The following is a 127,690-nucleotide window of genomic DNA, read 5'->3' as shown; positions in this document are numbered from 1 at the left end:
AGTTTAGTTTAAACACAGATTGCAGAGTGTGCTGTTCAGGTCTCACAGCACACTTTGCTATAGCGTATCTCAACTCATGTGCTATCAACACCCTGCAGAGTTGATACCAGTGTCCTGACAGTCCATCCTACCCGTCAGATTGTCATACCAAGGCTTACTTTGCATGCGCACATCAATATTGTGTCATTTTTGTCACACTGAACAACACGCCCATCATTTTTTACTACTTGCGTGAGAACTGTTTCATCTGAGGTAAGTTTTTTACTATTTATGTTAATTTGACTTGACAGTGCAAAGAATGAGAGATGTTACAGTATTGTGATATAGTCTTTGACCATTACAAACAGGAGCGTGTCAGTGTACCTGCACATTAATACTGTGAATGGATCTCCTGTTGACATAGTCCGCTTTATTTTCAGAAGCAGAATATGTGTGCCATCATCAATGCATTCAACCTCAAATCCTAACGGGAATTCTAATTATTTGGTTACTTCCAGGGGTTGCAGCAAGATATTCTAAACTGAATGTCATTTATAAGGATAGCCTCATTTAAACTGATTTATACACCACTGACCTGCAATCCTGTGAAACTCCTCCAATTTGCTTTTCTGTCATTGTTGCTGCTCTAGGGAATAGTTCTGCTCCTCCAGTACTAAACTGTAAGTTTTGCCTAATGCAAAGCCATGTACTCCGGGTCTCCAAAGACTGGTTGGCAGTGTGCGTCCAGATTGTAAAAGATTGTAAAACCACAGCATCACTAAATGCAGTGTCGGGTAGTCCTCTCCTTGCAACTCCTCAGATGCTTTCTTGAAAGGCTCCAAGAAATCTATCACAGTTGTGAGCGTGTTTTGATATATGCCTTCCATGCGCTCTGACTGCCCCCTGCTTTCGAGTAGCTCGTTAATTTCTCTATTGCTTGCTCACAGATTTGAGCATGTCAATTTTACTGTTCCAACGAGTCTCACAATCTTGGACTAAGCCATGTGGGAGAGCTGTGCTTGCACTGGCTTTTTTAAGATATTTGATGATGCCCTTGCACGCGTCAATCATCTCCGTTACCTCATCAATGTCAGATCCACTGAACGTATGTTTCAGAATTGTGTTCAGAACATGGGCTGCACATGGTATTGTAATGGATTTTTTCCCTGAACCTGACTACTCTACAATAATACTCACTCTAGTTGGCCAAGTCTTATACTTTTACCTCAGCGCGTCTACAGTCGACGTCCTGCTGAGCTATAAACCTACCCTATACCCAAGCGCGTCTACAGTCGACGACCTGCTAGGTACTAATCCTATAACCCAGCGCGTCTACAGTCGACGTCCTGCTAGGTACTAATCCTATAACCCTGCCGCGTCTACAGTCGACGTCCTGACAGGTACTAATAATTCTAACTTACTTGTTCTTGCTGCGCAGCTTAAATAACAGACAGACTCACTCCAGCAAATGTCCTTTCAATGCTTTTAATTACGGCCAGGAGAGTTCTCGAGCAATACTGTAAAAACAAGGCCGGTGGATCTCAGACAAATTCCATTGAGAATCCCCCCGAAAACACTGATACAACAGTTTTTATACAATATGGAGGCATGCCATAATGACATTAATTTCATTGGTTCTTCATAGGTAGACTGTTTTGTTACTGGGTAGAGGAGACTTTGTTTTAATGTTTCTAACTTAGTCATCTGTCTAGTTCCATTTCCCATATTTGTTATTTATACACAGTCAGGTGTTTGACATCACATTGACACACATTCATCTCAGGACATTGTATCAGAGATTTGGCTGGTTAAATGAGGTCAAATGTCGAAACATGGTTAGCTTAATATATTCAGTTTAAAATTTTCCACCACAGTATCCAGTGATAATTTTTTAGGGCAGATTTGATGTTAGAACCCTGGTCACTCACAAGCACCACTTGGTCGAATGAGATCCCGTATGAACACAGCTGCTCATTAATCTGTTCGTGGATGTTGATTGCTGTTTTGGGCAATGTGCAATCGAATTCCACAGTGGACATAACACGGCTTGCCAGCTTCCAGTCCTCTGTGATATAATGGCATGTCAAGACAGTGTAGGACCTTCTGTTAAAATCATCAGTCCACATATCCACATCAGTCGTTATTGCAACCCCTCCATGGTCGTGCACCGCTGACTTCAGTACCTCGGATAAAGCTTCTTTCTCGACCATGGCCTGTTTTTTAGCTCGATCACAGACTGTCTGCCTATGAGGAAGCACTCCATTTGCGTCGACTGCGCCATAACGTGCTCCAATGTTGATGAGATCCTGGGCTACTTTCGTAAAACCTTCCCCCGAAACAATATCAAACGGGCGCAGGTCTGTGCAACAAAAGTCCACGCAATAATCCACAAATTTACTCTTCACTTGAAGAGGAATTTTCGTGTGGTCAGGGCGCATAAAGGAATCTATAGTTTGTGGTCCTGGTTGGCCTGACGCTGCTCTATTCGGCTGTGATGGCTTCCCGGGGCCGCACTTGTGACGTGCCATGTTGGTCGTGCCAGTTTTGTGGCTATCAAATGTGTTAATTGCATCAAAAGCAGTACACATGACAAATCCAGCACTTTGGCCATCATCTTTGATTATTTCGTCAAATGTCTCCCACACTTTGCTTTTTCTGTTTGTGTATTTGCGGAGCTTCCACTCCCCGACCTCACTTTTTGTCTTGCCGCCTCCATCTCTACCTGCATCTTCGCGTCAGTTATTCAGCCAATAAAGTGTATGCCTATGTATTTCATAGAAAATTGTGTCTAGTACTATATAAATTACAAAGGTTTAATTGGCATCTTCATTTCAAACGGCCGACCGACCGCGACCCGAATATCATTAAAAATATTTTTGGTTGACTCGTAGCCGCGGGCAACCGCGGGTGACCGCAGGCACCCGCTCATTTTGGATCAACCTGCGCATCACTGGTTCTTACAGACAGCCCCATTGGCTTCAAGCTAGCTACCTAAGCATCCCCTTAATCCTTTTCATGGACCTTCGAGTCGGAGCTCATTGATGATCAGGGGCAGGTAGGGTCGAGGGTGGCTAAGGGCTGCATTAAGAAAGAATGATGTAAATATGATGAATGGTTTACATGTGGGGTTCAAGGAGTCTTTATTATCCCCGGGGGGTAAATTGTTGTGCAGCCGCATGTGACATAAGTAACACACGGATTATACAAAACAACAACCATACAATCAGTAAAAATAAAAAAAAATGCCAGAGAAGTGCGCACATGTGGCAGGCAGCCCTCCTTTACAAGATCGATACAGCTGTGTGACTGCGGGGAAATGTGACTCCAACTGATATTAAAGCATACTGTACTGGGTGATGCCCTCCAGTATAACCAAAGTGCCGGGAGTGCCTGGCCATATTATTGACTTTACAACAAGCTCAGCTCGAAAAAATGCCGTTGATCGGTCAGTCTGTGGAGACACCAGCACATCACCCAATTTCCGGACCCGCTCAGGTGGCACATTTAACCAGACCAGCAAAGTCAAGGTGTGCTATCCACAGAAACCTTCACTGAGAAAGACAGGCAATGGCCCTGAGGCCATTTAATGGGAGAGAGAAAAGGAGGATACAGCAAGGATCTCCTACATCACACAGTCGGAGCTGCGGCACAGGGACATGAAAGTTGAACACTGGATTCATAATCAACCCTTCATTCCCTAAAATAGGCATGATTCCTGATGCACTTGTGCATGTTGGAGGAAAGAATGTGTGGAGATTAAATGCCCTTTGAAGCACCAGGACCATAACATTCTGCAGGCATGTACTGACGAGGAGTTTTATCTGCAGTTGGAGAATGGAGTTGAAGCAGACCCACAAATACACCCCAGTTAAACAAACAAACTGGGGTGGAACAACCCCAAACAAAGTTTTGGCTCATTTATCATTGCTTAAACAATTTTATATATGAACTATAAAATATTATTCCATGGATTAGGTAGATTTAAATAGTTTAAGCTTCAATGAAAAATGAGCCGTAAAACAAAAAGAAAATGCATGCAAAAGGATGTATGGCACAAAAACAGAACTACCATAATCCTGAACTAACTTTGAACTCTTAATATTATTCTGAAAAAACCTGTAGGGACCAATGAAACGACAATCGCTGAAGTCAGTGCCGTACAGTGAATCAAGCAAATACATCTCTCTGCTTTTTGGTTTCATGAAATGTAAAACTAGCTCGATTAAGTTATTCTCAAAATTTAAACCATAAATACTTACACATATCATCCAATGGTTTGTAGCCCAGGAAGGCAGTAAGATGAAGTCACATCTTGCTATATGGTCCTAATACAAACAAACACCTAAAACAACCTTAGTTAACTTCTATTAAAATTGCACAAGTCATACTTAAAGGTAAGTTAGCTGAAGGGTCTGCACACAATGGAGGCAACCATGTCACTGTCACATAAGAGCTAACACAATGGACCTTTATGTTCTGTTAGATACCATTTAAAATTACAGTTAATTAGGGATGGGTACCGAAACCCGGTATTAAACGGGCCCCGGTACTGAATTTTGAAAGACCGCTGTATCGATAAGCTCGGACGTTACCGGTTCTGCTGTCGGTACTGGAGAAATTAAGTAAATACACGCAAGTTGGGCTACTATTTATTATTCCTATTAAAGACGTTATCTCGAACATGTTTATATCACCAGCCATTTCTATATATAAACTATATTTTAATTAAACCATATGTCTGTGATGCAAATTTGCAATTCGCAGTTCAGAAGAGAGAGAGAAGAGAGAGAGAGAGCGATCTCTCACGCTGAGCCACAGCACGCGCAACACGACAGCCCTTGCTTAATGAGTGACAATGAGGACAGAACTAAACATCCAACGTGGTTACACTTTAGATCTGGGGTATTATTCTAATATATTTTGTATTTCGGCTTCCAAAGATTATAAAAAGAAGATATTTGAGATAAAACCGTTAAAAAACGAAACGATCTGTCCAGCTTAACTTACTTTACTTCACAGCACTGCGGAGCGCTGTCAGTTCTTCCTAACGTAACCGTCAGAATCAGCACGATCGGCGATTGTTGCAAAGTGCTGTCTTCTACTGTTGCAAGATCAAGAAAATAGCTATTAAAAACACAAAAACCTGCGCAAGAGACGCTGTTCACAAGGCGGTGCGCGCTCCGAAACGGACTGCAACGAGACAAGAAAAGTAACCTATATACTTGGGCTTTGTGCGTCCTTAACTATCAAATATACATACAAATGTCAAAATGACCAGCTCTGAGATTCACTTAAACACAGTTTATTCACTTAAACACAATTATGTCTTAAACGGACGTAAATAATAGGGAGAAAATGATGGTGCATCAGTCCCCATTATCTGCACTCGGTCTTAAAGGGGCAGCAGTCTAATAGCCTAAACGTGCTGACGATTCAGCCATTAATGCAAATCAAACAACAAAAGGCAGAGAAAATCACTCACAGCCTTTGAATGAGTAACTTTAGATTTAATAAGCATTATTCTATCTATGATAAACTACAGTGCTATTTTATATTTGATTAATAGGTTTCTTTTCAGACAGAAACAATTACCTGACAAGATATGTTAGTAGACCTTCCTGAAATTAAAGCACTTTGTATATAATTTGTACCTTTGATTAATTGTATTCTTGTATTTGTACTTGTTTTTTTTTTCTTATGTGTCCTTTTTGTATAAACAAAAAAAGCCTGCACATTGCTGCATAACAAAAATATATTTTTCTTCGTTTTGCTTTTTATATTTTACATTTCAAAATATAAAGTTTAATTATGTTCTTAATTCTTAAAAAATAAAAATAAAATAAAAAACACCAAAAAGAACCGATAAGAATACCGTTAAAGTACCGGATCGATAAGCGGTATCGGTAAGAGTAGTAATACCGATAAAACCTTAACGATACCCATCCCTACAGTTAATTTGATTGCATATAAAGGATCACCTATGCACATTTTCTCACTCCCAAAAAAGGTTCCACACAGAAGACAGGAAAAATATTACCTTTAAGTCAGCAACGTCTCTGACAACTGAAAGGCAGGCATTCAAAATCTGTAATAATTTCAGAGAAACCAAAATTAAAATTCTCTCATCACAAAACAAAAACATGATTGTGCATGTGATAATACTCACAGTCCCTTCAACATCATTTGGATGGCCAAAGGTAATAAAATCTGATCTGTCCAGAATTGTTGCTCCCACTTGAGACAATTTTTTTTTGTGATTCATCTTCATTTAAAGCATTTTTTATCTAGAAAATTTAAAAAAAAAACATTGTAAGTAATGTATGATTATACACTTTGCATAAAAATAAATGCTAAATAATTCAACATACCATCTTCATTTGGTCACTGCTTTGTGGATGCATCCAGCATGCCCTGTTTGGCTGCACATTTCGTAGGGATGTCAAATCCACTGAACCCCGGCCGGGGTCTGAAAGATAGAAAATATTATTACCCAACTATACCGTGAAGTGAGATTTTACAAGTACAGTGTTTATCATGACATTACTTACAGTGTACTGGGTCTATTTGTGTAATATCACATGAGAGTCTCACACTATCATTTAGGGACTGTGGAGGCGTACTGTACCTTTACAGTACAAGAAAAAGTGATTTTACAAAATTACTGGTCATTGTAAGATAGATATATAAAAACCTAATTAAAAAAAAAAAAACTTACCAAGTACTATCTAACCATTAAAGGTGAACTGATCACTTGGCGATACAACTTTTCTCAGGCTGTCCTCCATGTTCTTATTCTGTGCCGTCTTATAATGGTGAATGATGTAACGCATCAAAAACGTGTGTCCTGATGGCGTGAGCATGTTCAGGAAATAATTGTTTTTGCGCATTGCAGCAAAGAGTTGCTCTGCGGTTTGAGTATTTACCCATCCACAAAGTTCTGGTACAACTTGGACTCTCCTAAGAGCATCTCTTGGGTCTTTCGTGTTGAATTCATGGAATTTATCATACAAAGCATAATGCTCTGATGATCCAGTCAAAGGACTGCAGTTGGTATCCTCCTTCTCCTTCTTATTTTTCAACCACTGTAGATTAACTTTGAGCTTGTGTAGCGGTTGTTCTTCTGCGTTGTGTAATTTTAGTTGTTTTTGAATAAAAGAATGTTCCACGCAAAGCTGGTGATATGAATGACGAATTTATTCACAATGCCTGTATGATAAACACATAAACAGACAGGCACTGTTAACTTCAGCTCTTTTGCCTGCTCTCCTCAAGTGACATTGCAGGAAAGAGGACACACGCAATATGTCACACACATACAATATATATATAATAATAACAATATTATAATTAATTATTCTAATCAATTCACAAAAATATATAATTATAGGCAAATAGTTCAAAACAGCATTACAGTGTTTCTTAGATACCAATTAACATACCTGTATGATAAACACATAAACAGACAGGCACTGTTAACTTCAGCTCTTTTGCCTGCTAATCACAAAATACATGTTTAAGTACACCAGTTGGTTAATTACAAAACACATAGTAAATGCAATGCACAATATCTATTAATAAAGTAGACTAAATCTTTAGTATGCGTACCAAATATACGCATTTATATGCATGTGTCTCAAATTTCACTAAATCGAGATGTTAGTCACTTAATCATTAACATATCTCACTCGTGATGTACACACCGCGCCGCCATTTACCGCAGTGCACTACACACTCATTACCATTTCACAAATGAACTTAATTTTTAACAATCTAATGACACCATCAATTAATAGTCAAATATAATACTTAAATGAATACTCTTTCACAAATGATTGTTTAAACCTAACATGAACTCTTATAACTCAAATTGTTTATCAAGTGCACGGAGCTCATGAAAACATACCTCTCCTCAAGTGACATTGCAGGAAAGAGGATGAATCTCCGATTGCACTGCTAATTGAACCTCCCTCGTGCGCATGACGTCAGCCGACGTGCATACAGCGATCGTTACCCTCAGTAAGAGCACACGAACGTCTTTCAAAATAAAATGCCCCGAAATAAATAATAAAAATAAATAAAAATAAAACAAAATTATTCATAATCTGGTGTAACAACATATACCTGCTACATCCACCCCCACTGTTTTACACCAGATTCTGCATTACATAGACCTACAAAGTCTTACTAGATTAGCGATGTCACTTTTCCTTAAATCACATTAGATTCGTTCAGTTCTTAACTATCTCTTTCGAGATTAAGATAACCCAGGGGTAGCTAATCCCCAAATTACCCACAGAAAACCATGCCCTATACATAGTTCTACTCATGACACCAACAATGTACCTGTAAATGTACATTACTCAAAAAAAAAAAAAATTGTAATTACAAAAACAAGGCAAAAAAAATCAAAACAAAAACAAACTCTTTCCAAAAGACTTTTCTTTCCTTAATATAACCAATCAAATGTCATGAACTGCATGAACTCTTTGTGTAGACATTGTCTGTATAAGCCTGTTAACTGGCTTAACGAGTCTCCCAAATCTTGACATATAACCCTCTTGTAAACCAGGGACTCTTACATTCTGATGACCTTGTACACTTGACGTTGAAACACGAGTTAACATTTCTGCAACAGTTGGAGTACACTCGTTAACTTCAGAAGCACATTTATCACTTAGAATTGCTGATACCGAAAAATCATCAGACACCAAAGAACATACAGATGAAGTAGAAACGGGAATGTTGTCCGTATTAGTCTTGCACTCAGCCACACTGTCCAACTCAGTGTCACATTCCACAGCAGTGTCACTAAAAGCATCACTCTGATCAGCATTAGAGCACTCCACAGACTTTATGATGGTCACATCTGCGTCAGCATTAAGATCGGACACCCAGCGAGAGGTCCGATCATCACTCAGAGTTTGATCATCTCCATCAGCTGAGACACAGACAGAGGAATCCACAACATCATCACCATCATCACTACCATCATTCCAAGCTGGCACCGGCAAGAAATTGACAGGCATCAGTAGATTCCGATGCACCGTCTTGGTACGACCCGTCCCAGGATTCCTAATCTGGTAAGTGTTCAGATCACCCCTTTTTCCCACAACAACATACACCACCTTTTCCCATCTGTCAGCTAACTTCTTTTTTCCACGTTCACCCTTATTCGCCAGAAGTACTCTGTCACCCAACTCAAGAGAATGACCTTTACCCTTCCGATCATAATACTCCGCTTGTTTAGCTTGCTGCCTTTTTGCATGCTCTTGTGCAATTACCATTGCTTCCCTTAAGTCTTTCTCAAGAGACTGAACATATTTGTGAACATTCACAGTCTCAGTTTGTAACATGACATTTTCAAACAGAATATCCACTGGTAATCTTGGTGTTCGGCCGAACATCAAGAGAAATGGTGGAAACCCAGTGGTCTCGTGTCTCGTACAATTGTAAGCAAAAGTAAGAGTGTTTAACATCTGTGGCCACTTGACTTTAGATCTTGGAGGCAGCGAACGAATCATATCCCCTAGAGTACGATTGAATCGCTCTGTTTGTCCGTTACCCATGGGATGATATGGGGTCGTGTGCGATTTTCCCACACCCGACAATCTCAACAATTCGATCATGAGTGAACTCTCAAAGTTCGCGCCCCTGTCAGAATGTATCCGACCCGGAAAGCCATAAATACAGAAAAACTTGTTCCACAAGACACGTGCAACAGCTTCCGCAGTCTGGTTCGGACACATATAAGCACAAGCGAGCTTTGTGAAATGGTCAGTGACCACTAACACATCAATAGTCTTGTTGTTAGAATCCTCCGCTGACCAGAAGTCAATACACACCAATTCAAGAGGGGCACTCGTGTGAATCGACACTAATGGAGCTCTTGCCTCCGGCTCAGGCCTCTTACTCAAAATACACCTCTTACACTCAGTAACGTATGTTTTTATGTCCTCTTCCATAGACTCCCAGAAGAACCGTTGCCTAGCCAACCATAGTGTGCGATGCTGGCCCTGATGACCCGCGTTATCATGTACTCCCTTCAGAACAGTACCTCGAAGAGCTGTGGGCACCACAAACTGGTAAGTCTTCTTCTTAGACACTGGATTTTTGGAAACTCTGTACAAAACACCCAATCTTAAGGTAAGTTTACCCCATTGACGTAGTATCTTCACAGTTCTTTTAGACTCAAACACTTTTTCTCTGCGAGACGGGCGTCTACCTCTCTCCACAAAGTACTTCACTCTATCAATCACAGGGTCCTGACTTTGTTTTTCCAGCAATTCACCATGTGTAAGGCTACGGAGCTCACTCTGCTCTACGTCCACCAAACTCTCTAAATGCTGCACAAATGACATACTTCTAATGGCTGCCCCATTCTCCCAATCAGATTGAGAACGAAGAACAGCAGACAAATCTTGGTGAGAGACTTTACCAGTAGAGTGAGCGGTCCCTACATACACATTACCACCAGCATTTATAGGTTCTGCCAGCTGATCTCCCCCTTCACAATCCTCACGTTCACATGAAAGATGGAACACGTCCTGCACCTGCCTGACCGCAACAGACTCTGCCTCATGGAGCAAAATATCATATGGTGTCCTCGTCAATCTGTGCAGAATTCTCGAAGTCGCAAACGGTTCCCTGCTTAACGCATCTGCTACTACATTTTTCGGTCCTGGAATATACTGAATGTCAAAATCATAAGGCGCTAGTTTAGCTACCCATCGTTGTTCACATGCATCCAGCTTGGGTTTTGTGAGGATGTACTTAAGTGGGTTATTATCGGTCCACACCGTAAATCTGTGGCCCCGTAGCCAATGGCTGAATTTATCACAAATAGCCCACTTCATCGACAAAAACTCAAGTCTGTGTGCTGGATACTTCGACTGCGCATGATTTAAAGACTTTGACGCGAAGGCAATAGGCCTTGCCACAGCACATCCCCCCTGAACCTGCGACAATACGGCCCCAAGCCCACTGGTAGAGGCGTCCACGGACAACAAAAACGGCTTTGAAAAATCTGGGTGCGCAAGCAAAACCTGACTCACCAAAGCAGACTTCAAACTCTCCAGGGCTGCTCTACAGTCATCAGTCCAATCCATCGGAGAAAGTGTACGACTTTTTTTCAATCGTTTCATACCTTTCCCCATTCTCGGCTTTTTTTGTCCTGTCAAAAGCTGAAACAAGGGTTTAGCCAGCATAGAACAATTTTCAATGAAATGCTGATAGTATACCACCATACCTAAAAAGGATCTGATTTTCTTTGCTGATGGCGTAACACAATCACCCTCCATCAAATCCTTTTCAGATATACTCACAATGGCATCAATTTTTGCTGGATCACTGGCCACCCCTTTTTCAGACACAATATGACCCAAAAATTTTACAGACTTCCTCAAAAACCTACATTTTGAAGGGGACAATTTCAAGTTGTGGTCTTTTAGACGTCGAAACACCATCTCAAGCCTTTCCAAACTCTCTTCCTCAGACTTCCCGAAAACCAGTAAATCGTCTAAGTAACAAAGAAGGCTTAAAAAGTTCTGGTCCCCAAACACAGTCAGCATCATCCTCATAAATGTTGCTGGGCTGTTGCACAATCCCTGAGGTAATCGATTATATTCATGGAGCCCCAGTGGTGAACAGAACGCCGTAAACCTCTTGTCATCCTCGTGCAAAGGGATATTATAATACCCCGAAGTCAGATCCATGGTACTAAAGTACGCATTCCCACCCAAAGCTGCAAGTACATCCGCTTGGTGAGGAAGAGGATGAGCATCCTTCAGCGTGCGTGCGTTCAACCAACGGAAATCAGTGCATATCCTTAAGTCACCATTTTTCTTCCACACTAAGACCAATGGTGACGCAAACTCACTGCTCGATTTCCTTATAATTTCCTTCTCTTCCATTTCATCTAAGGTTTCTTTCAACTTCAAGTAATGGGCGGGAGAAAGACGGCGGTATGGGAGGCGAAAAGGCTTGTCATCTGTAACTCTGATACGATGACAAAACCCCTTCGCCTCACCACAGTCCAAACTGTGCCTGGAAAACACACTCTCATATTCTTCCAATAGGTCAACAAGCTTATTTCGCCAAAAGGAAGACACTTCACAATCCTTGACGTTTAGATTGCCCAGGCCCAAGTCATCCAACCTGCTGTCACCTACCGAACCCTCTCTAGATGTAAAGTCCCTCACCGTTAGACTACCACACGACCTGTCAGAACGCACTGCACCCGCATTTTGACTAACCACCCTGTCAGTGGTTTGTTCAAGGTCCTCCAAAGCAACGCAAGGATACACATCAGCCACCTTCGCATTTTTCCTCAACACAATTTCTGCATTGGTTGGGTTGATCATCTTTACAGGCAGCCAGCCATCACCCCACAAAGGTGAAACAACCCTCCCAACCAGCACATTCCGATGCACGCAACGTGAAGTACTTGGTTCGATGACTACTGTGCTCCCTACAGACAGCACCGACCCTGGGGGCAAACGACCCCAAACAAGGTGTTCACTCATTGGCCGGAGTGTCACAGCTGACCTTAGCCTCAGAGTACCCACCTTGTCGGGAATCGAATCACCCCTCCATCTCTCTGTGCACGACAGCATGCGCAAAAATTGGCTATTTTCTGATTGTATAGGCGTGTCTGGTCTATTTACCACCCTCCAAAACTGCTCTGTATGCTTCATCTGACTTATCAGAGGCTTCAAAACATTTGTGCCGATTATAATTGGGTCTTTTTGCCCCCTCACAATCAGAACTGGTACATTGAAACCGATTCCATAAATGTCAAGCTTCAGATTCCATACACCATCTGGAGTAGTTTGTTTTCCACCACAACCCACCAGGACAATATCAGAAGAACTCAGGACATCCTGGTCCAGCACCCCAGCGTCTCTGAGTTGAGGAACCACATCTGCACTCAGAGTGGTCGCCATGGAGCCACTGTCCAACATGCCCTGAAGCTCAACTTTGTCCTGAACTAACACACTTGTGTAAAACAAACTGCTACTTTGATCAACTTGCATGTTGTTCTGAAATACCACTGTTTTTGTTTCGCCAATGCTTTCACGGTAAAATGAATAAACAGACTCAAGATCAGTCTCAGAGGGATTACTACACTGCCCCACCTCGTCCTCTGCCCGAAGGGAGCGGTCTAGTTTCCCTGAGACGTGACCTTGTCTTGCTGACCAGAGCCCACTTTGGACGTAGTTCTCTGACTGTCGCAGTTGTAGCTTGCATGTCCAGCTGCAAAACACTTGAAACACAAGTTATACATTTTGCAATGAGCAGTCGTGCTATGTTCACTGCTGTGACATACTCTACATTCTCGAACCTTATTGCCTGTACGTTTAGGCCAGGGACCCCCCACGGACTGCGAGTTGCACACTAATGCTTTTTCCAGCAAAGACAAAACTTTGTCCAATGCGTTCTCATCAGTTACACCCGCACCCTGCTCAACCTTAGGTAAGAAAGGCACATCGACATCTGGCTCTGAGACAACCATGGTGAATTGTTTGACTGCTTGATTTGTCAACTTCCGCTCTCTTAACAACTCGTCAAGTTGCTCTTGCACCTCAGATGCATTCCATGACTGCACCGGTTTACTCTTGAAAACAAAAGCTAACTCCTTGTCAGGGCAGTTACGGATGAACATAATTGCTACCTCTTTGCTCCTGTTGTCCAGAGTCCTGCCTTCCCATCCTAAACTTTGCTCGGCTACATCCGCTGCCTTGTTTAATCGGATCCAAAAATCCCAAGCGCTCTCTCTGGGATATGGTCTCACAGAATAGAAGTCAGCCAACGGAATACCTGAACTGCTCTGGTCCCCGAAGTGCTGCTTCAAGACTGAAAATACAGAATCAATATTAGGAGCCGTTGAACCATTGCGCAGCCATACTCTCATTACATCTCTGGCCCGCCCCATAACTCTGTTCATCACCTCATCAACCATTTCTGAATCTTTTACCTCAATTTTGTTCAAATAAACCCTCATCATATCTTCCCATTCTGTGATTGAGTACTTATCTGAACTATCTCCTCTGAAATGTGGAGGTGCTGCCACCTCAGCTTTGAGGATCAAGTTCATTTTTGAAGCATCAATGACAGTACTATTAAACTGGTCAGTCACATGGCCGCTAGAACCTTCTTGGAACCTCTTAGCAGATGGATAATTGGGAAATTCAGGCCTCATCATACTTTCTCTAATTGATTGCCCAATTTCACTGCCAATTCGTTTTATGAGGTTACTCATCTGACCAGACATTTCTGACTCCTGCGAAGCGAACTCATAGTTACTGGCTGCAGCGATTGGACTACCCCGCATATCATTTTTTTCATAGGCAGAACCACCAACTGTTCTACCTCGGCCTGTGCTACAGTACTCAGGATCCCCAAACAGCCTAGTTTTTTCAGGCGACTGTAAAAGGCTGCCCCGCCCTCGACCAGCCATAAATGTATTGTCCCACCCCACATCGCTTTGTCTAGCAGCCATTCCCCTCAGGTGTCAGAATACCCTCTCAAAAGGCAACAAATCAATGTTAATGAACAAGTTTTAACTCAGAAAATGAATTCAATTGTCTATAGAAACATTTAAAAAAAAAAAGAGAGAGAAAAAAAAAATGTCTCTTGATTCCCTGTCCTCCAATCAAAGACCCAGTCAATTGATGATTCGTAGAACCTTCATCCACACAGTTCAGTCAAAACAGGTATGTTGATGACACTCTTCGATGATTCAGCATGTTGCTTGCTCGATCCAACTTAGTCACAACTCACCAGTCCAACAGTCTCACCATGCGATCTTATCGTTTAATTCACGTGACAGTTTATCCGCAGGCTCCTCCTAGACACAGCACAAACCGTCTGACATCCAGACTCCACCGAAGAAACAGCAACAGGTAATTGGAGTCCCGTCTCTCCTCCAGCACCCCACAGCTCCAGTCAAACTCGACGTCAGCAATCCCGGTGGTCGACAACGATCAACCAATCGACAGGTCACGGCACCAGTTTTGTAGCGGTTGTTCTTCTGCGTTGTGTAATTTTAGTTGTTTTTGAATAAAAGAATGTTCCACGCAAAGCTGGTGATATGAATGACGAATTTATTCACAATGCCTGTATGATAAACACATAAACAGACAGGCACTGTTAACTTCAGCTCTTTTGCCTGCTCTCCTCAAGTGACATTGCAGGAAAGAGGACACACGCAATATGTCACACACATACAATATATATATAATAATAACAATATTATAATTAATTATTCTAATCAATTCACAAAAATATATAATTATAGGCAAATAGTTCAAAACAGCATTACAGTGTTTCTTAGATACCAATTAACATACCTGTATGATAAACACATAAACAGACAGGCACTGTTAACTTCAGCTCTTTTGCCTGCTAATCACAAAATACATGTTTAAGTACACCAGTTGGTTAATTACAAAACACATAGTAAATGCAATGCACAATATCTATTAATAAAGTAGACTAAATCTTTAGTATGCGTACCAAATATACGCATTTATATGCATGTGTCTCAAATTTCACTAAATCGAGATGTTAGTCACTTAATCATTAACATATCTCACTCGTGATGTACACACCGCGCCGCCATTTACCGCAGTGCACTACACACTCATTACCATTTCACAAATGAACTTAATTTTTAACAATCTAATGACACCATCAATTAATAGTCAAATATAATACTTAAATGAATACTCTTTCACAAATGATTGTTTAAACCTAACATGAACTCTTATAACTCAAATTGTTTATCAAGTGCACGGAGCTCATGAAAACATACCTCTCCTCAAGTGACATTGCAGGAAAGAGGATGAATCTCCGATTGCACTGCTAATTGAACCTCCCTCGTGCGCATGACGTCAGCCGACGTGCATACAGCGATCGTTACCCTCAGTAAGAGCACACGAACGTCTTTCAAAATAAAATGCCCCGAAATAAATAATAAAAATAAATAAAAATAAAACAAAATTATTCATAATCTGGTGTAACAACATATACCTGCTACACTTGCCTTCTTTGGTAGCTGGATATTTTCTGTAGTTGGTTCAGCAAGTCTCCCTTCATGGGGACTGAAAGGTAAAGAATCTGCTTCATAAAGATTAACGTGTGCTGCTAGTCCTCTAGCAAAGTCGTATATTGCAACATTAGGAAAGGGCTTCCAACTCAGCATCAAGTCCGCAAAGTCTCTGGGAGACTCTGCTCTAATGTTGAATTTGGTGGAATAGACTACTCCACATGGACATGTAATGACTGCCCAGCCACCTAATAGAAAAGTACAAAAGTACAATTTAAAGAAAGTACAATTTAGAAAATATATATAAAAAATCATTGCAATGGTTACTTAACAAAAAACTACAAGTAACACTTTAACTATTAACTCAGTTTTTCAAAATTTAGTTTAGTTTTTCCACTTGTCATAATTTCTTCATACCATACTCGTACACTTTGTGTCAATCTACCTACTAGAGAGGTGGCTGAATACCAGTGCCCCAACTCCTGGATCGATGGAGAGGGACATGTATATTGGCAGAATAAAATGGTTTAATGGTCACCATAGTCTTAGTTTAATTTTTTATTTATTAAATTTAATTGATTTTAGAATTGATAACTTTCTTAATATCATAATGTATGTAAATATTTAATATCTTAATGTATGTGTCACAGTCCTCCGTCTGCACCAGTCTGTCTTGTCTTCAGCACTACACTTCCCAGGATCCTCTCGTCACCCTATCCCGTGTGCACTCCCTCATCAGCCACCTGTTCCTCGTCATCATCATCTGTTTCACCTGTTCTCACCCCATTATGTTTGATTATTCTGTGTATTTAGTTCCCTCTGTTTTACCCATGATTGTCGGTCATTGTTGAATGTTACCTCTGTGAAACCCCGTCCTCCTGCCTGTATGTTGAAAATAAATACGTTTCTTTGTTTATCTGGATTCCTCCCGCTACTTCTGCCTGCACTCTTGCACTCCACCTCCTCATCCCGTGACAGTATGCCTGCTTACGCAATAATTTAGTCTTTGATTAGCATTAATAATAGACTGCACTAATTAATTATTAGCATTATTATGTATATTATTACAAATCAATTTCAACATTTCTTATAGCTACTAATATGATTTGTTTGTTCAATAAAACAAATGTGTTACATATTTTTCGCTTAAGCTATTGGTTTCATTGTTAACATCAATAAATATTCCTGTTGTGGCATGTTGTTGGAGTCTTATTTCAACATGAAGATTTATTTAATGAAATATCATAAAAGTTGTTATGATACAAACTACTACTGCTATTTTTAAGGACATTATGAGATTAAGATATATACTACCTGTACGTTGTTTTACTGAACAATTAAGTACAGTCGTTGACTCGTTGCTAACGTCAGTCACAGACAATTTTACCTCAGGTCGTAAGTTAAAATAATTAGAGAATCTTACCTGAAAATACAATGACATCAGCGATCTACCTCCAAGCTGTTGTCTTTGAAAAATCTGTGGTTTATTGCAAATATTTCAGGGAAATATTTTCATTTCCCTACTTCATTGATATGTTTTTCGTCGTCCATTTCACTCCGCGACTACGCTACAGAAATTACTTGAAGTGTGTTGTGACCTGGTAAATCCAGTAGGTGGCAGTACACAACCGTGAATGTAACCATGAGAGGCAAACTTACATTTGCTGCGTCCCAATTTGCTTATACTACGCCCTAAAAGTATGTACTCTTTTTGTGCAGAAAAATTATATACTTTTGAGTGTGTAGCAAAAGAATAGGCAAGCTTTGGGACATACTATTACGTCATCTTTAAAGGGACACTGTGTAGAGTTTTAGGTATTTTATTATCAGAAATCAATATTTTTATTCATAAATATGTCCTCAATGGTGTACAAATACCTCTGCAAATTATCTGACTTATCCTCGTAAATGAAGAATTTATTATCTTTATGTACATAGGACGGGTAGGTTAACGGAGGCTTCCATGTCGTTCCGCCATCTTGAAAAACTATAATAGCAGAGAAGGTCAAAAAGTACCACCAGCCAAACGCGTTTCCACAACGCGTTTTCGTTCAGACTCAGAGCCAGCGTCACGTCACATTGAGAGGCGCATTCCCTGAATTGCTCTCCTATGATTGCTGATTGCTCTATTATTTGTAATGGCGGACCATACATATGCCGAGTCACAGGAGAATGCATCTTCCACGCAAAAAAAGGCAAGACTGGAACGAAAAAGGAAACGTGACCGGAGATTGCAAAAAACGAGAGTAAATATCGGGATCGCGTTTTCAAGGTGGAAAGAGCTAATGCAGCATAAAGATTTCAGAAGAGACGCTGAAGTTGCCTGCTTTCTCCTCGACAGGTTAGTCAATGTTACAGTCTTACTTAATTTTTTTGTCATTGCTTGGTTGTGTACTTTATTATATATACAGTATAACATAGGTAAAAAAGTTAAACAAGGTCTTTGATGAATAGCAGCTATTGACTACTTTACTCGCTGCTATTGTGAAGGTGCTAAAAACAAGGTTTGTAAGTTTACTCTTTATAACCTATAAATTCAGTAAGAATATAGAGATAATGAATGTTTTTGCATTGTTTGCACACCTAATGATATTTCAAGTTTTTAGTTATCTGAAATTTTATGTTATTTATCATTTATACTGTGACCTCGCATTGAATAATACAGACGCATACAGTAATTTTGTATGTAGCCTATGCCTATAGTTTTATTTGTGAACATTGGAGAGGGTCAACAACTGCTGGAGTCAAGTCCCTTTTATGTAAGAATAAATGGTCAATAAACCATGATCTGATTTTCCCATCTGATTTTTTGCAGTTATGAGAGTACCCTTTTGAGTGGTAATACATCAACCCCCATCAAGGCAAAATGTGTTCAAGTGGCAAATGCTCCAGCGTTGTCAAGCATTTCCAGTGGGACAGATGGGTAAGTCATTTAATTGAAATAATTTTTTAATTGTTAAAATACAAGTTTCATATCAAACTTGTATCTACCTATGCATCATATTGTCTTATGATTTTTGCTTTTAGAGCTGAACAACAAAGTGCACCGGAAGTTGAAACCCTTGAACAGAGGTAACCCATAAACAGTCAATTTTGTGTCCCATATCAATACTATCTGGTTGCATGTTTTCAGCTAATACATGCTTTAAATTATCATTTATTTTCATAGTATGCATGACATGAGTATTGTTGAAGAGGAGTTGAATGAAAATGCCTTCAATGACCCCATGAACAGTGTGTAAGTGGGATTTTATTCTATTGTATAATTAGATTTTTTTTTTCAGTTTTTTTTTATTCATTTCAGTTTGTTGTATCTTACAGGATTGATTTGGAAGAAGAAGGACCCTCATTTCATGGTTACCTGGACGACAGCTCTGATGAGGAATACCTTCCAACAATTTCATTGCGGTGAGTCATTATCTATTACTTCTTTTTACTTTGTTTATGTGCTGAATTTTTACATGTAAAAAATGTTTTGGGCTATTTTGGAATGTTTTTGAATTCTTTTAGTTCACACTGATGTCTCAGGTAATAAATTTGATCATGTTTATATGCTGGAAAAACTTGGAAATAATTCAATTGAACTGTGTATGATCCCTGAAGTTCTTCTCTTCCAGAATGGGTGGTGCAATGAAGGGAGCACAGGTAATTGACAATCTGCCAACTATTGGGATTGATGAGACTGTGCATGATCTGCCTGCCCCTGAAGTCCCTCTCGATGAGCCCTTGAGTCTCGAGCTGCCGATTTTGCCAGGCCCTCAGAAGGTCCTCAGTGAGGATGACATTATTGGCGTTAGAGCAGCTGTGCTCTATGAGAACTGCTTGAGGCAGCTTGTCACATTTTTAACTCTTCCCGTGAACAGATGCACTGGTGTCTTGAGGACTGGTTTAGTGTGTGACAGTGTTGCCCCATTTTCAACAAACATCGGCATCAGGGGCACTGCGATGAGTGTTGAATGGGTAAGCCTTTCACATCACATCAAAATGTATCGTAACAAATGGCACTGTTTATGCCTTATTAATTTTACAATGCTACCCTTATCTTACCAGATCTGCCCCAATGGACATTGCCTATGGCGGTGGAATTCACAGCCTGTGTTGAAGTTTGGCATGCAGGCTGGGGACTTTCTTATTTCCACTAACATTTTACTTTCTGGAAACAACTACACTAAAGTTGCTCTCCTATTTAAATTCATGAACATACAAATGGTAAACACCAACACACACTACACCATCCAGGACACCTACTGTGTTGACACTATTAAAGATTTTTGGGAAGAGAAGAGGTCTGAATCCATCAGCCGACTAAAAGGGAAAGATGTTGTGCTCCTAGGTGGGTAATTATATATTTGAACTTGTTCTCCATTAATTGTTATGGTATTAAACAATTAAACTAATTTTGCAATCACTTTATCATACAGGTTTTGTATTTTGAAATTACCTGTATTTCCTTTTTCTATAGGTGATGGCAGAAATGACTCACCAGGGCATTCTGCCCAATACTGTAGCTACACAACCATGGAGCTTGACTCTAAGGAAATCATCCATGTGGCCACTATAGACAAGCGGCAGACCAACTGGAACTCCAACATCATGGAGAAGGAGGGTTTTATCCAGACAGTGGACAAGCTTACGCAAGAGATCAAGGTAGTGGAGTTCTGCACGGATGCTCATGTCCAGATTGGAGCCCTTTTGAGTAAGTGGTCAAATAATAAAACATTTGAATAGAAATATTGAATTGCTGATTGAGAAATGATTCTATACTTCAAAGACCCAGATAAAGGAAAATATAAGGATCTGAAAATTCACCACAGCCTGGACATGTGGCATGGTGCCAAAAATTTGTGCAAAAAAATAGCAACCGTAAGTTCTAATACATCTAATTTCATTTATTAAGATTTGTACCTTCCTGCATGTCGGTGTAATAATTTTGTTATGTCAGGTCTCCATAAAAATATTTACAAGGACTAACTTCCATTGTCTCTGTTTTGTTAATTACCATAAGGCGGGAAAGGTGAAAGGACAGTCTATTCTCCTTCACTGGCTGAGGGATATAGTTAACCATTTCTGGTGGTGCTGCAAGACGGCAGAAACATTTGAGCAGTTTCTTGTAAGCAGGAAGAATGTTATAATAGAAATAAATGATAATAATGCAATGAGTCAAAAAACTTTGATATGATAATGTTTTTGTTTAATTGTTTTACTTTCCTCAGGCACTTTGGATTGGAGTTCTGCATCATGTTTGCAACAATCACACCTGGGAAACAGGAAGCTGCCAACACGACCACCATGAAGACACTCAGGATAAAGAGTGGATTGAGAGAGATTCAAAGAGCCATAAAGCGCTTGTGGAGATCGTCCTCAACAAGCGTTGGCAGAAGGATGTCCACAAGTATCTGCGCTTCAGGTAAAGCGTGGAGACATGACATTTTAAAAGAAATCTAAATGATACGCAAGTCATGTGTGGGTGTGTTTTTTAGTCTAAATCTATTTTTTAATTTGTCCAGATCGACAGCACATCTCGAATCTTTTCAGAATCACATTCTGATGTATGCCAGCAAGCGCCAGGCCTTCACTCCCCGAGTGTATGACACGAGAGTTGTGCTCGCAGCCCTGGACTACAATTTCCACCGGGAACGACCGGCATACAGGACGGCTGAGGGCCAACAAGTGTATGTCAAACTCTCAACAATTTGTTATATTCAAATAATTGCAATTTCACATTTTAAATAATGTATTCAGAAATATGAGAAATATCTATAAGTTTATTACTCATAATGATTAAATGACTTGTAGCAATTGTCTTTTGTTAATTTAAGTTATAGGAAGAAGTACAATAAAAATGCCAGAAGATATAGCCTTTACACCATGAAGTGTACAAAATCATATGGTTACATCCCTGAGATACAAGCACGCATCTTGAAGGCGAGAGTCACAAGTGGAATTGGGATGCCGCGAAAGAGGTCCCTAAGAGCAGATGACCCAAGGCGTCTTGGTGTTGTGCCACCGATACCGCCACCATCAACATCAGAGCTGATGCATACACAGGTCACCAGAGGTCTGGGTAAGTGACAAACATCTACTTGGCCTTATTTTAGCCCATTAATTTTGTCACATACTGATTCTTAATTGTGTATACATTTAATTGAACTTGTCTTTCACAGGATCTACCTTCCATGCTATTACCAACTTGGAGACAGATTGAGATTGAGTTGTTTTACTGATATTTGAGTTGTAAATACATGATCAAAAATCATTCTACTTATTAATAAATATATGTTTGCATTTTCAAACAAACTTCATTTTAAGTTTTTTGTGTATCATTCATTTTGCACATCATTTTTAAATGTTTCTCTATCCCGATTTTAGAAAAAATACATTACAAAGTAAATTAACAAATATTTTATTCTTTATAACAAAGTGTGAAGTAAACAGAACTTCAAAGAATACAACATATATAAATCGATATTACTATTTACAAAACTTTTTTAGATCCCTGGAATGTAGCCAGTGTATTGTGCCTGAGGGTCTGGGAATTTTTCCCTAATCCTGTAAACACAGCAGCTTGGAATGACTCTCCTGTTCCCCTGTCCTAATGAGCCATGCTGCCAGAAAATAAAGTGTCTATAAGCTGCATGCCTGTATTCTCGGTTGTCATCACCAGGCTCCCTTACATTTCCGAAAGCAGTGAGATCCTCCCGGTACTGTCTATGTATCCGAAGATATCCCTCATCCAGGCAGTATTGTGTAAAATGTGGAAGGAGGCTCACGCAGTGTGCAGGGTCCTGTCCACAGCATTTCCGCTCCCTGTCTGTCGGCATGTCTCTGCAGTGGCTACAGGTACACCATGGTACCCCTGGAACCTCCGCAGATGTAGGGGCACCATGTCTTTGCTGATGCTCGATCAATAAATCAAAGACCAGACCCGGCTGCCTCTCCAACAATCTACCTGTGAGGCGTATGTGATCCTCAAGGCTCATGTTCTGCAGTAGTCTCTGAAGAAATGAAAGGAAATATGATTATAAGATCAGATCTAGTCCATTAGATATACATGTAGGTATAACATACATCATGTTTTGCAGTATATTGCACTTGAGGCATTGCAGGGATCTCATGTATAAGTGTTTTAAAAAAAAATATGTGTGTGCAAAATAAAACATTGCTCTCTGTAAGATTTTCTATAGCTTTCTTTTTTTTATATATTTAAATTATCAATTGGCTAAAGTTATGATTTTGCTATGTGGATAAGATTGTACAGAGAATTAAAATTAATTTTTACAGCTAGACACATAAATTGTACAAACCTCGGTCGTTTCTCTTCGCTGCCTTTGAAAACTTTCAATTCTACTTTGATCGTCTCTTGTAGTTGCCGGGTATCTTTGTCGTCGTTGTGTTGACTCTCGCGCTCCTCGTCGTCCATCTCGCCTGACGTTAGATCCCACTGATCCACTGCCTCTCTGTCCTCTCCCTCTCCCTCTACCTCTACCTCTACCTCTTCCTCTCCCTACTGCTGAATCATCCGATGATGATATCTAACAATCAGGTAATTCAGAAAATATAACGAATATAGGCGGCATTACTACTAATTACAACAGTTCATGTTTTTCAGTGTCAGAAACTCATACTGTAACATTCGTTTGTTCGTTGTGTCAAGTTGCTGTTTTTTTTAAATTACAAACCTGTTCACCCGGAGAAAAACTCGATGAAGTGTTACTACAAGACATCCTGTCATAGCATTTTGGTACATAACGGCAACCGTAGATGCAATACGCACTTGAAAAAGCGAGGCGCTGGAGAGCAAAATTCGTTTGAATGCAAAATAATATTTAACCACTAGATGGGGGTAGATCCTACACAGAGTCCCTTTAACGGGCAGCTCTGTCGTGGGCTGCGTGCATCCAGTCACCGTAAACTGCCCTGTCAATCATCTTGTCACAGTTAAAATCCTCCACTCTATCCAATTTGATTTCCTACTGTTTCGGAGAGCACGTTGATCTGCCAGTCGTGGGTCTTTCATGTGGAGACTCTCCTCGTGTTTGCAATTTGAATATAATGATGCATTTAAAAAGTAATGGCTAAAAGTATCTTTACAAAAGTTCGCAATGATGCTGCAGATATAATGTGGACAACATTGAATAAATTTCCGTCAGGTTAGATCATTCGTCAGGTGATATAATTAATCACTCAAAGCTCTTTATCTAATGGCATAGACATATACACTAGACCTCACCTTGGATACGGCAGTTCATTAGAACGAATGCGTCAATAGAGCCGCCATCTTGAAACAGGGGAGCCCCTCCACTTTAATGCATCAGCGTCAATGTAGTAGACACAGGTCTAACGCAAATAAAATCACCATAAATCATCATGAATGCGATTTTTCTTGTTTTTTTGGTTTGTTCCAACGGTCAGACATGTATTTATCATTGATTCCAGAAAGAAATTATTTATTTTTTTTTTTAAAAAAAAAACATTCTTCCTAGTTCAGATTTCATCCGTGAACTTCATACGCTGCACAAAAGTCTGCCACCATCAATGAATTTGAAGTAAAGGCAGAGATAGCAGCGTTACCTAGCTACTTCCTATGACAAGACCCCTGTTCCAAGATGGCGGCGGTTTTGACGCATGCTTAGAACCACCAGGTGAGGTCTAGTGTATACAGTATGTCTATGATCTAATGGTGCGTTCTATTATTCATCCGTCTCGGAGATCCGAATCGGACGACAGACGTTGCCTAGCACCCCCTTTCCTCCCCAGATAGCAAACTGACATTGAATCAACGTGGAAATATGACATCGAAACAACGTTGATCTGACATTGTTTTGCTCATCGAATTAACGTTGAACCAACGTCAGACGCGTCATTCTTTCAAAACTAACGGAAAATCAACTTGAAATCATCGCGTTGTTTCAACGTTATGAAAGCAAACCAATTTTCGATTTTCATTTAGCTTTGAAGAATGCCGCATCTGACGTTGGTTCAACGTTAATTCGATGAGCAAAATCAACGTTGTTTCAATGTCAAGAGAGACGTTGTTTCCACGATGATTCAATGTCAGTTTGCTATCTGGGATCGCGGAAGCTGCAACACAAGCCTATTACTCAATCAACTTGTGTATAAGTTACTATAAGTCCATAAAACCATGTCACTTACCAATTGTACGTATGCTTCACTCCAAACTATTATTCCTTTTGTAAAACGGTGATCAGTAGTAGTAGCTACGAAGTTGCAGAAGGACTTTGCTGACAGTTATCCGAATTCTCACAGACTGCAGTCTGATAACCTTCAGCTGATAACGCTAATGTGACTGAGACATCCCTTATGAAAAACAACTAAAGGAATCTTGTAGTATTTTAGGACAAAATATTATAGTAACATTAATCCTATAGGAATAGTATAGTATTTTGGGACATAGGCTAGAAGTATAGAGGTATTAAAGAACATCACAGAAGTATTATACACTACTATAGAATACTAATAGCCATAGGATTACTACGATTTTCTTTTTCGTAAGGGATAAGCGTCAGACAAATCTGGCCCACTGTCTAATACGAGTAAAACATCTACTTCTATATCACACAGGGGATCTACTCACACAGTAATCTAATAAGATATGATTAATTTTGCCATTTTGTCCTCCTATCCGGTTCTGTATGTATGTAAGAAAGGCTGTAGAACTTCAAATTATAATTTGTTAGTTTATTGGTGGTACAGAAAACGACACAGCAACTCTTCGGCATGATTGTCCCATGTATTTCAATGAGCGCCAAGGCAATGTTTTCCCCCACGGGCTAAATTCACACCACGTGACGGGGCGTTCCTGGGGGCGTTCCCAGACCAACCGACTGTATCTATACGCCTTATTCAGGGCAGTGCCATCTTTGATTTTTAATGAGAATGAAAGTGAGGCTGTGAGGGATAGGGATAGTGAAAAATTGCAAGTAATCTAGCCGCTTTATTCAGCTTTTTACAGCGGATGACATTGGAAACACGGTAAGTCTATCCCTTACAGCCTCACTTTCATACCTGTCATGGCGCTGCTCTGAATAAGGTCTATATCAGCCATTAGATTGTGCATCGATCTACACTTCGGATTCTGACCGGAAATAGTAGACCATCCGGGTCTCTTTGAAACACTCATTTCAACATACGATTTGGGACGTACTAATTTTATTTTCGAATACTATTTAGGATGGATAGTATGCGAATTGGGACGGAGCAATTGCCTATGCCTTTAATATTTCGCAATGAGGTTAGAGCATAGACAGTAAAATAAAGGGTGTGTAGAGTATGGTAGAGTAGCCTATTGAAAAATGGATTTAAAAGGGCTATTTTTTCCAATATGACTTTATTCAAGCTGTTAAATTAGGATTTGGACTCTGACCAAATCTCAAATACAAACCAAATGCATGAAAACACCTCCTACAAACCCATTACAAACGTTTTATTAAAGGTGTAATCTATTAAATAATATTAACAAATCATCTATTGCCATTAAATATGAAGTGTCTTTTTGTCGTAATATCTACACATTTATTTATGTATCAAACAATAAGCAGACATATGGAAAGAACAGATTGAACCTCTACAGGATTGAAATTACATAACATTTATGTAGAAAATAATAGTAAATATAAGTAAAAAAAAAAAAACACAGAGGAAAAATGATGTATCAGTGGCATTACAAAACAAACAAACAAACAACAGAATATTTCAGGAATCTGTCACTTTTCTTGTTTTTAATTAACCCAAGAGGTTTGAAAAATGCATTAATTTCAATTAAGAAATGTGTTAAATTAGGCTGCGAATTAGAGAAGTTTTCCTTGTGAAGAAAAAAAGAAAAATAAATAAATAAATACATAATAACAATGTAATTCAAGGTGCTTACCTATGAAGATATAAACTATTCCAAATGATTTGAGTTTTTTCACACTGGAAAAATAAACGGATCAGTGTTTCATCCTTATTCCCACAAAAGTGCACCGTTGACATTCCGAAACGTGAGTTTGTGCAGTTTGATACGCGCTCCGATTCATTGGTTCGAAACAAATGATTCGCAAAAGATTCGAAGCTTCACGAAGCAAAGCTCTCCTCCTCTCACGGTGACATTGATTAGGTTTGGTCAGAGCCATCTGGGTTGGTCATATTTAACGGCTCTGGGTTTGGTGATTGTCTGGAAAACAAAGATTGTAATTTTGTTATTAACTTCTTTTTATGTTTTGGAAAGTTTTTCATTCATTCATTTAAATTTAAACCCAACTTTAATCACTGGATGAATGGTTAAACTCTTTTGAAAATCTTTAAAATTAGTTAAAAATCAGAAAGCCCTTAAATTGATTTCTCTTTTTGATACGTTTACATTAATTTAAAAAGTCATTTTTTTTATTGATGTATTATTTATTTTTAATTTAATTTTTTTTTAATTTCTTTTTACTTAAATATTGTTTGTTATATAGTGTGTTTTCAGTTCTTTGTACTAGCTATGCTCAACCTAAGGAAAATTGAGGTTTTATCCAGAGAGTTATTAATGTACCTTGTTTGTTTGTGTGTTTGTGTTGTTGAAGGATAATAATAATAATAATAATAATAATAATACACTTAAAAAAGGAGGCGGAAATGGCTCCAGAAGTGAAATCATATTATTGCAGTGCATTCCATTTTTTATTTTTTAAAATAAAATAAAAAATAAAAAATGAACAATTGGCCAACCAAAATAATCTAATTTTTTGCCCAATACAGCATATCCTTGCTGTGACAAATGATAACTATGTGGGGAGAAGTTGTTTATAAAAAAAACATAGTTTTGCAGGAATTCTGTCAGAGCTGTGGTTAAATTAACGCAAAAAAAAAAGTAATGTAATGATTCGTATTTTTTCTATGCACTGGTGCAGGAAATATACTGGAGACTTTTATTTTTTATTTTATTATGCGTGGGTCTTCTTCGCGTGACGTCATAAGCACTGCGCCCGCGTCTTCTCTAATGTCCGCTGGATAAAAGGTTTGTGTTTTCAGCTATATAAAACCATAGAAAACGTTCAAAATGATTGACACATTTTGCTTCAGCAACTTGGACATATTACTACAACTGTTTTGTTTCATACACTGTTGAAATTTATGTTGGTTATTAATTATTGTATTTATTTACATTCATTGCATGTAATATGACGTGTCGATAAAGTCTTTTCGCTTTACCACAAACCGTAATGTTTGTGTTATATTCCTAAGAGCACTCGTAACAGAATACTGTGTTGCTTCTTTTTCCTTTCGATTTTATCTTCATCCTCGCCTCAATCGTTATCGCTGACCCGTTTCCAAACAAGCAAGAAAAGCCAGAGGTTTGTCGATCGAGATCTGCGTGACGATGGAGTACATTAAAGTGGAGATTGTGGATCTGTCTGATCTAGAACCATTCAGAGTCAAAGAAGAACACGAAACAGAGGAACAGAAAGGTTGGTATCTGATCCTCATCAATAGAAACAAATATATAAATGATCACGATAATGTTGTGTGTATTTGTTTACCATGACATTTTATCACATCAATAATCATAGTAAAATAATTAATCTTTTTATCTGCACTTCACTTTCACCATTGTCGCTCCTGAATTGATTATCACCGACTTGTTCGTTTTAGACCTGATTGAAGTGGAAGAGGGAAGTCAAGACCAGAATGAAGTGGAGAAACATCAGGATCCTCAGAGCTTCACGTCGGGAGAAAACTCACAAAGTCCAGGGGCCAAAAAATCGTTTGGATGCCCACATTGTGGAAAGAGTTACAAATGTAAAGAAGACCTTAAGGATCACATGACAATCCATAGCGAGAGGCCGTACACGTGCCTTCAGTGTGGGAAGAGTTACACGCAGAAAATCAACCTCCAGAACCACGTGTTAATTCACAACGGAGACAAGCCTTTCACATGCACTCAGTGCGAGAAGAGCTTCACACGCAAGGGGGACCTGAAGAAACACATCATATGTCATTTCGGAGAGAGGCCTTTCACGTGCCATCAGTGTGGGAATAACTTCAGACACCAAGGCAACCTCACAAGTCACATGAAAATTCACGTGGGCGAGAAATCGAGCCGGAATCCTCAAAGTGACAAGAAAATTGCGCAAGTGTGCAATTTCAAAACTCCTGTGCTCTATCATGCTGGGGAGATGCCCTTTAAATGTGAGCGTTGCGGTCAGAGATTCATCCTGTCCGCACACTTAAAGAGACACCTGAGATGGCACGCGAAGGAGAAATCCTGAGTGTTTTATGCCTCGGAGAGTTTCAAAGAACCGTACAATGTACTGTGTGTGTGTGTGAAGATTGTGCTTGATTGTGCAGGACAAGTCAAAATATTAATTCGGAAAATGAATAACTTTGCTTTTGTTTATGGTGGGACTGGCAGTTGTAAATCATGTTAATTGTAAATACTTCCATTGTACAAGAGGGTTGCTAAATATTAGATCTTCCTCCATGTTAGTTTAAGCATTCAGTTTAATTAATGAAAGACGTGGTGAACTGAGCTATACTTGCGATGAGACTTTGAGTGACTGACTGAAAATCCCAGATAAAAACACTTGCTTGCGCACGGGGATTGTGTAACCGATGCGTTGGCTTAAAAGTTCACACTGTTTTTTGTAACTATCGAATGAGAACGTAATTGAGCTGAATAATGATAACGCTATATTTTCTTCTCTAGAGGTGATTTTTAGTTATTAGAAGTGGATTCATGGTCTCCTCACTGAAGAATTTTGCAACATTGATGATTTGATACGACTTGTTTTGATGCTGTTTTTCCCTGTGTATGACTGTAAAGATGTCCTGAAGCCATCTGTATTGTACAAAGTACTATATAAATAAATGTGAGTCAACAAGCAGTGTTGGCTATATACACTTGACATGCATAAATACCGTACATTTCATTTTTGATCTTCCGTACTTATGATCATCGGCTGGGAAAAGTAATGATCATTGAATGACGTTGGTTTTGATTCCCAGATTTCAGGGTAACACTGACCCCACCAAATCCATATTGTAAGTCTATGAACCAAAAAAGTTCACCTTTATCCTAAATAAAGAGATCACTGACACCAAAAAGCATAGTGGGCTTATTTGAATAACAGGATGTCATATTGAATGGTACACATGAACTTTACAAACCCACTCCAGAGCTTGTATTTGCATTAAACAATATAATTTTGGTAGTTTATGATGAGCTATTATTTAATAGATGTATCCGAAGGCTATTCCGATATCCGTAAGCCAATATGTTGGGACTTAATAGGTGTTATTTTGTGTTGGCTTTCGCTTTGTAAAAGGTGTTCAGGCTCAATGGTCTCTTTAGCCTTCAATGATTGAAGAAATTCATTCCCATACTGCCTTGTTTTCTCACCCATAAGAACTTTCATCCATGAAATATGCATGCGTGGCATTAGGTGACTGAAAAATTCATTTCAATTGGCTTCATACACAGTTCCACTACTTCCTGAACTTCAGCCAGCTCCTTGTCTCCTGTCTGCCATTATTGGACAAACTGATTAATCCAAGTGTGTCTGTCCTCAGTAGTCACAACAACAATAACCAGGCACACCTGAATTAATCAAGTTTGTCCAACAATGGCAGACAGGAAACAAGGAGCTGGCTGAAGTTCAGGAAGTAGTGCAGCTGTGCATAAAGCCCATTCCTTGCAAAAATCACTAATAAAAAAATAAACTGGTAAATACCAAGTAATTATGGAATGAGCCGTTTCAGACTTCAAGAATCATAATTTAATAGTGGTCATATATATGAAGATTTCAGATGCAAAAGCCTCTAAGTGCCATTTGAAATTTTCTTCTAGAATGATCATTTTTATCAAACTTGTATATTTAAGTTCAGTAATTTTACTTAAATGGCAATGATAATTACCTATTGTTATTTAAGTGAAATTACTGAACTTAAATATACAAGTTTGATAAAAAATCATCATTAAAGAAGAAAATTTCATTTGGCATTTAGAGGCTTTTGCATCTGAACTCTTCATATATATATATATATATATATATATATATATTTATGGTACATATAGCCAGATGAAAATTCTTAAATTCCACGTATATTTTTTTTCTAGAAGCATTTGTAATCGAGTTGAACGGACCACCATACTTTATTTCAATTGAAGATTTGAAAGGTCTAATAATATTCTGAAATCTGGATGGTATCACATGACAGAAACCATGAAAAGCTACAGGAAAAAATCATGCCCACTGGATGAGGGTCTGAGAGCGTTAATGTGTAACTATTTATTGATTGCTGTATTAAGTCATTGACCATTTATAGAAACAGTAAGTATGATTTTTGGGCCTTATATGATGTCTGGGAACATACATAGAAGCATATTTCCGAGGCTAAATAGAAATCATGAAAACTCCCGGCATTTTAAAGCAGGGTTCCCCAAACTCGGTCCTGGAGGACTACTGTCCCTGTAGAGTTTAGCTCCAACCTGAGCTAATCAAGGTCTTTAGGGTCAGTAGAAACTCACAGGTAAGTGTGTTTGATCAGGGTTGGAGCTAAACTCTGCAGGGAGGGACGGTGGTCCTCAAGGACTGAGTTTGGGGAACCCTGCTTTAAAAGGGTTCAGTACTCTCTCTCAAGCAATAGATCTGCATCAAGCTAACCCTTGTAAAGCTAGATTCAGTGCTGCTATATTACGACCCAAAACAGCTTTAATTATGCCTGCTGCACTTGCGCTGTAAAAAAATGACATACTGAGTAAGTACAACATTTGATAAAAAAACACTTCCCAAATGCATTCACTGGGTAATGTCAAGCTCCAATTTGATTGGTTGCATATGACTGGCAATTCTCATGAGTAACATTAGAGTGCATGAGTTCTCAGGAAAACCAAGACATGTTTACGAGACGCTGGGCCGCAAGAATAAGCATGTCAGATTGATAAATTGGAAAATGTTTCTAAAGTCTGTGCCATCAATCTCTGATAACCTTGAGCACATCTGTATATTCAAATTTGTTAAGCATTACAGAATACCGTATACACCACACATGCTCATAATATTAAAAAAAGTTAATGATGATGATGGTCAGGCAATAAAGTTCAGGCCACCAATACTTTGTCAGACAACTAAACAGAAGATAGTCTCAAATGATGAACACTTCAAACCAATACTTGCTGAAATGATTTTAATAAACACATTTCAAGGAACATAACAAAAATCAACACTGGCTCTCACAGTGCAGTGCCTCAACACTGCCCCATTCAAATCTCAGGAAGTTTGAGTCAGAACTACTTGTTCTGGGAACTAGGAAGACGCGTTTCAATTCTTCCGATCATGCAGATCTAGTGAGGTGTTTCAGAAAGGGATTTAGATGTTAATAAGCATTATTTATTTAATACAAAACAATTGTGGAAAAATTATCCAACACTGGTCCAAGTTCAGGCCAAAGTGATGTCTAGGTTTCTTCGGGGAGAATCCTGTAAAAACATTAACAGCATTAAGTGATGAATATATTTATTCCTCACCTATAGAAACAGAATGAGACAAAAACCAAACGAGCAAACCTTGAAGAGGCCCGTAGACTCACTGGAGGGTCGCAGCCCACGAACGCTCGGTTATCATGCGAGTACTGCAGCAAAGCACTGAAACACGGGTCCTGCAGGAACACACACGGATTTAGATAAACTACGAAAACGACCAAATCAATCAGTATGCCAGGCACCAACAATCCAGAATGATTTTTTCTATAGTTTTTTTTACATAAACACATTTTAAAGCAGCACTCTGTAACTTTTTCAACCTTTATAATATTTTTCCAAACCCTTGAGAAACCTATCGACTTACAACATGACAGGTCTGCCATAGCCTGACAGTGTCTGTATCACCTTTACTGGCACTCTGTAACTTCGAGGTGCGGCTAGGAACCCAAAAATTGACTGATTTACGGCATACGTCACTTCCCCCACTTCCTTTAGAAAGCCTTTCGCAAGAGCCCAACGAGCCCAATATATCGGAAAATATTTGGAGTGGGTCAGACATGATTTTGACCACTTAAGTTTTGTTTTGTAGAAAGCTTGTAAATTTCGTTTTGTATAAATTGTATCTTCATTTTAATAAATGTTTCATCAACAAATTGACTGGATTAAAACATTAGAAGCAAATATCAGACAATATAATCAGGACACAGAGGCGCGCGCGTGAACCGGAACGCGTCTCATATATGAACCACCGCGATGCTTGCCTCACAGACCTGAGAACTACAGAAAGCTTTAAATGTCTACTTTTGAACAAGACAATTAAAAACGAAAATATATTGGCAACTATATGTATATGTAGGCTAACTATATGTACATATGTAGGCTAATTCGAAGTATGCATTTCTCTCTATAGGCCTATGCACGTTCACTGCGAAGATGGCGAGTCAGCATCAACTTTATCTTTGCTGCTGACACTGACAGAAAACACTAGTTTATTAATAAACAATTCAAATGTTTCATGCATGCGTGTCAGAAACAGAGCATGCGCGTGATCAGTTTACTGTTGGTAATGTAGACTGCAGTGCTTTCTTTTAAGGGCACTTAACACACTCAAGCGTCCCCGTAGAGCCGGGGCGGGCAGCTCGCGTCAGCTCGAGACATGAAAGTATACCGATTACTGAGTTTGGTAGGGGCTACATTCTTGCAAGTAAATAATACATGATTAGACGAACAAAATAATCGGTCAGGATAACTATCCTATGTCTGCAGGCTGATAGTCATGTTTGTTATTTATTTTTATGGTGAAAGTGTCTTGCCTCAGGCTATAATGCAAATTGATTTTTTAAATTTGCAGATTCATCTGTGGTAGCTTGATATTAAATATGCTCATTTAATTCAGTGTTTTTTGGTAGATAATAGCCATATCGTCAATATTATAATATGTAAAACAGTAGCCAATTACGTTACTAACGTTACGGCTAACGTTACTATTAAGACGCTGGCTTGTAAACGTGAGCTACGCGATCTTTTGACGTTTAAAAAAAATAAAGCCGATGAAACTATATTCATGACATGCTGAAATACAGTGTTGTAGTACTCGAGACTCGGACTCGTCTCGGACTCGGTCTCGAGACCATATTTTAATGGTCTTGGTCTTGTCATGGACTCGTGTGCATTTGGACTCGAAATTGACTCGTACTCGAACATTTTTTTTTTAGGACTCGGACTTATTTCCGAGTCCACTCGAGTTCAATTCAAAATATTTTTCATGATTATTAATGTATGTTAATAAAATATTTCTTTAAATTGATTGGTGATTTTCTAGTGCGCAACTGCGCATGACAAATTGTAATAAAATTACTTTTAACACCACCTACTATGTGGCCTTTTTACCCTAAACTGATCATATTTTTTAAACTCTAAGTAAATTCAGTAAAATAAAAAAAGGATTTCTCTAAGTAAATAAAAGTAAATTAGGTAATCAACCCTCACTGGTCTCGGTCTCGACTCGGACTCGACCGTCTCTGGTCTTGGACTCGACTTGGACTCGGTCTTGACTCGGACTCGACTCTCTCTGGTCTCGGTCTCGACTCGGACTCGAGTGAGGTGGTCTTGACTACAACACTGCTGAAATATATGCCAATGTACCTTGGATGAAGACATTTCACACGCAACACTGGAGTCTGCCCAAGATGTGAGAACTACTTCCTTCTGCAGAGTTCGTGGGTATCGCTTGTCAACAAATGCACACTGTATTCCCTAGTGTAACCATGACAGATTTTACGAAAGAAGTAGAAGACAATACTGTTTCCCCAACTGTAGGGGGACTGTGAGAGCAAAATTTCAAAAATAACATAATGGGGCTTTAAAGGTGCCTTTAAAGGGTGGTTGATAGCGATTTCACTTTTTTCATTTTAAATAGTGTGTAATGTTGCTGTTGGTACATGAACATTTTCTGCAAAGTTGCAGCGCTGAAAGTTCAATGTAAGCAGAGATATCGTCTTTTAAAAATCAGGAAGTTTAATGCTTACAAAAACGACTCGAATGGGACTACAGCTGGGTTTTAGACGTCACTAACCCACACATTTGCCTCAACCCTCCCTCCAAAATATGTCAAAAAAGGCATGGCCATATTTCTGCGGCTCGTCGAGGGAGTTGTGTTCACCCAGCTGTCAGGTCTTCTGTGTTCGGGCTTCCCACGGACGTTGTAGTTCGTCAACAATGGATACAATTTATGTTTGATTATGTTCCTGAAAATGACGATCGTAATCTAGCTCTCTGTGCTGCGCATTTTACGGAAGACAGCTTCCAGAATCTCCACGAATTCAACACCGGATTTAACAAGAAACTGTTACTAAAACATGAAGCAGTTCCAACTTTAAAACCAGAGGCAGCAGTTGTTGGGCCACAACCTGTAAATATGCTAAGACTTAATCACTTTAAATGTATCTGCATGTATAATTTCAGACAATGTTTTAGTTTTATCAAATGCCAGCACTGGCTTTAGTAGCCAGGCTTTAGTAATCCTATTCCGCATGTCTACGACAAACACGTACAAACATTTTGGACCTGAATTTTTATGTACTCATTTTGTAATGTATATATACATTTTTTTACGTAAAATGGGATATCTGCCGTGTTATTATGTAATGTTTTCTCCCTTTCTTTCCAAACCGCGACAAACGCCAGTCTTCCTTTTCTGCAAAATGCCACATATCCGCTAAACCAATCACAACGCACCATTCCACGCAATGTAAACAGTAACGGCAGCGCTTTAACTAACCCGGCTTCCTAGGTTTTCTCTATTTTGTCCTTTCGATCAACAGATATATATATATATATAAAAGAAAATACAGGTACTTCAGTACTTAAAGCTAGCTAGCTACCAAAAGGTTTAAAGTTAAAACAATATCAACTGCAGCATTAAATCTACATTGTAAATACCAGTACAGTTTTTATTTTAAATCAAGTAGAATTTCTATAACTGTGTGTTGAACTGATTATCACTCTTGTGTGTGTTAAACAATCTACTTACAGACTGCTTCATTATAAAGATAAACAACAAATCCCCAAAATATATTCATAATCTAATGCTATTATAAACTAGCCTGGTTCAACCAGACTCTAGTTCATTTCATTTCCACATAGAGTCTGGAACCGCTCCATTGAGAAACGTTTCCTTCCTTGTAGGCGGGTTCACTATTAAAGTTCAAATCTATTGGATCTGCCCAAAGTCACTCACGATCTGCCATAGCCAATCGCTAACGGGGTGTCGTGAGTGACGTATGTCACGCGCCGAAGAGGATTATGTTACGAGCGCCGCAGGTTTTGTTAATCTAGGAACAATTATTAATTCGAAATGTATATTTGACACGAAGGACAGTGATATATACATCCAACGGTGGAAGCTGTGTCTAATCATTACAAATACGCCGCTGTGGTCGTTTTCTGATCTGCCACAAATGGTGTAACATTAGCTGCTACAGTGAATGATCAGTCTGTCTCTATCTGCAGATGTGTAATAAACAACAATTTTTCATATTACATCTTATTGTTTCTTAATTACCTTAATTTTGGTCTTCAAAGTATGTGTTTGTACATTTTTATATGGCATTTAGTTTTTTTAGTAAAACAAATCAACCATTGCCATCTAAAACTGAAAATCAAATATCTTCAAAGTATGGTTTTTCACATTTTTATTTATGACCATTATTTTTTTTTAAATCACAACCAATTTGTATGATTTACAACATGTAAAACTGACACACCAACCTCCTGCACGAGTGCACAAAGGGGCTCAAAATGTTCTATTCATCACAAGAATCAGTAAATATACAGTTGGGAATATGAGCGACTGACATATGACTCCTGAGCGGATCTTCAACCATAGTTTAGCAGCCAGGACTCGGGGCTGAACACCAGGCTAATAAACCGTCCGTCCAAAATGTCACGGTCATCGTGCACGAACTGCCCAGCACAAACTTCCAAACTTTCTGCCTCCTTCACTTGGTCCTCAGTTGTGCAACAAGAGGTTAGACGATAACAATCCGGCTTTAAATTCTGTATATTCGGCAGTTTCTTTTCCAACAACCGACCGAATAGCTTTTCTCACGTCTTTCTCCGCTGCCATTACTGAACTGAAACTGACGCGCTTACATCAACGTCATCGTTCTCAGCCACTCCCTCTATTCGCTGATTGGTCCTACAAAAAAATGATTTCTGGAAACCTAAGGATATGGAGCGGTCCCAGACGTAGTACAGAAGTAAAATGAAATTGAGCGGAAGTGCGTAGGAGGGCGCAGCCAGGCTAATTATAAACTAGATTAGTGAATAATACACATTGCTATTTGTATTGTTGTAAAATACATTCCTGAAAAACAAGATAACAAAAATCAAAAAGATAATTATTTTAGATATAGCCAAGGCTACTCTAAAATCGAGACACGTTTTAAGTGTATTGCACAGCTATACACATTTAATGAGGCAGCAATATATGATAGATAGGGCAGAACAAAAAAGGCAATTAATAATGTCATTGCGTCACTGCATTATGATATGAAAGGCTCCAATACAGTGCGACACAAAGCGCTTATGCGCATCCCGAGCGGAGAATGATGTGCTTGAAGCCACGTGGAGTTACAGCACACAGCACGTCGGATTTGGATCGGCCTCGTCTGATCGATACCCGATCCGGTAAAAATTGCAGTATCAGAGCAGATACCGATCCTGAGTATCGGATCGGGACATCCCTAATAATTATATTGATGGACAAAACGTGTAAGAATCATAAACTTTTGTTGATCACAGAGCTGGTTTTTGGCGATAATCCAAAAGCCTATGGGAAAATCCAATTGGGTTTTTGTTGAGGGAACCAGTGTAACACTAAATGCTAACTGACGATTGGCCAACAAATTGTCGTAATTCCTGCACCACTCTATACTGAGTTGACAGGGAAAGTTTAGAGTGTCTCCCCTCATTGGATTTGTTTCGCATATCCATACAAAAGACATTCAGTTACTGCAAGTATACCGGGCTTTAAATCTCACCTTGATTAAAATGTGTGGGTTTCCGATAACAATGAGGAGAGCTTTGGCTCGTGTAATGGCAACATTGAAACGCTTTGGGTTGGAGAGAAATCCCAGCACGTTTTTCAGTTCATCATTCACCAAGGACTCATTGGACCGGACCTACAGTTAAAAAAAAAGTCTATCTTAGAAGAAAGAAGAAAGTTTCTTTAACACCACTCACTTATCCACAAGTTTCCGAGGGGCGCTCCTGTAAAAAATAAAGTGGGTGAAAGTGAGGCGGCGGAAGTAGCATTCCAATGGTATTTTGTGTGTTGGTTAGCGAAGAGGCTAGCTGTTTTTCGGAGAATTATTTTACCATTTAAAGACGCAAATCTTTATGAGAGATGTCGTTACGGAGCTCAGGGACAACGTGCTGTTCGCGGTTGTATAACCGGACTAAACTAATTCAGTGGCTTAAACGTGATTGTTTTGAATATAAGCTGAAAACGAAATCAGAGTGATTCTGCCAACGACTGTAGTTTCCATCACCTCCCAAAAGAAGACGAATCTTCCTGTGTACATTTGTTTAAAATCTTAATATTCTCTATCAGCTCTCTATCAGCATGTGTTTGGCTGTTCGCTACTGATGTTACACCTAAACTCAGGATCAAAGCCTGTGTTGACAGAATACCAAATGTGCCAGTTAATGTATTCAAGAAACACATTCATTTATAATTTTGAATAAACTCCAAAGCACAATGACTAAGTGTGTATTTTTTATTTTAATTGTTTGTCAGCTCACACAACTGTCTGTCACCATGCCTTCATGAGTGGGAGTATTATAATAACATTATTAATAATCAATAATCAACTACTGCGGAGTGTAAAGGTACTGTTATTTCACCCTTTTTAATTTGGTTGAGGTTGTGTTCCCATATCGTTAGCTAGTTTGGATCGCTATAACTTGAATGACTGTCAACTGTTGAATGAACGAGTGTCAAGCATGTCAAATCGTGCTTTGATTACTTCAAACCGGAATTCGCGCCCACTTTTGACGCAAGGCCTCATGGGGCGTAGGAAACTTGTGGATACCTGTGAGTTAAATCATTTACTAGACCACGTCAAACATTCATTTTAATACAGTAGATGTCCATTTTCAGCATATTTATTAGGATGGTTTTGAGTTTGTGTGCAAACCCTGAGCAGTATGGTAACGTGTACAATAAAAAATAAAAATAAAACATCTTTATTATGGTTCTTGTTTTACTCCGATTTTGTTTGTCAGTCTGGTTGTTAAAAAATGGCATTACATGTTACAGTGGATATGAAAGCCTACAAAATGGCCTCACTTACTCCCAAATTAGATAAAGTAGGTCTCTGGAAATAAGTGAATTGTGGAAAAGTACTGAATCCAAAGTACCCGGCCAGGAAGGGCTTCTTACCGTTGACACGATCATGATGAGGAACTCCTGGCCCTGAAACTCTTCCACTGAGCCCACCTTCACATCTCCCAGACCCACCTTGTGGAGCAGCACACGGATCTTCTCCACCTGACAACACATACACACACAATATCTGGGTGATCCTGGGTTTCACGTTAATCCTGGGTATTCATAATCTGACGTCACTGTACATTCCTAAACCCTGGGTTAGCAATCATATTTGCATATTTGCTATATCAGTTCGCATAGTTTGTTTGTCCAGTCAATGACATCGTTTACATAAAAACCTTAACACTGCACATCCTTGTACAGTATGTACTGTATATTGCCAACTGTACTACCAATTTTTTTGACTAATATTATGAAAGGTAAGAATGAAACAACTCAAATCAGTAAGTTTTCCATCACCATGTGACATTCCCTGTAAAGGCAATAAAAAATAAAATAAAAACATTTTAAATGTAAGAAATGTATTGCTATAACATATTACAAAGACTGAACTGTAAAGTACTGAATCGTGAAGTTTCAGTTTTTCACCACTGCGGTGTTCCAGATTTTTTGGCCGGGGTTAAAACAGGGCTCGATGACGCACTGGAGCCCCTGAGCTCCTGGACACACCCCTACTTGATGACGCAGTGACGCCACTGAGGCTGGCCCCTCCCCTAACAATAGCATATTCACATCAGTTTGCCTCTCAATCTCGAGTTACTGTCAGTAGGCTACTACAGCCTACAGTTTGCTAGCTAGCTATGCCTACGTCACAGAAATATGTACTATCTGGATGCCATCAACATACACAACAGATTGGTGTCCCTTATTAATTTCCGAAAAGTGATCATATCAAGAAGAGGTGGAATAATTTTGTCAAGAGCCACTTTGATTGAGAGCTCAGAATCACCGCCAAAACCCGCCTCTGTAGTCATTATACACGGGATCATTTTAAAAACTTTCGTCAGAGACAAATGGGATTCACTGATAATCGGCTGTTACTGGTGAATGGGGCCGATCCGACCATCTCTTGCCTCGGTCTTCATCCTCCCGTCCTGAAAGCGGTTTCACCTACTATCACCATCAGCAGCTTTCCCGCAAGTGGGCATGATTTCAGCGCAGGCAGCGGACTGAAAGCAGAGAATACTGCTAATTTTTTTTAGAATTTGATAGCTTATTTTATTTATTTGGCGGCTTTTTTTCCTCATTCAAATTTGGCTTGGTGGCTAATAAACTCAGAACACATACTTCATTTTGACTTTACAGGGACTTTAAACAACTGTTTATATATAGCACGTTTCCATGACTGTCCAAAGCACATGAATATCAGGTATTTGATTGGTTGTCAGTTGCTAAGCATCTAGTCGTTACATTCTAACACTTCATCGTTTCAGACTACACAAATTTTGGCAAAATTAACAGCACAAAAGCAAACTCCAAATCATCGGTCCTTATTCTACTACACCTCTCAGCAGATATTCGACACCGTAAACAACCAAATCCTCCAATCCAGCTATTCTGACTTTGGCATCAAAGGCACGGTACTTTGGTGGTTTCTGTCTAACTTTACAGGCAGATCTTTCAGGGTTTCATGGAGAAGAAGCTAATTAATGCCGTGCCTCAAGGTTCAGTGCTGGGTCCTCTTCTTTTCTCTATTGACATTGGGAACAAACATCTAAGGCTTAGTTCTATTATCTGTCATTTCAACCTGATGATCCCACGGTCTCAACTCGTACCTCTTCATTCTTCTCCTTGGATAGAGTGTAATCTCCAGCTCAACCTTGCAAAGACGGAATTCCTTATACTCCTTGCAAAACCCATCAGTTGACCACAATATCACTGTTCAATTGGAGTCTACTACACCAATACAAACCAGGACAACCAGGAACCTGTGGGTTGTTTTTGATGACCAGTTCAGCTTTAGCACCCATAATTCACCAACACTTGTGTAGCTTTGCGTTTTACAACATCAGGAAAATCAAACCCTTCTTGTCAGAGTATGTTCCTAGTCAAAGCTCATGTATAAATGTTGCGTACGCACAAAATGGGGATAGAAATATGCGTACGCATTTTTCCACGCGCACATCGGGATTTATAAAAAATAAACTTGGCGTAAATAAGTGCGCACCGTAAGGATGCGCTTGACCGTGCGTACGCAGTCTTTTCGAAGATTATGGGTTTTGGCGACACCGATGGTGAGCTGGAGTCAAATGTCTTTTTGCTTACTATTAGACAGAGAATCTAAAGAAAATTATACATCTACAGAAAGATAATACAAATATAATTTCACAAACCTATCATCACTTGAAGCAAACATCCATCCCTTCTTAAATGACCGTGCCAGCACGCGCGTTGGGCCATTTGGTGAAACTAACTGACGCACATATAATATAGCCTATAATCTAACGGCAGATGGAGTAAAACCGTAAATCTTCATTATGAGTCCAAATCATAAATACAGTCCATATTCACAATAACAGTTTAAATAAATAAGAAAATGGTTTAAACTATGTTTTACTTCTGATATAAACATTTAGATTAAAAATGCCATTCTCATTAATGGAGTTAAACTCTACATGCAATCATTACTGAGAAGTTACAATAGATACAGTATATATATATATATATATATATATATATATATATATATATTCAATAAATAGAAATATACCTATTTGTTGTGGATGCATTGCTTTTGAACACTTTTCTTCAGGCATGCTGTGTTTTAATGTTTTAACTAGAGATTGTCTGAGAAAACTGTTTCGTGCAAATAATGCACAACCATGTCTATCTCTTTCCATTAAAATATAAATCAATTACTATTTGGCCAGTGGAAAAGATTGAGAAAAACTTTCTCTGAAATGTATTTAACACTATTTAATTTATTCATTCAAAAACAAGGCAAGGATAGGCTACTAAAAAAAAATGTTTGTAGTAATGTGACGGCACATCCGCATTTCATATTTTCCTAACGTCTTGTACCGTTAAACTTGGTATCACGTGGATGAATAATCATATGCAAATGATATGCAGATGAGGATATGCATATTTAAACTAGGCGTTGTAATCTCCATATATGGTTATTTCGGGGAGGAGACGCACGTGCGCATAATCTCCCGCTGACTGGGATTTATAAAGTGAATTCTGCGCAGGTTCTGGCGTACGAACGGTTTTATAAATCTGAAAACTTTTGTGCGTACGCAAATTCTGCCTTATGTGCGTACGCACACTTTAAGGATGAAATCTACGCAAAGTTTTATACATGAGGCCCCAGGTCATTTCAAGACTAGACTACTGCAATGGTCTAAGCCTCTGCCGACGACCCAGAATACAGCAGCATGTCTGGTCTTCAATCAGCCTAAGAAAACCAATGTCACACCCCTCCTAATCTCACTTCTCTGTTTCCCAGTTGTGGCCAGAATCAAATATGAGGCTTTGACACTTGCTTTTAGGACTGTCAATGAAATGACACCACCCTACTTCATGCACTCTTGGCATGCCCTCTCCTGTCAGTTACAGTCACTAAACAAACGACTCAATGGCTTGTTGTGAAGAAACAGGAAGTCACATTTCAGAACCTTCACCTTTTCTGCTTCTTTCTGGTGGAATGAGCTGTAATCCTCCAGCTAAACTGATGGAATCCATCACAACCCTTACGCCGCCTTCACACTGGCAGTTGAAATCAGCTCCGATGCGGCTGCGAAACGACCGGAAGTCATTCATTTCCTATGGAGATTCGCAGGCCGCATGCGAATGGGTCCGAAACGGGTCCGACCGAGTGCGGTGTGAAGAAAATCGTGTCCGTTGGTCATCCGAATGCGTTCAAAAATTTGAACTCGTGCGAAAAGCTACGGACGGTTCCTATCCGACAATTCCAGCGGAAGTTGAGCGTTGCTATGGTACTGATAAACAAACCTGAATTATTAACTTTTAATAAAATAAATTATGATTTTATAACGGTAAGTTGTCATGTCATTTTTTATTTTCATGACTTTCTAACGTTTATAAGGGCAGTTAATACAATTAAATTGAAGGTAGACATTGAACTATTGACCACTATATCACATATTTTAGCCGACCTGACATGTCAACGTATCATCAGAGAGATCATACAGTAGGGTTGCCGCGGTGAGGAAAATTTCCCACCGGTTAATCGACGTGTGACAACACCGGTAATCCCGGTGTCACCGTGGAGGGCAGGGCGGGGGGATTAAATAGCTTTTAAATGCGTGCGCGTTATACTTTCACTTTCGAAATAAGCGTCAATTGCTTGAATGGACAAAAAAAACAACTCGCTGATAATAAAACTTTTATTTATAGACTTTTATTAGCATAACGAACGAATAAAAATAACCCCATGCATAGGCTGAAAAAAGTGAAAATCGGCAAAATGTGGGCCCAAACAAATAAGAACCATAAAACGTTTATTAACGAATAAGAAAATAAAATAGGCCTAAATAAATTACACAAAGTTTAAATGAGATAAAACCAATTAAAAAGAGACGAATATAAAATAAAAACGGACCTTAGCCTACATAAATGACATACTTTCACTTTCGAAATAAGCGTCAATTGCAATTCAGCGTCAATTGCTGTAATGGACAAAAAAAAAAACAAAAAAAAAAAACAACTCGCTGACAATAAACTTTTATTTAGACAGCACTTTTATTAGAATAATAAACGAATAAAATATAGACAGAACTTTTATTAGCATAACGAACGAATAAAAATAACCCCATGCATAGGCTGAAAAAAGTGAAAATCGGCAAACTGTGGGCCCAAAAAAAATAAAACGTTTATTAACGAATAAGAAAACAAAATAGGCCTAAATAAATTAAACAAAGTTTAAATAAGATAAAACCAAATAAAAAGAGACGAATATAAAATAAAAACTTTAAAAAGGACCTTAGCCTACATAAATGACAGCACTCTAAAAAAAAAGTAAAACACTATAAATTGGCATTTATTAACATTAATATATATTGGCCAAAATATTGCCAAACAGGCGCTTTTGCATTGCGTTTTGACACCAAATCTTCCGCCATTATCTTGCTTTTCTGTAATTTGACTCGTTCTCGTCTCCACACGTGCTAAATGGAATCCTGATGCTTGCTGATCTGTGACGTGACGGCACGCGTTGCGCAGTTCATTTTTAATTATAATGCTCTCTTTAGAACTAAATAATTGAAAATTATTATTTTTAATTAATTCAAATAAATATTTTAGCAAAAACGAATACTTTAAAAAAAAAAGTCAAGACATCGCGGTGTCACGGTGGGAAAGTGATGTCACCGGTGATGGGGCTTAAAACCGGTAACACCGTCAACACCGTCTATCGCGGCAAGCCTATCATACAGAACTGACAGAATCAAACTTTAAAGGGTTAGTTCACCCAAAAATGAAAATTAAGTCATTAATTACTCACCCCCATGCTGTACCAACCCCGTAAGACCTTCGTTCATCTTCGGAACACAAATGAAGATATTTTTTATTAAATTTGAGAGCTGTATAACTACCACATTGGCTCCTAAGGGACTGGCTCTTGACGGCCCAGAAAGTCAATGAAGAAAATGTTTAAATATCCCAAGTGACTACCGTGGCTCAACTATATGTTTATCAAGCGACGCGAATACTTTTTGTGCGAAAAAACAAACAAAAATAACGAGTTTATTCGACTATTTCTTTTCTTCCTTGTAGGCCAGAACGAGACTTCCTTAGATTTCCACGACGCATGCGCGAGAATTGCGTTCTGAAGGGTGTAAGTGTCCGTGTCCGACGCTTTTCACTGTGTAGTACGACGTCCGTTGGGAACGTATTGCGTATTACGGAGCTGATTTCAACTGCCAGTGTGAAGGCGGCGTTAACGCGAGACGGCAGGCAAAAAAGTCATTTTTGTGCATACCGGTCGATTTTCAGAATTTGGTATACTTTGCTTTGTCTCCTTTAACAGTGAAACCATAAAAAGGACAAAAGTTTAGATTAAAATGTTAATTTTTAGACAGTTTGTGTTTTTACGTCTGTTTTCCTCTACCTTTGTAAAAAAAAGCATTTTTCAAACATATATCTCCGGGGTCGCTTTTGAAAACAGTGCGTGTTTGGAATCGTTAGAAAGCTCATAGCGTCATGATAGCTAGTCTAAATATGGTAATTTCATATTCACAGCTCACCAATAGGCAGAAACTAGAGGCCGACCCAACCCACAAGGCGAAACTTCTTTGGCTAAGGAAGATTGAAGTCTCATAGACGGTAAAAAACAATGGACGATGCCTCTTCGCTCTCTTCCATTGGTGAAAACTGAAGCCGCCAGTGTACCGATATGGGCTGAAATCTCAGGACCAGACCAGCGCAGTAGTAAGCAGGAAGTAAAGCCGCTAAATCAACGCTCCGCTCTCACAGAATGCATATATAAATATCAATAATACAGTTACGCTTTGTTTTTTTAATCTGTCCTTGAGTGTGTGATGTGTTACAGAGCAATTACAGGCCGTGTTTACACTTGGTATCACATCAGGCAGATCTGATCTTCAGCCAATCAGGACACGGCACATTTACACTGGTCAACATCAAGCGGCTTCTGTATCTGAAAAATGGATCCCATCTCGGTTCCCCACACAATAATTACAACAAGTCTGTAAAGTAAAAATTGGCCCTGGTGTAAAGTCAACTTGAAGTGATGAGGTTTCTTTTAAAATCTATTTTCCGTCATGGGGCTATGCATTTCAAACCTCGTAAAAAAAAGGAGGGGGAGGTTGCAAATACTAATAACGCATTGCATTGATGACAAACAAAAATCGTGGCCAGATGGCGAGAAAACGGTCCATCTGCAGTACAGACACTCACCTGCTTTTTATAGGGCGCGATGACACCAATGTCTGTAGCTGGTATGGGGTTGTAGAGTCTCTTTGCTAGCTGGCAACAGTACATCATGACCTGCACTGCCTCCGCGGGATTAAACCATGATGGATTACTGCCCTCCCTCATCTCAGTGCCCTTCAAAACACGGTCAACATTTACAGCAGACAAAAACGCATGCAGGGCCTGAGAAGGGACATTTGAGTCTTCACTTACCCGAACTCCATGAAAAATAAAGGGGAAGCCTTTAGTTGGAAGTTTGTTCCAGTGGCAGAGAGCATCCACCACAGCTCTCTGAGAGCGCACACACAGCTCGCCCGCGTAGAAGAGTCGTGAAGGCAACTCCAGCAGAGCCTCGTGGGAGCGATAGTTATAGACAAGCTTGGTCACCTACAAAGCAACAAGAATTTTCTATATTCAACAAGGGGGTTTTGTGGTGGAGAGCCTAGGAAGTGGTTCCCCATCACAGGATCTGAACAGAGCCACCCGTTTACTGCTTCATCCATTCTCGTAGCATTACTCATTTGAAGTAAATACTACAATCCTAAATTCAATCTGTTCACCATATAAAGCGATCGAGTCACTCCAGAAAATTTGGACTAACCTGCTTAAAGCAGTAGTTCACTTTTGAAAAAAATTTTGCTGATAATTTACTCCCCCTAGTCATCCAAGATGTCCATGTCTTTCTTTCTTCAGTCGAAAAGTAATTAAGGTTTTTGATGAAAACATTCCAGGATTTTTCTCCATATAATGGACTTCATTGGGAACCAAACGGTTCAAGGTCCAAAAGACAGTTTCAGTGCAGCTTCAAAGGGCTTTAAACGACACCAGACAATGAATAAGGGTCTTATCATGCGAAACGATTGGCCATTTAAAAAGTTTAATTTTTATAAGCACAAATGCTCGCCTTGCTCTGTTTTGTGATGAACGTTCGTGACTCTCCTGTTCAAACTCGTTCATCAAAATGAACAAATCTTTTTTTTTCGAGTCATAACACAAAGGGTCCTAGATAAGACCCTTATTCATCAACTGGAGTCGTTTAAAGCCCTTTGAAGCTGCACTGAAACTGTCTTTTGGACCTTGAACCATTTGGTTCCCATTGAAGTCCATTATATGGAGAAAAATCCTGGAATGTTTTCATCAAAAAACTTAATTTCTTTTCGACTGAAGAAAGAAAGACGTGGACATCTTGGATGACATGGGGGTGAGTAAATTATCAGCAAAAGTTTTTTTTTTTTTTTTAAGTGAACTACTCCTTCAATTCATATAGATTAGTTTAACAAGCATCAAAGTGGTAACTGTGTACCTGTCAATGGAGGGACAGAACGATCTCAGATTTCATCAAAGTTTTTCATTTGTGAAGATGAATGTCTTGCGGGTTTGGAACGACATGAGGGAGAGTAATTAATGACAGAATTTACATTTTAGGGTGAACTAACCCTTTAAATGTTTTTATTGATTTCAAATCATGATGTGTCAGTAAAGGTTCTTGACGGAGCTGCTGGAGGGCAAGAATCTGCCAATTGATAAGGCGACATGGTCCTTATTTCAATACTGAAATTACTCTTAAGTATGGACCATTTATATGCCTAATTAAAAAAAAATAATAATTAAAAGGTGACGTACATTTGTACCCAATGTTACCTTCTTATATCTCAGTTTAATATGCAGAGTTATCAATAAATAAGCCATTTGTAAGCCACAATTTCATGCTCCCAACTTTGTGGGAACAGTTTGGGGCCGGTTCCGTCTGGTTCCAACATAACTGCGCGAGTTGTGGAGGAACTTGACTGGCCTGTGCATAGTCCTGACCTCAACCCAATAGAACAGCTTTAGGAAGAATTAGAGCGGACACTGCGAGCTTCTAGCCCAACATCAGTGTGTGCTCACCTAACAAATGGTCAAAAATTCCCATAAACACACTCCTAAACCTTGTGGAAAGCCTTCCCAGAAGAGTTGAAGCTGTTATGGCTGCAAAGGGTGGGACAACTCCATATCAAACCCTTCAGATTAAGAGCGGGATTTCATTAAAGTTCATGTGCATGTAAAGGCAGACGTCCCAAAACATTTGGCAATATAGTGTATGTTTCAAACATTTGAATTTCTGTAGGTCAAATTATTTTGTGTAGTAACTGACAGCACGTCACACATCCTGTCAATAAAGTTGAACCTGCATTTAACTCAGAATATTGCTTTACATCACACAAACAAACAGTAATCATGTGTGATATCTCCTGACCAGCAGGGGATTGTAGCCTCTCTCGCTGCAGCTGTAGAGCGGATTTTCCATCAGCCTCTCGAGAAGAGAAACCCCCAGTCCAAACACAGCAGCAAGTCTCGACTTCACCACTGGCCCCAGTTGCTTTGGATCACCAGCAAGCACAATCTATGAAACAAAGATGAGTAAAAGTCAGAGGATTTAGGCTAATAAACAACTGAATAATAAAGATCAATATAGTTCCAAAGGGTCAACACAAACATCGTCAAGTCTTACCTGCCCACTCGCCTCAGACAGCAAACTCAGAGGGATCAGAGTCTCGGGTTCAGTGGCCTGACCAGCCTCATCCACAAACACATGGGTAAAATGTCCAACCCTAAAAAAGCACACGTACACAAATGCAACATCATTAACATCAATCCTCACTGGTTCTTTGCATGGCATGTGACAAGATGCCATTGTGCAAGAACTAATGATGTTTGGCCATATTAATTTGAGAGTGAATAACCCTTATATTTCACTCCGTATACAAACTATTCATCGGTCATATGGATTACTTTTACGTTATCTTTGTCGTTTTCGGAGGATGAAAATGTTGGACCCCATTAGATTTGTTTACATTAGGGCATTTCAATATTTTGTTTTTCTGCAATATTTATTGCGATATGAAAACAATTTCACTGGATGACTTGAAAAGTTGATTGGGGGAATTTTGTTGGGGAGTGAATCTGCATAGAAAATAATGAAGAAATTGCCTAGATAAATACAATATAATAAAGATACAAATGAAATAAACGGCGCTTTATGTTTTTCATGTAAATTTAAGTGTATTTAGGTACAGACATTATGCAGGGTTACTTTACATTTGATGGTCTTAACTGAATAAATTAAGTATAATTAATCTACAAAACATTTTAATCTGAGCTACAAAAGCGATCCTCATCAAAAATGTTGTGTTTTGATTAACATGAATGACTTTAAGACCAAATGCACAGATCCAATATAATGATACATATTTCTGTTTTCCTTTCTAAATTGTTGATGTTCACGCAAGCCATAAGCGACTGTTTAACAGAATACTCGTCGAGACGGGCATTTTAACATCATGTTTGTGTCCGTTCAAGCTTCTTGTGCCCGAATGGTTTAAAACCACTTGTGATGTTTATCCTGGCCGGATCCTGCTGTGTGACTGTAGCGGACGTGCACACCATGATATCCATGCTAAAATGATAAATCACGCAGCCATAGTTAACATGCAACAATTTACATCAATCCGAATGAATCCAATCTGATTTTGGATTCTGAAAGTTCTGTTTATGTAAACCCCATATAAATTTTGCAGTCCGATTAAGATTTTGTTTAAAAGCGATGAAGATTTGTAATGCACATGTGCCATATTCACACGTCGGTCGCCACATTCACAGCCGAAGTGAATGATGACAGCATTCTCATTTGTGAACCAAACCATGTAAGAGTGGTTTAAGTGTCAAAAAGCACAATGCACAATCATTTCTGAAGTATATTTAAGAACAGAGCCATGCAGTGCACAGGTTATGCAATAAAGGTCCTTAAATGTCAGTGTCTTACCGTAGACCAATTTGGTAGAACATTCCAGCACTGGAACAAGTGCAGACAACAATTCGATGAAAACTGGCATGTCGGATATCTTCTCCAGCTCTTGCGTACTGACGCAACTCCTCTGGCATAGACTGTAGAGCACAAAATATCATCACAATAATGTAAAAGCTTCACTAACCCAAGTCTGTAAAGGCCAGAAGGTCCTGGAATAAAAGTGATTTATTTAGTCCAAGAGTCAGAATCAGTGTAGAATAGCCAAGATGGGAGAGAACAGCAAGAGAAAGGCATCTAAACAACAGACGCACCTCTTCTTGCCTGCAGGTGGCGTTAACACGAGCCAAGCTGGCCGTGCTCAGGTGTCCGCTCTGGTGCAGGCGCATGCAGACGAGGTCCGCGGCGCTGTTGGACGGGGTGCACACAAGCACACGGCTGCAAGGGATGCGGTGATGCACCTGCACGCACACACACACTGACTTCAAGACTAATTCAGGATAAACTGTCAACAAAATACTAGTGCTGTCAGATAAATGTGTTAACAGCGTTAACACAAACCCATTTAAACGGCATTCATTTCCTAAATGAACAATCCTTTTGGCCTAGCAAACTTTGCAGTTTTTTTTCCCCACATGCTGTTGCAACAACTAGTAATATTAGAAAAACTACAACACCACAACAGGCACGCCACACATGCTTGTTTGGGCTTGAGCCGGCCAAATAGTAGTTAGGTTTTGTGTGGATGGTGAGCGCGAGACGCCGAAACGGATGCCAATAAGATTCTCAATGGAAAGTTTACTTTTAAAAAGTTGCCAAATGTTTCCATTGAATTCACGTCAAACGTGTTAATGCACCAAATAAAATCATTAGCACATATCACACCAGTATATACCAATATCGTTTTCAATAAAAAAAAAAATGTGCACAATGCAGGCCAATCCACTTTTCCATGTTGATAGGAGCATTAAAAAAAAGTAATGGGACTAAAAGAAATCAAGGGGCATTTAGAATAGAGTAATGAGTAATAGAGTAGAATAAAGTGCGATTAATCGCGAGTTAACTATGACATTAATGCGATTAAATATTTTAATTGCTTGACGGCACCACAAAATGTACGTTTCATACTACAAACAGTGCTGAGAGATTAGAAATTCAGTGATTAATTATTTACATCCAACCCAACCAATTGCAAAGCTTGCCCTTTTATTAAGAGTTCACTATTGCAGGATGTTTGTTGTTGTGATGTTTTGTCTTTTGACAACTTGCACGGATTGCATTGCAATTAACTACTCGTCCACATAATGATTATGGACATTATTGTGGTTTGATGTGAGAAAACAAAACATGTAATCTTGGCCGACATGTTCAAATAAAGCAGCAAGTTATGACTTGCGTTAGTAAACTGTGGCTTTTAAAAAACTGTTCTGACTCAATTTTCATTTTGAAGTGAACTATTGCTTTAAAATAAAGCTGTCATCATTTACTCATCCCTCAAGTTGTTTCAAACCTGTATGAATTTTTGTAGAAATTTGTCTAGATACCGATTTCTAAATATCGTAAATGACAGAATTTTAATTTTGAAGTGAACTATTCCTTTAATGTTATAATAAAGAGAAATATACTTGTTTAGTAAAAAAATTTTGCAAACTAGTGATTTACATGAATGCGTATTTGCTGAATGCCGACAGTATATGAGAAAGTATTAAAGTGTTTGCCTTTCTATTACCAATTATTGGAAGCCAATGGGCTATATGCACGCATAAGTTCCGCATTTGACGCAAGGATGCTCGTCCATTTCCGGTTGTGGAGATTAAAGCGGAGGAAAACCGAGGAAAACGGGATTATGGCAGAGTCTTCAAAATTTACTGTCCTCCCGACTTTGAAACGAAACGTACATTCGTTTAGATGTAATTTTATATATAGTTATGTTTATTTAATATAATTTTAAAAAGAAGCATAAACACAACGAGGGGTGTCTGTTTTATCTGTTTTTGTGAGTATTGTTTCTTTATTATAACCATGGAGTATAAAATTCAATATAAATTCTCTGTATTGCATTGGACTCTATGATCGGCGGAAGTTATTGAGCATCCTTAATCCTTCACCGGAAATACCGCCGTGCATAGAGCCCATTCTGTTTAATATTCTAATAATTTAACACCCCCTTGGGCATCTGGTCGTCCATGTACTTTCAAAATAAAAGTCCTGCTTCAGCAAAAAATGCCAAATAGTGGTGCCAAAACACCACTAGAGCACACTTAAACATTATGCAATCCTTAAACATTTGTTAATAGCATTTGTTTTGAAAGAATCTGCTCTGCCTCGCACATTTCCAGCCACATGCACACACTCTGTAGTAACTACCTGCAGAATAGCTTCTATGAGTGTAATGGTTTTGCCTGTGCCAGGAGGCCCAAATAAGATGTAGGGCGTGGGTCGACATTCTCCACTCAGAATCCGTTTAATGGCCTCTTTCTGGGCAGAATTCAGCTGAACGTTGAAGAACTGGCCAGGGTTTGGGATGCGTTTTGCAGACAATGTCAAATCTGAAATAACACAGATTTGTCTGAAAACACAGAATGACAAATTCCAAAGCAAATATGGATGCAAGCAGCCACAATAGAAACAAGATTGACTAGTATGCTAAGCTAACATAGCACAGGGCACTTCAGAAAGGTGAGCGCTGAGTGGCACTGTCTTCAAACTTGTCAGGCACCTCCAGGACATGCTGACTATGACGTATCAGTACGGCCAGGTACCGAATTCAGTACTTTTTAGGTACCAACCGAATTGCCTTGGTACTACCGAGTATCGAAATATGTCCAAATTTCGGTACCCAAGTGGTTAATCTCGTCAACGTCAGTCAAACAATAAGCATGCAGCATTATTAGGCTACTTTTGCCAGTGCTTTGCAGCAAGCTTCATGTGTGTGCAGCGCGGGGCATAAATCCCGCCCCCCAGTAGCCTATATTTAATTTAATTCACATTTAATTGTATAGCATTTTTCACAATAAATATCATTTCAAAGCTGCTTTGCAGAAAATGCATGTTTCTAAAGTATAATTTAGAGTGATCTGTTATCAGAGGTGACAGTAATGCATTTCAATTCATTTTCTTTCAGTTTCATTGTTAAACAATGCATTAAGATAAGGCAGAAACAATGAGCTCACTGAAGTAAAGAATACATGTTGTTAAATGATTAGGAAACAGACAACTTTAGCATTGGTGCTTTTTTACTTACTCAAAATATGAGTGTGAAAAAGTCAACAAACTGAAAAAAAAAAAAAAATTAGGTAATATTATATTGTTAAAACTGGTTACATAAAATTGGTATAGAAAAAGGTATCGTTCAGGAAAGGGTATCTAAGTCAAGGTATCGTATCGAACATTTTGTTACGATACCTAGCCCTACGTATCAGCACTATATCTGGTGAAGATCAAAGTGTACAAAAATAAATTAATTAAATAAAATTAAAATGATATATATGATTTACAACACAAAGTGGAGGTAAGGAACAGTAATTTGTAGATAGTTAGCTAGCTACTGTACAGAACTTAAAGATCTCCATTTTTTCGTTTTCTTTCTTGCTACATTAAAGATGAAATAGTTAAACTTCTGTTTTCGTGCAGTGAGGGAAAAACACTGAGTTTAGGGCAGTCGGTTCGTAGCTCTGCTTCAACTGTGCGATTTAGGGTGCTTTTGAATCGCACTAGAGTTCGTTTTCCCCCTTGGTGCGGTTCATTTAGGTAGGTGTGAAGGCAGCAATCGCACTCGGATGCGCACCAAAAGTGGACCGAGACCTCCTCGCTTTCAAACGACCTCTGGAGCGGTTTGTTTGTGGTGAGAACGTGATCCGACCTCCAACAGACCCAACTGCCAAATAACTGCGCATTTTTGGACTAGCTGCCGTAGTAAAGCACTTGGTCCCTGAAAGTGGTGCACAGTTAAAAGTGATGAAAATAAATTATTTTCTGAGATACCTGTTTTAGTTTGTGTGGCCACAGACACCATCTCCGCTGTCAGTGACGATGAGCCATTGATTGTTTGGGTTGAGCCATTCTCCTGATGACATAATCAGAGCATGGTAATCATTTAAAAATAATAAATTAGTAATCGCAAATTATCATTTATTACTGACTCCAAGTGTTTAGGTCTTGTCATCATAACTAAGATGAATAAATGAACTTTGACCTCTTCTGGGAGATGCTCTTCCTCTTCCTGTGGACCCCACTCTCCATTCCACAGGGGCGGCTGCTGTGTGAGGATACTGGGAAACAAAACTCAACCAAGACAAAGCAACACCAAAAGTAAACTATTGTTTCTCCATACAAAACAACTCAAATATTCATCCACTTTATATTTTTAAATGGTAGAAATAAACAGTAAGACCCGGATTCATCCAGAACAAAACCACCATGATTTTTTAAAACCCGTTAACGTGCAGGTCGGTGACCCTTTTTCTGTGTTGATTAAAACGCTGTATTATTAATTCTTGAAAAAAATGCATATTAATATGTGATGAACAGTATGCTTTGTCAAAGAGGCACACGCAGTCTTGTGTAAACAAGCCCAACACGCATGAGCAACGTATGGCGGAACGAGTGAAGGAGACTTGCTGAATAAAAACACTCTCTCTGACAGCAGGTGGCGCTGATGGAACCATATTAATATACAGTAGAACAACAGATATTAAAATAGAAATGCAGCGGTTATCCCGGTAACCCCGTAAACTAAAGCAACTGCTGCTTTCTGTGTGTACCGGACTCGTTTCTAAATGTACCGAACTTGAATTTCGAACCGTGACCCCAAAAGTTATCGGGTATTTGTGCAGGTATCTTCAAATTCAATTTAATGCTTTTTAACGTGTATGAATTTTCCATCCGGACCGTTTATTAGTTTGGACCAATAACAGACAGAGCAGCGTATAGCCTTTCTTATGTATATCTATGGAGCAGTGTCCCGAACCACAGACAGTAAAATAAAGCCCCGAACTTGCCAGTCACAGGCCGATCTCAATCACGCGACACTGTTACTAGGAGATCCAGGAAAATACTTTGAATTCGCCTCAGAATTAAAGAGCCCCTATCATGGATTTTTGAAAATGTTCTGTTCATATAGTGAATGACTGTTCATGTAGTGTGGAACCAGTGTTGGGTAAGTTACTCTAAAAAAGTAATTAATTACTAGTTACTAATTACTTCTTCAACAATGTAATTAGATTACTGTACGAATTACTCTCTCTAAAAAGTATTTAATTACTTTTAATTACTAATTACTTTCAAAATCCCATTTCAATCTCAACCAGCTGAATAATACAAGAATAGACGTGAATCTGTTTTAATTCTTTCAAATAAATACTATAAAATTGCATGAATTATCATTAAACTGACCAAGGTGGAGAAGGTTACATTATAAAAACATACTTTTTAACACCAGACAGTACATTTTGATGTTAAACCCACTATTGTTTTATGTCTGACCTCATGACATTTCACACTTTTTTCATACATATTTTACAATAATTACGTACGAATTCACATACGAATTTGTACGAGTGCGGTCGTAATATTTAGACACCTCATAAAATGCATACGAATCGCTGTGAGATCGGATTGATCTATACACATTTACCTCAATTACATCAGAAGTAACTGTAATTAAATTACAGATAAATGAAGAGTAATCCCTTACTTTACATTTTCAATGGAAAAGTAATTCAATTACAGTAACTAATTACTTAGTAATTAGTTACACCCAACACTGTGTGGAACACAGTGGTGGTGGAAGTACTGAATCTCAGTACTTAAGTAAAAGTACAAATAACCAGATAAATATTTACTTTAGTAAAAGTAGAAGTAACACAATGACAACCATACTTAAGTAAAAAGTACCTGATTTTAAATGTACTTTAGCATTAAAAGTAAAAGCATAAAAGCATTAAAAGTACTTGCATAATAATTGATTCTCTTAATGACTATTTTCTAATGATTAATAAAACATTTAATTCTAACTCATTCAACCTAATACTCCTATAATGATGTTCAAAAATGATGGAAAAAAAATAGTTTTCACCATTTCTGAAACAAGCTTGCAATTAGGCAGTAAAGGCCATGCTTATCCTTACTGTATGTTAATAACTATGTTTGGTAGTAAACACGATTAATTTATGGTGTAATTCTGAACCTCTTGGCTTGCCATAATCCTAACCAAACGTATTACACACGGTGTGTTTCCTATGCATGTAAAAACAAATTTTCGCGTATAAATTGCACGATAAACATACTGCGTGCGAGACCAACCAAACGTTTGGTGCGAGGCAACCAAACGTCACTGGTGAGACAAACGTGCAACGAACGGACGGTCAGATTACTTTTTGGCAGGGGAAAAACTGATCAGAAAATGTAATGAAAATGTAACAGAAGTTGTAGAAATGTAGTGGAGTAGAAAGTATAATAATTGCTGCAAAATGTAACGAAGTAAAAGTAAAAAGTATGCACTGTTTATTCTACTTAACTAAAGTAAAGATACGTGAAAAATGTATTTAAGTAAAGTAACAAAGTATTTGTACTTCGTTACATTCCACCACTGGTGGAATATAGCTCTAAGGGAATGAAAACATCCTGCAAAGATTTATATCTGAAAGTGCACCGTATATAAAGTTATTGTCTTTCAAAAGTGAGAGTCGACTCTGAGTCTATGAAATGAATTGTTTTTGAAACGAGTCATCAGCTGTTTCGTAGTGACATAGATACGAAACATTGGCATATTGACCGCGCCCAGTTACTGCGCACGCAGACGGGAGTGTAAACTTGGAGTCTATAGAACATATTCAAATACTTCACCCGAATAGCATCATGTCGAGAAGATGGTGTGTTCTACATTGCAAAGATAGTTCAGCCACTTGTTTCCATTTACCAGGGACGAGCATGTGAAGAATCTGTGGTTAGAGTTCATATTTGCAACGATACCACAACAGTATAGCCCAAACCTTGTGTTCTTATCATTTTAATGACGAATCATTCAAAAACATAAATGAATTCAAATGTGGATTTACAAGCCGGTTGTTCCCGAAGGAGGGCTCAGTATCCAGTGTATATGGATCAGGTTCGTCCTCCTCCGAATCACAATCTTTGGTGTTATGTTTTCTGTAGCATGCACAATATAGTTATATTGTGTTGTGCGTGTTGTGTACACTCCGCACAGCTTCTAAGTGGGGTAAAGTTAGTTTTGTTTTTGATATTCCCCAGACATTCACTGAAAAAAAATGGCAATTACCTCCTAAACGACTCCAAATATGACTTCGCTCTATATAATAAGCACTGCCCTTCAAAAGCCGCCGCAATGCGAGTTTTGCCGGGAAAGCTCGCTCCTGTACGGAGATGCGAGTAAGGGACCGTGTGGAAAGTGCACTTTTTCTAACACATTTGTTCATACACTGTATACAACACTTGACAAGCTATAATCCATTAATGGTGATGGCGTTCTGTTTCCGACAATCTCTGCCTACGGTTACCAATAACAACTGACTGGGTTATTTGACCAATCGCCGCAGATTCGTGTCACTCAAAGGAGGTGTTTGGGAAAATAAATCGTTGAACAAATCGTTAGGGAGTCGTTGAGCAAATCAGGTAATAATTGCATATTATAAGACAAATAAAATGTTTTTTATCCTTGCATGCACGTTAAACTGTTTTTGGGAACTCCCAAAACAAAAATTGGCACATTTCAAATGCTATGATAGAAGCTCTTTAATAACATCATCACTACGAGATCCAGTGAGAAACATTCCGATTCGGCGCATAGTTCTGTTATATACCATAGATGTAAGATATCAAACAGTGCTGACGTGGAAACCAGGAGAAAAACGTATAGAAAGCTTTCAGTCCACAAATCAGCAACATTCACCATGGATTAAGGCTAATGTAGTAACTTAACTCTAACCATAAATATGATCATGTGACAGAAATAGTCAAATGCGTACAAGTAGCCTACACATCTTTTTCCAGCACTTTAAAACTAACATCATCTATCACTTTAAATATAATATCATATTTAAATGTTTTATTTTTTTATGTGATGACCAACACATTCTTCAAAGATTGTCCTAAAACGAAAAATTAAGATGTTGGAAAACTCTTATTTAAACACTTTTTTTTTTTTAAAAAGTATGTGAGCGTCTTATAATTTGCCAAATGGTGAAAAAAAAACATTTGCAACAGAGAGCTATTCCTCCAAGCAATATGATATCACAAATATATATATATATATATATATATATATATATATATATATATATATATTTATATATGATATGGCACAATGTGGTTCTTACTGTTGTCGCCAAAATGTTTGACCTGCTCCAAAGCACAATGGCACCTCCTCGTGGTCACCCTGGAGAAAACAGGAAATTGGTGTGAGACTCTTTACATGAGATGTCAGCACTGTGAAGGTGGAGCGAGCCGGCAGCACCTGTTGAAGGTGAACACCACGTCCAGAGGTTCTCCGAGGTAACTGTGCTGGAAATCAGCATTCACACGTAAACTCACGTCATCTTCTGAGATCTGGGAGTGCCAACACAGACAAATGTCAAATGACCAAAAGAACAACACATTCTATATGGATGTGACATATAACATTGTTATATTGCAAAACTAGTGTTTGTAGAATGACACAAGCCACAGAATAAGTGCATGACTCAAGTTGTTTGAAGTTAGGGTTACGCTCAAAAGCATAACAGATTAATAAATGAGATGAACAGTCATTCGTTGCAGACCTACAAGGAAAGAATAATCTGAACATTAAAGGATTAGTTCACTTTTGAAAAAACTTTTGCTGATAATTTACTCACCCCCATGTCATCCAAGATGTCCATGTCTTTCTTTCCTCAGTCGAAAAGAAATTTGATGAAAACATTCCGGGATTTTTCTCCTTATAATGGACTTCCATGGGAACCAGGTCCAACCGATGTCCAAACGACAGTTAATAACAGTTTCAGATGCAGCTTCAAATGTCTTTAAACGACATCAGACGATGAATAAGGGTCTTATCATGCGAAATGATCGGTTATTTCAAAACTTATTCCAAAAATGTAACTTTTCTAAGGACAAATGCTAGCCTTTCTCCATTCTGTGAGGCGAGTTTGCAACGTCACGTATTACGTTCAAAAGGTCACGGGCGACGTAGCCAGAAATACAGAATCAGAGTGTTTACAAGTTGAACGCATAGGTTGAACGTGCAATCTAACTCAAACGCCGTTTACAAAAAAGGAATTAAAAGGTAAAACAACGATGTCGGACGATTTTGATTCTGTACTTCCGGCTACGTCGCCCGTGACCTTTTGAACGTAATTACGTATTACGTGACGTTACAAACGCGCCTCACAATATATTACAAGGCTAGCATTTGTCCTTAGAAAAGTTACATTTTTGGAATAAGTTTTGAAATAACCGATCGTTTCGCATAATAAGACCCTTATTCATCGTCTGGTGTCGTTTAAAGACATTTGAAGCTGCATCTGAAACTGTTATTAACTGTCTTTTGGACCTTGAACCATCCGGTTCCCATTAAAGTACATTATAAGGAGAAAAATCCTGGAATGTTTTCATCAAAAACCTTAATTTCTTTTCGACTGAGGAAAGAAAGACATGGACATCTTGGATGACATGGGGGTGAGTAAATTATCAGCAAAAGTTTTTTTAAAAGTGAACTAATCCTTTAAGAATAGAAATCGTCAAGATACCTCTGTGATGTAAGACATATACTCAAGAACAATTCCTCCACTACAGGGTTTCTTCAGAACCACTTTATCACCTAGAGGATTAAACAAATTTAGTCTTCTGTACACCAAACAAAACAATAATACATAATTAGATGCAACATTTGCTATTTTCCATTTGCATGCATCTTGTGGAACAACATTGTAGCCGGATCTACTTCTCTCGGTTTAAGTCTATGACGAGTCACGTGGGCACTGGACCGGTCTAAAATAGTCCCAAAATAAACACTTATTATAGGTGTAGCAAAGTGATTCAGGATAAGACAAAATTATTATTTTGAACACAAAATTGTATACTGCAACTTTAATATATTTTGGGTATTTTTCAGTATTTCTCTAGTCTTGGAATGCGGTGCTTGATTTATTGGGGCTATTTTATGACACTTCTTATGCTTTCCAATTCATTCTTAGCTGAATCTTTGTTCCCTAAACGTATACATGCTAACGATTAAAAGGTGCAGATTACTAGAGAACATCCTCACCAATGAAGAGGTTTGGCCGGCCCTCGGTGAGTCCTGGCACCTCCAGGTGTAAGTTTACCGCTCCCTTCCTGAGGATGGCGCCGATGAGGCTGAACTCTCGGAGCTCCCTCTCAGCCTCCAGCTCCTCCAACCACAGAAGAGCAGAGAAACGCCGCAACATAGACGACAAACTCAAGGGCTGCAAAAACAGGAGAGGAGAGGGGCTATAACAACTTCTATTAAAAAAGTGATGTGTATTACAGAAAGTAGCATTTCAAAATACATTTATCAAATGCTTAAATTTGAGGTGGGGGTGTGTTTGTCCAACCAGATGGAGGGAATACATTTAAAAGTCATTATTGCGCAATTCTATTTGGCGATTACACTTTTACTCCCAAGGCTTGCACATATCTGCCCTTGTTTTAAAGGCTCTTCATTTTGTTTTGGAGGTCTCATACAATAAGTTTCCATGCTTCCAAGGTCCATTTACATTTACATTTATTCATTTAGCTGACGCTTTTATCCAAAGTGACTTACAAAGGTCATAATATACAGGGGATGGACAATGAAACTGAAACACTGGCCAATGTTGGAGGTTTCACATCTATATGCCTGGCGGCCAATCTTCAGAGTGAAGCACGGGTGGATCAGTGATGGTTTGAGCTCCAATATCATGACAATCCTGATTGTATTTGATGGACACGACACTGCCGAGGACAACCAAACCCTTCTGGAGGATCATGAGCACCTGATGCTCATGATCATGCACCAACACACACAGCAAGACTTGTGACAAAAGGGTTTGATGAAGATGAAAGTGACGTTGAACATCTCCCATGGTCTGACAGTCACCAGATCTGAATATTATTGAGGTGTTTTGGAGGAGCGAGTCCACCAGCATCATATAGTGACCTGGACACTGTTCTGGAAGAGGAACGGCTCATAATCCCTCTGGTCACTGTGAAGGACTTCTATCTGTCAATTGGTGCTGTATTTGGATGCAAAATGAGGCCCTCACCATTCTAACAAATTATTGTGTAGTAAAACCAGGTGTTTCAGTTTCATTGTCCAACCGCTGTACATCGCAGCATCAGCTCTTTTCTCACAAAAACAATCTAATAATTTGTAATTAAGGTTTATTGAATGCTAAAACGGCTTTCAAATATAATCTTAAGTGGGTATTATTACCCATTTTACTATCAGTAATCAGTTAAAAGTTCTGTTTGGAGACATCATCAGTATCGATTTTAACGTATCGGTATTGTACTGAAAATAAACTAAGTACTATCGCCCATCCCTAAACAGAACATAACACAGAAAACGGTGACAGTTACGATGAGTCATTTTTGAAGCATAAAAAAATATTGCCAAGACTTTAAATGGATAGGTACTATTACTATTACAACATCTTTATGGCAGTATATATGGCATTTTTTCCCCACAATATTTTTCAAGTATTGTATCGAAGTTAGAAATTCCAATAACACTATTCCACAAACTCGAGCACACGTGACGCTCGTCTGCCGTCTGAACTTGCATGAACGTCCTCTCCAGAGCTGCTCAGAGAGTCACTTCCCCAGTATCACCGTTTCATTTGAGAAAACTCATGTCAGATACACAAACTAAAAGCTCTTAACAACTACCAAGTAAAATAAAAGTACAGTTTAACTGAACAGTAGAATGTAGAATTAGTGATTTTGAAAATTCAATTAAATCATTAAAATGGAATACAGAAATCACGTAATAAAAAAAAGGATTTCATAGAGCACTCAATTTTATTTTTGAAAAACTTAATATATTGTTCAATTATATGAGTTTCATAAATTCACCTAACTAGACATGCTTTTGGATAACAGAAATGCAACCATTAAAACCGAACCCAGAACAAATTAAACTGAAAACACAGAATTTGTTGATTTTATTGAGCCCTATGAGCAGTGACTAAGATGAACGATGATGCGAGAGAGACGGCACTGAAGTCGACGTTACCTCTGCCAGTGCCGGCTGGACAACCAGCACGTCTCTTTGGGCTTCAACACAGTCTCTGAGAGCCTGCGGCACGGCGTACTGCCCCAAGAAGTTTGGAAGATGCCGCCTTGTAAGCCTGTCAAAAGAGACAAAATGCTCAAAAAAGCAAGAAAAAAATAAAATAAATTGCGTACATATTTAGTGTACATTTTCACCATTCACACAATTATGCACAGTATATAATGGAAGCTCATTTTCGCCACAGAGTAAAACTTTTTAACCCTTGTGCATCAATTAAAAAAAGTTACACATAGGTAAAAAGAGGACAAAAATGTCCATGTAAAAAAACTGTCATAAAAATGTGACGCTTTGAAGCAGAGACTTAAGTTTGGTATCATTTTAAAGAAGATCCTTTGCAGATTATTGCTGAAGTAAAAAAATAATAATAAGTAAATCAAAAAAAAAGTTATATAGGTATAAGTTTATGAAAATTATTTATAAAATAATATTTTATATAAAATATATATTTTTAAAATCAGGTTGAACTCAAAACTACAATAAAATCAAAGCCATATATCTAAATAGGTTGTGTTCCAAATTTGAGGATGATATCTCAAAAAATGAGCTTTCGGTAACAGTTTGTTTGGGCGTAGTAACATATTTTCCCCATTGGGTCCCAGCAAAACCCCACTGGAGCTCACAGTGATTGGATCTGAATTTGCAGGTTTTCTCTCTCAGTCTGACAAACACACACATGCGCACACACACACATATTTTTTTATAACACACATACTAACCACACTCTGACATCCATACCAACACACCGACACAAATATCGTTGCATAATTTATCCAGTTGGCTCTACAATATGCTGAACCAGAAAACAGGAAACAGGATTTTGATGCAATGTGCAAAAAAAGCCAGAACAGTCGCACAGCTTGATCAAACAGTATCATGTTATTTTATGTTTAAGATAGATGTAGATAAATAAATACATAAATATTTAGACATTTTTTTACATTGATCTTACCTAAATGGTTATGTAATTTTTTTGTTTATTTTTGTTTTTTGTTTTTGTTTTAAGAGTTTATGTATGGAAGCTTGATTTCAATCTTTGAATTAAATTGAAAAAAGTAGCACAAATAAATACAATAGAATAAAGACACAAATTAAGAGACATTTTGGGGTAGTTTTTTGGGTATGTCAGAAATACTACAGAAACTGAATAAAGTAATCCAATGTAAAATAACACTGGATAGTCTTTTTAGTCCAGACTGAATTAAATACAAAGGCTTTTAATTCTGATTGCTTACAATTAATACTATATTCTGTTGTTATGACAACAGAATTAATGACTGACACAAATGGCTGCGTTCACTTTAAGAACTAGTGCGCGAATCCATTACTGTTTCATTAACTTTGTCACACGCGTTTAATGCTAATTTAAGACATTACCGACTGTCTTTACGAGGTTACTCACCAAGACCAGAGTTTTGACATAATGTCGCGTGTTTTAACTGTTAAAGTGATATAATCCAGGGACAAAACTTTTGTTTCTGGCGAGCTGTTTGTGAGGCAGTGAAAGACATCTCTGAGAGTGCGCGAGCATGGGATGGTTTAACATTGCTTGTAAAACACAAAAAGACGTGAAAATGATAAACGTTAGTTACGATCTTAGGTTACGATGCAATGCTGGCCCGATTGTTAAGTGAATATTACGTCATGTCCCGACTCCTGAACGCGTGTGTGTGTATCGACAGCTGCAGCACTTGGCGCTTGCCTAGTGCAGAGAGACGAGAAGATGCAGCACCGCGTCCGCGAGCCCTTTATATGGAAAAAATTGATTCGTGGCCGTTGAGAATCGATTTTGAATCGAACACATTTTAAAAAACGATTAATCGAAAAATCGATTTTTTTGCCCAGCCCTATATATGATGCGATTTCTTGTTTTCCTTTTTCTTTAGTGTGTTATGTAGCCATTTGTGCATGTGTTAGATCTGCAGAGTTACAAAGCTCAAGTCTCAAACCTAAAGAGATATTCTTTGTAAAAGTTAAGGCTCAGCCACGCCTTTCTAAAACGCTTCATTCGAACACGACCCCACAAATTTACATCAGCGTGTGGAGAGTGTGCGCAGAGTTTTATAATAACGCTCAAATGTATGTGCAAAGAAAGAAGGCGGAATCTTTATTCTCGCTGTGTTATTGTTGCCGCCATGTCATGGAGACGCTGTGTTTTTCGTTGCAAAAGCCAAACTACTTTGTTTGGCCTTCCAAAAGATGATACAATTAGTGGTGCAATTTCATCTTTGCAAGTACTTTCTGGTGCTTCTGACTCACAAACACAGCCAGCAAGTAAGTTTTCATATTTTTAAGAATTCTCTACTGACTATTCAAACATGAATTTTGAGTCAAGTTACGCTTACTTGTTTTTTCTATGATCACAAACGCAGACATGGTTTTGTGTATACACAGTGTTCTCCCCCCATTCGTGGCGCGTAAAAAGACAGTAAGGCCGTGTGTCCACCAAAGCGTTTTTCCACGTGCCTGGCGTATGTTTTCAATTGTTTTCAATGGGAGCGCCGCGTTTATTAAACGCCTTGAGTGTGACGAGGCGCTGAACGTTTTTTTCACGCTGAAGCGCCGAGCGCCCAGCGTTTTTTACTGGTCGCCGAAAGTTGAAAAATATTCAACTTTGGATAAAACGCAGCGCTCATCACTGTCACTTTTTACCCAGCCGTCCAATCACAATGGAGGAGGGGCGAGACTAATACCACACCGACTAACTGTCACAACATTCAAACTGAGCAATGAAATATATTTTAACATATTATAGCGTCTCAACGGAAAAAAACGCTGCGCTGCCAAAATGCTCTCAAGCGCCCACAACACAGCAGAGCGTCTAGCGTTTTAAGCTGGCTAAAAACACTTTGGTGGACACACGGCCTAACTCATTAGGCCACTGTTCGTCCGACTGTTACTGCACTTCATTTTATTCTAAATGGTTTTAATTTACTGTATTTTATTTTTATCATAATTTTTATTTTTCATTATTACTTATTTTTTATTCTAAACTGTTTTAATTATTCTGATTTCTTTTTTGGATTATTTTAATTTCTTCTATGTAAAGCACTTTGAATTGCCATTGTGTATGAAATGTGCTATATAAATAAACTTGCCTTGCCTTGCCTATTATAATCAGTAATTATGTCCCCAATGAAATAAAACCATACCAATCTGTTGCGTTCTGATTCAGTCGCGCAGGCAAAGTTGATGGATCAGCTTGATCATCTGCATTTTCAAGTTTAGATTCGGGCTCGAGGTGAAGGTAGTACTGACATTATTACCCATCATTGTTCTTTGGGAGCTGGTGTTCCAAATATTGTAAGGGGCGTGACATTTCCGTCACACGCGTACGGTATTCGGGCTAATCACAATGCACTGAATCGCTGGCCAATCAGAGCACAGCACGCTTTTCAGAACGAAATCGTCGTGTTTCAGAAAGGCAGGTCATAGAGGAGCAACAATAATGTACGGTGTAAAATAATGACTTTAACCTAAAACGCATTGCATTAAACCAAATACACAAAATAATGATCTTTTTAGAGCCATCATATGACCCCTTTAAAGACACTGCCAGCTTCCAATTTGAAGAGAACCTCACAGAGGAAGTTAGCTAAAAGAGGAAAGGAAACACATTTGAGCAGACAAGGATGAGATCGGCGAGCGTCACCTGATGGGAGCCGGAGGAGCCGTCACCGTGAGCACCTGGATGGGCTTCGGCTGCGCTGGCACTGCTTTTAGAGCGGTGTAGGGCATGCTGGGTTTGAGCAGACCCTCCTCTGCACAGCTCACTGACACCTCCAGACGCCTCGCGATGGTGAACGAGGAGAAGTGCAGGAGCAGCAGCTCAGCAGAGCGGCCCAGAGTCCTACAGCAAACACATCCAAAGAGCATTAAACACCTTACCATCCGTATCAACCGTCAGCCTGCACATACACCTGGGTTATTATAGTCAACTAAAACTAGAGAGTGAAGAGGTGTCATCCATCTTTTTTTACAGTCTATGTTCCTCAGCATGAGGTCAATGTAAAACTGCCAAACAAGGTCTTTAAAAATTGAACAAATTCGAAAATATACATTTTTCAAAGTTGTGTCCTCAGTTTGTCAACTCAGGATTTTTCTTTATAATTCTGAATAAATCAGGCACTGTCATGGTCATCTTTAACTCTGAGGACCCCTTTCCTATTTCCTGCTCATTGTGGATCTCACAGTAGGACACATAGTCCTGAAAGTTTTTTATATATATATTTTTACAAACAATGTTGAATTCTCTGCAGTCCCAATCGTAGGCGTAAATTCAGTTGGACCTTTGTCAACTCCGTCAGTTTTTAACACCGTCAGATGAAGGTTTCTTTTCATTCAGAAATAAATTGGATTCTTTTTCCATTTATTGTGTTAAAACAAAACTAGACTGAGGTCTATTGAAGTCAAGCATGCAAAATAAAGTATGCACACACACAAATGCGCATGAAAAACAAACCAGTTCCAGCTCACCTGACATCCCAGCTTCCTCATCATAACACTAAAATTCTCAAGAGTTACATACGTCAGTTTATTGTAGCAGAAAGTAAACTAGTGCAAACGAGAAATTGGTTTGAGACAGGCGAGAAGGTGAAACAACACTTGATGAAATGAATGTGACTAAAGCTAATGGTGGACACGAAGCTCGCTGGCCTGAGCTGGAGGAGAAACTTCACAGATGTGTGTGCTGTTGACCCTACAATTACATTTTAGCGCAGTCACTTGCGTTTCCTAAATTTGTTTAAGCTCTGCATTTATAATAAACACTGGGTCCCACTTTATATTAAGTGACTTTAAGTACTATGTACTTACATTGAAATTAATAATTTGATACAATGGATTTATTGTGTACATACGTTTTTACATTGTACTAATATCCTGAAAATACCTGCATGTAATTAATTTATCTAATTACATTTGCAATTACACTGTTGCCCCTTCCCTTACACCTTAACCCACCCATACCACACACACCTGTCCCTAACCTTACTCGTATCACACCTCAAAGCAGCAAAAGTGTTTTACAATTTAACCTGAACACAATAAGTACAATGTACTTATTTTTCAATGCAAGTACACAGTAGTTAAAGCCACTTAATATAAAGTGGACCAAATAATGTTTATAAGAACACCACCTAACCTTATTTCTGAATGTAATAATAAAATGCGACTTACACACATTTTTTTTTTCTCAACAATGTAATTTTTCCCCCATGATGCACGATGTGGTGGCCATATCAAGAATTCAATTTTATTCCAATATATCATGCAATAACAAAAGTCCCTTTCACACATACAGTCTTTCCTGGTAACAGATAATGTTTCAAATATACCAGTAAATTGGTTCCAGCAATTTACCAGTAGAAAGGGAAGTTGTAACATTACCAGTAAGTTACCGGTATATGCGCTGTGTGAATGCGGAATGAAGAATACTGGTATTTTGCACGTGCAAAGTCAGAAAGCGTTTTTGGCCAATCAGAAGCCGTTGAAAGACAAACGCCTCAAGGCCATTCATAAAATTATGACTTTTTTATCAGCACGGTTAACAAATGTCTTCAAATTGGAGTGACACCAGAAAAAAGATTACCGGTATTTTGCACGCTAAAGCGCTTCTCCTCGTCCGGCTGATGAAGAGATTTGTAAACAACTTTAGAGGTCACTTCCAATAAATGACATCACAGAGTTAACGCTACTTTGGAGCTGGTGTGTGAATGGTCCGTTACCGGTAAAAAGCCAGAACGCGGTTGCTTGTGTGAACAACACATTTTTAAATTTACCGGTAAAGTCAGCAATTTTTTGGACGGCAATTTACCGGGATTGCTGTGTGAAAGGGGATATTGAGTGAGTTAATGTGTTTAAAATCCCCTCACTTGGCCTGACAGCTGATGGTCACGGACATATTCTCTCTGGGTTCAATCGCCAGCATCTGCAGGGCTTGAGCCTCTTCTCCGTCCTCTACCTTCCCGTCTGTCTTGCTTTCACCACGCATGTCTTGAGCTTTGCCATTGCTGAGAGACACAGAACTGAAACAGAACTGCTGGCCCGAGTCCCATCCTGCAAACTCACAGCACTTCAGCCTGTGACTCTCTGAGCCTGTGTTTCTGTTTTAGAGAGAGAAGCAACAGATGCATCACGAGCAATCCCTTCCAACTCATTGGCAATTGCCAATCCTGGTTTTCCTGCGCATGGCTCATACGGGTTACTTTTATGAGATTTTTATTTAATTGTATGGAAAAAAAAACAGCTCAGAGACTGCTAAACATTTCCTTTTGTGTTCCACAACAGAAGTCATACAGGTCAGGTCATGAAGTCATAAAGCCTCAAGATGTGTGATATAACTAGGGCTGTGACTGTGGCAGTTTTTTTGCGGTGACACCGGTGGTGTGTGTGTGATAAGACGCGCGTGTTTATTTTAGCATTTCATCAGTGAAACAACACACAACATTGAAATAAATATCAGTAAATATTGGGAACCTATATAATATATTTTAAAAACCTGTTTTATATTTCCACACAAAGATGCTTCATAAAGCCTACCGCTCTGCGCTTAGAGAGGGATGTGGGACACAAGAAGGAAAGAGACCATCTCTTTTCTAATATCTTCATGTTGTTTACTTGTTGTAAATGGTCTGAAGAGTGAATTTTATCTTCCACATTGTCAAGACACTTAGGCTTTGTTTGTTTTGTGCAGCCAGAGAAAGCAAAACTAAAACCCCAAGCGTGTGTGAAATGCGCTATACAAATAAACTTGACTCGCATTACCTTAATAACAAGCACAAACTGTGTTAAATAGAATTTGATGTGCAAGCAAAAGGTATCAGGTCTAATATATTCGCCTTTTTACTGTGGTAAAGTAGAAAAAAATCCTGTAAGACAAATTAAAAGCAAAACAAAGGAAGAAACGTTTATGATCCCCAGCGAAAATGGGTGAGATGTGATTGACGATTTGGGAAAAGAAACAATGGAATATTGTTACAATATGATAATGGGGTGACCGGTTTGGAAAACATAATACAAAGCCGACAAAGCTAAATGTATGGGCTCACATGACATACCTCTCATTCGGCAAGAATCCAAATGTTTCAATGGCTGCAATTTAACTGCTAACCTATTATTTCTAATAGGGTATTTAAGTTCAACTTTTGGCGTAAATCGTTGCGTATGGACGTCTGCCAGAAGCTAGTAATTTTAGTTGATCAATTATTAAACATGGATAAATTAAATAAATTCTTACGCTAACGCATCGCTTCACTTCAGATGGCCTTTATTAACCTCAGGAGACGCGTGGAGCACTTTAATCATGAATGGATGCGCTTTAATGAACTTCCAAAGTCATACAGCCATTCACTCTCATTATAAAGCTTGGAAGAGCCGTGATTTTTCAAAATATATTTCTGCTTGTATTCGTCCGACAGAAGAATGTTATAAACACCAAGGATGGCTTCAGGTGTGAGTAAAACATGGGCTAATTTTCATTTTTGAGTGAACTATCCATTTAAGTGACTCATTAAGACAGTGAGTTGCTGCCACATGCTGGCAGTTCTAGCTTCATATTTAAAGTATCATTTAATTAGGGTAAACATGTATTTAAATCAATCTCATTGCATTATTTATTGTAATTTTATTGTATTTCTATTGTAATTATAGTATAAATACAACTAACTGTAGCTTCTGTAGTGCAAAAAATGGATTTTGATATTCAGATTTGATATCAGCCTGTAGTGTCTTGTTCTTTTAATTGAATGCATTGATTAAATGTAACAAAAGGTAAAGGAAAAATTCACCGGGAAATCGATTTACCGTGTTTTAATGGAAAAGTTAATATCTTACACTGCTGTGAACTGACCACTGCTCATCACTGACATCAACATGAAACACACTGCAAAATACTGTCTGATTCTTATGATCAACAAAAAACATCGATTGGAATATCAATATCATTTTTGGACCATAACTACCTAACGTGTGTGTGTGTGTGTGTGTGCATGTGTGAACTCACCGGATCCAGATCAGCAGCTCCTTGCAGTGTCCCAGTAGGAGAGGCCCAAAGTGTGTTTCCTGGCTGACCTGAAGCCCACCCTTATTCTCCAACAAACTGTGGATCTCAGCGTCGGGCATTTGCAGCTCCGAGGGGTTTGGACTATCAAACACACACAGATAGAAGATGTGAAGGGGAGAGAGTCATGACTGGGATCATGTGAATTAATGTTTCAACTTAGACACGATTATGTTTGGGTTGTGATTGGTTTGTTGAAAAAATAGTTGCAATTAGCAATTGAATTGTCTTGTGTGTTTCCTTCTCTTATGAAACAAAGGAACACATATTCCACTGGGTAGAATGCCAAGAATTTAATATTTTAAACAGTGATGTCCTAAGTTTTTTTTTTTAACCGAAGCCAAATTTAAAGTTTCAGTAATTACATTTAACTGGGTAACTGATCTCCTTATTTCATGTACTCAACTAAAAAAATTAGTTTTAGATCAATTAGTTTATGATTAATGATGTAATTCTCCATGTCTGTTTGGAGAAGGGTGCTCAGGTTGAACCCTTTCCAACACTTGTGCTGAATGGCCCATTAAAGATACTGATTGGTACTTGATTGGTTTCTGGACTGTCATTGGAAAAACTTACATTTTTTCCGTTCACGTTACACATAACAGTCTGCTAAAGTGTTTGTTTTCTCATATAACTGATATGATTTGATGTGGGTTCTCCGGCCGCTTCTTATTACATGCCCTTTTGTTACCAGTCATACATGTTCCTTGTATTAAACTATGCATAACAACATGTTACTCTTGGTTATAATCTTTCAAGCTATTTATGAAATTATATTTGGATTCATGAACATTCATTTAATACATTGTACACTTATTTTAACATACAACTCATCTCTTTCCATAGAATAAAAAAACATCTTGATTTGGTTTATTTACTCATTCCTCCCTCTAGTTGGTTTGGGAGTTAAACTAGTGGCTTTTCCCCCTATGTAAAGTGATGTATTTAAAGGGATCATGAATTGAGAAATCAAAGTTTCCAAAGGTCATTGGACTATAAGAATATCCTGCAAGTATATCCGTTTCAGACCTCAACATCCGTGGTAGTCCAAAAACAGCTCTTATTGAAGCCAATCTCTTGGATTTTGTCACATTATTACCTCATAGTGTGAGGAAAGACCACCTCTGCAGAAGATCAAGCCCTACTTCTACATCATTGCCTCTGTAGCCCGGCCCACTGATCTGCACTTGTCATATAGTGGTAAATCAGTCCCTCCAGGATTTCATGATTTTTTTTTGTGATTTTTGCGATCAAAATGACTGATTTTGTGGTGGTAATTTCCAAAAATTTGTGAAAAAATTTGCGATTTATATATAACATTTACCATAATAGTATTCAGTCCTGCCAGAAAAACGCAGTTTTTTTGTGATTGTTGCGGGCAAAAATTGATTGATTACGCGGCCCGTTTTCTTTAAAAATGCGATGGAATATGCTGGATATTTATGCAATTTTATGCAATGAAATTGCAGGAATTTGCAAAAATTGAGGGAACTTGCAAAAATTGCGGTTTGATGAAAAAGAGAGAAAAAAGTGATTCCTCCAACATCCTGTTCTCACTAGGCTAATGTAAGAGTCATTTCTTATTACTTCCTTTGATAAACAAGCATACTACATCATAGAAAGTGCTGGGAATATTTTATTTCTCATCTTGTTTTATTTCAGACTGTAACGAGTGTAAATAAGGTGTGGCCCCTTTAAGAGCTGCGCGCTCCCTGTTGAACTCTCTGCAGTGTTACATGTGCGCCTCGAACACCCCATGTGTGCGGGTAATTTCTGTTTGATGCTACTTCTTTTATCTTATGTTGTTTATTAAGTAACGATGTGACGGTAGAATGTGTGACAGACAGTTATACGAGTTTGATTTGTGAGATGTCAATCGCCTCCGTGAGTCTGTCTGGCGTCGCGTAATTGCGTCACTTCATAACGTTCCCATGGAAACAGGGGGAAATGGCTGCTCTTGTGTGAAGCAAACGCAACATTTTTCAACTTTCTGGTAAGATACATGTGACTTTTTTTTGCAACGAAAATGCGAGGATTATGAAATTATGCAAACCCCGCATATTTTGCACGGAAATCGGAAATTTATTTGAAAAAATGCGGCCCCCGCATAAATATGCGGACTTTGGCTGATTTTGCATTGAATTCAGCGATCGCATAATCGCGTTTTTCTGGAGGGACTGGTAAATACGAGACAGACGCAAACACAGGATTACTCCGGCAATGAAACCATAGAACCACCTTTGAGGAAAACAAGCTGTTTTGAAGTGTGAAGTTGTGGAAAAACACACTTTGCATTGCCTTCCTTGTGATCCTAACATTAAGAATTCATGGATGAATTTTATTTTTTAACGTTAGGAAGGAACTGTTTGTTTAATTCCCCTCTCGAAGTTAATTTAAGCTGACTAATGAGTTTTTGAACAATGAATGGCTTTTCTAGGGTAAATGTGACATTATATGACATTTACAGTTCACAAGCTGTGTAACCAATGCCTTTCCGCAGTTAAAACACTGATTAAGGGATTACATGTGACATGATTTCACCAAGTTGTACTATATCTTTCAACATACCTACCATACGATATACAGTACATTTCGTGTTGTAACCTAGTTAAGCAGAAGAGATGATCGATTCCACACGTGTAATGGTTGGGATGCTAAAAATGATTGACGACTGAACAAATTCTGTGAATGGATAGCAAAAGGCATGTGAAATTTGTGTCTGTTTTCTCGGGTGAATGTGACAAACGTGAAGGAGCGAGAGAAGGCGTCACCTGTGCTGAACCGGCGTCATGCAGAGAGCTCTCCAGCAGTAGAGCGACTGACTGCTCTCCAACACCACCACATTCACCACGTCACCGCGAGCAGGTCTGAAGCCTGACGGCACCATCAGAGAGTCCAGGCTGAAGAACACGCTGTCTTCCACAACGCCATTGTTGCCTTGTGTCCACGTCACAATGACCTGAGAGACAGATGGTACGAGAGTCCTGAGCAACTCCCCAACGCTCAGTACAAATGACAAAACCTCGACTTATCAACTAAACTCCTATTCCAGCTCTGGTTTCTGCATTCGTCAAGTCACCTTCGTTTTTATAGTGCTTCATATAATACATGTCGTTTCAAAACAGCATCATCATGGTAATAAACAGGAAAATAGCTGAATTAATGATGCAAACTTATTTAGAAACTTAGAAATTTATTTCTGCTGTAAAGCAATAGCGTCATTTTTCATCTCTATTCACGAAAGAGAACTGCCCAGCACAGGAAACAGTCTGCGAGTGCTGAACTGAGTTTTGTTTTGTGTCTACTTGTGCTTGAATGGTTTAAAACCACATTGAAATGCTCACACATGAATCGATAAGCAGAATAGAAATTTTAGTTTCTTAACAAGATTCTAATTCATGAGCTTAACTCTTTCCCTGCAAGCGTTTTTTTTTTAAGTTGAGAGGCAGCACTTCATCATTTTCGCAAAAAAATTGCATAGCCCTCAGAATATTTGATTGTATGAATATCTGAACATGCAGTATATCTAAAGAAAGAACAGTCCCTCTTCTTTAGAAAGCAAAAAAATAAAATCGCATTTTTATCAGACTACATCTGGATCGGGTTCAGAACGATGATCAAAACTCAGATGGAGTAGATCGGATACAGAACGATGATAGAAACTCAGATGGAGTAGATCGGGTCCATCAACACCCCCAAAGTTTCACAGTCCTATAGCTCGTCCTGGGTCAACATTTCATTCAGTATCATTAGGCAGTTTTGATATACATTCAAACCAAAAAATATTCAGACAAAAGTTATATTGTTTTACAAGTGGGTGCAGGACTCTATACTTAAAAGGACAAGTTTGGTATTTTACACTTAAAGGTTGTATCAGCGATTGTGGGTGCCTTCACTTCTGTTTATGTTTGTAGCGAGATCCCAAACAAACCAAGTTAGCTCGCCCATTTCTTAAAGCGACAAAAACACTATTTTCAAATTGACGGTCTACCTCGATGATGGCTCATTCTGTGAACTGTAAAATGTGAACTTGGCTGCTTTGGATTACAAAGTATAATGATGTATAGAAAATCTGCAGTCGAGCCATGTCATATCATCAGTGGTGGAATGTAACGAAGTACAAATACTTCGTTACTTTACTTAAGTACATTTTTCACGTATCTTTACTTTACTTAAGTAGAATAAATAGTGCATACTTTTTACTTTTACTTCGTTACAATTTGCAGCAATTATTCTACTTTCTACTCCACTACATTTCTACAACTTCTGTTACATTTTCGTTACATTTTCTGATCAGTTTTTCCCCTGCCAAAACGTAATCTGACCGTCCGTTCGTTGCACGTTGTCTCACCAGTGACGTTTGGTTGCCATAGATACATCAACTAAATGCGTCTCGCACGCAGTGTGTTTATCATGCAACTCATACGCGAAAATTTGTTTTTACGTGCATAGGAAACACACCGTGTGTAACATATGTTTGGTTTGGTTAGGATTATGGCAAGCCAAGAGGTTCAGAATTACACCATAAATGAATCGCGTTTACTGCCAATAGTTATTAACATATAGTAAGGATAAGCATGATATTTCCTAATTGCAAGCTTGTTTCAGAAATGGTGACATTTTTTTCCATCATTATTGAACATCATTATAGGAGTAGGCTATTAGGTTAAATGAGTTAGAATTAAATGTTTTATTAATCATTAGAAAATAGACATTAAGAGAATCAATTGTTATGCAAGTACTTTTACTTTTAATACTTAAAGTACATTTAAAATCACGTACTTTTTACTTTTTACTTAAGTATGGTTGCCATTGTGTTACTTCTACTTTTACTAAAGTAAATATTTATCTGGGTATTTGTACTTTTACTTAAGTACTGAGATTCAGTACTTCCTCCACCACTGCATATCATATAGCTGGTTTTACTGGTGCATCACTGGAAGCTAGGGCTGTTAATTTTAGTCATTTAGTCGACTAATCGGTCGATGGCGTCTTAGTCGACCGACATTCTCATTGATTTACTCCTTGATATTTATTCTTTTATAATCAGTTATATATTACTGTATTCTAAATATAATTATTAGCCTATGTTTTATCCCCAACTTTAAATGCTTTAATTTAGGCTATTTTGTAACTGCGCCACAGTTTAGCGCACCACGTAGAACACTCGTGAACCACACCTGTGGCTGGCTGCACAGCTGCTTTGCGCTCAGTAAAGAATATAAATAGTTTTGCTGTATTCATTGAATTAGAACGCTACTTGTTTTAGCTTTAATTGACAAAAAAATGTCCCGCAAATCTAAATCTTTTGTCTGGCTGCATTTAACAAAAAAGACGACAAGACTGTGGAGTGCAAGCTATGCGGCCTAAAGCTAACGTACCACAGCTCAACGACCAATATGGCCTATCACCTAAAAGCGGTAAACGAGTTATTACGTTTCAAAACAGCTTGCGATGTCTAATGTCTAAAAATGTATTTATAATTTCTTTTATTGGTTACTATTTTGTACTAGGTGCATCCCCAGGCCATGCCACAGGCGTCAGGAAGCACCCAGACGCAACTGGAGTTGGTCCATCCTCTGTGGATTATGCATTTCATTGCCCAAGATATGAGGCCAGTCAACACAGTGGAAGGAGAGGGCTTTAAGAACATGTTTAAAATCGTCAAGCCAAGATATACTGTGCCCACACGGGAGACTGTCATGTGTGCACTACGTTCGTGGTTTGATGAACCTAAAGTAAATGTAAACCAGTTTCTCCAATCCCCCGAGGCTGTAAGCCTCACAACTGATTTGTGGTCTTCGCTTAGAATGGAGGCATACGTGACAGTTACGGCCCATTTTATCGATACGGACTGGATAATGAATAGCTTTGTGTTAGAAACAAAGCAGATGGATGAAGCGTATATGGGAGAAAATGTTGCTGCGCGACTCAAGTCGCAGACACTTACCACATTCCACCAGAGAAACGGGTGTCAGTGGTAACGGACAACGCTGCCAACATGGTTGGGCTACTATTTATTATTCCTATAAAGAAGTTATCTTGAACATGTTTCGCCAGCCATTTCTATATATAAGCTATATTTTAATTAAACCATTTGTCTGTGATGCAAATTTGCAATTCGCAGTTCAGAAGAGAGAGAGAGAAGAGAGAGAGCGATCTCTCACGCAAAGCCACAGCACGCGCAACACGACAGCCCTGCTTAATGAGTGACAATGAGGACAGAACTAACATTCAACGTGGTTACACTTTAGATCTGGGATATTATTCTAATATATTTTGTATTTTGGCTTCCAAAGATTATAAAAAGAAGATATTTGAGATAAAACCGTTAAAAAAACGAGACGATCTGTCCAGCTTAACTTCCTTTACTTCACGGCACTGCGGAGCGCTGTCAGTTCTTCTCCTTCTTAAAACCCAAACGTAACCGTCAGAATCAGCACGATCAGCGATTGTTGCAAAATGCTGTCTTCTACTGTTGCAAGATAAAAAAATGGCTATTAAAAACACAAAAACCTGCGCAAGAGACGCTGTTCACAAGGCGGTGCGCGCTCCGAAAGGGACTGCCTATACTTGGGCTTGTGCGTCCTTAACTATCAAATATACATAAAAATGTCAAAATGACCAGCTCTGAGATTCACTTAAACACAATTATGTCTTAAATGGACGTAAATAATAGGGAGAAAATGATGGTGCATCAGTCCCCATTAGATCTGCAATCGGTCTTAAAGGGGCAGCAGCAGTCTAATAGCCTAAACCTGCTGACGATTCAGCCATTAATGTAAATCAAACAACCAAAGCCAGAGAAAATCCCTCACAGCTTTTGAATGAGTAACTTTAGATTTAATAAGCATTATTCTATCTATGATAAACTATACAGTGCTATTTTATATTTGATTAGGTTTCTTTTCAGATAGAAACAATTACCTGAAAAGATGTTAGTACACCTTCCTGAAATTAAAGCACTTTGTATATAATTTGTATCTTTGATTAATTGTATTCTTGTGTTTGTACTTGTTTTTTTCTTATGCATCCTTTTTGTATAAACAAAAAAAGCCTGCACACTGCTGCATAACAAAAATATATTTTTCTTCGTTTTGCTTTTTCTATTTTACATTTCAAAATATAAAGTTTAATTATGTTCTTAATTCTTAAAAAAAAAAAAAAACACCAAAAAGAACCGATAAGAATACCGTTAAAGTACCGGATCGATAAGCGGTATCGGTAAGAGTAGTAATACCGATAAAACCTTAACGATACCCATCCCTAGGTGTCGCGCACGGTGGCTGCGGCGCGCCGTCTTGTTGGGCACTTCAAAAAGGGACACAAGGCAAAAACGGTTCTCAAAGAGAAACAAGTGCAGCAAAAAGCTTCTAAGCACGAACTCATCCAGGATGTAACCACCCGGTGGAACTCCACCTGCTTTATGTTGGAGCCACGCTGGCCCATCACCGCCGTTTTATTGGACCCCAATTACACTAAGAGGAGTGACAGCAGCACTTTGGTCATGACAACAGAGCAGTGAAATATGGCTAAAGGCATCAAAGACGTTCTTAAGCCCTTTATTACAATGACCGAGCTGTTGTCGGAGGAGACTAACACATCCCTGTCTGCGGTCTTCCCAATGCTTGAGAATCTAAAAAAAGTCATCTTGCCATCACATATAACGATAGACCAACAAAGAAGAAGATGAAACTTAAGCTTGTGCAGGAAATAGATAGTCGGTGGACTTGAAGACAGAGTTGTGATGACAAGCAGCCTCTATTTTAGCTGCAGTACTGGACCCGCGTTTTAAAGGGATACTCCACTTTTTTTGGAAATAGGCTCATTTTTACAACTCCCCCAGAGTTTAACTGTTGAGTTTTACCTTTTTTGAATCCATTCAGCCGATCTCCGGTTCTGGCGGTACCACTTTTAGCATAGCTTAGCATACATCATTGAAGTGCACAAGACCATTAGCATTTCTCCCCCAAAAAATTACCAAAGATATTTTTTCTATTTAAAACTTGACTCCTCTATAGTTACATCGTGCACTAAGACAGACGGAAAATGTAAAGTTGCGATTTTCTAGGCTGAAATGCAGGAAACTATACTCTCATTCCTGCGTAATAATCAGGAAACTTTACTGTCGTACCATGAGTGCAGCAGGCGTGATGACTACACAAACTTAGTCCCGGTCACGTTGGAAGCTGAGCACTATTATCAGGCGCTGCGTCATATCATTACGCCTGCTGCACTCATGGTACGACAGTGAAGTTTCCTGAATATTACGCAGGAATGAGAGTATAGTTCCTAGTCATATCAGCCTAGAAAATCGCAACTTTACATTTTCCGTCTGTCTTAGTGTACGATGTAACTATAGAAGAGTCACGTTTTAAATAGGAAAAAAAAAAATATTGAAACACTTTGGTAATTTTTTTTGGGAGAAATGCTAATGGTCTGGTGCTCTTCAATGATGTATGCTAAGCTATGCTAAAAGTGGTACCGCCAGAACCGGAGATCGGCTGAATGGATTCAAAAAAGGTAAAACTCAACACTTTAACTCTGGGGGAGTTGTAAAATGAGCATATTTCCAAAAAAAAGTGGAGTATCCCTTTAAACAGCTACCTTTTTTTAATGATGAGAAACGGGATGAGGCCTATTACTGAAGTCGTAAAACTTGCACAAAGGCTAAGCCTCTCAGGAGACGGCGCAGCGCAGACTGGGGATGATGAGGACCCATTGGCAAAAAAACAGAAAATGGCAAAATAGCTTCTTTGTGGACATGGTCCAGAGGATTACCATGATGAGCCAAGCGCACAAAGATCCTCTTGCGATGAAATGAAAGATTATCTTCAGGACAGAAGTAAAGTGGACACTGCAGGGCCACTTCATTTATAAAGCAAGCTCTCTGCACAAAATATGATATCATTATAATATAAAAATTATACCTAATGATAGAGTTTACATTGGCTTCATAAGCTAATAAAAAACATAAAAAGAAAACACACCTGATGCGCATTCTTTGTTCTTCATTTTTGTTATTAGCAGAGTTAACAAACCTTGCTGTATTTTCATGTAATTCATTAAAAGAAGGTACACCGCCATTTTGCTCCGACGAAACTGACTTGAACGCACCTCACGTCGTAAACACAACTTTCCACCTCGTACGTACGAACTTCCAAGGAGGACTTGAACGCAGCATATATCCCTACAATCTATTATGCGCTAGAGCTATCAAAGTTTAGTCGCGCTTCACTCAGTTCACATACAAAAACGTCAGCACTAGAAGCTACTCACCTGTCCAGAAGAATCAGTGCAACATCGGCGTCCGATTCAAAATGTTCAATTCTTTGAACCACAAAGAATTACCACAGAAACTGAAAATTCTCAGGACAGCAGCATTTGTCCAAATTTCAATCATAACCGTTCTATTTCATCAGAAACTATCTTAAAACAGGGCTTTAAGTGTACAATACCGAACTTGCCCTTTAATTTTATGCAAGTAAGGAGAGCAAAAAAAGTAAACTGTGAAATTTTATACCAAAAATACTTCATACAGTTGACTACCAGTAAAATGTATAAATATTTGGGACCAAAAATTATTCAGACACTTTGACCAGACAAGGTTTTGCTAATGGGACCTTTTCACACACAAGCTGAACATGAAGCATTGCTTAGAAATTGTTTGATCCAAATTGGTATTATATACACCCACCGGCCACTTTATTAGGTACGCCTGTCCAACTGCTCGTTAACACTTAATTTCTAAGCAGCCAATCACATGGCGGCAACTCAGTGCATTTAGGCATGTAGACATGGTCAAGACAATCTCCTGCAGTTCAAACCGAGCATCAGTATGGGGAAGAAAGGTGATTTGAGTGACTTTGAACGTGGCATGATTGTTGGTGCCAGAAGGGCTGGTCTGAGTATTTCAGAAACTGCTAATCTACTGGGATTTTCACGCACAACCATCTCTAGGGTTTACAGAGAATGGTCCGAAAAAGAAAAAACATCCAGTGAGCGGCAGTTCTGTGGGCGGAAATGCCTTGTTGATGCCAGAGGTCAGAGGAGAATGGCCAGACTGGTTCGAGCTGATAGAAGGGCAACAGTGACTCAAATAACCACCCGTTACAACCAAGGTGGGCAGAAGAGCATCTCTGAACGCACAGTACGTCGAACTTTGAGGCAGATGGGCTACAGCAGCAGAAGACCACACCGGGTGCCACTCCTTTCAGCTAAGAACAGGAAACTGAGGCTACAATTTGCACAAGCTCATCGAAATTGGACAATAGAAGATTGGAAAAACGTTGCCTGGTCTGATGAGTCTCGATTTCTGCTGCGACATTCGGATGGTAGGGTGAGAATTTGGCGTCTACAACATGAAAGCATGGATCCATCCTGCCTTGTATCAACGGTTCAGGCTGGTGGTGGTGGTGTCATGGTGTGGGGAATATTTTCTTGGCACTCTTTGGGCCCCTTGGTACCAATTGAGCATCGTTGCAACGCCACAGCCTACCTGAGTATTGTTGCTGACCATGTCCATCCCTTTATGACCACAATGTACCCAACTTCTGATGGCTACTTTCAGCAGGATAATGCGCCATGTCATAAAGCTGGAATCATCTCAGACTGGTTTCTTGAACATGACAATGAGTTCGCTGTACTCAAATGGCCTCCACAGTCACCAGACCTCAATCCAATAGAGCATCTTTGGGATGTGGTGGAACGGGAGATTCGCATCATGGATGTGCAGCCGACAAATCTGCGGCAACTGTGTGATGCCATCATGTCAATATGGACCAAACTCCCTGAGGAATGCTTCCAGCACCTTGTTGAATCTATGCCACGAAGAATTGAGGCAGTTCTGAAGGCAAAAGGAGGTCCAACCCGTTACTAGCATGGGGTACCTAATAAAGTGGCCGGTGAGTGTAATTGTCTAATTAAATTTAATCGCTGACAGATATTCAACAGAATTAATCTGTGAACAAAAAAAAAAAAACTTGAGTTCTTGTCATATTTTATTACCATTTTCTAAACTACAGTGGATTAAACTGTGATAATGTTGAAGGTGTCTGAATAAATTTTGGTTTGACTGTTTAATGTTGATAGTCACGTTATTTTACATCTGCATGTGATTATGAGATTGCTTGTTTCTGCTTTCTCACATATTTTTTGACCAGTGTTGGATTCAGCACTTTTCCATAAGATGCACCCCCTTCCGTTTACCAGTGAAAAAACACCATTCCATCAAAATTCCATCAATGGCGGACAATGCCGATTACGGAATTGGAATGGATTTTAAACTCCCTACCCTCCCCTGGCCAGGACATCCCTAAATGTAATCACTCTTGACTTTTAGAAAGCCCAGATGCGCATTGTGAGTGACTGACCCCGTCCATCCGGCGGTAGCGCAGTGGAGAAACAGATTGAGCCTGACTGCTAAATTCTCCAGGATTGACCACATACTGTGCCAGCACCCAGTCACCTCTCATCGGCTCGAACCCTGAAACACACACACACACAGACCAGCAACACTTTATAAAAACTGATTTAAAAACACTGTTGCATATCTTTACCATTTAAAACACTATTTGTAAATATGAAATTTGAATCTATTTTATATATGAAATAGTTTTTTGTTGTTTTTTTCCAGTTTCTCCTCTTTTACACAGCAAGGATCAGCATAAGCTTTTCTTTGTGTATCATTCGTGATCTCAGCAAAACCTAAACATTTTTAGACCATTTGATACACCAGAGAGAGAGAGAGAGACCGGCTGCAACAAACCCTGTAAAGTGTTAAAATCAAACTCTGTTCGTCATAGAAAGAGGATGCATTACTTCAGAAGACCTGGATTAAACACCTGGGGCCTGTACCATGATGGTAGTTGAACAAACTCAGGGTTGCATGATTAGTTTCGAGTTGACAAAACCAAACCAATCCAACCAGGCTTTGTTGGTACCATGATGGTGATCATCAACTTTCTGTCAACTCAGGCTTTGATCCTGAGTTTAGGTGAGATCTCAGTAGGGAACAGCCAATCACACGCTGGGAAAGAGTTAAACTCATTCAAAAATTATTGAAATTAATTTCTCGCGAGAGAAGCAGCGCAATTCTCTTATTGAATAAAAGTATTAAAATGTTAAGAATTTAAACAAATTTACACAGCAAGAAGAAAATAGCTGTCTATGAAAGATAGATCCCGATAGTTAATTTATTGATAAAGGTATAGACAGAATTTAACATTTAAGCTCACATGTAGTCATTTTATAGCTTAATTTATTGATTCTTAAGCATATATATTACCTTTATATATACTTATTCATTTAAAATCTGCTTACTAATAATTGATGAACTGAAATTGTACATGTGAGATTGTTTAAGGGTATAATTACAGAAATAATTTCTAAATCATACAAATTTTTATTATTATTATTGTTCTAAATAAGCATTGCTAAAAGCCAGATGATGTAGTGACCTTTAATTTGGAGTAGAAACAGGTTGAGTGACTTTTATCCCATCAGACATGTGTCACTTTGCTCAAAGCTGATTGGTCCAAGTTCGGTTTGCAACCTCTTACCTGGAACATAACCTGCCCCGGACCATAGCCAACTATGGTCACAAGTTCTGTCGTTTTCCGATAGAGTTCAATGGTAATTGCGACCAACTTACGACCATAGTTGGCTAACGATGCTTTCGGGAAACGCACCCCAGGTTGGCCATGGAGCATAAGTTACTATGGCGATGAAAACTACTAAAAGCCAAACCACTTTCATGGTACCTAACTAGGGTTGGCGCAAACAAAACTGAAACATAGCTGGCTAGCCACCTAAATCGGCTTCATGGTATAGGCCCCTGGAGTCATATGGATTACTTTTACACTGGAGTGCAATAGTTTCAAGCCAGAAAAAGGACAAAATGACTTCTTAGGACAAAAACAGCTGAAAGATTAAAGCGTCACTGTAAATTTGAGTAGCTGGCTAACTTGCATTTTTATTCACATCTATTGTTGAAACATGTAAACAGTGGCTGTCCTAAAAACAAATTGTTTCGACAGATTTTTTCAAATACATTAACCTATTAACTCTCAGTCCCAATCAGTTGCTCTGTGTTCCTTCACGAGCTGCTTGCGCTGGTTTCTTTGACTTAATCTGCGATCCATCCTTCTCAGTGACGTACTGTTATAAACCCAGACATGGGCTGCGTTCGCCTACTTATACTTTTGTGAAGAAAAAGTACATACTTTTGAGTGTGTAGCAAAAGAGTAGGCAAGCTTTGGGACACACTACTTCATCTTTAACGGACAGATCTGTCACGTGCATCCTATCACCGTGAACTGCCCTGTCAATCACCTCGTCACAGTTAAAATTCTCCATTCAATCGAATATAATTTCGTACCATTTCGGAGATATTCATCTGCTAGTCGTGGGTCTTTCATGCGGAGACTCTCTTGATATGTTTGCAATTTGAATGTAATGATGCAGTTAAAAATGATTGGCTAAACATATCTATCCAAAACTTCACAATGCTGCTGCAGATGCAATTATGTAGCCACCAATGAATAAATAAATTTGTCAGGTTAGACACTGATAATTAATCACTTAAACCCCTTTAACTAAACCTTTCTGCACAACCGTCCGACTCACGTGTCCTCCATGTCTGTAGTTTTTTAACACTTTTGACTTGTGTTTGTAGTTCTAACCCAGGGGTAGGCAAGTTCGGTCCTAGACAGCCGCTATCCTGTGCAGAGTTTGGCTCTAAAGGCCGTTAATTTAACTAAATTTTTTTTTCGTGTTCGTCAGCCTAAAAATTCATCACGTACAGAAACCTTGCACACTGAGTCCGATGCGTATTTATTAAACCTTTGTGGGAAAAAAACGCAAAAATACAAAATGGATTCGTCAAGCAGTGAGGATGATTTTGTTGTCCTCTCGCTTATTGAAAAGAGAAGAGAAAATATTACGTCCATCCATTCCTGAAATTGCACCGAGAGGAAGCACCTCCTTATCAATGAGTTGCGAATTTATCCCGAGCGATTCAAGAGTTACCTCAGAATGTCAGTGGGACAGTTTGATGCTTTGCTTGCGATTCTGGAGCCACATTTCAAAAACAAGACCACCAATTTCCGTGAACCAATCGATCCCGAACAGAGACTCGCAGTGTGTCTAAGGTATGGACAGGACACACACACACGTGCGGCCCGGTGGAAGCGCTGGGCAGACAGAACAGCTGTATAGGTTGTTATATATTGTGCCCAAATGATATATTATCGAATTGGCTGCTCAATCACACGTTATTCGATACGAAATTTCAATCTGATTGAAAGGGGAGGTTTATTCCTTTCATAATCCAATCGAGAGAAGAGAACATACTTGATCGAATTGAAAACCAAAACTGAAAGCACTGTGCATACAGTGGTATGAATAACTTTTGGCACCCATGCCAAAGTTGCCTAAAAAGAGGAATAAAAAAAAAAATCATCTTTTGGATATTGATCTTAATGCCTTAATTAGGAAAATGAGGAAAACTCACACCTAGAGATTGGCATGGTTTTACTTCAGTTAGCCTAATAGCTGGTTTGATTTGCATTGAAAGATGATCTTATGGAAAGTACCCCATGCCAATCTCTAGGTGTGGTGGAAGGTGTGTGACGATGTGGGGATATTTTAATTCCAAAGGCCAAGGGAACTTTATCAGGATGCATATTATCCTGGATCCATGAAATAACTGGCTTTTAAAAATAAAAATCTGCCTGACTCTATGGGAATTTAACATAGGGATGCCCTGACTTATGCACCCTGTATTTTAAGGAAAAACATTTATTTATTTATGATACATTATTCATTCACAAAGAAAATTGGTGTCCTTAAAGGTTGGAGTTTTCCTCATTTTTCTAATTAAGGCATTAAGATCAATATCCAAAAGATGATCTTTTTATTTCTCTTTTTAGGCAACTTTAGCATGGGTGCCAAAACTTATTCATACCACTGTATGTGCAATGATGTGTGGAACGAGCTCCATAGACAGTAAACGAGCTCCCCCGGCCCTGAATTGTCAAAAAACATCTCAAAATGCTGGCTGTGGATGCGAAAAACGCAGAAAATCGAACCCGATCCGAATTTTTCTATGACGGACAAAAGTTTCGGAGGCGGTGTGTAAGCGTGATTGACATAATGTGAGGTTGATTTTTTTTTTTTAACGTGCAAAAATTTCGGATGCGAATTTCGGACTCGGTGTGCAATGGCCCTAACACTGAAAAATTCATACATGCAAGTCAATACACTCAAAAAAAAATTTTGGCTTCGTAATCTTTAATCAAATTTTGAAAATGCCCCTCCCCTCTGCATTGGAGGACCTTGCCCGATGACGTAGGCTTTACGGTTTGGGTGTCTCCTTAACATCCATAAACACGCCCCTCCAACTGACAGCTGCTGTGTGTTTGCGAACGCGGAGCGAGCATTGATTGACAGCGTGTGTAAACTTGCGTCATCCTCCATTTCAGAATGAAACACCCATTTTTCTAGATCCAATCAGGTGCTAGTTGAAAAAAAAAAGCCACGCCGACTATTTTGCCTCATTTAGTATTCCGTTTCTCTCGGAAATACGTCACAACACTGGAGAAAAGTCGTTTGCAACTTCCAGTTCACGGGGACTTTAAGGCCATTGCACACTGAATCTGAAATTGGCATCCGAAATTTTCGCACGTTAAAAAAAAACAAAAATTCTACCTCACGTAATGTCAATCACTCTTGCACACCGCCTCCGAAACTTTCGTACGTCATAAAATTAATCGGATCAGGTTTGATTTTCTGCGTTTTCCGCATTCACAGCCAGCATTTTGAGAGGTTTTTTGACAATTCAGGGCCGGGGGAGCTCGTTCCGCACATCATTCCACATGCGCAAGTCCTTTCAGTTTTGGTTTTCAATTCGATCAAGTGTTTATTTGTTCTCGATCGGATTAGAAAAGGAAACCTCCCCGAAATTTCGGGTCAATTAAGGTGTGATTGAGCAGCCAATTCGATAACTAATGTATTATTTAGGTCCAATTTATAACCTGAAGCCTATACAGCTGTTCTGTCTGCCCAGCGCGTCCGCCGGGCCGCACGTGTGCCTGTGTGTGTTCATACCTCTGTTCAGGATCGATTGGTTCACGGAAATTGTTGGTCTTCTTTTAATATGTGGCTCCAGAATCGCTAGCAAAGCATCAAACTGTTCCACTGACATCCTGAAGTAAATTTTGAATATCTCTGGATAAATTCACGACTCCTTGATAAGGAGGTGGAACTCTCCTTCCTCGGCGCAATTTCACGATTGGATGGACCCAATATTTTCTCTTTCTTCTCTTTTCAATAGGAGAGAGGGCAACAAAAGCATCCTTGCTTGACAAATCCATTTTGTATTTTTGTGGTTGAATAAATAAATACGCATCGGACTCGGTGTGACGAATTTTTAGGCTGACAAATACGAAACAACGCATACAAAAATTTCGGACTCAGTGTGCAACGGCCTTTGGTAATCCTGAAGACATTGATTAGCTTGTTCAGTTGTGTTTGATTAGGGTTGGAACTAAATTCTGCAGGACAGCGGCTCTCTAGGACCAAACTTTAATAGAAAAACATGAATGTAATGTGGAATTATTGAAATTACTATGAGAAATTTCTCATTCTCTACACATTTGTGAGAGAATGTGTTCATTTATGACAAATAGCCTATTAAAAAAAAACCTCATGAAAAGGTAAAGTAAAAGGTAAAATAAGCCACAAGTAGGAGCTGACATTCTTTAGATTTGTGCTTAATACTGTATAGGAAAGTGCAAGAATTATAAATAATAAATTCTGATGGAATGTAAAAATAAATTTCTTGAATGACAACAAATCGACATGTAATTTTGAGCTAAGTAATCATTACCCGATTTATCAATTTAACCACTAAGTTTTCATTATCTAAAACACATTTAGTCACCTAAAACTTGTCTAAACAAAAACAGAACAAGGTTGACTAAATATGCTAAAAACTAAAAAGAACATTTGACACAGGACTAAGACTAGGGGTGTTCATGGTTAACCGGTTAACCGATTAACCGTTTAAAATTGGATAACCGAGTGAAACCTTTTTGCTCGGTTAAGTGGCGTCAATACATATTTGCACAAAACTTTTGCGTTTTTTTTCCCTGATTGTCGATAAAAAAATATTGTGAAATGACAGCGTTTCTATTAACGGTGTTATGCGACTAAAACATTTTTTTTTCCTTTCGCGATAAGCCATTCCAAAAATAATGGCAACGGACGTTGGTAGTCTATCACAGCCACCGCACTAGACATTATTATTATTTATAAAAGGAGACGTGGTGTGTCATCCAAGCATTAATGGCAGAGCAAGTCACAGAGTTTCTGTGTGTTTCTCCCTCATTTCTGCTCCGCGGTCTTGATTGTGGCATTTCTTTGAGGTTTTGTCTAGTAGGCTATTCCTTGTATCTTTTATGAATTTTAAAAAAGAACTCTGCCTCGTATATGTCCAAACGGTCAGTGTACTTTTGTGTTCATTCGTTTCCCCTTATTTAATCCGTAGGCCTAGTTGCAAAACGAAAAATGAACGGTTGTTGTATTTTGTAAAACGCAGAGTTGAACACCAAAATGTTAATTTGAACTGTAGGACTACGTCAAATGCTGCGCAAAAATATATAGGCTATACATAGACGAATTTTCAGATATTTGTTTGATTTTTTGCCCCTTTAAACATTTAAAATATTTGACAAATGAATATGGAAAAAAAAAGATTTTACTGGTTTTCTGAGGCCAGATTAGAACCTGGAAATGATTTTCCCCCGCAGTGCTGAATGAGAAGAGCCGTAACCACAGCCTACAGAAAGGGGATTTAGATGATTTATAAGATATAATAAATGTGTCTGATAATAAAATAATATAACATAACGAGGCATTAATTGTTTATTAATAAACTATTGTTTTCTAAATCAGTTTCTGCTAAAAACAAATCTCCATCCCCGGATCCACCTTTAGAGAGAAATACATAATTAGCTGACTATATAATTACATAGTCAGAAGATATTGGCTTTCCAGTGGCGCAAAAAGTGGGTATGCGCTATATGCGGCGCAGCACAATGGCGGGCGCCAAAGCGATGGTAAAAAAAAAAAAAATTATATATAGGCTATATTGTATTTCTATATGTAGCTGCCGTTGTGCGTTTCTAAATCATTTCTGCATTCCTTCATTGTTATATAAAATTGTAGAGGACTAACAGCCAGGCTAGATTAGGCGCCCTGATGGAGAAGGGGGGGCGGGTAATATCGCGACCGGGCGGGGGCGCCGTGAGCGCTGAGTGAGCAGGTACGAGTAGTGAGTTGTCGTCGAAAAAGATGGATAAAACAAAATGCTGTGGGGCTAAAAATAGAAAAAGAAAGAGAGAAAAGGAGATGGCATGTCAATTGATGCGACAGCAGCTAAATAACTGCATGCATTGCTGAAAGCCAACAGGTAGGATTTAAAAAGTGACATCCAGGCATGTAGGCTATCTATATCTCGGTGGCCATCGGGACTACCGGGAGATTCCCGCTGGGCCGACGTGCTTTTCAGCCAATACATTTCATCCTTTTTAAATGTATTTGTTTTAACGGCCCACAAAACTCATACATCGGCAGCCCATTTGTTTGTTGTTTGTTTTTGTTTTGTTTTTTGCTTAATTGGCGGCGCTGTGCTGCTGTAATCCATTGGTCAAAAAAAGTCAGCTTTAGTTTTTTTTTTCTGACACACTGGCCCATGAAACATGTCATTATGCGCAAGTATCTTTCAAGTATAGAAATTAGTGCAAAACTAATTATGAAAGTTTCCTTTATTTTTCTGTGCATTTGTTTTACAATAGCCTTTATGGCTATTACTATCATGGGATTAATATTATAACTATTATTATGTAGTAGTGTAATGTAGACAGACACTAATTAAGAGGTTCAAATTTTTCTCTGTTTAATTTGCACCCTGAATACGGGTTGGAGCTTTTAATTTTGAACTCTCAAAGTGCACCAGACTGCTGAATTTAACATTACAGAACAAAAAAATTTCTTACGGGGGAGCATGCCCCCGAACCCCTCTAGAGAAATAGAGGTCCACCTACCACAGTTTTACCTAAAATCCTGTAAGAAACACTGGTATTGCTGTTCCAATGGAGCTTATAGTTTTCTTAGGGGGGTTCATCAAGGTGGAGTAGCTATAGTTTAATTGTGTTAATAAACGACAATTTTGCACTTATTTTTTTCTGTTAGCTCTCATTTCTTTCTACTCACTTATTACACAGCACACTTACATTACATTTATTTTTCCTTTTTTTTTGGGGGGGGGGCTAAAATTGTTGCTGCATACCCCTCTGAAACTGGGTAGTTGCGCCCCTGTGGCTTTCTATTCGAATTTGTTCGTTTTAAATTGGACATTTAAAGCTTTAGTCTACAAAAGCTTTAAATGTCCAATTTAAAACGAACTAATTTGAATGCGGTGGCTGTTTCAGTTCTCGCGCTCCAGTTCACGGAGATCATGAAGCGCGCCTGTTTGTTAAAGCACAACGTTTTCTTGTTATTGTGACTTTACGCAAATGAATGTATTTGCGAATAATGTATTATTATTTTCTGTATGACCAGAAATGAAAGAGTATTTTAAGTTGTTTCCACTGAAAGAACTGCAATGAAACTGCAAGTGTTCACATGGGCATCTCACAGCCTCCACACTAAGCACACACACTGGATATGCGTCAAAATATTGTGTTTATTTGTGCTTTGTTCCTTTTTTGGATAAAAGCGTCTTCTACATATGCAGCCTAATAAAATGTTACAATAATGATGATTATTATTATTATTTGCGGATACGGAGTTTTTGCGAAATGGACGTGTTGCCAATGTGCGTATTTTCAATGGGCAATTTCAGTTTGAAAGGTGATGGAAACGCGCCTACTTTAACTGCTCTGAACTTACCACTGCGTTTTATTTCTATAAATTAATTTCGTTTCAAATGGGGTCCAACCAGTTATTAATGGTGTTAAAAATTAACTCTGTATCTCGAGGTTGCGGCGCGCACATGGTTAACCGAGTATTAACCGATAAGGGCCTCGGTTAACGGTTAATGAAAAACTTGAAAACGTGCAGCCCTAACTAAGACACTAAATTAAAAAAAAAATAGCTGACAAAATTACCACTAGCACTCAATAAATGCTTTTTTTGGGGAAATTCAATCATGCTGGGGAAATTGTTTTGTGTTCTGACAGTTACAGATACATGATAAAAGTCCTTTAAATACTTACACATTGAGATAAAATACCAGTATGTGTGAGGTGTAATAAAGGCCTGTCACAGCATCCTATTGAGCATTAAAGTGAATGAACAGCTCTTCTGACCTTCGCAGAGAGCCGATCGTGGGAAAAACGTAGTCTGGTTTATAAGTCCTCCGTCCCGATCACATGACGTCACTGTTCCAATCAGAGGCCTGGGTTTGGCAGAGTCCTGTTTCAGTGCCTCCAGTGCTCCACTCTCCCACATGTCCTTCTGTAGCTCCACCTGAAATCCACACACACTTTTTAATAATGTATTCCAAAATCCACAACACTTCAATAGAAAAAAAATAGTAAGCTCATAATAGTAAGAAATTTATAAACAACATCTAGACTGCACAATCAATTACTTTTCACACTCTCACAACAGCTATAGAAATACCCAATAAATCATCAATTCTCAACCCTGTTCCTGGAACCAGTATGTGTGTGCGGTCGAAGCCATATCTGTCCGTTAAAAATAGACAGATTGTGTGCCCGTGTTATCTTTATTTTTGTAACACTTATATTCACTTATGAAGCGCAATTCTATCTTCTGGTGATTCACAAATTTAAAAAAAATAAATAAATAAATAAAAAAAATAAAATAAAAAAAATCGCTTTTCAAAAGTATTACATTTCATAAACTGTACTATTTGACGTAAATGTATGGGTAAAAATCCTGATCCTGAATTCAGCTCTCTTTCACAGCTTTTTGCACTTAACTGCACTGTAAAAATATATTGTTGGTTTAACTTATTAAAAAAAATAAGTAACCTGACGCCTTAAAATGTTAAGTTCATTGAAATAGAAAAATTAGTTAATACAGTTAAGGAGATTAATTTAATCACCAGAAACTCAAAATATTATGTTATCTGAACTACATAAATTATCTAAGTTGATTTGACAAAAGAAAAAAATGTTGTGATTACAAATCATGAAATTATCTTTTTACAGTGTGGACATATCAAAGTATTCATTTTGAAGACCACCAGTTTAAAAAGTCTATGGGGCTGAAAGATGTGTAAACTGTAAATATGTTGTTGTATTTGAACAAACCAGCAAGAAAGCAGGAAAATGTTTGAAAAGGTTGGTTGACACTGTTGTTGTTTTACTCATAAGCTCTCCATAATACCAACCTTATGTTTGTCATTTCAATTGGCTTTATGCACAACTGCACTACTTCCCGAACTTCAGCCAGCTCATTTGTTTCCTGTCTTCCATTATTGGACAAACCTGATTAATCCAGGTGTGTCTGATTATTGTTGTTATGACTACTGAGGTCAGGCACACCTAGATCAATCAGTTTGGATTGATCCAAACTGCCAGCCAGGAGCTGGCTGAAGTTCGGGAAGTAGTGCAGCTGTGCATAAAGCCAATTGAAATGACAAACATGCCAAAGTAAGCAAGGAGTCCTTCAGTAAAACTTTCTTTCCGTTTTACAGCTTTATTGAACACAAATATTAAGCCAATTAAGAGCAGGCATATAAGAAGAGCAGATGCAAGTCAGAATACACCAACTGTAGATGTGCAAGTTATACGTTCATGGACATTCATCTCACCCTGAGCGCCCTCCATTGTTCATGAGCTCCTTCCCGGACGGCCAGGGCCTGAACCGAGTCTCCCACACACAGCACGACTCCTCCTAACACAACTTCTGATGTGAAATACACCGCATGATCTATAAGACCATAATCCGCGCACAGATGCGTCACGACCCCCGTCCGCACCTGCTGGATCTGCGCTATACCTGAACACACACACAGAGAGAGAGAGAGAGAGAGAGAGAGAGAGTTAACAGCTTAGTCTCACCTGTACGAGCAGGGCCTGCTTTACACTCTACGCGTTATCGACTAACCCTCAGAGTGAAGATCCTGCTCCTCCTCATCCTCATGAGCTCTGCGCCACAGTGGGGAAAGCAGCTTAGACATGAAAACCTGCACGACGCTCACCATGACACTGTCTGTTACCAAACAGAGCTAACGTTCACCAATATCACTTCACAAACAGCGCAAATATATTGCTGTTTAGAGTTCCCAATATCAGGTGAAGGACACATGAGTCCTCACCATAGACCTCACAGTGATAACGCTTGCACGTGTGACGTATAGACGCTTGATGAAGTACGCGATCAACACGTGACGATGAACATTTTCTAACGCAAAGTTTGCTGCACACTCCTCCTGCCACATTTTCCATCTCAATTACGAATAGAAAAACATTATAAAATTATGTAATTTGTATATGGGTGATTCTTAGACTATGATGGGCACTTTTATGTACTTTGGTCATATTTTTAAAAATACAAACAATTTTGGACAAATTCCTATTTCTTTGTCAAACCACATAAAAACCCTTTTTCTTTTCATACTTTTTAAACTCTTAAATGGGTCACACAACCAGACTTTTAAACTTCACCAATGAAACAACAGTTTAAAAATATGACTTATCTGGTAACTAATATCTAAATTGCACTAGTAAAATAATTGAAATACATACAGTATTTAATGTGAGACCCCTATGAATATTACTTTTTATACAAAATATAGCTGTCGCACAGTATTTGTGTCATTTCCACCACAACACAGTAATGTCCCTATGTGAAAGATTCTCAATAGTTCTCAATACCTATTCGCAGAGTCTGGACCAAGCGGCAACCTCCCCATCTCTCTCTTGAAACCAACACGGAACAGAAGTGAATTAAACTACAATTTATTGAGTGGCTGCAGAAGTCAAATCTGCATCTCCCCCATCTTAAAACTTTACAGCAGAAAAAAACATGTTTACAGCCTGGAGCAAGTGGCTTTAGTCTATATAGCTCATTTTTCCTGTGAGGGGGTTATTTTTTTACAACTCATCTGTTTAAATTATATTTAAGCCTTAAAGTTCTGCATAATTAAAGTCCCTGTAAAGACAATTCCACAAAAAAGTTCTAAACACATTATAAATTTTACATATGTATTGCTAAAACATATTACAAACTGTGAACTGTGAAGTACTGAAAAGTGCAGTTAGACCGTTTCAACCATAGACATAATATATACATAGACGCCCTATTGGCCGCTGGAGCGTACGTCAACGGCGCCGCCATATTGGGGAGAGAAACTTTCCCATACCTCTCATACCGGGAATTGAGAAAAATGCCTGATTTGTTCGCTGCTTGGGGCTGTAAAACAGCTTTCGAGGAAGCACCTTTCACAAGCAAGACTGAACGTTTGTTTTTGGTTGTATTTGGTCATGATTTCCCAGATAGCAAACTGACATTGAATCAACGTGGAAATATGACATCGAAACAACGTTGATCTGACATTGTTTTGCTCATCGAATTAACGTTGAACCAACGTCAGACGCGTCATTCTTTCAAAACTAACGGAAAATCAACTTGAAATCAACGCGTTGTTTCAACGTTATGAAAGCAAACCAATTTTCGATTTCATTTAGCTTTGAAGAATGCCGCGTCTGACGTTGGTTCAACGTTAATTCGATGAGCAAAATCAACGTTGTTTCAATGTCATGAGAGACGTCGTTTCCACGTTGATTCAATGTCAGTTTGCTATCTGGGAAAATTTAAGTTTGCTCATTGTGGAAAAAGCATTTTATGTGATTGACCAGATTTTAGCAATAACATTGATAACTGGACCCTTTATGATAATACATGTTGAGGTACAACTGGGCATACAGTGCAATGCAAATAGTAATTAACGTAAAGTGAGAAGTAATAGTAAATAGTTTAGTCAATAAAATAAACAAATAGTATACAGCAAATAAAATGGTAATGAATACTAGTATAATTGTATAAAAATATTGATATTATAGTTTATTAATAATGCTATAATAATATCAATAGAATAAGACATTTCAACTACAGAATACACACACACAAAAATAAGTTAAATAGTGACATATTTAATATTTAGCTCTTTGTGTTAAATTTCAGTTTTATTGATCAGTAATAGGCTAGCCATTATAACAGAAGTAGCTTCAGTCAAACATACAGCAGGATACAATGTTAAAATAGCCTAAATATAAAGTTATGAAACTTTACTTTTGTAACGGTTACCAGCTGGAGTGCCCTCTTGAGCCACCAGAGGGCACTCCAGATAAGACTATGTTTCACACAAACTACATTTCCTAGAACTCACTGCCCGGACTCATCATCACTGATCACATTCACCTGTACCTCATTCACTGATTGTCAGAAAGTCTTTTATTTTGAAACTGTAGTGATATAATTTCCGTTCTGTGTGCGTCATTTCCTTATTACCGACTCTGCATTCTGTGGGATGGTAGCCCTCGTGTGCGTAATATAAGTGAAAACCACACACACAGAAATGCATATATTACTGTTTGTACAACGATGTCTATACTCAAACTTCAATAATTAAAAAGTTTGCTGGAATAATTTCTCCGTGCCCTTCTCCTTGACCGGAGCTCTGTCAAAAGAAACTGTCAGACCAGTATTATCCCTTCAGAGCATTGCACTCTATCACATGGTCCTTCGAGCCGGATCTGACAGCCTTCTGGAGACAATATGGAGCCAGGACAACCATCTGCAGATCCAGCAGTGCGTTCTAGACCCCAGCGGGAGATACAGTTACCAGCATCCCTTGCAAACTTTGAAGTTGGGTACAGACCGAGAGTTACAGTACCTCCTGCCTCCAAAGCTGAGGAATTCCGAGAAGCAATCCCAGCTCACAACATCCCGATCCTTCATCCACCTTCACGGCCGTTGGTAAGAGCTGAGTCATGTCGATCCTCAGTATCTTCTCATCGTAGCAGAACGAGATCTCAACTCAGTGAGGCCTTATCAACTAAGAGGTCCGTTGCAGAAGGGCTATCCGCGCTACAGAGTGCCATGTTGGAGGAACAGGTCAAGCGGATGGAATTAGCAGAAGCACAGCGGCAGATTATGGAGCAGACTCTAGTGGACGAGCAGTGTACTCTTTTGGACAAAGAAGCCAGAGATGCTCTTGAGGAGAAGGAGGAACTTCTCAGAGAACAAGACCGGCATAGACGTCGACTGGAGGAGAAAGCGCAGATGGCATACAAGAATAAAGAGGCTATCACAAGGCATCAGATGCTTCGACAGCGACTGAAAGAGAAAGAGATGGAATTGGCGCAAGCAGCTCTGATCACGTCTTTCCTGAAGGAAGAAGGAAGTGAAAGTCCTCGTTCCTCCAGGCCCCTTAGTGAATGTGAGTACAACCCAAGGTCCTCATCAGAAGCTCAGCCTCTTATACTCGACTCATCAAGTGTACATGGACTGCTCCATTCTACTCCTATTCATGTTCTCACACCAGTCTCCAATGCAGTCATTAGTTTATCTGACTCGACCAGTCCTCTATCAGTCCAGCCTGCTCCACAAGTGAGTGCTTATACTTCTACTAGTATGCTCACTCAGCCTCAGCCTACGTATATTACGATGCTCCCCCCTCCTCCTCCTGAAATCATCAACCCAGCGTCACAGTCGGCTCCTAGACCAGCTGTGAGTGCTGTGACTTCACATGCTCCGCCACTGTCAGTAGAACAGAGTATGGGCCGATTTCGCCAGCCACAGATGGTCTATAACCAAGCCCAGATCCGACATGTGCCTCCACCTGTTAATCCTTTACAACCAGTGCTATCAGTTGCCAACACGCAGTCCTATCCTCACCCTAATGTTCCATCTTTGGCACGACCGGGCACAGCGCCTTTAGATTACAGGGCAGCACCAGGCACAGACCTCATGGAGCTCCTAGTTGCTACATCTTATGGCCTTCCTAGACCTACTCTACCTCACTTCACCTCAGGTAAAGAGTCAGACTTTGCCCTGCTCAAGATGGCTTTGGATAATCTGCTCAATACACATGCTCACCTTACAGAGCAGTTCAAATATCAAGTCCTCCTCGACCATTTGAAACTGCCAAGCGCCCATAAGCTAGCCCAAGCCTACATGCACGATCCAAAGCCATACACCTCAGCTCTCCAGGCTCTCCAAGATAAATATGGGCAACCGCGTCAGCTTGTGCAGAGTGAGCTTGGTACTATCTTAAACTCACCTTCCGTACGATCTGGAGATCCAGAGGCGTTTGATAACTTTGCTCTATCAGTACAAGGTCTTGTTGGCATGCTCCGCTCCCTTGAGGGTGAAAATGGCTATGAACTACGAGCGGCTCCCATGTCGACAGGCTGCTCAGCAAATTGCCTACTAACTATCGAGATGGGTTTGTGGAGTACAGCATAAACCGCGGCATCCTGAGGACTGGCACTGATCAGACCTATACACTTGAAGACTTCTCTGTTTGGCTTCAGTTAAAGTCACAAGCCAAGCGCATTTCATCTCGAGCAGCTCTGATGTTCCAAGACCAACCTAAGCCAGTTAAGGGCCAAAGGAAATCCCAGGGTCCTTCATCCAATGTGTTTTACAACACTGAGAGCCGAGCAAAGGTAGCCCTTCCAGATCCTGTTCGTAGCCCAAAGTCACCTAAAAGTAAACCCAGTATGAAGCCTTACTGCCCGTACTGCGATGCCCGTGAGCATTACCTTAGTTTATGCCCCAAATTCAAAACGCTCACTCCATCAGAGATTTCTACCTGGATTAAGGACAGAGGCTGTTGGAGGTGTGGCAGAAACCACAAACCTGAGGCATGTACTCTGAAAAAGCCTTGCCAAGTGTGCAAACAGCAACACCTGACCGTGCTCCACGAAGTATGTTCCCAAGAGGCTAAGAAAGTGTTAATGGTCAGTGCTGCTCCCAACACTATATACGTTGACCGTCCTAGTCGTCCGAATAAAGTCATGTTGAAGCTAGTCCAGGTGCGCCTGTACAATGCCGAGCACTCTCTGGAAGGGTTTGCTATCCTGGACGACGGATCAGAGAGAACCCTCATCCTTCCCTCAGCAGTCCAGCATCTCCACTTACACAAAGAACCTGAGAGTTTGCCTTTGCGTACTGTCCGCCATGAGGTGATCCATCTACAAGGAGCTGCTGTCTCGTTTGACATCTCCCCGGCTCATTCTCCCAAAGAAAGGTACAACATCTTTCACGCCTTCACTGCCGGTGAGCTGAGCCTGTCTGAGCATAGCTATCCTGTCAAGTTGCTCATGCGCAGATACTCCCACCTGCAAGGTCTTCCTCTGCCGAACGTTGACAAGGTCCAACCTCTTCTGCTGATAGGCTCTGACTTCCCACATCTGCTGCTTCCCAAACAACCGATCCGAGCAGGTCCTCCTGGGAGCCCTGTGGCTGTGCGTACTGCTCTTGGTTGGACATTGCAAGGCCCCGCTAACTTCAACCTCACTGGTGAGCATTCACACTGTTACTTCACCATGTCTCCTAATTCAGAGCTGCAGCGGCACGTTGAACGACTGTGGGAAGTTGACATAAACCCGTATGCCAACGCCAAGACTGTGATTCGCTCCAAAGAAGATCAGCAGGCCCTAGAACTGCTAGAACAGGGCACTGTCAAGGTAGATGTGGATGGAGTACCAAGGTATGCTACTCCACTGCTGAGGCGCAAAGCTAGACCTAAACTCTGGGCTCCAAAGCATACATTGCTCCCACAGCTACGGAGCATAGAACGTCGTCTAGCCAAAGACACTGCTTTAGCTAACACCTACTGTCAAGAAATCCAGAAGCTTGAACAGTTGGGTTATGCCAAACCTCTACCTCCTGACTCAGTAGACAGCTCCACAGAGTCCTGGTATCTGCCACACCACGTTGTTCACCATAATGGTAAGGCGAGGATTGTCTACAACTGTTCCTACCAGCACAACGGCCAGAGTCTCAATAGTCAACTGTTGCCCGGTCCGACCTTAGGTCCTACTCTCCTCGGTGTACTTCTTCGGTTTCGAGAACACAGTGTGGCGATCAGTGGTGACATCAAATCGATGTTTCATCAAGTTCGACTGTTACCAGAAGATAAGCCCCTTCTCCGTTTTCTCTGGAGAGGTATGAAGAGGGAGGAGGAACCAACAGTATATGAGTGGCAGGTTTTGCCATTCGGGACGACATGCAGCCCCTGCTGTGCCATATACGCCCTTCAGCGGCATGTGAAGGATAACAGCAGCGGTTATGAGGACATCTTACACCTTGTGGAGACTGCCTTCTACGTCGACAACTGTTTGACCAGTGTCACTAATGCTGATGAAGCCAAGAACATTGTTGACCGGATGCGTAAACTGCTCTCAGCTGGAGGCTTTGACATCAGGCAGTGGGCCAGTAACATTCCCACAGTTGTTGAGCATCTTCCCTTGGAAGCGAGAGCGGCAAGCACTGAGTTGTGGCTGTCTCAACCTCGACAGGATCCTGAAGAGCCAGCTTTAGGCCTTCGATGGAACTGCCTTACCGATTGTCTTGGGTACCGCCACAGACCAGTAGAGTATTCACAGTCAACTCTGAAAAATGTCTATAAGGTGCTGGCAACACAATATGATCCCATAGGATACTTGATTCCATTCACTACCCGAGCGAAGATCCTGATTCAAGACCTGTGGAGAGTGGGAGTTGGTTGGGATGAACCTATTAGACCAGAGGCTCTGCTGGATATCTGGAGACAATGGGAAAGTGAACTAGTCCATCTTCCACAAGTGGAGATTCCCAGATGCTATGTCCCATCAGTAGCAAGCACTGGTTCACTCAGACGAGAGGCACACATTTTCTGCGATGCCTCTGAAAGGGCCTACGGGGCAGTCGCTTACCTCCGCACCCAAGACAATCAAGGTGAAGTGCATGTTGCCTTTGTGATGGCTCGGTCACGAGTTAGCCCTCGTAAACAACTGTCTATACCACGTCTTGAGCTGTGTGCTGCTTTAGCAGGAGCCCAGATGGCTAAAGTCATTGTGACAGAACTGTCAATCCCTTCACAACAAGTCAATCTCTGGACTGACTCGATGACAGTTTTGACGTGGCTCAATTCCGACTCGTGTCGCTACAAGGTCTTTGTCGGCACTAGGGTCGCTGAAATTCAAGAACACACTGAAAGCTCGACCTGGCGGTACATTAACACAACTGACAATCCAGCAGACGACCTTACTCGTGGTAAACCCTTGCTCGAGCTTAGCCAGCCGAACCGGTGGAGCCAAGGTCCACCATTTCTCCGACAACATCCAGACTCCTGGCCAGTGCTTCGGTTAATAGAAGCCCAAGAAACTGACGAAGATGAACTTCGGAAGACATTGTTCTGTGGAGTCACCACCTGCTCTCCAAACACGACCCTTATGTCTGATATAGACAATTGGGACAGTCTTATCAAGGCTACCCATGAGAGCCTTCACGGGGCGGCTGATGGCCAGAATAGTCCTACCATGACAGCAGCTGATGTCCAAACAGTAGAACTACATGTCATCAGACAATCTCAGAGTGAGTCCTTCCCTGAAGAGGTGAAAGCTCTGGCTGCTGGTAAGCCCATCTCGAGACTGAGTCGCCTGCTCATGCTTGCTCCCGAGTATGATGAATCTGTTGGCCTAGTGAGAGTGGGAGGTAGACTACGCAGGGCAGAAGATCTTGACCCAGATGCGATACATCCTATCATCCTTGATCCCAAATCTCATGTTACACAGCTGCTCATTAAGAAATATGACTGTGAACTGCTACATCCTGGTCCCGAGCGGGTCTTTGCCGAGATGAGGAGAAGATATTGGATCCTCAGAGGAAGAGAGTCTATTAAGCGTCATCAACACGGCTGTGTTGAATGTCAGAGATGGCGCGCTACTCCAGTGGTACCTCAAATGGCAGACCTACCCCCTGCCAGGCTTCGCTTATACAAGCCACCTTTCTGGTCTACTGGGGTCGATTGTTTCGGTCCCTACAACGTCAAGATTGGCCGGCGGACCGAGAAGCGGTGGGGTCTGATTTTCAAGTGCATGACGACGAGTTGTGTACATCTTGACCTACTGGAGAACATAGACACTGATGCTTTCTTGATGGCTCTCCGCCGATTCATCGCCCGTCGAGGTAAGCCATTTGAGATCCTGTCAGACAGAGGAACCAATTTCAGAGGTGGAGCTGCAGAGCTGCAAGCTAGCTTCACCGCTTTAGAAGGTCCTCTCCAAGAGCAGCTGGCCAAGCAGCAGATCGAGTTCCGTTTCAATCCCCCTGGGTCTCCACACTTTGGAAGAACGTGGGAACGAGAGATCAAGTCGATTAAGTCAGCTCTCCAAGTCATCCTTCAGGACCACACCGTTGCCGAACCTGTGCTGCAAACTGTACTAATTGAAGTGGAGGGAATGCTCAACGCTAAACCGCTTGGGTATATCTCATCCGATGCTGCAGACCCGGATCCTGTTACACCAAATCTGCTATTGATGGGACGCCGTGACGCATCACTCCCACAGGCTGTCTATGCATCTAGCGACCTTCTCGGCAGAAGAAGATGGCGCCACAGCCAGATCCTGGCAGACCATTTCTGGTCCAACTTCATCCGTCGCCATCTCCCGGATCTTCAGAAGCGGTCGAAGTGGCACAAGGACACAGATAATCTGACTGCTGGCCAGGTGGTAATGGTGGTAGATTCGCAGCTACCCAGAGCCCAGTGGCCCATCGGGAGAGTGGTGAATACCCGTTCTGGCCTGGATGGACGAGTCAGGGCGGCTGAAGTCAAGATCAAGGGACAGACTTACCTACGGCCAGTTGTGCGCCTTGTGCGATTGCCAGCCTGGGAGGATGAAGACGACTCCAACTAAGTAGACTTTCTTTGGGGATTCAAATTTATTGCTAAATTTGGGGGCGGCTATGTCAGAAAGTCTTTTATTTTGAAACTGTAGTGATATAATTTCCATTCTGTGTGCGTCATTTCCTTATTACCGACTCTGCATTCTGTGGGATGGTAGCCCTCGTGTGCGTAATATAAGTGAAAACCACACACACAGAAATGCATATATTACTGTTTGTACAACGATGTCTATACTCAAACTTCAATAATTAAAAAGTTTGCTGGAATAATTTCTCCGTGCCCTTCTCCTTGACCGGAGCTCTGTCAAAAGAAACTGTCAGACCAGTATTATCCCTTCAGAGCATTGCACTCTATCACACTGATTGCATTCACCTGTGTCTCATCCTGTTAGTGAGTCTATATATACCTTGTGTTCACGTTCAGTGTTTGCGAAGTCTTGTTTAAGTGTTACACTGCATTTCTGAGTGTTTTCCGTGTTTGGTTTCTGTTTTTTGACTTTGGATTGTTTTTTGGATTTTGATTATTGCTGCCTGCCCTGACCTCTGCCTGTTTCCCGGATTCCCACTGTGTATTCTCCATTGTCCTGTCTGCTAATTCTTGACCTTGCCTGTACGACTATCTTAAATAAAGCTGCATTTGGATCTTCATCTATAAGCCTCAGAGCAGTTCATAACATAAGACTTCGCCACACCGAGATCCAGCAGCCATGCCAACAAGAAGCCCAGACGTCCAGATCTTGCGTCTCCGTCAGGAGAATCGGTCCGTCGAGGACTATGTTTCTGAGTTCATTGAACTGGCCCATTTCGCCTCAATGAGCACAGAGTGTTTAATGATCTTTTTCCGAGGAGGACTCTCTGAACCACTCCGTTCACTCATGCCCTTACACAATCGTCACGGGACATTAGAGGACTATATTAACCAGGCCCTTTTGCTAAGCGGTTCCTTGTTTACTGTGGGCGTTGTAGAGAAGGAGCTCCATGAACCCATGGTATCTACTCAACCAGAGCTTCACGTTATACCAGAGCTTCATGCCGAGCCCGCGCTCACCGTCAGCCCTGCCGAGCCCGCGCTCACCGTCAGCCCTGCCGAGCCCGCGCTCACCGTCAGCCCTGCCGAGCCCGCGCTCACCGTCAGCCCTGCCGAGCCTGCGCTCACCTTCCAGCCAGAGTCTCGTCCCGCCGAGACAGCCCAGCCAGAGTCTCGTTCCGCCGAGACAGCCCAGCCAGAGTCTCGTTCCGCCGAGACAGCCCAGCCAGAGTCTCGTTCCGCCGAGACAGCCCAGCCAGAGTCTCGTTCCGCCGAGACAGCCCAGCCAGAGTCTCGTTCCGCCGAGACAGCCCAGCCAGAGTCTCGTTCCGCCGAGACAGCCCAGCCAGAGTCTCGTTCCGCCGAGACAGCCCAGCCAGAGTCTCGTCCCGCCGAGACAGCCCAGCCAGAGTCTCGTCCCGCCGAGACAGCCCAGCCAGAGTCTCGTCCTGCCGAGACAGCCCAGCCAGAGTCTCGTCCTGCCGAGACAGCCCAGCCAGAGTTCCATGTCAGCCCTGCCGAGCCAGAGACGCTCCACGTCACTTCTGCCGAGCCAGAGACGCTCCACGTCACTTCTGCCGAGCCAGAGACGCTCCACGTCACTTCTGCCGAGCCAGAGACGCTTCACGTCACTTCTGCCGAGCCAGAGACGCTTCACGTCATTTCTGCCAAGCCAGTGTCTAAAGACAAGATGGCTGATTCAGAGACTGTTCAAATCACTTCTGCTGATCCAGATTCTGTTCACGTCACCGCCTCCGAGCCAGTGTCTCCGGACAAGATGGCCGCCTCCGAGCCAGTGTCTCCGGACAAGATGGCCGCCTCCAAGCCAGTGTCTCCGGACAAGATGGCCGCCTCCGAGCCAGTGTCTCCGGACAAGATGGCTGCCTCCGAGCCAGTGTCTTCGGACAAGATGGCCTCCTCCGAGCCAGTGTCTCCGGACAAGATGGCCTCCTCCAAGCTAGTGTCTCCGAACAAGATGGCCGCCTCCAAGCTAGTGTCTCCGGACAAGATGGCCGATCCAGTGTCTCCGGACAAGATGGCCGATCCAGTGTCTCCGGACAAGATGGCCGATCCAGTGTCTCCGGACAAGATGGCCGATCCAGTGTCTGCTCCCGATCCAGTGTTTGTTTCTGTGTCTGTGTCTGTCCTTGTGACCATTTCTGTTGTAGTGTCTGTTCCTGAGCCGGTGCCTGGTCCTGAGAGGGCATCACCGCCGTGGCCGCCCGAGGGGTCTTCGCCGCCGTGGCCGCCCGAGGGGTCTTTGCCGCCGTGGCCGCCCGAGGGGTCTCCGCCGCCTTGGCCTCCCTTACAACCTGCTCCGCCCTGGCCGCCTGCACAGCCTGCTCCGCCCTGGCCGCCTGCACAGCCTGCTCTGACCTGGTCGCCTCCACAGCCAGCTCCGCCGCAGTCTCCAGGTCCCCTTCCGCTCCACGGGCCTGGCCCTCCATCCCGCCCCCAGGTCCGCCTCCGCTCCACCTCCCTCCTGGACATTTTGAGGAGCGTCTGGAATCCGCTCCTTAAAGGGGGGGCTATGTAACGGTTACCAGCTGGAGTGCCCTCTTGAGCCACCAGAGGGCACTCCAGATAAGACTATGTTTCACACAAACTACATTTCCCAGAACTCACTGCCCGGACTCATCATCACTGATCACATTCACCTGTACCTCATTCACTGATTGCATTCACCTGTGTCTCATCCTGTTAGTGTGTCTATATATACCTTGTGTTCACGTTCAGTGTTTGCGAAGTCTTGTTTAAGTGTTACACTGCATTTCTGAGCGTTTTCCGTGTTTGGTTTCTGGTTTTTGACTTTGGATTGTTTTTTGGATTTTGATTATTGCTGCCTGCCCTGACCTCTGCCTGTTTCCCGGATTCCCACTGTGTTTCCTCCATTGTCCTGTCTGCTAATTCTTGACCTTGCCTGTATGACTATCTTAAATAAAGCTGCATTTGGATCTTCATCTATAAGCCTCAGAGCAGTTCATAACAACTTTGCCCTCAGCCAAAACTATTTACCAGAGAACCATTTATAGATTAATGAGAGCAAAGATAAATACAAATTATATCTCATGTTTAACCTCTAGACTAGAGACATCCGAGCCAGCGGCAACCGTTAGAAGCACTGGCCGAGGTACGGCTGTTCCAGGCGGGGGAGACGAGCGCTGCGGGCGGGGGCGCAGTTACAACTCCGAAAACTTCGGATCAAATTTTAAATAGGCACTATTGTCACAGGTCGAGGGGAGGAACGCTCGGGTGACCAACCACCCCCCTTTAACCGAGTCACCACCGTGAGGAGCCGACACCACAGGCACACAACAGAGGACCACAGAGACAAGTTTCAAAGGAGTAACAATCTTTATTAAACCAAGGGTTTCTCACAGTTTAAGATGCTCTCATTGCTGCACGATAATGGAGCAGGGGGTTGCAGCTTACTTTTCCCCCAGCGGTGCTGCAGACTTCCAGACTCATACAGTAAGTATGGCAGGTAAGGATTCTTCACAGTACAGGGTACTCTCGTTGGTGCACGGTAATGAAGCAGTGGATTAAAAGCTTACTTTTCCCCCAGCGGTGCTGCAGACTTCCGGACTCATACAGTAAGTATGGCAGGTAAGGATTCTTCACAGTACAGGGTACTCTCTCTCTTCAGTTCACAGTAGGGCGACAGTGGGTTAAACGATTACTTTATCAGCATTGCTGTATACTTCTGGGCTCAACAGTAAGTAGAACAGGTGAGGATATTCACAGTACAAAGTACTCTCTCTTCAGTTCACAATAGGGAGACAGTGAGTCATAAGGTTACTTTACCAGAGATGCTGTGTGCTTCTGGGCTCAAACAGTAAGTAGAACAGGTGAGGATAGTCACAGTACAAAGTACTCTCTCTTCAGTTCACAATAGGGAGACAGTGAGTCATAAGGTTACTTTACCAGAGATGCTGTGTGCTTCTGGGCTCAAACAGCAAGTAGAACAGGTGGGGATCTTCACAGTACAAAGTACTCTCTACTAGGGTTGCCGCGGTGAGGAAAATTTCCCACTGGTTAATCGACGTGTGGCAACACCGGTAATGCCGGTGTCACCGTGGAGGGCAGGGCGGGGGGGTTAAATAGCTTTTAAATGCGTGCGCGTTATACTTTCACTTTCGAAATAAGCGTCAATTGCTTGAATGGACAAAAAAAAAACAACTCGCTGATAATAAAACTTTTATTTATAGACTTTTATTAGCATAACGAACGAATAAAAATAACCCCATGCATAGGCTGAAAAAAGTGAAAATCGGCAAAATGTGGGCCCAAACAAATAAGAACCATAAAACGTTTATTAACGAATAAGAAAACAAAATAGGCCGAAAAAAATTAAACAAAGTTTAAATAAGATAAAACCAAATAAAAAGAGACGAATATAAAATAAAAACTTTAAAAAGGACCTTAGCCTACATAAATGACAGCACTCTAAAAAAAAGTAAAACACTATAAATTGGCATTTATTACGGCACGCGTTGCGCAGTTCATTTTTAATTATAATGCTCTCTTCAGAACTAAATAATTGAAAATTATTATTTTTAATTAATTCAAATAAATATTTTAGCAAAAACGAATACTTTAAAAAAAAAAGTCAAGACATTGCGGTGTCACGGTGGGAAAGTGATGTCACCGGTGATGGGGCTTAAAACCGGTAACACCGTCAACACCGTCTATCGCGGCAAGCCTACTCTCTACTCAGTTCACAGTAGGGCGACAGTGGGTTAAACAATTACTTTACCAGCGATGCTGTATGCTTCTGGGCTCAAACAGTAAGTAGAACAGGTGAGGACATTCACAGTACACAGTACTCTCTCTTCAGTTCACTATATCACTCTGGGCTTCTGACGGGGGCAGATATAATATCCTTCCATGAACGTGTAAGCAAGGATAGGGCTACTTCTCAGCAAAGACACATCACACTCGTGTTCACTTCAATTCCACAGCCAAAAATCAATGTGTATTAATAAGGCAAAAGCACTGCAATTCACTCACACGGTGGGGCTGATCAGAGGCCTCTCTCTGTTTGTTGTGCTCACTTTACATGGGGTTTCACTTTCAATTCCTCCTCAACACACTCTGAAACACATAGCTCCTCCAACAGTCAGATCCACACTCACTGTATCCTCTTCAAGCGGTTTAAATGTTCATAAGATAAAATCAGTTCACTTATCTTTGCTCTTTCCTTTCCCAGCACAGATCCAGTCGATAGCTCAGACCAGCAGGCGTCCTACAAACAATCACTCTGATCCAGCAAGCTTAAATGGGCGTCTCTCCCTTTCCCCTGTCCCTTCCCTGTCAGTGGGTCCTCCATCTGAGCCTCCTCCATCTGAGCCTCCTCCATCTGAGCCTCCTCCATCTGAGCCTCCTCCATCTGAGCCTCCTCCATCTGAGCCTCCTCCATCTGTGTCTTCCCCGTCTGTGTCTTCCCCGTCTGTGTCTTCCCCGTCTGAGCCTTCCTCTCACTTCTGTCTGTCTCCTTTTATCTTGACTCGTCAAACAGGAAACCTGTGTGAGTGCCGCTCCTCTCTCTCTCGCACCTGCAGTGCATTAGCGCTAATCAGCGCGGGCATGATTCCATCACGCCCGGAACCGCAGTGGTGTGTTGCACACAATCCGTTCCCCTAGGGAACTTGCGACTCTGAGGAGAGTTCCGATCGCCAAGCGATTTTGTCACCCGTGACACTATCTTTATAAACAAACCACATATTTGAGCTTTAAACAACTACATTGTTGGAAATCCCAATTAGTCATTGTATTGGGAGACGCCCACTTCCTTGAGCTTCCTTCACCTGAGGATAATTACCTTACCAATCACCCTCACTAGTGTGTTTCTCTTTGTGCTGACTGTTTGCTCCTCTACTTGCTGCATGTGTTTGCTGCGTCTATGACTTTGTAAGTTCATTTAAACTTTCTGTATTGATATTAATTTTATAACTGTTGATTTGTGTGACGGGGCGCATAGCTATCGTCACGGCAGCGATACGTTGCCTAGTCTTGTACACAAAGACTGTGTGTAAATGTGATCCGTATGTTTGTCTAGCACGTTAAGGTTTTTTGTTAATCTTTATACTGTCATAAATTAGCGGTTAATCTAGCCTTTCATAACAAAAACTCATATATCCCGTAGCTTTTGGTGTGCACATCTTTAACAGCTAATACTGCGGTGATTTAAATGCTATAGCTACTACTATCAATACATATCTTGCTGTTTTCAAGAAAATTCTGTCATTTACATCACAGTTATAATAATCACACAATACATGTTTTCAATAGGTATCTGTTTATTTAGTTTAAGAGAAACATTGTGTTCACATACCATCTTTGGTGTACTCACGTCTCTGGTTTGTTTGAGTAAAGGAAAATGTGCCGCTATTGTGGGGTTTAAATGACGCTATGACTTCCGGGTCAAGAGAAAAATGACCCGGAGTTTGAGTTTAATTAATTCGTAGCTGTTAATGTGACTTTTTGCTTGCTAATTGTCAGCTGAAACTGTAGAAATAATATTCTGTAATTTTCTAGTTTTATAGAGGTTGTATTTCATGCTGTTTTTAAGCATTTAGGCTGTTGTCATCTGAGTCACCCCTGTATCATAATCAGGTGTTGGTATGTTCCAATTCCATGGGTGAACTCAGGTCTATAAAGGCTAGTATTTTCATTCTGTTGGGGAGCTTGGGGTGAAAGGACATAAGTCTGTCCTTGCTCTAATATACTGACTTGTGTTAAAGGAACACTCCGACTTTTTGGGACTTTAGCCTATTCACCTTACCCCCCAGAGTTAGATAAGTCCATACATACGTTTTTCATCTCCGTGCATGCTATAAGTCTGTTTGACGCACCCACCGCTAGCCTAGCTTAGCACAAAGACTCGATGTGACTGGTTGCAGCTTTCATACTGATCCAAATGAGTGACAAAATAAGGCAAACGTTTTCCTATTTACATGTTGTGATTTGTATAGTCACATAATGTACAAATAACAAAGTCAAATGAGACACAGACATCTTTTGACCGTATAAAACCTGGGAACTATTCTCTGAAGGCGAAGCACTGCTACTTTGACGGCGTAATAACCGCATCACCGGAGACACGCCGTGGTGAGGAGCGGAGAGTTCGCTCGGTGTTTGGGTAATAGAGTCAGCAATTTATAAATAGTAAAAGCGTAGTTTACAGTCATGGGTTTTCGCTCTATTGTAAATAGCTGCGACTGTAAACAGGGGAGGTAACATGTTTCACAGAATTCCAACTAAAAACGCTGACTGGATGAAGAAATGGCTAACTTACTCTGGATATTTATCCAAACACACCTAAATAGATTATCAAGGGACATTATGTTTGCTCGGTACATTTCAATGAGGACGACTATTTTGAAAAAATGGAATTTGCCACACGGACCATAATGTGCTGAAGGATACGGCCATCCCATCGATAGCACAGACAGGACAAGTGGATCACCTGCGGCTGAGGTAAGTGTTCCGTTATGTTTTTAGATGACCTACTGTAACAGTGCCATTAGCCAGATCTAATGTAACGTTAGTGAGACTATTATATGATTAGGGTATGAATATGTTTTTATCTTGATGCGGTGCGGACGCGCTTGGGAAAAAAAAAACAAACGCGTTCACCGCGTTGAACTTGCGCGCGGCGCGCCTAGTAGCCTAAATTTGAAATAACCATGGAAATAACGAACTTGAGCGTGCAAAAGGGTACGATAGGCTGTGAGTTCATTGTGCAAAAACAATTTGTGCTATTACTTTCCCCTTATTCTATCCTATAGTAATGCAATACTGTATATTATATAGGCTACTGTTGAATACATTTGGTTCAGCTAATAAATTGCATTTAAAATATATTGATTCCTGTAATAATAATTATTTATTCATGTGATATTTATAAATCTGGGTGCGTTTTTGGTTGGAAATCAATGAAACATGGTACTGTATTACCTGGTCTCCCCTGTTTATTGTCACAGCTCATACAATAAAGCAAACACCCATGATAAACTATGCTTTTCTATCTAACGTTAGTAATTGCTGACTCTTTATTTCAACGCTGAGCGAAGCGAACTCTCTGCTCCTCGTCACGGTGCGTCTCGGGTGATTGTTATCACTCTGCCCAAGTAGCAGTGCTTCCCCTTCAGAAAATATAGTATTTATACGGTCAAAAGATGTCTGTGTCTCATATGGCCTTGATATTTGCACAGTCTGTGACTACACAAACCACAACATGTAAATAGGAAAACGTTTGCGTTATTTTGCCACTCATTTGGATCAGTATGAAAGCTGCAACCATTCACATCCAGTCTTTGTGCTAAGCTAGGCTAGCGGTGGGTGCGTCAAACAGACTTATAGCACGCACGGAGATGAAAAAGGTATGTATGGACTTATCTAACTCTGGGGGGTAAGGTGAATAGGCTAAAGCAGCCTTTCTCAAAGTGGGTGCCGCGGCACACTGGGGTGCCCCCTAGCTGTGTCAGGGGTGCCGCCAAAAAATTACGTAGGCTAAAAAAAATGTGAAAAAACCCCCCCCAGAAAAAAAACAGCTGACATTTCATATATAAATATATTTGAATTTACATTCTTCTTTTTAAACATATGAACATATTAATAAAATTGTAAATTCATTTTAGATAAATATATAAAATTAATCATAAAAAAATCCGTCTCACAAGACCGAAGCAAGACACACACAACTTGACGCAAGTGACGCAAGCAACACCTCAGACTGACAGAAAAGTAAAAATAAACTTGAATTTAAGCCACTTTAGTTACAGCATTATGGATCGTTTTTTGAAAAGAAAATCCCCACAAGAGCCGGGGATTTTTATTTTATTTTATCTGCATCCTGCACTTCATTTGAGTTCTCCTGTTCTGGATTTGTTATTGGGTTCTTGTATTGGGCGGTCCACCTCTTACGGTTTTATGGCATTTGTGTCTCTGATTAATTATTTTGTGAATTACTTTCCAAACCTGTGTTTTTAAAGGTGCTATAAAGTTTTTATTATTATTGTTATTTACAGTTCATATTATGCTCTGTTCATTACTGTTCTGTCTAACTAAACAAGACATTTGCATTTAAATTTGGGTTATGCAGTGTTTTTAAATTATATTTTACACTGGGGTGCCTTGAGATTTTATGCACTTTTGAAAGGTGCCCTGACTGAAAAAAGTTTGAGAAAGGCTGGGCTAAAGTCCCAAAAAGTCGGAGTGTTCCTTTAAGGTCAATGTTTGAACTGTTGTAAAAGTTTTTTTTTTTTTTTTTTTTTTATGTATTTATTTTGATTCTCATGTCAATTTACTTTGTTTATTCAAAAGTATTTTTTTTTTTTTTTTTTTTTTTTTGCTTTTCATTGGCCTTAATTATGGATAAATAAAAACCCATCTATGCAAACTCATCTAACTTCTCCTGAGTGCTACATCTGCTCATGACCATTCGGTCACGACTACCCTTAACATTTGGTGGCAGCGGTTTCCGGGTAAACAGTGTCTGAGCAGCACTCGGGGATTCAAGATGGATAATCAAGGCAGTGGTGCAGCGCCCCCTAGAGATGGATCGGCTATGAGTACTAGGCCAAAATCTACTGTGTCATCCAAGCATCCTACTCAGGTGGTGGAAGACAGGACAGACCGCTTGGAGAGGATTGTAAAAACTATGGCGGAGTCTCAGCGGCATCAGCAGGACCAGTTGGAGGCAGAGGCGCTTCGGCAAGAACGGAGATGGAAAGGTATGGAGCACCAATTCAAGCAATTGCAGCAACTAGTGAGTGGCGACACAATATTAACACAGTCGATGGGCCAACCACTCGCCGGACGGCAGCAGATGTACCCATCCAGTTCACGCACTACGACAGCCTTTGATCCGCTCAACATGCGATTCCTGGATGTACCAACTCCTCAGCCACATCCAGATCAGCACCCAGTACCAGGGATGCAGAGCTCCCTCAACTCTACAGCTTTCGGCCTTGCAACACCGATGAACCTCCAACGGGGGTGGAAACCCCCTAGGATGTCCGCGTATGAAGAGGATGAAGATATTGAACACTATTTGATTACCTTCGAAAGACTCGCAGCAGCAAGTCAATGGCCCCAGGAGACTTGGGTATTGTACATTGTGCCCTTGTTGAATGGTAAGGCCAGATCAGCCTATGTAGCCATGTGCGTTGAAGACAGTCAAGATTACATGAAAGTGAAGCAAGCCATTCTTAACAAGTTCAACATCAGTGCAGAGACTTACCGCCAGCGTTTCCGCTCCAAGGCTATCAAGGAGGGGGAGACGGCGAAAGAACTTCAAGCCCGGCTAAAGGACCTGATGGAGAAGTGGCTAGTTCCAGAAACCCAAACCAGGGACCAGGTGTGTGACCAAATCGTGTTGGAGCAATTTCTGGGCATGCTGTACCCTGAGTTGCAAGTATGGGTGAGGGAACGCACCCCGGGGTCGTCGGCGCAAGCAGCAGAGCTGGTGGAGACCTTCATGGCGGCCAGACAAAACAGAAGAGGCTATCATCTGTGTCCACAACAACAGGACTGGAGAAGATCCTACCAAGCAGCCCAGAGAGAGCCAGAGAAGACAGTTCCTGGTAGGTCTGCGGGTGGTAACAGTCGTGTGGTTAGACCATCTAATAGTCCCAATGTTAGCCCCACACCAGCAGCAACACATAGAGTACCTATATGTCACGGTTGTGGTCAGCAAGGTCACATTAGGCCCAATTGTACACTGAAGAAAGTGTCTGATTCTAGACTATGTTACCTACCTGGCCCTAGCAAGCACTTACCTTGTGTTTCTTCTGATGTTACTGTCCCTGTGAAGATGAATGGAAAGATTGTACAGGCTTTAGTTGACTCAGGGAGTAGTCAGTCTTTCGTTCTTCAATCTTGTTTGAGGTCTGATTTCCAGCCTGTGGGTAAAGTGAGGGTCCGTTGTGTGCATGGAGATGAGACAGAGCACCAGACCAGTGAGGTTCTCATAGAGATTAAAGGCCAAAAATATTTGTTAACCATAGGGATTTTAGACAAATGCCCTTACCCAGTGATTTTAGGCCAGGATGTGCCAGTTCTTACAGAGCTATTGCAAAGTGTTAACACAGTCAGTGCCTATGTTACATCTAGAGCACAGGCCAAGACCAAAATGGACTCTAAGGTGTGGTCAGAGTTGCCATTTGAGAATTGTCCAGGTGATAAACCTAAAAAGTCCAAGGCAGAGAAGCGCAGAGCAAAGGTGGCAGGTACATTGGTGCAGGAAAGCCTGACCTTTCCATAGCTAGAGGACATTGAAGCCTTTGTAGACTTCGAGAAGCTTCAACAGGAAGACCTCACACTTAGCTCTTGCTTTTCTTCTGTCAAGACTGATGATGAGGCTAGGGATGCAATGAGGGAGGGTGACCGGTGTTTTGTTGTTAATAATGGGAAATTGTGTCGGGTGAGTACGGACACTGAACAGTTGGTGGTTCCTAGGACTCTGAGAGACAAAGTGTTACACCTAGGTCATAGTATTCCATGGTCAGGACATCTAGGCAGGGAGAAGACTGAAAAGAGAATCCTGCAAAGATTTTATTGGCCAGGTGTTAACAGGGACATAGCAGAGTACTCTAGGTCTTGTCCAGAGTGCCAGTTGTCTGCTCGCTCCAAAAGAGGTTTAAAAGCTCCCCTCATCAGTCTCCCAATTATTGACACGCCTTTCAGTCAAATCGCTATGGATGTAGTTGGTCCCTTGGAGAGGAGTAAGGCAGGGCACCGCTATATCTTAGTAATTTGCGATTACGCAACACGTTACCCTGAAGCATTCCCCCTCAGAAATACTAAAGCAAGGCAAGTGGCCAATAGTTTGATTCAACTTTTCTCCCGTGTTGGTGTCCCCAAAGAAATCTTAACTGATCAGGGAACTAATTTTACCAGCAAGATACTGAGACAGGTCTATTCCCTGTTAGGAATTCGGGGCATTAAAACCACACCCTACCACCCGCAGACCGATGGTATGGTTGAGAGATTCAATCAGACCCTGAAGTCGATGTTGCGGAAGTTTGTGTCTGAGTTTGTGTCGGCGCGTATGGTCGGCGCGTATGGTTGGGTTGCGTAGAGTTCAGGTTAGGGAGAGTTTGTGAGTGTTAAGGAATGTAATCTTTGAATAGGTAGGTGAATGCTCATCCACTACGGGGCTCCGACAAGAAGCGTGACAGGAGACAGGGAACCGTTAAACTCTTTATAGGTTTGAATATTCACACACAATGACATCATCCAGCTGTACTGAGTTCCGAATGTACAAGGTATTGAATGTGGTTTTTATTCAATCACGCACATTAACACCTGAGGAAAATGACGGAGCAAACGGCTGCTGAAAGTGAAAGTAAACACAAAGGAATAACGGAAACTAACGTTACCCAGCAGCGCGCACAGCAAAACATGTCATAATAAAAGTCCTTCTCGAATACTCTTAGAGGGAATTTAGAACAGCCGCCCCCAGATTAGCATAGCTAATATGTGTAAAGATGAATTCCCTAGTCCTTGGAATCGGTAACATCTCCACCTGGAAGTGCAGGAAGTCTGACAAGTTTGGCCACAGGTCGCAAGTATAGGCGGTCATTGACCTTGATTTGCGCTGACCGAATGTGTCCATCATCACTGGTAATCAACTTGATGATCCTACCAGTTGGCCATTGAGCTCTGGGCAGCTGCGGGTCCACAATCATTACCACCATGTCCTCAGTTATATCCGGAGTTTCTCGCTGCCACTTTTGGCGAGTCTGGAGGCTTGGGAGGTAATGTCGAATGTAGTATGACCAGAAGTGATCCACAATGGTCTGGGAGTGTCGCCAGCGGCGCTTAGAAAGAGGTTCGGGAGTGTAAATCACCTGGGGAAGTGAGGCATCTCGCCGCCCCATAAGCAGCATATTAGGGGTAACCGGGTCTATGTCTGCAACATCGGACGAGACGTATCCCAGTGGCTTGCTGTTGAGGATGCCCTCTACTTCAATCAGTACTGTACGTAGTACTTCCTCTGGAACTGACTGGCTCCCGATAACTACACGCAGGGCAGACTTTACTGATCTAATCTCCCTTTCCCATGCGCCTCCGAAGTGTGGTGCAGCGGGAGGATTCATTTTAAAGTTGATCTGATGACCAGCCAACAGCTCTTGCAATTTAGGTTCCATCACTTTGAAGGCTTCCCTTAGCTCGGTCTCAGCTCCTCGGAAATTGGTCCCTTGATCCGAGAGGATCTCAGATGGGGTACCTCTGCGGGCTATAAAGAGTCTAAGTGCCAACAAAAATGAATCCGCATCAATGCTGTTAAGGAGATCGAGGTGAATGCATCTGGTCGTCAAGCACTTGAAGATGACTCCCCATCGCTTTTCAGTGCGACGACCAATCTTCACAATGAAGGGCCCAAAGCAGTCAACTCCAGTAGAGAAAAAAGGCGGTTGGAACAGTCGCAGGCGAGCTTGAGGTAAGTCAGCCATGATTGGCACGATCGGCTTAGCTCTCCACTTCTGGCACTCCAGACACTCTCTCTGATGTTGCCTGACTGCTTGTCTACCTTTCAGGATCCAGTAGTGGCGACGGAGTTCAGCAAAAACCCTATCAGATCCTGGATGGAGAAGGCGTTCATCATAATGCTTAATGAGAAGTTTAGTCACTTTATGGTTTGGGTGTAAAACCACTGGGTGGATCTCTGTTTGACTTAAGCCATCCAGTTTCCTCAGCCTTCCTCCCACACGAATCAATCCTAGCGTGCAATCCAACTCTGGTGCAAGTGTGTTCAAACGGCTGGACGCAGGCACAGGTTTTGCTGCCTTCAAGGCCTTAAGTTCCTCTGAAAAGGTCTCCTCCTGACATCGACTCAATATTAGTGTTTCCGCACTCTGGTAATCAGGGTGTTGCATACTTATGTCTTGGGCAGCCGCCCCGTGAAGAAACTGGTAAGCAGCATCAATTAGGTCCTTCCAGGAAGTGTACTGGGATGCATCTGGAATGCCAGAACCTTCATCACTTACAACTAACCCACAAAGGACAACTTTCTTCGTCTCTGATAGGTCATCTTGGGCCTCTATCAAGGGTGTGATTGGCCAGTGATCTGGTGGTTCACGAAGAAAATCTGGACCCTGGCTCCACCTGCTTGGGTTCGCCAACTCTCTAAGTGTCTTCCCTCTAGTAATATCATCCGCTGAGTTGTTGAGGGAATCCACGTACCTCCATGAGTGAAGCTCCGTCAACTCTTGGATTTCCGCCACTCTTGTCCCAACAAAGACTTTATACCTACAAGACTCGGACTGTATCCAAGTCAGGACAGTAGTAGAGTCAGTCCATAATGTCACTTCTTCTATGGGGATAGTTAATTCCTGGCGGAGTAAATTGGCAAGCTGTTCACTGGTCAGAGCTGCGCAGAGTTCGAGACGTGGGATTGACAGCTGTTGTTTGGGGGCTACCCTAGAGCGGGCCATGACAAAGGAGGTATGAATCTCTCCATGCTGCTCAACAAGGAGGTAAGCAACTGATCCATAGGCCACCTCTGATGCATCACCAAACACATGCAATCTAAATTTTGATGTCTCCACATCAAAGTTGGAAGGGATGTAGCATCTGTTAAGCTTGATCTTGCTGAGGTCAGTCAACTCCTCCTCCCATATTTTCCACTGCTCTAACAAATCCGCGGGAAGGTTCGGATCATCCCAGTTCCTCGGTTTGGCCCAAAGCTTCTGGACAAGAACCTTGGCCCGTGTGGTAAAGGGAATGAGAAACCCTAGAGGGTCGTATTGTGACGCCAAAACCTTGTAAATGTGTCTCATCGTTGGAGGGTGCTCTACCATGGCACGATGCCGGTAGCCCAGTTGATCCTCTAGACAGCGCCACATCAAACCCAGAGCTGGTTCCATGGGATCCGAATTATACTGCTGCAACCACAGCTCAATGCTTTCTGAACGAGCTGTTGATGGTAAATGTTGAATGACGGAAGGCACATTAGAAGCCCACTGTCTTATCTCGAAGCCCCCAGAAGATAGAAGAGGTCTCATCTTATCGATCAATCGCTTAGCTTCCGTAGCCGTGGGAAGACTTTGAAGACAATTGTCAACGTAAAAGCTTCGCTCTAAAGACTGCAGTACTTCTTCGTTTCCGGGCTGCTGGCTGCGCACATGTGTCTGTAACGCAAAAGTAGCGCAACAGGGACTACAGGTCGTCCCAAAAGGCAAGACTTGCCATTCGTAGACGTCAGGCGGATCCTCCTTTCGCATGTTTCTCCAAATAAACCTCAGCAGGGGTTTATCTTTGGGTAGGAGTCTCACCTGGTGAAACATGCCGCGTATGTCACCACTAATGGCAACGGGATACTGCCGAAACCGAAGGAGAACTCCCATCAATGAGGCACCGAGGCTGGGACCAGGAAGCAGCTGCTGATTAAGGGAGACACCCAGATGCATGAAAGAGCAGTTAAAAACCAGCCGGTCCTTGCCATTGTGGTGCACAAGGTGGTGTGGTATGAACCATGACTCCTCATCGGACCGCAGATTCTCCGGTGGTACCTTCACAACATACCCTGAATCAAGGAGTTTCTGTATTTCACCTTCATACACCTGAGCTTTCCCTGCGTCTTTGCTGAGATGCTTCTCAGTATTCCTGAGGCGGGATAAGACTGCCTCCTTTGTTCCTCTCAAAGCTGGGCCATCCCGTGCACGAAGGAGTGGAGTAGCGTAACGCCAGATGCCATCAACCTCTACACGTTGTGTTCCAGTCTCTAGCATATTCACAGCCTCTTGATCCTGTTTTGACCGTGTTACCAGCTTTTCACTGCGGTATGGGAGGACGTCCAATTGCCACAGTCGCTCGACATGTTGGTAAACAGGATCTCGAATTGGAGACAGGGAAGTGAATAAGCACTGTGTTGAAGGTACCTGATGTGGGAGGAGTCCATCTGGTCCCTGGAGAACCCAACCGAGCTGTGTACGTACAGCTGCCGGTCCACCAACTGATCCTAGTCTGATGGGCTCCTTAGCTGTTATCAGGTTCGGATAGTCAGACCCAATTAAGAGAAGGGGCTGCACCTTATCAAAGGATGGAAGATGAATTCCTCTGAGGTGGTAATAGCATCGTTGAAGCCTCTTAATGGGATAGGTTTGCTCAGCTAACGTAAGGAGAGGAGCTGTAAACACGTTTGAGAGGGTGTACTTCACCTTTGGACTTGACTGTGTAGAAATCAGCAGATCAATTGACTGTCCCCTCAAATGTGTGACATCATGTCGGATGGTGCGAAGGGCCATAGTCTCTTCCCTACCCGCAAGTCCTAGCTGCTGAACTGCTGCTGGAAGAACAATACTCCGTTGGGCCCCATCATCTAGGATAGCATATGTTGATACAGACCTCTTGCCTTTCCACAGCAGTACTGGCACAACTTTCAGGTACACACGTCCTGTGGAGCTAGGGGAAGTCAGATATGCTCGATCGGCAGACATCATAAGTAACACAAGGTTGGGACCCTCTTTGGCGATAGAATGCAGGACACTGAGGTGTACGCTGCCACATTCCTTGCAAGGTTTCTTCAGCGTGCATTCCTCACATTTATGACTGGTGCGACCACATTTCCAACATCTCTTGCCGTCCTTTATCCACATGAGAATCTGTTCAGTTGAGCGCTCAGTGATTTGGCTACACTGTGACAAGTAGTGCTCTTGACTTTTACAGAACAGACACAGACGTTTCAGCTTCTTGACTAATTGCTGGCCATATGCGGGCTCTGAATGGGCATAGTGTACTGTACTGACCTCTTTGGCTTGATCGCTGCCATGATAAATTGCAGTGAGTCGAGTTTGGGCCTTCGGAATGGATTGACGTTCTCTCTGTGGGGCTTGAACTCTCTCCATCTGGTAGCGCTGTACCATTTTAGATGACAGACGCTGAGCCTCTGCCTTCACTTTCAACCAGTCAGCGAGGTCATGGAGGTTATACGGATTGAGGCTGTCGGTGCTCAGTCGGCCTCGTAACTGGAGGTGCTCGATGAAACTATCTCTGTACTGCTTGGGTAGCTTACTGAGTAGTCTGTTCGACATGGCCCGTGCAAGTGAGTTCTCGTCCCTGAGGCCCCTCAATAGACATCAACATGCCTACTAACAAGTCAACCTTGAGCGCAAAACTTTGGAAAGCCTTTGCATCCCCTGCTCTGATATCAGGCGAATTTAACAGAGATGCAATTTCACTTTGTGCCAGCTGATGAGGTTGGCCATACTGTCGTTGCAATGCTGTCATAGCTGCTGCATAGGGCGCAGGATAATGTCGACATGATTGGGCTATTAGCCTGGCTTCCTCCAGAACTAACTGTTCCATTAGCACTCTGTATTTATAATGTTCAGTAAGCTCAGTGTGAGGATTGAGGAGATTGTCCAAAGCCATCTTCAGATCCGTAAACTCTCTCTCACTATCATTCACAAGCTTCGGTAATTTGGGGATTGGAACTGGCTGGAGTGGAAGTGCTGGAGGCATTGGCTGATAAACAGGAGTTGGAGGTGGTGACGGGTACATCACTGGAGTGTCATACCAGCTCTGTCTTGGAATATGTGTAGAAGGCTGAGTGACATAATACCCTGGGACCAATGATGGAGGACGATTAGGGTCTGGCATGGTGAATGGCTGCCGTTGTGGTTGGCATGGCGCAGCAGTCTGTAACTGATAGACAGGTGGCACACCAGTTGTGTAGGCAGCTGTAACTAGAGGCAACTTCACTGAGGTAACAGTACGTGGCAATGATGAGGTAAGCTGATATGAAGAACGGAAATCTGGTGTACTGAATAATGTCTGCTGCTGTAAAGTTACACATGATGAAGGTAAATGCGAGGCACTCAAGTATGACGGAGTCGTACCATATGTGGTATTTGTCATAGTTTGTGTAATGTGCCATGGGGCTGACTGTTGAGAAATGTCTCTGGTGACAATAGCAGCTGGGAATGTCTGGTTTGTGTCACGGATCCATCTGCGTCAGCACCAGATACCTGCACTCCGCCCACTCGTTCCGGTTCCCCTGACTACTAATCATCATCACCTGTCGTCACCACCTGCCATCACTTATCCGGACTATCATCCACTCCATATATACTCACCTCATTCAGTCACTCACTGTCTGGTCTCGTCTCAACCACGATTACAGACTCGCTATCGCTACTTTACGTTCCTGATACCACTTACCTGCATTGTATCTCCAACCCGTCATTCTCCCGTCTGCTCCGGTCCCTGGTCCCCGTCTGCTGCCAGTCCTCTTCAGTCTCCAAGCTCCGCTGTTCCGGTCAGCTCTCCATTCATCCGTTCCTGTTCAGATAAGGAAAACATCATCAGACTGTTCCTACTCTCATCAACTTCAACTAGCACGCTACTTACCATCCTGTGACTGTCATTCAATAAACCTTGTTCAAACTCACCCGTCTGTGCCATTCTGTTCAGTGACAGAAGACCAGACCAACCTAAAACATGCTTCAACCTACGCCCGCAACCACCACGGGCACGAGTTCCCCATCGACAGCACCTCTTCCCCGGACTAGTGCATCTGTGCTCGCCACTTCCACCGTAGCCGTTTCCTCTGCTGCTGCCTCTGTATGTCCCATGGCCCAACCAGCGCCCTTCTCTGGCGAGGAGGAGGAGTGCAGCGGCTTCCTTCTGCAGTGCGAGCTCTACATAAAAATGATTCCATCCTCGTTCCCCACTGAAGAATCGAAGGTCGCTTTCTTTATCTCCCTTCTCCGGGGTCGGGCTCTTCAATGGGCTCATGCCCTATGGAAAGATCGTGGGCCCGTCACCAGAACCTTCGCCTCATTCTCCAATCACTTCCTGGAAGTGTTCTCACAATCTCGGCACTCGATCTCCGTGCAGGATCAGCTGTTTCGTTTGAAGCAAGGGAGTTCGTCAGTGGCTGCATATGCTCTGCAGTTCCGGACCCTCGCCGCTTCGCTGGGATGGAATGAGTCTGCACTTATCACTGCATACCGTCACGGTCTGAATCCCGACATTCGTCTCCAGTTAGCCATCTACGACGACACAGTGGGTATCGAGAGCATTATACAGCGATCCATCCGCATCGACCAACGCCGCACTGCCTGCCAGCTAGATAGCCCTGCACCTCCGCCTCCTCGCCCATCTGCCGCTTACAGTCCTCCAGCACCAGAGCCGATGGAGATCGGGTCTGCTCGCCTACCGATCTCCGAGCGCAATCGCCGTATAACCAACGGACTTTGTCTATATTGCGGAGCTGCTGGACATATGTTATCCACCTGTCCCATTCGTCCACCTCGACCCGCAGTGAGTACAGTTCAGTTACCCCTATCCATATCGAATATGAAATATACATCTGCTACTATCACATATATGAATCGTTCCCTTCCAGTTCAAGCGCTAATTGACTCCGGATCCGCCGGTAACTTCATCTCACTCACCACTCTCCATCGGCTCCAAACGAAGCAACGTACCATTCCTCACACCCTTCACGTTCAATCCATCGTCGGAAAACCTCTTGGCCGTGGCCGGATTGGACACCGCAGCCCGGATCTAGGGCTGGAGATCGGCTGGCTTCACAAGGAGGCAATTTCCTTTCTGGTGCTGGAGGGCTCGACGGCTGAGATCATCCTGGGACGCCCGTGGTTGGAACTCCATTCACCACATATTCAATGGTCAACCGGTGAGGTCCTACAGTGGGGTGAAGAATGCCACAATCATTGTCTGCCTGCCATTTCCAAGTCCATTATCCGTCCAGTCACTCCGGTTCAGGAAATCTCCCTCTCCGCCACCTCCGTGGAAGATTCTTCTGCTGTGCCCCCCACGGACATTCCTCCACCTTACCGGGCGTTCCAGGAGATCTTTGATAAACAGCTGGCAACCACTTTACCACCTCATCGGCCATGGGACTGTGCGATCGACCTGCTGCCTGGGGCGGTCCTACCGCGAGGTAAGATCTATTCTCTGTCCATCCCGGAGCAGAAGGCCATGGAGGAGTACATCCAGGAAGCCTTAAGTCAAGGATTTATTCGACCATCCACGTCCCCTGCCGCATCAAGCTTCTTCTTCGTGGGCAAGAAGGACGGAGGCTTGCGCCCCTGCATCGATTACCGTATTCTCAATCAATCCACCGTCAAATACCGCTATCCCCTTCCTCTGGTCCCCGCCGCTCTGGAACAACTCCGTGGGGCTACTGTCTACTCCAAACTCGATCTCCGGAGCGCATACAATCTCATCCGCATCCGTGAAGGTGACGAGTGGAAGACAGCGTTCATCACCCCCGCGGGGCACTACGAGTACCTCGTCATGCCCTTCGGATTGTCCAACGCACCCGCCGTGTTCCAGGGGTTCATGAACGAGATCTTCAGAGACCTACTACACCAATTTGTCATCATCTATATCGATGATATCCTCATATACTCTCCCGATCTACCCACTCATATCCGCCATGTCCAAACCGTACTCCAACGCCTCAGAGACCATCAACTCTTCCTGAAACTAGAAAAGTGCGAATTCCATCGAACCACCGTTCAGTTCCTGGGCTACCTCATCACTCCCCGCGGTATAACCATGGACCAGAGGAAGGTGGATGCCGTTAACAACTGGCCACAACCCACCTCTCGGAAAGACCTTCAACGGTTCCTTGGGTTTGCTAACTTCTATCGCCGCTTCATCAAAAACTTCAGTCAGACCTGCTTCCCTCTCACTAATCTCCTCAAGGGCGGGGCCAAGTCTCTGTCCTGGAACACCGACTCCACACGGGCGTTTGACAGCTTGAAAAGGGCCTTCAGCTCCGCTCCTACCCTCTCCCTTCCCAATCCAGCTCTACCCTTCATCGTGGAAGTGGATGCCTCCACCTCTGGGGTAGGAGCGGTTCTTTCTCAGCGGCAGGGGACTCCTTTGCAACTCCATCCATGTGCCTTCTATTCCAAGAAACTGTCCCCGGCGGAGCAGAACTATGATATCGGCAACCGAGAGCTGCTAGCCATCAAACTGGCCTTGGAGGAATGGAGACACTGGCTGGAGGGGGCTCAACATCCGTTTACAGTTATCACGGACCACCGGAATCTCGAATACCTCCGGGAGGCTAGAAGACTCAATCCCCGTCAAGCTCGCTGGGCCCTCTTTTTCACCCGCTTCAACTTCTCTGTTACCTACCGCCCTGGACACAAAAATGTAAAAGCAGACGCATTATCACGACAGTTCCAGCCCAACTCTCCTCCTCTAAGTCCCGAGACCATCCTCCCTCCAGCCATCGTCGTCAGTCCCATTCAGTGGAGTATGGACGATCACATTTCAGATGCCACTCAAGCCGAACCTGCTCCGCCGGGAGGTCCAGAGGGACGGGTTTACGTCCCGACACGCCTACGCCTGTCCCTCATGGACTCAGTACATACCTCTCCGGGCTCTGGACACCCAGGCAGCCAAGGAACTCTCTCGCTCGTCCAACAGCGTTACTGGTGGCCGGGTATGGCCCAGGATATCTCCCGATACGTCAGGGGATGCTCAGTCTGTGCCATGGCCAAGGTTCCCCGTCATCTTCCTGAAGGCAAGCTCACTCCCCTACCAATTCCCACTCGACCCTGGTCCCATCTGGGGGTCGACTTTGTCACCGACCTTCCCCGTTCCCACAATCATACCTGCATTCTTGTGGTAGTCGACCGATTCTCCAAGGCCTGCAAACTCATTCCTCTCCCTGGCCTTCCCACTGCCTTTGAGACTGCTGAAGCACTATTCCAATACGTTTTCAGGAACTTTGGAATCCCCGAGGATGTCGTATCTGACAGAGGTCCACAATTTATCTCCCGTGTATGGAAGGCCTTCTTCAATCTCCTGGGCGTTTCCGTCAGTCTTACGTCAGGATACCACCCCCAGTCCAACGGCCAGACTGAGCGGAAGATCCAGGAAATCGGGAGATACTTACGGTCATACTGCCACGACCATCAGGACTGCTGGAGCCGCTACCTGCCGTGGGCCGAGTATGCACAAAACTCTCTCCGTCAATCCACCACAGGGCTCACACCCTTCCAGTGCATACTCGGGTACCAACCTCCACTGTTTCCCTGGTCCGGTGAACCATCAGATGTTCCAGCAGTCCACCACTGGTTCCAGACGAGCGAGAGGGTCTGGGACTCAGCCCACACTCACCTCCAGCGGGCTGTTCGCAGACACAAGACCCAGGCGGATGTTCGACGTGCCTCAACTCCCCAATACCATCCGGGTCAACTGGTCTGGCTCTCCACCCGGGACATCCGTCTCCGACAGCCCTGTCGTAAGCTGAGTCCCAGATACATCGGTCCGTTCGCCATACAGAGGCAGATCAACCCCGTCACCTATCGACTCACTCTTCCAGCTCACTACCGCATCGCACCTACATTCCATGTCTCCCTCCTCAAACCCTATACTAATCCTCTCACTCCTTCCTCCCCAGGGTCTGGTGCTGCGGACGTGCCCCCTCCTCCTGTGGATCCGGAGGATGATAACATCTACCAAGTGCGAGAGATCCTCGACTCCCGGCGACGGGGCGGCCTTCTGGAATACCTCGTCGATTGGGAAGGTTTTGGGGTGGAAGAGAGATGTTGGGTTCAGCGGGAGGACATTCTTGATCCCACCCTACTCCAGGACTTCCATTCGGCCCATCCAGGTCGTCCTGCACCCAGGGGCCGTGGCCGTCCCCGTCGTCGGTCCCGCCCGCCAGCTGGAGCTGGCCGTGGGGGGGGGGGTACTGTCACGGATCCATCTGCGTCAGCACCAGATACCTGCACTCCGCCCACTCGTTCCGGTTCCCCTGACTACTAATCATCATCACCTGTCGTCACCACCTGCCATCACTTATCCGGACTATCATCCACTCCATATATACTCACCTCATTCAGTCACTCACTGTCTGGTCTCGTCTCAACCACGATTACAGACTCGCTATCGCTACTTTACGTTCCTGATACCACTTACCTGCATTGTATCTCCAACCCGTCATTCTCCCGTCTGCTCCGGTCCCTGGTCCCCGTCTGCTGCCAGTCCTCTTCAGTCTCCAAGCTCCGCTGTTCCGGTCAGCTCTCCATTCATCCGTTCCTGTTCAGATAAGGAAAACATCATCAGACTGTTCCTACTCTCATCAACTTCAACTAGCACGCTACTTACCATCCTGTGACTGTCATTCAATAAACCTTGTTCAAACTCACCCGTCTGTGCCATTCTGTTCAGTGACAGTTTGTATACTGAATTGGGATAGATGGCGCTGCAGTAGCTTTCAGTCTGACCACAGGCGGTGACATAGCTCTAGCCTGTTCTTTATCCTGAAGTGAAGGCGAAATAGAACCACTGCTGAGTAATTCACTTGCGGATTGACTGTAATATTCTCTTTGGCCTACCGGTGAACTAGAATGCATAAAGGATCTCTCAGCATCTAACTGTCTAGCAAGAACGGATCCATTATCAACACTGCCCAGGTGACATGTGGCTGGAACTGCTCCATACTGCACCAGAGATAACTCACCCATAGGAAGCTGATCCACAGTCGAGATAGGCTCGGCCCGTCCACTGAGGTTTAGCTGTGCTGTTTGGTGATCCATCCTTGGCTGGTGGTATGAAGTGTCATGCAGCGCATGGTCTGGTATGAGGGATTTAGGTAATGCAATGTCATAAGCTTGCAGACGTAATGGAAGTTGACGCGCTCTGGCCTGTGGACGTACAGGATATGTGGTATCAGGAGAGTTATGTTGACTCTGTTGCTCCATGTCACCGTAATGAGTGTAGCATCCGGCTCGAAGGACCAAATGTTAAGGAATGTAATCTTTGAATAGGTAGGTGAATGCTCATCCACTACGGGGCTCCGACAAGAAGCGTGACAGGAGACAGGGAACCGTTAAACTCTTTATAGGTTTGAATATTCACACACAATGACATCATCCAGCTGTACTGAGTTCCGAATGTACAAGGTATTGAATGTGGTTTTTATTCAATCACGCACATTAACACCTGAGGAAAATGACGGAGCAAACGGCTGCTGAAAGTGAAAGTAAACACAAAGGAATAACGGAAACTAACGTTACCCAGCAGCGCGCACAGCAAAACATGTCATAATAAAAGTCCTTCTCGAATACTCTTAGAGGGAATTTAGAACAGTGAGTTATAACGGAAATCATTATGAACATCAGCTATGCTAATTATTTCCCATCTGCCTTTCTGCTGTTATCTCGGGACGCTTGTCCCGAGATAAATGGCGTTCGTCAGGTCCAGTTTTGTGTCCAGCCTCTCACGGGGATTTCGGATGCCCCAACGCCTGTGATAAGACGACTCAATGCCTGTGAAGAGACGACTCAACGCCTGCGATATGTTATGGCGCCGTTTTATTCATAAACAATATTTATATTTAATATTTATATTTAAACAATATGAATGTAAGCCAGAGGAGAACTGGCCCCCGACTGAGCCTGGGTTCTCCCAAGGTTTTTTCTCCATCCAATCTGATGGAGTTTTGGTTCCTTGTCACTGTCGCCTTGCTTTTGGCTTGCTTTGAGCTTGCTCAGTTGGGGTTATTTAGTGTTTAGCAATGTTGTTGATCTGTGTTGTGCTACTTTCATGTTATCAGTGTGAAGCTGCTTTGATACAATCTGTATTGTGAAAAGCGCTATATAAATAAATGTGACTTGACTTGACTTGACTTGAATCAGGAGCTGACTGGGACCAGTGGCTTCCATACCTATTGTTTGCCTACAGAGAGGTACCGCAGGCATCCACCGGGTTCTCCCCCTTCGAACTCTTGTTTGGACGGGAAGTGAGAGGCCCACTGGACATTCTCCGAGAGAGTTGGGAGGGGGACGCTCCTCATCAGCCAACCAACATTGTGAGTTATGTCCTGAAAATGCGAGAGAAGCTGGACCAGCTGAGTTCCAGGGCTCACCAACATCTGGCTCAGGCTCAAACAAGGCAGAAAACGTGGTATGATCAGACAGCACGTAGTCGCACCTTTGTGTCCGGACAGAAAGTGCTGCTACTCTTGCCTTCATCAGAAAGCAGTTTGCTGGCAAAGTGGCAAGGCCCTTTCAAGGTACTTCGCAAGGTCGGTGAGGTTACCTATGAAATCTCAATGCCAGACAGACGTCGCTCTAAACAGATCTTCCACGTGAATCTCTTAACCCCCTGAGCCCGACGGCGTCGTCGACGATGCCACACGTCACCTCCGATAAATGTTTACATAACTCGATGACAGATTTATCGATTTTCTTACCGTTTTTTCCAGCAGAAAGCTAACGAGCTAGCCATCACGGCGGTGTCTTTCGGGTCTTTCTAGCCTTTACAGAAGGTTTTCTATCCAGCCTGGAACTTGTGCTTCCTTTCAGAGGTTTTCAGCAATAAATCCAAACGCTTTATGTCAAACTTTGATAATCTTGAAGTCCATAATTCATAAATATTCGGTCATTTTTGCCGCTAGCTCGATGCTAGCGGACATTCTGGATATCACGTGATGTTTTCACGTGATGGTTTTTGACCAATTACAGGCTGATCCGTTGTAAACATTGGTGTGCGTCATTACGCATGAACCAAGCGCTGATATAGTGTAGAGAGATAGAGAGAGACTCACGGAGACGCGCGATTCACAGAGAAACACAGCGAAATGGACGTAAATAAAGCGCTGGTCTATTTTGGTGCATTGCAGGATGAAGGATTTTCAGGAGAACAGAGCTTTTTGACAGATGAGGAACTAGATTACCAGGATAGACCCAGCTGAAGTGCCATTTATTTATTTACTGTAAAAAAGTATTATAGTAGTATAAATGTATTATAAAAGAATAAAAAGAACATAATAAATAAAAGAATAAATAAAATAGAAATGCAAAACCTGTGATGTGGCCCTCTGTTTGATTGCTGATAGGAACTGTTTTGAGGCTTGGCACCAGTGAATTTCATGAGGCCCCAAACGCCTGGACTTCTTTTGGAAAAATGTCAATAGTTTTTGTTCTGTACAAGTTATAATGTTTATTCCTGTGCTCCAGGACTCCAAAGACATGAACAAACTATTTTCCAGAGGAAAATTGCTTAGCTTTTATTTATTTGTGTGTGATTTCAATAAATAATTGAGTGATTCCATTTCCAATTTATTTTTTCATTTGTCTTTATGGTCCCATAACTTGTTTTACATTCAGGTGACATCAATGTAACACAAATATGCTGAAAGTTCAATTTGTCCTGAAAAAAAAGAGGTGTGTCAATTGTCTGTGCACCAAAGGGTTGATATTTTACAAGCTTTTTTAGTAAATGACACCAGACGGAAAATTTATTGTAAAAATACCCTTAGGTCTCAGAGGGTTAAAACAATGGATTGATCGACCATCTTCTGTACAAGATCAGCTG

General features: G+C 41.2%; 4 protein-coding genes across 5 annotated transcripts; 2 read left to right on the top strand and 2 right to left on the bottom strand.

Moving 5' to 3' along the window:
* Positions 1–17,823: 17,823 nt before the first annotated feature.
* LOC120476270 (uncharacterized) lies at positions 17,824–22,305 on the top strand. Its single transcript, XM_089130827.1, has 14 exons — positions 17,824–18,365; positions 18,840–18,947; positions 19,052–19,096; positions 19,194–19,262; positions 19,346–19,432; positions 19,642–19,984; positions 20,075–20,357; positions 20,487–20,720; positions 20,796–20,887; positions 21,030–21,134; positions 21,238–21,431; positions 21,532–21,696; positions 21,844–22,088; positions 22,189–22,305. Exons 1-14 carry the CDS (start codon positions 18,163–18,165, stop codon positions 22,227–22,229), a joined length of 2,214 nt encoding a protein of 737 aa, XP_088986953.1. The 5' UTR covers positions 17,824–18,162; the 3' UTR covers positions 22,230–22,305.
* Positions 22,306–22,411: 106 nt separating this feature from the next.
* LOC148980453 (P2X purinoceptor 7-like) lies at positions 22,412–23,483 on the bottom strand. The gene has a single exon (XM_089131711.1). It carries the CDS (start codon positions 23,002–23,004, stop codon positions 22,513–22,515), a length of 492 nt encoding a protein of 163 aa, XP_088987837.1. The 5' UTR covers positions 23,005–23,483; the 3' UTR covers positions 22,412–22,512.
* A 4,432-nt stretch (positions 23,484–27,915) lies between these two features.
* Positions 27,916–29,910, top strand: LOC120475066 (uncharacterized). 2 transcript variants are annotated; one of them, XM_039665780.2, is made up of 3 exons: positions 27,916–28,022; positions 28,345–28,473; positions 28,658–29,910. In XM_039665780.2, exons 2-3 carry the CDS (start codon positions 28,386–28,388, stop codon positions 29,272–29,274), a joined length of 705 nt encoding a protein of 234 aa, XP_039521714.2. In that variant the 5' UTR covers positions 27,916–28,022; positions 28,345–28,385; the 3' UTR covers positions 29,275–29,910. The 2 variants fall into 2 exon arrangements, with proteins under 2 accessions (XP_039521714.2, XP_039521715.2); XM_039665781.2 differs by having other exon boundaries at positions 27,958–28,022; positions 28,349–28,473.
* Positions 29,911–32,176: 2,266 nt separating this feature from the next.
* mov10l1 (Mov10 like RNA helicase 1) lies at positions 32,177–92,814 on the bottom strand. Its single transcript, XM_039665782.2, has 26 exons — positions 92,548–92,814; positions 92,252–92,439; positions 90,777–90,936; positions 81,777–81,889; positions 73,176–73,363; positions 70,348–70,488; positions 68,219–68,449; positions 65,998–66,195; positions 62,289–62,403; positions 60,321–60,498; positions 59,803–59,873; positions 58,533–58,624; positions 58,396–58,454; positions 54,255–54,343; positions 54,044–54,125; positions 52,427–52,608; positions 50,374–50,520; positions 50,078–50,199; positions 48,767–48,866; positions 48,512–48,658; positions 46,489–46,662; positions 46,261–46,410; positions 39,433–39,540; positions 38,030–38,170; positions 32,571–32,662; positions 32,177–32,483 (listed from the first exon to the last, which is right to left on the bottom strand). Exons 1-26 carry the CDS (start codon positions 92,642–92,644, stop codon positions 32,462–32,464), a joined length of 3,387 nt encoding a protein of 1,128 aa, XP_039521716.2. The 5' UTR covers positions 92,645–92,814; the 3' UTR covers positions 32,177–32,461.
* Between the last annotated feature and the right edge of the window lie 34,876 nt (positions 92,815–127,690).

This window comes from Pimephales promelas, chromosome 5, assembly GCF_988280905.1.
Source record: "Pimephales promelas chromosome 5, fPimPro1.hap1.1, whole genome shotgun sequence".
Taxonomy (NCBI): domain Eukaryota; kingdom Metazoa; phylum Chordata; class Actinopteri; order Cypriniformes; family Leuciscidae; genus Pimephales; species Pimephales promelas.
The sequence above is the reverse complement of the archived record's forward strand: the minus strand, read 5'-3'. Positions and strand labels throughout refer to the sequence as shown.

Excerpts from the sequence above, each read along its gene's own strand:
- LOC120476270 (XM_089130827.1), top strand. The coding sequence starts at position 18,163 with ATGGCGGACCATACATATGCCGAGTCACAGGAGAATGCATCTTCCACG. Across the intron at positions 18,366-18,839 it reads GCCTGCTTTCTCCTCGACAG|TTATGAGAGTACCCTTTTGA; the intron begins GTTAGTCAATGT and ends GATTTTTTGCAG. Across the intron at positions 19,097-19,193 it reads GTTGAAACCCTTGAACAGAG|TATGCATGACATGAGTATTG; the intron begins GTAACCCATAAA and ends TTATTTTCATAG.
- LOC120475066 (XM_039665780.2), top strand. The coding sequence starts at position 28,386 with ATGGAGTACATTAAAGTGGAGATTGTGGATCTGTCTGATCTAGAACCA. Across the intron at positions 28,474-28,657 it reads CGAAACAGAGGAACAGAAAG|ACCTGATTGAAGTGGAAGAG; the intron begins GTTGGTATCTGA and ends TGTTCGTTTTAG.
- mov10l1 (XM_039665782.2), bottom strand. The coding sequence starts at position 92,644 with ATGGTGAGCGTCGTGCAGGTTTTCATGTCTAAGCTGCTTTCCCCACTG. Across the intron at positions 54,126-54,254 it reads AAGAGCATCTCCCAGAAGAG|GAGAATGGCTCAACCCAAAC; the intron begins GTCAAAGTTCAT and ends TTATGTCATCAG. Across the intron at positions 46,411-46,488 it reads TTATTTTTCATGGAGTTCGG|GGCACTGAGATGAGGGAGGG; the intron begins GTAAGTGAAGAC and ends CGTGTTTTGAAG.
- LOC148980453 (XM_089131711.1), bottom strand. The coding sequence starts at position 23,004 with ATGAGCCTTGAGGATCACATACGCCTCACAGGTAGATTGTTGGAGAGG.